This window comes from Lontra canadensis, unplaced genomic scaffold (assembly GCF_010015895.1).
Source record: "Lontra canadensis isolate GAN:19392208 unplaced genomic scaffold, GSC_riverotter_1.0 scaffold1, whole genome shotgun sequence".
NCBI lineage: Eukaryota > Metazoa > Chordata > Mammalia > Carnivora > Mustelidae > Lontra > Lontra canadensis.
In genome coordinates this window covers 6,261,964-6,406,142 of record NW_022630995.1, presented here as the reverse complement: position 1 = coordinate 6,406,142, position 144,179 = coordinate 6,261,964, and the positions used below count along the sequence as shown (strand labels likewise).

At 42.8% G+C, this 144,179-nt stretch overlaps 3 protein-coding genes and 1 non-coding gene across 5 annotated transcripts in view; 2 read left to right on the top strand and 2 right to left on the bottom strand.

Moving 5' to 3' along the window:
- The window catches only part of FAM47E (family with sequence similarity 47 member E), a 42,600-nt gene extending 30,067 nt beyond the window's left edge, over positions 1 to 12,533 (top strand). Inside the window, exons 7-8 of the mRNA XM_032837014.1 lie at positions 9,590 to 9,664; positions 12,367 to 12,533. Of these exons, the coding sequence (XP_032692905.1) occupies positions 9,590 to 9,664; positions 12,367 to 12,405 (114 nt within the window). The 3' untranslated portion in view covers positions 12,406 to 12,533. The remainder of the gene's footprint in view (positions 1 to 9,589; positions 9,665 to 12,366) is intronic.
- An 11,114-nt stretch (positions 12,534 to 23,647) lies between these two features.
- On the top strand, positions 23,648 to 27,691 carry STBD1 (starch binding domain 1). The gene is made up of 2 exons (XM_032836906.1): positions 23,648 to 23,976; positions 25,834 to 27,691. Exons 1-2 carry the CDS (start codon positions 23,784 to 23,786, stop codon positions 26,673 to 26,675), a joined length of 1,035 nt encoding a protein of 344 aa, XP_032692797.1. The 5' UTR covers positions 23,648 to 23,783; the 3' UTR covers positions 26,676 to 27,691.
- Positions 27,692 to 30,098: 2,407 nt separating this feature from the next.
- Positions 30,099 to 112,265, bottom strand: CCDC158 (coiled-coil domain containing 158). Of its 2 annotated transcripts, none has more exons than XM_032836710.1 (21): positions 112,054 to 112,265; positions 93,281 to 93,390; positions 92,840 to 93,167; positions 92,188 to 92,264; positions 91,262 to 91,372; positions 89,785 to 89,899; positions 83,409 to 83,528; positions 81,236 to 81,433; positions 79,626 to 80,108; positions 76,528 to 76,717; positions 74,434 to 74,586; positions 72,048 to 72,160; positions 69,859 to 70,017; positions 68,739 to 68,831; positions 67,644 to 67,769; positions 44,133 to 44,293; positions 41,588 to 41,647; positions 37,775 to 37,842; positions 34,692 to 34,850; positions 32,898 to 32,997; positions 30,099 to 30,327 (listed from the first exon to the last, which is right to left on the bottom strand). In XM_032836710.1, exons 1-21 carry the CDS (start codon positions 112,249 to 112,251, stop codon positions 30,207 to 30,209), a joined length of 3,243 nt encoding a protein of 1,080 aa, XP_032692601.1. In that variant the 5' UTR covers positions 112,252 to 112,265; the 3' UTR covers positions 30,099 to 30,206. The 2 variants fall into 2 exon arrangements, with proteins under 2 accessions (XP_032692601.1, XP_032692671.1); XM_032836780.1 differs by having other exon boundaries at positions 30,162 to 30,327; positions 32,898 to 33,005.
- Positions 73,427 to 73,533, bottom strand: LOC116871846. The gene has a single exon (XR_004383533.1). It is a non-coding gene; the product is annotated as a U6 spliceosomal RNA (small nuclear RNA).
- Positions 112,266 to 144,179: the final 31,914 nt, after the last annotated feature.

The window sequence follows — 144,179 nt, the reverse complement described above, 5'->3', positions numbered from 1 at the left end:
GATGCTTGTTCCCTTTTCCATATTGGGGAAATTCTCTCCAATAATTCTCTCCAATATACCTTCTGCTCCCTCTCTCTTTCTTCTTCTTCTGGAATCCCAATTATTCTAATGTTGTTTCATCTTATGGTGTCAGTTATCTCTCGAATTCTGCCCTCGTGGTCCAGTAGCTGTTTGTCTCTCTTTTGCTCAGCTTCTTTATTTTCTGTCATTTGGTCTTCTATATCGCTAATTCTTTCTCCTGCCTCATTTATCCTAGCAGTGAGTGCCTCCATTTTTGATTGCACCTCATTAATAGCTTTTTTTATTTCAACTTGATTAGATTTTAGTTCTTTTACTTCTCCAGAAAGGGCTTTTATATCTCCCGAGAGGGTTTCTCTAATATCTTCCATGCCTTTTTCGAGCCCGCTAGAACCTTGAGAATCGTCATTCTGAACTCTAGATCTGACATATTACCAATTCTGTATTGATTAGGTCCCTAGCCTTTGGTACTGCCTCTTGTTCTTTTTTTTTTTGGTGAATTTTTCCTCCTTGTCATTTTGTCCAGATAAGAGTATATGAAGGAATAAGTAAAATACTAAAAGGGTGGCAACAACCCCAGGAAAATATGCTTTAGCCAAATCAGAAGAGATCCCAAATCGTGAGGGGTGGGGAAGGGGATATAAAGAGGTTCAGAAAGAAAAAAAGAAAAGAAAAAAAAAAGAAAAAGAATAAAGAAACAAATAAAAAAAGAAAACCAATAATGAAAAAATATAAAAAGGAAAAAAAAATATATATATATTAGATGAACTAGTTAAAAAACGTTAAAAAAGAAAAGGGTAAAAGTTAAAAAGATTTAGCAGAAGAAGAGAAAAAAAATTGAAAAAGAAAAAAAAATTAAATTAACTGCAAGGCTAAAGAATCATGGGGAGAAAGCCGTGAGTTCCGTGCTTTGCTTTCTCCTCCTCTGGAATTCCGCTGCTCTCCTTGGTATTGAAACTGCACTCCTTGGTAGGTGAACTTGGTCCTGGCTGGGTTTCTTGTTGCTCTTCTGGGGGAGGGGCCTGTTGTAGTGATTCTCAAGTGTCTTTGCCCCCGGCGGAGTCGCACCGCCCTTACCCGGGGCCGGGCTGAGTAATCCGCTCGGGTTCGCTTTCGGGAGCTTTTGTTCCCTGAGCACTTTCCGTAGAGTCCGGAGGACGGGAATGAAGATGGCGGCCGCCCAGTGTCCGGCCTGGAGGAGCCGAGAGCCCGGGGCCCCACTCCTCAGTGCGCCCTCAGAGAACAGAGCCCAATTGCTCCCGTCTGCCTGGCCTCCGGCCGCGCTCCGAGCTGACCAAGCCTGCGACCGGTTCAAGGTAACCCCGAGCTGAGGGTCACTCCTCGGCTCCGTCTCTGCAGCCGGCTTCCCCGTTCTAATACCTGCGAGCTCTGCGACACTCAGCCACCCCGATCCTTCTGTGACCCTGCGGGACCTGAGGCCAAGCTGACCCCGTGTGGGCTTCACCCCAGTTAAGCCTCTGGAGCGATGTCCCTCAGCGGAACAGACTTTTAAAAGTCCTGATTTTGTGCTCCGTGGCTCCGCCGCTTGCCGGGAGCCGGCCCCTCCCCCCGCGGTCTATCTTCCCGTCCCTTTGGATTCACTTCTCCGCCAGTCCTACCTTTCAGAAAGCGGTTGATTTTCTGTTTCTAGAATTGCTGTTCTTCTTCTCTTCGATCTCCCGTTGGATTTGTAGGCGTTTGCAATCTTTAGATAAGCTATCTAGCTGATCTCCCGCTGCCTGAAGTCGTCTCAGCTGCTACTTCTCCGCCATCTTGACTCCTCCGGTTGTCATCCTTTGATGATGCTTCTGGAATACCCAATCACAGGACTCCAGACTGTGGCCCTGAAGTGGGATCAGATTAAATTTTCAATCTGGATGATGTGCTTGAGCCTCAGGTGGTAAAGAGGTGTGGCAGCTGGTCAAACCTGGAGGAGGCAGCAGGGATCGGCCGAAGGTCGTAGAAGACATTGGTCTGCCAGTGACTATCTCCTGGGGACTGAGTTTATGTTTCCCAAACAGATGGGAAGAACAAAAGCAACACCTTAAGCCAGGGGAGTCCGGTGATTTCAGCAAGTTTAGAAATGTTACGTTTGGGGCGCTTGCGTGGCTCAGTGGGTTCAAGCCTCTGCCTTCGGCTCAGGTCATGATCCCAGGGTCCTGGGATCGAGCCCCGCATCAGGCTCTCTGCTCAGCAGGGAGCCTGCTTCCTCCCCTCTCTCTGCCTGCCTCTCTGCCTGCTTGTGATCTCTGTGTGTCAAATAAATGAATAAATAAATAATCTTAAAGAAAAAAAAAAAGAAATGTTAAGTTTGAGGATCCCATAAGTTCTCTCAACCTGGCCTGATGGGTCCGGGCGATAAAGGCAATGCTAGTTCCAAAAAGCTGGCAAGGTTTTCATTAAGCCTCATACACTTTGCCAAGTAAAGTGGCTGCCTTGACCGCTGGACATCGTGGAAGCTATGCCCCAAGTGGGAAACACATTCTCTGACGGTTTCTTTGGACGAGCCACGTCCGCCTTGCAGCCGGGGAAGGCTGGCACCCACCCAGACAGCACGCACGGGAGCAGACAGAGCGGTGACCCACGCTACGGCGCAGCTAGAGGAAGGAGTCCAGATGCGGGTGTCCCGAGGGTCCAGAGGGAGGGGCGGTCTGAGGCCTTTGGAGACCACCAGAGATTTTCTAGGCTTATGAAGCTGGCCTGTCGCATCTCACTGCAGACTGTCTTGGCAGTTCTAGAGATGTCTCCCCGCTAATGTCAGTTCCCAGTTCAAGTTCATCTTAAACGTCCTGGAGTGGGTTCGGTAATGCAAAAACCAAAAAGTGGGGTTTGTCATGAGCCAGGAAGAACCCAGCAGGTGCCTTGAGTTTCCCACAGCCCCAGCCCTTGTTGACACATCTTCATTTCTGATTCAGGTGCAGACTGTTTCCGTGGGACAAAGAGGTCAGGGTGGCCAAAATCTGGCAAGGACGGCTCATTGTTTTGCAGAAGCAGAGTGAATTTCATCCACACATGCCACAGTCTTTATAGATTTATTTGCTGCTGCCTTTGCACGAAAGTCAGCTGGGGTATTTCTCTGACACTCAGGTTTCAGTCTTTTATTATGAGCCTCTATTTTGATGACAGTTTCAGGAGGTAAGAGACTAGCAGTAAGGAGATCGTCTACCTGTTGCCCATTTTTGATTGAGTCCCAGAGGACATAAGGAAGCCCCTTTATTTCTGTAACATCCCTAAATCCTGGATGACCCCAGAGGCAGGCTGGCTATAATGCTGATAGCTGGCCTGCTCGGGTGAGGGCACGGACGGAGCACTCTTTGTTGCGTGGTTGGAGCTTAGGGAAGGTTTCCTCTTTGGATTGCACCTCATTAATAGCTTTTTTGATTTCAACTTGATTAGATTTTAGTTCTTTTATTTCTCCAGAAAGGGCTTTTATATCTCCCGAGAGGGTTTCTCTAATATCTTCCATGCCTTTTTCGAGCCCAGCTAGAACCTTGAGAATCGTCATTCTGAACTCTAAATCTGACATATTACCAATGTCTGTATTGATTAGGTCCTTAGCCTTTGGTACTGCCTCTTGTTCTTTTTTTTGTGGTGAATTTTTCCGCCTTGTCATTTTGTCCAGATAAGAGTATATGAAGGAGTAAGTAAAATACTAAAAGGGTGGCAACAACCCCAGGAAAATATGCTTTAGCCAAATCAGAAGAGATCCCAAATCGTGAGGGGGGGGGAAAGGGGATAAAAAGAGGTTCAGAAAGAAAAAAATAAAATAAAATAAAAAAGAAAAAAGAAACAAATAAAAAAAAGAAAACCAATAATGAAAAAAATATAAAAAGGAAAAAATATATATATATTGGATAAGCTAGTTAAAAAACGTTAAAAAAGAAAAGGGTAAAAGTTTAAAAAAATTTAGCAGAAGAAGAGAAAAAAATTGAAAAAGAAAAAAAAATTAAATTAACTGCAAGGCTAAAGAATCATGGGGAGAAAGCCATGAGTTCCGTGCTTTGCTTTCTCCTCCTCTGGAATTCCGCTGCTCTCCTTGGTATTGAAACCGCACTCCTCGTAAGTGAACTTGGTCCTGGCTGGGTTTCTTGTTGATCTTCTGGGGGAGGGGCCTGTTGTAGTGATTCTCAAGTGTCTTTGCCCCAGGCGGAGTCGCACCGCCTTTACCAGGGGCCGGGCTGAGTAATCCGCTCGGGTTCGCTTTCGGGAGCTTTTGTTCCCTGAGCGCTTTCCGTAGAGTCCGGAGGACGGGAAGGAAGATGGCGGCCGCCCAGTCTCCGGCCCGGAGGAGCCGAGAGCCCGGGGCCCCACTCCTCAGTGCGCCCTCAGAGAACAGCGCCCAGTTGCTCCCGTCACCCTGGCCTCCGGCCGCTCCGAGCTGACCGAGCCTGCGACCGGTTCAAGGTAAGCCCGAGCTGAGAGTCACTCCTCGGCTCCGTCTCTGTAGCCGGCTTCCCTGTTCTAATACCTGCGAGCTCTGCGACACTCAGACACCCCGATCCTTCTGTGACCCTGCGGGACCTGAGGCCACACTGGCCCCGCGTGGGCTTCACCCCAGTTAAGCCTCTGGAGCGATGACCCTCAGCGGAACAGACTTTTAAACGTCCCGATTTTGTGCTCCGTTGCTCCGCCGCTTGCCGGGAGCCGGCCCCTCCCCCCGGGGTCTATCTTCCCGTCGCTTTGGATTCACTTCTCCGCCAGTCCTACCTTTCAGCAAGTGGTTGATTTTCTGTTTCTAGAATTGCTGTTCTTCTTCTCTTCGATCTCCCGTTGGATTTGTAGGTGTTTGCAATCTTTAGATAAGCTATCTAGCTGATCTCCCGCAACCTGAAGTAGTCTCAGCTGCTACTTCTCCGCCATCTTGACTCCTCCCTCGGTTTCCTCTTTGGAGTACGTCGTCTTGGATAGGAATCGTTCAGCCAGACTGAAAATCCTCTTTTTCATTTCTACGGTATGACCCATGCACGGGGATGCGATCAGGAGTAGTTTAAGGAGTATCTCATAAATCAGGACGTGCTACCACAAAATGGGACACTAGTGCCTTGTAGTCACGGACTTGACTTCCTCAGGTAGAGGCGGTAATGTAGTGGGATTAAGGGTGTTGCAACGTCTAAGACTCAGAGTAGGCGGTGAACGCAGAAGGATCTCTTAGGAAGTTAGTCTACCCGCAAGAAATGTTGAGTCGATTCTGAGTTAAGGAGACTTTGGACAGTGTGTGCAGTTTGCAAATAAACATCATTTCCTAGGGTCACATATGGTGGGACTGTCATTCTCGCCTTGCAGCTGTGACTATAGCCGTAAGACAGCTGGGCTAGGGGCGCCTGGGTGGCTCAGTGGGTTAAAAGCCTCTGCCTTCGGCTCAGGTCGTGATCTCAGGGTCCTGGGATTGAGCCCCACATCGGGCTCTCTGCTCAGCAGGGAGCCTACTTCCTCCTCTGTCTCTCTGCCTGCCTCTCTGCCTACTGTGATCTCTGTCTGTCAAATAAATAAATAAAATATTAAAAAATAAAAAAGACAGCTGGGCTAGGCAGGAGCGACAGAACCAGGCTGTGTGCTGTACTGGGTCCCAGGCTTCTGGTTACTACCCTGCCCTTCAGTGAGCCTTCCCAGGGCTTGCGTATCCCCTTCCTGCACAAATAGGCTGAAAGGATTTGCACAGTGAGGTGGCCCTGAGGCAGGCGGGTCTTAGAGTGCTTGTCTCAGTCTCCTGAAAGCCTGCTCACAGTTGTCTTCATCTGCAAGAGCCAGTCAAGCCTAGTTACCCACTAGTCACCTAGTTGTGCGTGTAGGAAATTCCTGGGCGATAGCTTCATTCTTCTGGGAGATTCAGGGCTTCGACAATGACCCACGTAATGAACAGGGTCTAGAGATAATTGTGATTTTTCCTTAGAGACTTTGTGTCCCTTTACAGCTAACTGCTCTAGCAAATCAGTGGAATCTTCTACGAACTCCTGTTTGGAGGCTGAAAGTAGCAAGAGGTCATCTACGGATTGCAAAAGGGTGGATTTCCCAGGGAACTGAGTGTTGCTTAAATCTTGGTGAAGTGCTCGAGAGAAGTAAGAAGGGGCGTCATGACCCCTGAGGCATCACTGTGCAGGCAGAGTGTTGACAGTACAAGGGAGGCAGATGGGGTTGTTGGGCTCACCAGGGGTGTTGAAAAGGCTGAACAGGGGTCCACAGCAGTGGACCATTTTGAGTCTGGTGGAACTCGTGACAGAAAGGTGTCCAGGTTTGGAATGACGGGGAGATGGGGAATCACTGACTTATGAATGGATCCCAAATCCTGGAAAAGTCAGCATCCTGTCCATAATGTTTCCAGACTGGTGAGGTCAGCTGTAGGAAGTGGTACAAGGGACGATTAGCCCCCAGGCAACGAGGTCTTCTGTGCATGTGAGGTCTTGCATGGCCCCAGGATTTAATGGTTAGTGAGGTAATTTAGGTTTGGTTTGGTTACACCTGTCTGAAGTCTCCGGGAATGGCTTGTAAAAGTTCGGCTTCTATTTTGTGAACTTCTTGTGGTCCTTGAGATGTTGAAGACCAAGGATCTCGAACACCATCCACGGGGTTTTGCGGTCTTGCTTTCTGCATCCATTTTTGGACTTCACCAGGTCCTACCAACATGGGTATAGGCTGATAAAGACTGGGCAGCCGGGGTCCGGGGCCCTGAGAATGACTCAAATTCTCCAAAAAACTTCTGGGCTTCCTCCCTAGGTTTAGGAAGTTCTTTAATTATGACCACTAGCTCAGTCTTTGACCAAGAAGTGACCGATAACTGAGAGGTTTGTTTACAACCTTGAGTAGATTTATTTTCAAAGACAACTGTCCAAGAGTCTCTTCCGAGTGGAACGGGTGTTCAGAGGATTAGTAAGCCACGGGTTCTTGGGTGAAAAAGGACAGATGGGAGCAACAGGAGTCACCCGAGTCTTATGGTCTTTTATTTTAGGTACCTCTTGTGTCTCTAATTTTTCATTGGCTCATAATGAAGTAGTTCAATGACGTTATTTTGGAATCTTCAAACCTTTTGGAGGCTTCTGCGTACCAGTTGAATAGGCGTCCCGTTCCATATTTTCAACTTGGGACCCTCTCGCTCTCAAGTGCATTTCTTAGATGAGTGATCTTGTCCCACCAGAACATTCCCCATAATGGCCTTTGTAACTCTATTTCTAATTTGTAATTGTAATTCTAATGTCATTTTTAGTAAAATATTGCTATTTTGCTAGATATCTGCAGCTTCTGGGAACAGAGTTCTTAGACATAAAATAAGCAAGCATGCAGGCATGTGGATATCTGGATAAAAAGGGTCCCATTTCTTTCAGCTAGGCCTTTGGGTATCTTGGAGCCAAACCTCTACCTAAGAGGGCCTATCGCAGGGGTCTTCTCAAAGTGGAAAACACTCTAAGAACCTTTAGATGCGCAACTTCTGTCCATCAGTCTTTTCATCGTGACTTCTGAGATGATCATTAGCAATAAGCCCTTATTTAAGCCTGAATATCTGAGGCCTCCCACTGGGCCTGTCCCGCCCAAAGCAGACGCAGATCAGCTCAAATCACACCTAGTCCAGTCCCAAATCCAATCCAGTCTGTTTTTTAAGTTGGACCCAGTAACCAGCAGTTCCCTGTGTGGAACCTGGAGACCAGATAAAGGACTGAACCAGCAGACCCCAAAGAATGGGGGGGTATGGATGGATCCCAAACAGACAGGGAACCACAGCTACAAACACAGAACTGGTGACAGAACCCCCGATAGAGCTGGGGGTTTCCAGTGGGTGGGGGATGTGGAGAGCCAATCAGATCAGGAGCCTGAAGCAGAGAGTGGAGCTCAGAACCAGAGGAACTTCCCAGAGGCCCTCAGGAGCAGCAAGAAAGACAGAGAACTCAGTGTTCTCAGGCTCCACACCTGTTTCTTGTTGTCCCCAACACTACTGGAAGTCTCCTTTGGTCCCACCGCTGCCACCAAATCTGTTAAAGAACAACACTTCAACCAAGTAAAGTTGAAGATTGGATTGACTTTACTCAATGGTTCATGAATTGGCAGCAGCTCATCAAACAAACAGAAGGACGCACCAAGGACTTTTATGAAATGGAAGGCTTTTAGAGGCAGAAAAGGGATGGGATAAGGAAGGTATTAGCAAAAGAAGACAGAGGTTTGTTGTAGGCAAAGTCACCTCCCTGAGAAGGAAGGACTGGGTTCTTATGCAGAGCACCTCCCTAGTGCTCGTCAGGAAACTCCAGACTGCCTGGTTTAAAATCCCACTCCTGGGGCAGGCTGAACCCACAGCTGGGTTAGGTACTAAATCTTGGTGGGGCTTAACAGAAGGGACTCCATTTGGGGCCTGGTGTTCCTTTTTAACAGATCTCAAAATTATGAATATATTGTCAAGTGTTAAAAACTCTCATTTCTTGCTCTACTACTCTCAATTCTGGTCAGCAGATGTGTCAGGGTTTTTTTTCCCTGACACCAAGGAATTCTCTGATTCTCCAGACACAAGCTGAGTGTCCTACAATTTAACTCAAGTCTGCGACTGTCTACCTGGAGTTGGCATCAGACGTGAGAGGGTACGGGCTCAGTCTCACAACCCTAACCCCACTTCAGATGCCCATCGTATGTCAGGTTCTCCCTTGTGCTTCCGCGCTGGGCATTGAAGGTCCCTACACCTCCTCCTCAGGTTTTGTCATCTGCTCAAAGAGCTCAGGAAAACCGCTTACTCATGAAATTATGGGTTTATTGTAGAAGGAGATAACTCAGGACTAGCCAGATGCACAGAGCAAGGTGTATGAAGAAGGGTGTAGAGCCTCTGTGCCCTCCCTGAGCACACCCACCCCTCCCAAAACCTCTGCATACTCACCAACCTGGGAGCTCTCTGAACCCTCTTCTTTTGGGCTTTTATGGCAGCTCAGTAGGTAGGCGTGGCTGATTATGTCACTGGTCATCTCAGCAGGAGATTGTAGGATGGATCGGAAGTTCCCACCCTCTCATCACACGGTTGTTTCCTCTGGCAGGTGGACTCCGTCCTGGGACTCTCCAAGGGCTTTCCAAAAATTGCCTTGTTAACACAGTCTCTGTTGTGGTTAAAAGGGGCTGGTAATGAATAACAAAAAATTCTCCTTTAGCCTCTGTGGCACTTATCACTTAGGAAATTGCAATGGTTTTAGGAGCTCTGTGCCAGGAATGGGAAGAAGACTGAATATAAATGTCTTACTAAAAAATCACAGTATCACACTTGTCAATCTCAAATAGGTTCGATTCCAGACATCTGGGCTTAATAATTGTCTAATTGCTAAAAAGTGTTGCTTCTCCTTAATACAAGAGTTAGAAAAAAGGGGGTAGGGAAAGGAGAGAAAGTTGGATATCTTTTGAAAGTGTTTATATTCAGCTCGTGAACGTTATCTACACGTGTACTCCCAGATGAGAAGGAAGTGATTTCAAATGAGGTACTTTATAAAGAGCTGGCTGCTTTTAGTTAGGACAAGTGGGAATCAAACTTCTGACACTGACCATTTTGTGGTTTTTTTTTTTTTTTTTTTTTTTTGGTCATTGTTTTTGTTTTAATGTGGATCTTCTCTTCTGGGAGGAGTCGCTTGCAGACCTTCATGGAACCACTGCCTTTAAGGATTTCATTCTAAGCAGGGGCTACAGGATGCCAAGTGTGAGTCTGGGGTCATTTCAGCAAGACTGGCTGAGGGGTTCACAGTCGCTGATGGGATAGCACAGTTGCCTACCAAAAGCCAAATACAATTGACTCTTGAACAACACAGGCTTGAACTGTGCAGGTCCACTTACATGTGAATATTTTGGGGGGTAAATACAGTACAATACTGTAAATGTATTTTCTTTTATGATCTTCTTACTAACATTTTTTCTCTAGCTTCCTTTAATGTAAGAAGACAGTATGTAATATATATATAACATACAAAATATATGTTAATCAACTGCCTATGTCATCAATAAGGCTTCTAGTTAAACTTATAGATTATTAGTAAAATTTCCGGGGAGTCAAAACGTATACATGTATTTTCAGTTGCAGGGGGTTGGTGACCCTGACCCCTGTAGTATATTGTTCAAGGGTCAACTGTACTTCTCAAAACAGGATTCAGGCTATGGTAGAAAGCGCATGCTTTACCCCAGACAAAGGCCCAGAGATAGGATTTGGTTTTTGCTTTTTTTATTCTGTCTATTTGATTTCTGCTCTCCCAGGTGCTGTCTTCCTGCTGACTCACCTGCCTTGAGTTTGGCTTTAATGGGACCGAAGCGAAAGGGGTCCCCGTGCAGGGCGTGTACCTTGAAAACTCTACCTCTCGAACACTCTGAAGTCTCTAGAAAGTCTCTGAGTGTCTTTTACTTCCACATCTAAGGGCAAAGAGCTGTGGTTTGGGCCAGGACAAAATGGAATTGAGATTCATAATAGTGTTGTACCATGGGGTCAGGCTTGTGTGGAAACAGAACAGGGCAAAAGTTCACTTCCCGGGGACCCACCACTATCTTCTGTGTTTTCCCCACTTTTTCTTACCCCCCATCTAGTTTCCCCTCTCTTAACTTGTAAAGCTGGCCCCAGCTGCCTTCCATGTGGAATGGCCACGCTGGGAAGGCCATGTGCTACATGGGTGGGGTGGGAGGTTGGTAGAGCAGACCATTTTTAGCAAGAGAGCCCCAGAACCTAGAGTTCTGTGCCCAGACCAGCGCTGTCACCACAGAAACCAGCGAGTCAGGTTGCTAAAGTCGTAGCTGTTAAGTCACTCATTTATGCAGTGTCCCCCGTGTGCACACCCACGTGTCTTCAGGAAGCTGGTGGCCAACATGAAGTTCAGGAAATGCAATACTAGATTTCTTCTTTTCCATGAATGAGAGAACTAACGGTAGTTTACACTTACCGGCAAGTACGTGTATTGACTAAGTGCAGATCCAGACGGGCTCAAAGTTAATGTGAGGGGAAGTCTTGAGTGTGAGGTAGAGACAGGTGGAAGATTCCATGACATGACAAGACTGGGAGGAAATACTGTCCTTTAGCTCTGAGCCTCAGTAATAGGCAGGGAGCTATAGTTAACACAATTATCCACATCGATGTACTTGTAACTGCCTAATCTGAATGTGAAGGTCACATACGTATATATTTGCATTTTCTATGATATAGAAAATACGCTTATAATATTTTTCAAAGATTTATTTATTTGAAAGAGAGAGAGAGCACATGCAGGGAGCAGAGGGAGAGGGAGAGAATCCCCAGCAGACTCCCACTGACACAGGGCTCCATCTCACGACCCTGAGATCATGACCTGAGCTGACTAGGCACCTCATGTCTATTATATTTTATGTAATTACCTAATTAATTGCACATATTATATATTTTATAACATATGTAAATATACTTAAGCATAAATATAATTACATGATATATGTGAGAGAGAGATGTATATATGAATGTGTATATATATTTTTCCTGCCAAAGACTGTATACATACATATATATATCCTTGTTTGCTGTTATAATAATTCAGTTCTGTCTTAACATTTTTAGTGGCAGAACACTTTTTAAAAAAATTTTTGATTTGTCCCTTGTTGGCTTAATCCATTTTGTCGGTGAACATTTACTTCAATTTTGGGTAAAAAGAAGCATGCCTGACACATGGGCTATACTCTTCTAGCTGCATTAACTAGAGAGAGATGATGTCTTTGACTACAGTTGGTCCTCTGAGAACACCTGTCATTCCAACCCTGGAATACATTTTCTTCCTTTATTCTTACATCTTATATCTTCTATTTTCACAATAAATTTTCAACTAAAAGGGAGGGGGGAATTTATTTTTCTATATATTTAATATATATATTATATATTTTCAATATATGTCATTACTTATTTAAATATATATGCATATACGTGTATTTATATCCATGTATGTAAACATTCATTCTTTCCATTCGCGGGAGGTCTGTGCACACTGGACACACGCACTCACATATGTTACATGGCGCAGGTACTTGATACACACCCAGTGTCTGCTGCTGGGTCATCTACCCTATTCCTTACCCTCAGCTTCATTCTGCTACACAGATGGGTCCCAGGTTTTTAATAGAAGGGATGAGCAGCATGAGGCTTTGCTGAGCTGAGCCAGGCTGGACTTGGGCACAGAACGAATGGGAATTGGAGCAGGATACTTCTGATGTTGTACAACTACTTTCCAAAGTCCCACATTTATCATGTTCATTTGTCAATGTGAAATTTTGAGTACGAGAAGGATGTATGTCAGAGTGTGAGATTGTGAATTTGGGCACGGTAGTGGCTGCGGGCAGAACTGTACAATTTATTTCAATTTATTTGCCAATCTAATGAAGGTTTACTCTTTTTTTTTTAAGTTCCTTGAGAAGATGTATGTCAGGAAGGAGCGTAAATGAGAGTGTAATAAGACCTCTATAAAATAACTCAAGCATAGAAGAATCTTGGGAAGATGATTATTTTATTTGCTACGTACTTGGCTATTTCTCTGTCTCCTTTTAAGCCTTAAATAAAATTCGTAAGTGTCCCATGGATGTACAACTTTGACCTAGTAACATCCATAAAGTTCATGCTTAATACTTAAAGCATTTCACAATGGTCGTCTGCTTCCGTTAATCAGTATCTTATACATCCTATCAGTGGTGAGATCAATTTTCACACATAGTCTTCTCACATTTTTGTAGCATTGTCAATATTACATAGTTATATCAACTATTTGTAAAAAATAAATAAAACCATAAATGAAAGCAGAATTACTCTGGGGCACCTGGCTGGCTCGGTGGGTGGAGCATCAGACTCTGGATCTCAGAGTCATGCTTCTGAGCCCCACGTTGGGTGTAGAAATTAGCCAAAAATAAAATCTTAAAAAAAAGAAAAGGCAGAATTATCCTATTGCATTTTCTGATAGTATTATTTTCCCTAGTCTTGAGTGAATACCTCCTTTATTCTTTTTTAGAATATTATTTTCTTTAATTTTGAATAAAGTTTACTCAAGTTTTTTCCCTTTTTAGGCACGTTAGTCTTATTTTTTAATATTTTATTTATTTATTCATGAGAGACAGCAAAAGAGAGGCAGAGGCAGAGGGAGAAGCAGGCTCCCTGCTGAGCAGGGACCCACGACACAGGACCTGATCCCAGGATCCTGGGATCACCACCTGAACCCAAGGCAGACGTCCAACCGAGAGGCCACCCAGGCCCCAGGCCCCCTAGGCATGTTAGTCTTGATAATAAAATGTGTACCTAAAGATAAAGTTATAAGTCATAAAATTTAATGGAAATTCAAGATAATATATATTTTTAAATTAATTTTACAGAGATTATTTCTTGTTAAAAATGCTAGTGCTCATGATAGAAAAATCAGAAAATATAAACTAACAAAAAGAATATAGAAGTTGTGACTAATTCCTACAGAGTCAGAAATAACCAGTCTTCAGTCACTGGAATACAACCTTCTAGATCTTTCTCTATGAGACCCACTATGTGAAATTTAACAAAAAAGGGAGTTTATTAAAAGAATATGGAATCCCAAAGTCTTGTGAGTGAGTGCATCTGCCTTCAAATGCAAAATCTCTGGGTGTGACCTTCCATCCTCTGGGTCTGTCGTGATTTCCTCTCAGCCATCTGCTTGCAGGACTGGCCACATATTGGTTGTGCTGCAAACGAGTCTTTGTCATGTTCTCTGTGAGTCCAGACACTTTAGGGTGACGAAGTACATGACAGAAGCATGAACCCCATAGCGTCAGCCCCTTCCTGTAATACCATGAATACCATGGCAGTGACTAAGCATTCAGTAAATCTGTGAGGTGAGGGAAAAGAAGTCCAAGTTGCTGAAACCCGCGTAGAGTCTGTATTTCTGCTTCCACGCGGTGGAGTGCCTGGGGAAACGTGGGCTGACGTGGAAAGGCCAGGTCAGCCTTTTCATGCAATTATTGAGCACCTCCTCTACAGTGAAGACATTCGGTGGGTATGCATGAAGAGCCAAATGTCCTCATCCTCTAGAGGACCCATCCCGAGAGGAGCCTTGAGCGCCCCTTTCCTGGCGTTCATGGTCCTTCCCAGTCTGGCTACTGAGCTAAACCCTCAGCTACTGACCAGTATGGGTGACAGAGGCACCTGGGGCCATGTGTCCTTTCAGACGAAGTGGTCAGCAGGATGAGATGCTGAAGATTTGCCTACGGGGACTCTCCTCAGTCGTTCTCCAGGGCCAGCCTTGAGTTGGGCTAGCGTGTTGGGGCGTCCAGTTGCGGCACCTGCGTTCCTCTCATGCAGGTTGTCTGGTCAGTCCCCTGGACTGGAGCGAGCATCCCTAGGTCAGATGTGTAGACCGAGGCAGAGCAGCAGTGGGGGAAGACCGAGCCCGCCCCGCAGTCTGCTCTCTCTTCCACTTCTGCTCAAGCCCAGTCCCATGCAGAAACCTGCTTGATCACGAGAAGCCGTATAATTTGGTAATTAAACATGTGGACGTAGGGGCCAGAGGATCTGGGTTCAAACCAAGCTCTGCTACTTACAAGCTATATGAGCAGGGGGGCCAATCAGTTATCCTCTCTCTGTATCAATTTTCTCAGCTGAAGTAGGGATAGCAGCAAAATAACAGAACTGCCTTCCAGAACTGTGGTGAAGATGGAAGGGGATGTTAGAAGTAAATTGCATGGAACAGAGCCTGGCATGTTGTGTAGACACACGGAATGTTAGCTGACTTCATGGTGCAGTGGATCAGGTGAACCCGTGTTTACAATGGGCACCAGTTGCCTGGTTGCCTAATGGCTCACGATCAGGCCGCTGTACCTATTGGTGCCAGGCCACAAACCAAGACTGGCCTGTCCAAAGGAGACTAGTTATAGTTTACAGAGTTCACCACTGGGCTGCAAAACCCTGGGGCCTGTGCTTGGCCTCGGCTTTCTGATGTGCCAAAGCTCTGTGCGGCAGCCCTATCTGCCACAGGTGTTCCAAATCCACTGGATTCCTTGGAGCGGGAGGCAGAGTTTCCTGGACCGGCTACAAGGCTTCTCTTGCTTCAAGCTGCTCTCCACGCTGCCAGCCTCTCAGCTGACGGAAGAAATGGCCTGAAACAGCACATCTAAATCCGGCCTTCGGTCTCCAAACACAAGTGCGAGTAGCACACCGTTACACATCCTTTCCGATGCCCAGATAGGAGATGTAAGGAACTCCAAGGGCACAGATCCTAATAAAAGGTTGTTAATAACTACATTGCCACAAGTTTGTGAGTTTTTATTATCTTTGTTGTGAATGTAATGTACTTAACTGTAAGTATATTTCAGTTTTAATAATGACTGTGATCATCAAGCAGCTCACGAAATTCCTGAAAATGTCTCAACTGGCTCTTGTGATCTGGTACGAACTGTCTCTAGCACATTACTGATGGCGAGATTCAAGGCTAGGAGGGGTGTTAGCGGTGGAGGATGAAGATATTTGGCTACCCCAACCTCTGGCCAGATTATTTCTGCTACGGTCATTACAGAGTCTTCGTGCAGGGTGAGAAAAGCCTCCCACATGGGGGATAGGGAGGATTTGTCCGACGAGGGAGGCTGCATTAGTTTGGGTCTGCCAAGGAGCAGATGGCGAAACGAATTAGAAGTTTGAGCGATTTCCTCGGAGAGGGAGCAGGAGAACATAGGAGGAGCCTTTAGACTATGACTCATGTGTGATGCCCGTGGAAGGAGAGAGGGAAGGAAGGAGGATCGGGGGAGGAAGAAGCTTGAGCTGCAGCACAATTCAAATAAGGATTTGGCCAGGCCAACAGGGAGTCTTCAAGGCAAAGTCGCCAAAATGTGGATTCTCATATCTTGCGGGAAGGGACCTGCCTTAGTACTTCACGTGCTCTGTCGTTGGTTGGGAGCAGCCTGGGACCACGGCCTCAGTGCAAGGGTGGGTAGCCACTGGGCGTCCGTCAGTCATACTCTGGCAGCAGATCTGAACAGTGTGTTTCCATAGGTGTGGGAGCTCCGGGAACCAGAAGCCATCTGAGTCTTCCCGTGTGTTCACATTTCAGCATTCAGGGTCACACGCCTTCCCAAGGAATGCTCTATCTTCACAAAGGAGATCTGGCAAAGCTGTAAATTCAAATGGTATTTTAAGTTAGCCAGTTAAAATGGTCAATTTCCCCCCCTCTTTCCCTCTCAGTTCCACAGCTGCAAGACTTCAAACTCCTTTAGAAAGTACTTTAGAGAGTCGCTGATTTGAAGGGGTCTGTGTTTGTTTTTAAAATGTCCAAGACTATTTGATGCTCCTCTCTTCAAAATGTGGTGTGCAACTCCTTTTGGCCCGAGCAGGGACAGTATCTAGGCTTGATTTTTACCAATAGAATGTGGAAGAAGTAATGATGTGTGATTTCTGATACTAAATCATAAAAACATCGTGGCTTCCTCCTTGTCCTCACTTGGATCATTTGCTCTGGGAGAGACTAGCTTTTATGTTGTGAGGACACCCATCATACCTATGGAAAGGAACGGAGATCTTCTGCAAACAGTCATGTGAATGAGCCATCTTGGAAGTGGAACTTCTAGCCCTACAAAGACTTCAGATGACACTGGAATGCTGATCAACATCCTGACATGAGGGACTCTGCGCCAAGGCTACCCAACTAAGTTGCTCCAGAATTCCTGACTCTAATGATTTTTGCTTTTAGCCATTAAATTTAGGGATTATTTGTTATATAGCAATAGATGAACAATATAGATTTTAGTGCCTGCAAGTGGCTGCAGCTATGACCACAACCGGAAATGATGAAGGGAGCAGGAGCACTGGGTAATGGGTTGAAGCTGGGAGAACGTTGAGGACAGTGTTAGCAAAAGCTTGGAGAGCTTTGAAGAAACTGGTAGCAGAAGCCTCAGGCACTTTGAGGAGCCTGTGAATAAAGTCCTGCAGGAAAATTTGGAAATTGGGAGAAATGGTCTTGTTATGTAAGAGCAGGAAGTGTAGCCACACTATTGCCTGAAGTAATGTGAGAAGCAGAAGGGTACCTAATGACCTGGGTCATGTGACTAAGACTTTTTAAGAGAGTGTTGATGGTACTGAAGATACTACTTCTTGCTGCTTATAGTAAAATGCAAGAGGACAGAGATAAGCTGAAGTAAGGACAGTTAAATAAAAAGGAAACAGGACTTTATGGTTTTGAAAATTCCTAGCCTCTCAGATGACAAATGATATTTACATTAAGAAATGACTTTAAATAAATTAAAAAAAAATGACTTATAGCAAAGATGGAATCCAAAAGGACACAGCAAAGGACACTTCCAGGAAAACATGGTCTAAAGGTGAATCGAAAGATGTAATTATTAAATCCATTGTTAAGACCTCAGAAAGACTGGAGGTGATGCTTCTGAGTACCATTCAGTCCGAAAAGAGTTCTACTAAAATATTTAATTTTGCCTCACAGATTCTCTTGCTCACACAATAGGGCTTCTAAGAAACTGAAGGTTGTTGATTTTCAGGAGAATCTCAAGGAAGAGAAGGGTTTATCTTGAAGAGATATGTGGGTTTGTGGTGTGGGCCCAATAAGATTCACAGGAGACCTGCAAAATGTTTTGAAGAATTATATTGGCATAAACACTGCCAGCTTAGAAAATTAAGAGAATCGGCTACCCCAACCTCCTGCCAGATTATTTCCACTACGGTCATTACAGAGTCTTCGTGCAGGGTGAGAAAAACCTCCCACATGGGGGTTAGGGAGGATTTGTCTGAAGAGGGAGGCTGCATTAGTTTGGGTCTGTCAAGGAGCAGATGGCAAAACGGGATTAGAAGTTTGAGAGATTTCCCGGAAGAAGGAGCAGGAGAACATAGGGGGAGCTTGTGGAAGGAGAGAGAGAAGGAAGGAGGATTGAGGGAGGAAGAAGCTTGAGCTGCAGCACAATTCGAATAAAGGTTTGGCCAGGCCTTGAACTTACTGTTCCCCAAATAACACTGTATGTCTCCATATGGTCTTGTGCAAAACTCTCCCTGGGCCAAACGTGTCCGGAGTGGAATCACTGAATCTTGGGCTCTTCAATTTCATCCAGATTGTTCTCCAGACTGTTTCTCCCTGTTTATTCTCATTGGCAACACCACACCTTCTTTCTAATATTTGGATGTAAAATGGCATAATATCATTGTTTTAATTTGCATTTATCTGTTTACCAGTGAATTTGAGTATTTCCGTACCTTTTTGGTAGCCATTCATTTATTCAACTAAAAATGACTGTGAGTGCCTTTATGTTCCAGGCGCTGTTCCAAGCCCCAGGGAAAAGCATCCCCTGTTCATTTTCCATCCCAGATCCATTTTCCATTGGAGCTTATGTTTTTGTTTTCAATTTTTGGCAGTTTGTCCGAGTTCATTACAGATCCACATACTAATCCCTTGTCAGTTTTAATAACAAAAATCTCCCCATCGGGATCTGTCTGCTAAACTTATCCATGACATTCTTCAATGATTAGCCTTATTTTGATAATGTCAAGACATATTTTGGCCTCCTATATTATGCAATATCACAGTGATAGTCTCCTGGATTTTGTTCTATCAGCTATTAGTAGTTTTTTGCAGTTATGTGGCAGTTTTACCATTGACGTAGCACTTCATTCTACCTGGAGTCCTCCCTTGTACGTGTACAGAGGCGTAACCTAGCTTTCTTCCAGTACAGTGAGCTAGATTTCCCAACACAGATTTCCCTTTTCTCTAAAGGCTTCATCATTTCGCATAAGAAGAGATTGCAGCATTGAGTCTATTCTGGAACTAAGAGGAGTCAGAGGTTTGCAAACATTGGCAGTTTGAAAATGTCCCTGTGAAATCTGAGCCTGAGTGGCTCCAATGTGACTGCTCTGCAGAAAGGTTTGGCTTGTGGCTCGTGCTCTGGGGAGGAGCTGGAGCCAGAGGCTTGAGAGCCCCGGACAGGTGCTTGGGGTGGGTACATTTCCCCCAGGAGGCGGGGGCTGGCAGCGAGAGCAATTACAAATTAGGAACAAGGCTGAAATTCACCGTAAATGTTGGAAAACCACCCTGAGGCTTTCTCCAGTGTCACCCATCCACATTTGCACACTCACCTCTCAGATTTATGCTTTGAAACTTGGACATGGTTTAGAAGCTGGCTGTGAGGGATTCAGTGTAGCTAGAATTTCAGAGCCTGGGTCCTGGGAGGTCAGAATACTGGGTTCAAATCCCAGCTCAGTCACTCGTCAGCTTTGTGACCTTGTGTAGCTTTCTTCTCTTGGGGCATTACATTAGATCATCCTCATAAAGCACTTAGCCTAGGGCACCTGGGTGGCTCAGTGGGTTAAGCAACTGCCTTCAGCTCAGGTCATGATCCCAGGGTCCTGGGTTCGAGTCCTACATTGGGCTCCCCTTGCTCTGTGGGGAGTCTGCTTCTCCTTCTCCCTCTGCCTGCTGCTCCCCCTGCTTGTGCACTCTCTTGCTCTTTCTCTCTCTGTCAAATAAATAAAATCTTAAAAAAAAAAAGCACTTAGCCTACAGTATACACGAGGTATTCAATGAAAAAAAAAAAAAGACATTGAACAGGCCTTTAGATAATAGACTTTGCATTCTAGAACGCAAAGAATAAACAAACTCTGGCCCTTGAGGAATGTATGGTCTAGTCTGGGGATGAGATAAACCAGAAAAATGATTATACCAGCACAGAAAACCTCCTATTTTGTTCTAAGTGTACAATATGTAATTATTTTCTTTGAAGTCGGCCAACACACCAGTTTGAGGGTTGGGGGCTGGAGAGTGGGATTGTGGACTAGGGTAAGATTTCATGGAAGTAAGTGGCTTCTAGGAAATCTCTAGATTTCCTAGGCCAAGAGAGCTCCCCCTTCTCTCCTCAGGACTCCATTTTAAACGAGGTTTCCTTTTGTTAAAGTCCAATCTTCACAGGCTCTTTGCTCCTTACAAACATGCCCAGGTAGGTCTTTCTTGGTCTGAAAGAATTTCTTTCGGACCTTGTTCTAGTCTTCAGGGTCACTTCTATTTCTCTCCTACCCCTTGCCTCCAGATTTCTTGAGAGAAGGCTGACTTGCTGTTGGATGTCATAGCCTTCCCCACGTTTATATCTCGGGCTTCCAAAATTGAATGCTCATCCTCACAAATACTGAAGTCACTGATGACCTCGTACAGGTCAAATCCAACCATTTCTTCTTAGTCCTTTATCCTCTTAAATTCCGCTGAGCAACATCCCTGGTCTCCTCCCCACCACCTTCTTGCACTGATTTTGGAAATAAGTCTCCCTGTTCTCTCTCTCCCCTAACTCTTCCTTCCCATCCTCTTTAACCCCTGGCCTCGCAAACAAAGCTGCTTTTGATCTGTGTTCATATGCATAATGGATATGAATACTGGATATTTTAAATTTTTGTGTATTATATATATGTACATATCATATATTTAACTTAAAAAATATCCACCCATACCTATATCTATCTATACTCTATTAATAGAATAGTAACCAATTAGAAAATGGGCACTTTTACCCCTAAAATATAATATAAAGACATAATAGCAACATAAGTCCCCATAGGGAGGCAGCTTTCCGATCTTCCTTCTCGAAATTACGCCGAGGGCTGAAGGGCACTGATTTTGATTTCCCTTTGGAACGTTAATCTCTGCCACAGATTTTGCTGTCGCTCTCCGGGAGGAATTTCCAGTCTCTCTGATGAAACAACAGGCCCCCTGTTCCAGCTTCCTGCGAGTGCCTCCGATAGAACACAACCCGCCAGAGGCATCATTCCTCCCGTTTCTACTTTAATGCCTTCCTTTTCTGTTTCTGTCTTGCTAGGCTCAAAGGACGCCTACAGACAGGCAACACGGTCTGCAACCGAATAGTGATAAACATGGTCCAGTTAGGGCCGTGAGTGCGGTTTTGGATCAAGTAGCCACAGATTTCTAAGAAATACGGTAGTGCGTGGAGTACTGCTTTTTTTTTTTTTTTTTTTTTTTTCTTTTTAAAGCAGCAACACAAATGGATGAGTCAACATTTAAGTTTGGAAAAGCCAAAAGGAAGGTCAAATAATGATTTTTTAAAATGTTTCGTGAGAAATCTGAGACAAGAGAAAAAGAATTCTGGTGGGTGGAAAGAACTACATTATTTATTGGTTATATTTTTAATCAGTAGCAACTGATGACAACAATAAACCTTTACTAAGAACCTTCTAGTTATTAGAAATGGGTAGTGGGGCTGCTTTCTATGAGTTTACAGATCCTCTGGGATTTCATTTGTGAGCACATTGATAAACTTTGACCAATGAGCAGCTCACAAAGTTTTCCGTGAGGAAATACAATGTTCAAGAATTTTTGTACTAGTCATAAAATCACTCCGTTGGCTTGAGAATTTGTAAAAGCCAAGAACATTCTATGTCCTTGTCCTAGGATATCAAGTTTTACTTTGAAAAAGGGAGATACAATAATTCTAAAATTTTCTACAAAATTCTATTAAAAAATTAGATCTATAATAGTCTTATGACTCAAGAATGAATTATTAAGACAGAGCCCATGAGAAGGTTATTTTTTATATAGTGACATTCACTTTCTTAAAAGTGATACCACTTTTTATTATTTTCAACTTACCTCAAGATTTTTTTTTTTAATCTTAAAGCTGCCTGAATTGAGATGAAGGGCGGGGGGGGGGGTTGTTAGTGGTTTTAAATTTTAGAGGTCTTTGAAAGTTCATTGACTTCTTAATTAGTTTAAGACATAAAACCTACTTGACCAACAACAACAACAACAAACAAAAAAAGCATCCTCATTGCGCTAGAAAATGTAAATAGAACCTACATGAAGACGAGGGCAGTAAGCTGCAGCCTGTTTAATCCATTCACTCGGCCTGTGCTTGTTGAGGGACCACTCTGGGAATGTTCCAGGGGCCGGGAATTCAGCAGAAAACAAAGGACAATAAACCCTGCTTTCTTGTAGTTCACCTGAAAATAAGGAAAGAAATCAACCAGAACAAATCCGGGGATTTTACAATGTATTAGAAGTGACGCCCTAGGGCGCCTGGGTGGCTCAGGCGGTTAAGCCTTTGCCTTTGGCTCAGGTCAGGATCCCAGGGTCCACATCAGGCTCTCTGCTCAGTGGGGAGCCTGCTTCCCCTCTCCCTCTGCCCCGCCCCCGGCTGGCGCTCTTTTTCACTCACTCTCTCAAGTAAATAAATAATATCTTAGGGGGGAAAAAAAGAGGTCCTAAATGCTAAGGAGAAAAATAAAGCAAAGGAGGGTGAAGGGAGGAGGGGGTTGCAACTGAAATTGGGATTATCAGGGAAGGGCTCCCAGGGCAGAGGAGGCTCCTGCAAACACTGTAGAGGGGGAGGGAGGGAGGACAGTTATCCGCGTGGCCGTCTGCAGACTCGTGCACTCATTTTCCGGCCCAACACAAGCCCCCCTACCCGCTTCTGGCATTGCCACCTACGGATCTGCAGTGCTTTGCTTGTCCCCACTCTCTCCCTGCACTGCCCACACCAGCGCGGGCTTCGGATCACACCTGGGAAGTATTTGGGGCATTCTGAGGAAAGACCGGCACTTCGCCGTCCCCGCCTGCTGCGAGGGGAACAGCGGAGCGAGGCCGCCCGGGAGCCGCCCGGGAAGGGTGTGGTGGTGCCCGTCCTCCGCGGCGGGTCTGCGGGGCCCGGGGTCCGACCCGCGAGCTGGGTTTGAGCCGCGCGCGGGCGTCCGGGGAGACGGGCCCAGCCCCGCCCCCACCGTCCCCTCCCCTCCCCCAGGCCCGGAGGGGTTGTGACCCGAGGGGGCTCGCGGCGCCCTAGGAGTCCGGTCGGGGCCGTGTGCCCGAGCACGGCGCACGCCGGAGCGGTTCGGGGCGGTTCGTTCGGCCGCGGCGAGCCCGTCCGCTCGCGGCTCCAGGCGGTGAGGCCGGCGGCGGCCCCGGCCGCTGCGGGGGGAACCGCGTTGCCGGCGAGGGACACGGCGGGGATTCGGCCGCGCGAACTGTCGCTGGAGGCCGTCGGGTCCGCTCCGGGAAGACCGCGCCGACTCTCGGCCCCGCCGCGGGGGCTTGGGGGCTCCGGGAAGCCCGCCCACCCGGCTCCCCGCGCCGCGCAGAGGGCCGCGGCCCACTCGTCAGCGGGTCTGCGGGGCCGGTCCCGGGGCGCACCCGGCGGCCCGCGACGTGCAAGCCACACGCGCCGGCAAGAGGTCGCGGAGGAAGGACGGCGGGACGTGGCCGAGACGGTGTCCCCGACGGACGGACGGCCCAGTCCAGCCCTTTCATTTTACCGGGGGGGGGGGGCGGCGCGGCCGACCGGAGGCCCAAAGGGCTCGCGCCACCCGCCCGGCCGCCCCCTCTAGCCGGAGCCAGACCCCGGCGTCCCGGACGCACGCGGGCCTCCCCCGCGTCGGAGTTCCCGGAACCCGCGTCTGGGGCGGCCGCGCCGCGGCTAAAGGCTGCGGGAGGCGGCGCCGAGGTGCCGAAGCCGGACCCGCCGGGCGCGCAGCCGGGGCGGGCACGAGGGCGCTGGGGCAGGGCCCGGCTGGCGGCGGCGGCGGGCGCCCTCGGCTCTCCCCGCAGGCCACACGCGGAGCGCCGCAGCCGCGCCCTGCCAGCCCCGGGCGGGGCGGGGCGTGAACGCGCGGGAGGAGGCGGGCGCTCGAGTCCCCGCCCGGCCGGAGCCGGGGCGGCAGCCCCGGGGCGGGAGGCGGGGCGGGGCCGGGGACGCGGAGTATTAGGCGCCGAGGAGCGGCTCCGCGCAGGAGCGCCGGCCGCCGGGGCCGCGGGGTAGGTGTGGCTCTGCCGGCGGGACCCGAGCCCCCGTCCCTCGCCGTCGGCCCCCGCAGCGGCAGCCTCTCAGCCATGGGCGCCGTCTGGTCCGCCCTGCTGGTCGGAGGGGGCCTGGCCGGAGCGATCTTCGTGTGGCTGCTGCGGGACGCGGACAAGGAGCAGAAGGACGCCCCTCCTGGGGTGGCTGCGGCCCCGGGGGCCGATCCGGGCGGCGCGGGGGCACTGAGCCCCGGACCCTCCGGGCGGGAGCTGGTCGCCAAACCAGGTATTCGCCCTCCCACGTCGCGAGGGCAGGTCTGCCGGGGGCTCTGAAGTCCACCGGGGAGGAGGGAAACCCACCCGGAGCTCTTCTCGCGGCGCTTTCCCGCGGACGAGCCTCCCCCGCCCCGGGCACGACCCTGCCCGGGCACGATCCTCCCCACGCCGGCGTCTTCCCCGGCCGGTGCGCACGCGCCGGGCAGGTTGCTCGCCTCCGCCGAGGTCCCCGGGGGTTCCGGCCCCAGCGACCGAGGGCAGCGCCCCGCACAGTCTCTGCGCCCGCCCGGGAGGACCGGTCCGGCCGTCCAGGGGGGATGGGCTCCTGCGCTCGGCGGCGCCGGGGGCAGTGCGGGCGGGTGCAGCGGGGCACCCCTGCCGGGCCTTCCGGAGGGAGTGCTTAGGTTCCGGGGGATCCTACGACCCTCTTCAATCTCCGACCGAGCAGGGACACTTTCTCAGTCCCAATCCCATAGCCGCACGTCCTCCCATCCCTGGCCCCTGGGGAGAGCTGGATTTGGGAACACCCAGGCTGTGAGCACCTCCCGCTATCCCGACGCTTCTGTCGGAAGGCAAAGTTCAAGTTGGGTCTCTGGCCACGAAGGCCTCCGCTGAAGCCTTAGGGCTGTATGCTGGCCGCTCATTTCAGAGCTGTGGGCGCTGACGGGGCAGGGGTGTCTGGTAACCAGGGAAGGGACCCAACAGGGGGCCCAACTCCGATGAGTAGACTTGACGTCCAGGGTTATGTGTGTACATGTGAGCGACTGTGTACTAGCCCAAGTGAGAGCACTGGCAGAAAACCTTCGCTTCCAGTGCCCTCCCTCGGCCAGCTGCCCATGCCTGGACTCCAGTCGCCGGTGAAAATGACATCGGGACCTTTATTTTTAGTGGAGCCTGTGTTCATGTGTAGCCATTTGAAAATCTGCCTCTGTGTTTTTCCTGTGGTTGATTTGGGATGAGCAAAGAGCTCATTTATCTTCTTCTGAAAACCAGCCTCATGTTTTCGGTTGGAAGATTGGGAATTCCGGGTAATATTATGTCTCACAAGTGAACCATTAAAAAGATAAAATTAGACAAGGCCAACCCCTAATCCCAAGAGAAAACCCCCACCTGTGCTGACTGTATGACTTTGGAGATTTCGATCTTGTAGGGAGCTATTCAGACGGACGGCCAAGAAGGAAACAGCTTTTAGGGAGCTTGGATTGTGCCCTGTAAGAACATAAAAAAAAAAAAAAAAGTGTACAATGGGAGGGGATGTAAAAAGCCTACCTTTTGTTGAAGAGGTTCCTGCTGCATATGGGGTTGGCAGGGAGAAACCAGCCCTCTCCCCCCACCATCCCCTCCAACTCTGGCCCAGTGATTCCCAGATGTCCTTTGTATCCGCCACAGCGACAGCAGCTGGGGATCTGCCCACATCTGGGCGAGATGATCCCCAGTCTGCACGAGGTTCCTAAGAGTACAAGTGCACTCCTAGGGTCTGTGGGGTAGCCAAGCGGATCTTTGCCCCGCAGGCGGAACAGCATTTTTTGATGCTAGAAGCCGAACAACATGGCTGCGTGCCAGCGTGGCCTGAACGTTGGAGACCATCGAGGACCAGGGCTGGGTTACAAGGCTGCGTCTACAACGCACCACTTCATTTACACTCTTGCGTGGGCACCCTGATGTACTAGATGTACATGCATATTCTTAGAGTAGACCGTTGGTTCAGTTAGGGTCTGACCTCTGTAATTAAGAACTTGCTTTGAGTCGCATGGATTCTGCGAGCTACAGATAGATAAGTGGTAAAGACTTCAATAACTAAACCTATTTTCTCAGCCTTTTTTCTCACAAGGACTAACACCATTACATTTTCCGTCTTGTTTCTTAGAGCATCTTCAAGAAAGCAATGGATGTTTGGTTTCAGAGACCAAAGGCCATGGTAACTTGCAGGAAGCGGTATGGAGACAGCAGAGTCCTGGAAAAGACAGTGATTATGACCGTTCAAGAGAGCATGTTCCTTCTGGAAGGTTTCCAGACCCGGAATCTCTGGCCGCATCTGAGACTGGTAACTCTCGGGGTTACTCTAAAGTCTCAAGAAACGAAAGCCCTGAGTCTCCTGGAGGAGGATGGGGATTCCAGAAAGGAAGAGAGACTCTTGCTAAAGTAGCTTCCTGTTTGGCAGAAAAGTTGTATTCTAGCAACCTGGTCATTGACAGAGCCAAGGAGGTGAGCCTCACACAGCTGAGCAATCAGGACCGCGTGGACAACGAGGACTGGGAAATGGTGTCCAGGCACTCGTCTTGGGGAGATGTTAGTTTGAGTGGCAGTCTTGAGGCTCCAGGGTTAAGTCCAAACCAGGGAATGGACTGTGGCCAGATAGGAGGTCAGGAAGTGGACATCAGACGACAAAAGGCAGGAGCGGCATCTTCAGGGTCTCCGCGAGTCCGCATCCACTTCCAGGTCCACTATGTGCCGAGCGCTGGTTCCCAGCTCGTGGCGATAACCGGAGACCACGAGAGTCTTGGGAGGTGGAAGTCCTACATCGCACTCCAGCGTAGAAAGGATGGGTTCTGGTTCCGCTCCGTGCCCCTGCCCGCTGACACAGTGGTGGCCTGGAAGTTCGTAGTGGTAGACAATGGGGAGATCACCCGCTGGGAAGAATGCAGCAATAGGTCCCTTGACACTGGCCGTGAGGATAAAGTAGTTCAGAAGTGGTGGGGGATTCCCTGAGTCCACTTTTCAAAGTACCAGAGAGGCCGCTGCAGAATCTGGCAAAGGCTAGGTCTGCGGAGCACACTGAGTGATTTTCGATAAAGGAAGTAGAACTCCAAGTTTAGCCATCGGAGTTGTTTCAGGTTTGCCAGTGGCTTTTGTCTAATGTGCAGAACTATACATATGTACGTGATGGCTTCAGCGCGCATGGCTGCTTTCCCCATGGACTTGATGCGTGGGGTTTTGCTGGTCCATCGTTCTTCAGGGCTTTGTCCTCCTGGGCGTGACCTGGCCAAGCCTCTAGTGTGGACAGGCCGGGACTCACACAAAGCCACCCGGCTGCAGAGGGCTCAGGCTCGAGCGTCTGGCTGATCCTTAAGCCCAGGGAGGGAAGCAAGCATCATTCGAAAAGAGCAGCTTTCCTGTTGGTCCAGCTGGAGAAACTCTCCTTACTACACGCACACTTCATATTTAAGAATAATTAATGCCATATGCAATTGTGATCAGAAATATCTGGTCACAAGATATGATTAGCAAGGATGTGAAGACTTTCTTTTTTCTTTTCTTTTTTTTTTTTTGCTTGATTTTACCTGCTAGCTATGGATTGAAGGTAGCGAGGAAGTCTTTGTCTTGATGGCAAACTGATGTAGAAAAAGGGCCTGGCCAGAGTCGGTCATTGGGAGGAACCAGGGAGGAGAGGGAACAGGAATGGGATTGGGGTGTAGATTGAGCGAAGTGTCCCAATGTGTCCCGAGTGATGGTCCTAGAGGCCTGGGAGGTCCAGGTACAGCCTGACAATGGGGAGTGGGGATGGGGGGGGCACAGCTGTTATTTACCTCTAGGGCCTTTGTAGGACCATCTCTCCCCTTGCCCCTCGTCTCTCACCAGTCTAGACGGATAGGACTGGTCCACAGCAATCATTTCTCCTGCCCTTTCCTTTCATACCAGTAGCTATCTTGGATAACAAAATTATAATAGGACAGTGATATAGAAGTACATCTTTGTTCTGAGAAGAAATAAAACATTTAAACTTTATTATAACAACAAATAAAATCTGAGTTTTAATATCTTTATTAAGTGTCTGAATTACTTGTCTAAACCTTAGTACCATAATAGCTTAGATGTAAAATATCATACCTATACTTTCCTCCACTAATAACACATATGTAGAAAAAAAACAAACATCAAGAGGCAAGAGGGGTTCACTTTTCTCCTCTCTTTGGAGAAAACATTTTAGAATTAAAAAAAAAAACAACTTTACCTTTGTTTGTAAGGACATTCTGTATACCCGTACTTGAATTTTTATATGTTAGAACAACTTGTAATAAGTATAACATCTTTTGGCCAAACAGAGTTTAATCTTGGTTATAGGTGGTCTTTGCTGAAAAGAGCATAAACCCCATAGAAAATATGTTATGAAGTGCTTAAAAGAACATAATTCTTGGCTCATAGCACTTGTACGTTAAATTCACATATATGTTTTATATTCTTCAGGATGAATTTCATATTTTACTGGTAAGATCTTCATAGGGCATTTACCCTTACTTCACCGAATGCGCGACATTTCTATTAGGTAAAATTGAAGGTAAAACAATTTACAATAAAAATATCTTGAGAGTTCTTTGACCAGCAATTTTGTTACCTGATGAAATAAAAATTAATCTTTCAGTAAAACCAACTGAAGTAAAAGATACAGTAAAACCAATTGAGGTAAGATACAGTATTAAACTGCGCATTTTAAAAAATCGTTGTAAAACTGGACGTGCTTAGAGCATCCACGCTGCCGTTTAGAAGAGAAACAGGAGGGTTTGGGTGATGATCTGTGCTGGTGAGGACTGAGGCCTTCTGCTGTCACAGGCAGATGCCAGGCGTGTAAAGAAGGCTGCAGCAGGGGCGCCTGGGGGGCTCAGTGGGTTAAGCCTCTGCCTTCAGCCCAGGTCATGGTCTCAGGGTCCTGGGATCGAGCCCCGCATAGGGGCTCTCTGTTCAGCAGGGAGCCTGCTTCCGCCTCTCTCCCTGCCTGCCTCTCTGCCTACTTGTGATCTCTATCAAAGAAATAAATAAAATCTTAAAAAAAAAAAAAAAAAGGCTGCAGCAGAAGCCAGTTTACTGCTAATGAGCAGTGGGTGTTTCTGGTAGAAGGACGGCTCCCCTTGGCACCCAGGCTGCTTCTGTGCTGAGGCTCTGCATCCCCTAGGACCTCTCTGTCCACCGGACCCAGCTCATGGAAGGGGATGTGAAGTGAGGAAAGACAAAGGCTTAGTAAAGCTTCTGGCCAGAGTGTGCCACATACTGCTCTGATCAGTGAGAACCGTCAGGAGACGTGAGAGCAGAGGTGGGACCCGAGAGCCCCTGCAGGGCAGCCGGGCGACCGGACATCAGTGCGGTGCCCGGGAGTGTGGACTGTTCTGGACGGCCGTCCTTCCGCCACACTGTCCTGCGGTCTGGGCAGGAAGACAGAGAGACTGATTACAGGGGTGCGGCTGAAAGCTCCCCCAAGGGGACAGGGCGGGTGGCGGATCAAGCCCTGGAGGAGACTGCAGAGCTTCCAGGCGGGCAAACACCTCTAGCTCCCGGGAGGGCGACGTGCCCGAGAGGGTGTGAAGGCTTCGCGGCCGGGACTGTCTCACTTTGCCCTGTGCTTCTCTCCCAGTTCGCAGCTCCGGGGCTGCTTCCGTGCAAATACATCGGTAACACTCAGTAAAACACGTTGCTGAGTGCTGTGATCTGTTCTAGCAACTCAGTGAAATCGAGGCACAGGTGCGGGGAACCTCGATTCGGAGCAGGTTGTTGTAAGCCCGGGTGGTCCAGCCGCGCGCCTGCATCTCAAGTGGGGGACAGTCTTGGGCGCTGAACCCTGGAGCCCGGAGAATTTGGCACTGACTGCGGGTCACCGGTGCTAGGATCGAGCTGACTCCTAGGCCGGCTGGCTGGTGTCCGCAGAGAACAGGCGAGTGGGGTTAGAAGACACTCGCACAAATCCCCCAATCTGAGAAAATCTAATCCAGGCCAGCTTCTAACTAGAAGTTACCCACTGGCTGAAGAACACGTTTCGCCCCTTTCTTTCTTTGTAGTTACTAATATGCGAGAGAGAAACCTTTCCACAAGTTCTGTAGGGGCCCCGACGTTCTGTTACCCATGACATTCATCGCTAAAGACGGAACAGTGAGTTCAGGGTCACGATAGGAACCCCGTCAGTGCGCTGGAGTTTGTCCTTTTGTTCTGGCCCTTATACCGCATATTTTACTTGCATGTGCAGGTTTTTTTGGTTTGTTTGTTTTTTTAAAGCTGAAAACAGTAAGTATTGCTTACGCACCAGTGAAGAAAATGAAAACATAATTACTCCGGCACACTGGTCCGAGCACTGGTTCATACCTTACAAGATGCACGTCTCTTTCACGTCTGGCCAGAACAGTGTAAAGTTTAACTATGGGAGCATTCAAGAATAGTTTATTTCAAAATAGAGTTTACAGGACAGGGTATCTTTTATTAAATTTTCACATAAAAAGAAAAAAGTACACAGGGCACTAATTATAAGCAACACCACAATTAATTGGGCCTCATTCTTCTGTAAAGAAGAGGCAAACAATGTATCATTTTAGTAACATTTTTTCCTGGTCTTTCACTTTCTGTATCCTCTTTTCTTGATTTCTGATCATTGAAGACATTGCTGAAAATGTTGACAAAACAAAGTTAGATTAGCAACATCTACTCCGGGTTTAAATTCTATAATGTGCTTCTTAAAAGGTCAGCTTGCTACTATGGATTAAATACATTCTGAGCTCAGGAAGTTCTTAAACATTTCAAAGTAGCATATTTTTGAAAAGACTGATGTTATAATAAGGGTAAATCTTTACTCTTTCAGTTGTTTTAAGTGAGCATAATTATTACAGCAGTAATACACACTAACTGGAAGTAAGTTGAACCCCTCAGAAGGGTACCACGAGAGACGAGGATGAGGGTCAGTATTGGGCTCTGCTCCCCCAATTTGCTGACTGAACCCCCTCAGAGGTCATCACAGAAAACTGTTTGGTGAGTATATTCGTGTACAAGCACACATGTGCACACACTTGGCTTTACACAAATGGAAATATGTGATATAAATCGTTCTTATAGAAAAAAGTCCACATTTTTCCAGTTCAACTCATGTTTTGTTATGACCGCACAGCATTCCATTATACGAATGTACCAACATGTTAGTAAATAAAATTTAAAAAAGTTGATTTCTCGTGCTCCTGACTACGGAGTGAATCAGTCATGGGGATGGCAGGTACAGCGCAGGGGACAGAGTGAATGGTATCGTAATGGCGTTGCGCGGTGGGTGACAGGTGGTGGCTACACTTGCGGTGAGCACAGCCTAGAGAAGCTGACCACTGTGTTGTGCGCCGAAACTAAGATAACATTGTCAGCCACACTTCAGTAGAGAAGTTGCTCTCTCAGTGTGGAGGACCATAAGGGAAGGGAGGGAAAACTGGATGGGAAGTCGTCAGAGAGGGAGACAAACCATGAGAGACTCTTAACTCCAGGAAACAAGCTGAGGGCTGCTGGGGAGGCGGTGGGTGGGGCTGGGTTAACTGGGTGACGGGCGTTAAGGAGGGCAAAAGATGTGATGAGCACTGGGTGTTCTCCGCAACTGATGAACTATTGACCACCACCTCTGAAACTAATGATATGTTGGCTACTTCAATTTAAATTAAAAAATTGCTTATTTTCATTTACAAACAAGGCTATTTGTAAACAGGCTTTTGTGTGTTTATACAATTTTTTTCTTGAATTAATTGCTAAAAGTGGAATTTCTGGGTCAAAGCATATGTACAATTTAAATTTTGATAAAGGCTACCAAAATTCTCTCCAAAATATCTGTTTCATGATTTCCAAGAGACATTCCATCCAGACAATGCATCAAATAAAAAGGTCTTTTTATTTTTTAAAAGATACAGTATGTCTCCCATTTGGATCATTACATTCTTATACTGAGTATATACTCAGATATATACTCAGAAATGAAGTCAAAATGTGAATAAAATGGGGCCAATAAGATAATGCATCCTTTAAAAAAACACAGTAAGCTTAAAATCAAATGCTTTTCTTGGTGTACATACACAGGGATCTGGGATTATTAGAAGGGATTTGGAGTTTTCCCTACTAACAATTTGGTATAGTCTTAGCATATTAAAAAAATGTGGGCTTTGGAATCAGCAATCGCTAACCAAGCCCCACTCTACTCCTCAGTGTGTGACTTAGAACTTACTGACTGATTGTGATATGAACTTCAGTTTCCTCCTTTTCAAAGGACCTGATAGCAGTACCCACCTAACCAGCACTGTTGGGAGACTCACGTAAAGAAAACAGAAGTCAGGCACGGAGTACAGGGCCTGGCACATAATAAGTGCTCAATAAACACTAAGCACAACTGTTACTTTTAATAAGGTTCAATTTACTTGGAAGGAATTGTCCTTAGAAAAATGTTTATTATCCTTCGTCCAGCAACTTATACTCCCTAGAGATGTAAAGATGGGCTCAGAATAACAAGTATACCCCAAAATTATTTCTCTCTGACAAAGGCTCCTGGATTCATGAATTTATACCAGGAAAACATAAAAAGTGATGGTGCTCCCAAATCCCGGAACATAGCCATAAGCTCCCACCTGCACAGGAACGTCCACTTAGAACTTGGGCCCCTGAAGCTGCCTCCCACCGGCAGAATACGAAAGTTTCTCATTCAAATAGCTTTAGCATGTTTAAAAGTAGTTTCTCCTTTTGTTTAGCGATTCACGCGGTGGCACAGTGTCTTCTCGCCTACCCTAATTTAAATCCTGGGGAAAGTAAAATGAGGTTCTTTTGCCTTCTAGCTATCAACTGCAATGTTATCCTGGCTACACACCTCACAGGGACATTGGTGTACACACCAGTGCTTGCGTACACACCTCACAGGGACAAGAAGGACAGTGTGTGGGCAAATCTCATGTGAAAACTGCCCAAAGCTTGTCCTGCTGAGGGTTGGTCAGCAGCGTTCTCACCCCTATTAGACGACAGAGGAGAGCGAGGCTTGGGTGACCTGCCTGGGGTTGCACAGTGAACGCGGGGTTAGTCGTGGCTAAGACCTTCACATTTTAGCTAGGGTTTCCGAATTGCTTATTCAGTATCCTCTTCGGCGGCTCTCTAGGTAGGAGGCTTAACCGGAAGGGAAGGTGAGGGTTCTTCCGAGCCAGGGAGCTGTGTCTGGAACGTACACAGTACCTTGGTTCTTCATCTGTAAGTCTTCTACAAGAGTCTGCAAGCTTTCCAGTCGGTTCTGAAGCTTTCTGCACGTTTTTCCTGTTGTTTCTACTGGCTGAGACTGTGAAGCTATTAGAAAATTGCTTAGATGTGATATTAAAAGTTCATTCGGTATTTTAGAAATCTTTCCAATTACAGGTTAAACAAGCTTTCCTTTGAAATAATGGAAACTTTGAGACATAAAAAAAGTGCTTAAATATTGCAATACTAGCTTATCTGACTGTTTCAAACTAATCTGATTTATTATGATTTAATTACATAGCATTAAATGGGATGAATGAGAGGAAGACTTTAAATCTAATGATACATTCTGCATTATGAATTACAGCTTTTCATACCAAACCTGAGTAGTTCCGTTTACGTAGGATTTGGAAGAGAAAGATTTAATACTGACAATGGCAATGATTTTGAATGTGCCTGAGACGAAGTGCCCATGTTAGTGGCTGTGCCCGGAATGAGGACAGTGTTATATGGCGGGAGAGACGGTGCAGACGCTGACATGGCCACAGTGACCCTGGAATGAATGTGGCGGTAGCAGGTGAAGGGGGCTAGAAGCATGTCAACTACACCCTAAGAAGTGTGCTAAGTTTTGCCAGCCTCAAAAAAGATCGATTGGCAATCTTGAAGTTTTAATTTGATCTTAGTCCCTGATTGCTGTATAATCTTGAGAATATATTTTTGGTGGATCATTTTCCTACCAACAAAATACCTCTTCCATATAGATGTTGGTATTGAAGGCAGTCATCTAAGAATTAGTTTAGTTCAAAAGGATGAAAAACAGTTACTTGGAGAGTTTTCACATAAATAATACATGATGTTTGATGAGTATCTGAAAATAGAAAAAAATGCCATGCTAGTATGTAATCATGAATTAATAATGAGGTGACCAGAAGCGCTGTTATACTCCTGCCAAGTCACTGCTCTAGTAGTGAAAGAATTTGCTGCTTTAAAGTTTTTAAAAATACTAAAGGATAACTTAGAAACATAAGAGAGGAAGGAGGAACAAAATGCAGAAAAAAGACAATGAAAAAGAAAATGTATTAAAATCTGTGATTAGGTTTTGGTGTTCCTATTTTGGGGGAATCTAGAAAGTGTGAGGCAGAGGATTTCTCAAGACTAAGAACCGACTGACCAGTGATGCAACAACTTGCCCAGTTGGTCCCGTGCTAAGCAGAGCGATGCCAGAGAGCACTGGGGTGTCTGCGTGGCCGTCATGCATGAGAAAAACATCCCAAGTTCAGTCCAACACGTACGTGCAATACCTAGCATCCACGTATTAGTCATGCACTTTAACCTAAATCAAACCATTTTTCTCATCTGTCTTAGCAAACAACAAATGAATTTGAAATTTTAAAAATGAGTACATTTTTGACAAGTTTGTATGAGAGATACTTGCGCTTACAAAGGCGGAGACGGAAGAGAGCCATGGTTTTAGAGAATGTAAGTAAGAAAAGTCACAGCATAAAAAAAAAAGACTCCAAATCTTATAGTAAAATAGGAAGGGAAATTTCATTACTCATGTCAGAGAAAGAAAGAGAAAATATCCACATAGAATATTATTTATTAAGGAGAGAGCGTGAGCGTGCGTGGACGTGTGTGTGCACACGGACAACAGCTATTTCATTTAAATGAGACCCACTTCAGTTACACGGCCTCGTAAGGACACCATGCGAAATCTTACTAATTCTGATTGCGGAAAAGAACTTTGAATTCACCAGGGTAGGAAGTCAGTCTCCTCAGTGGCTCCGCTCTTACCTTTAACAGAGTCAGACGAATGCACAGGTTTCGTGGATCTGTACTGGGGTGTGGAACCCACTGAGTCTTCAACCGAACTAGTCAGCAGTGAGTGAACCGGGGACTTCTTAGGAGATGAATGGAATGATCGAGAAGCTGAATTTTTCACAGATGGACTTGCTAAAATTTGGTAAGAACAAAAGCAAAAGGAGAGAATTTAAAATAGTATATTACACCTCTTAAAAAGTCATACTTTCATGAGAAAATGTTCCCAAGTGATTGTGGTGAGGAGAGGCCCTGATAAATACCCAAGGCTTCGGGTTCGAACAGCAAAGGAGTAAGACTTGCCCTTGGGGATCCCGAGGCCCAGCTTTAAATTATCTTAATTCTTGACTGGATTAAATTGATCTGGGAGTATGGCATTCTTGGTTGTCTAGCACGGATGTTATCTGGAAGAAGGTAACCTCATTCTAGGCCTCAGACTATCTGTATAATTTTTCAAATATGTCTATCATACAATAAAAATAGCCAGGCATAGAAGGGGGCAAAATGACATGGCAGAAAACCAAGAGAAAAAACACAGATCATAGATACAAGCAATAAATGTAGTCCCACGAGGTCTGGATAATGGAGGCCCAAGACAACCACAGATTTCAACAGCATTATTCCAAACCCCAACAGGCTCTTCTTACCTAAAGAAAACCATACCTGGACATATCAATAAAAACTGCTAAAAAAAAAAAAATCCTCAAAAAACAAACCAAAGACAAAAGCAATCCTAAAGCTGCCAAAAGGGCAAAAAGGACAGATTACATTTAAATGAGCAACAACTAAACTTAGAACAGACTCCTTAGTAGAAACAATGGAAGCCAGAAAACAATAGAATATTTTCAAAGTGAAGGAAAAATGTCCACCTGACATTCTATACTCAACAAAAATATTCTTCAAAGGTGAAAATGAAATAAAGACAAGTTCCAAAAAACAGAAACTGAGAGAAGGTATCACCAGCAGACTTCCATTAAAGGAAAAATTAAAGGCACAAGAATAAAATGATACCAGATAGAAAGTAAAGTGTGAGTATGTGGGTTTGTCTAAATGGATATTAACTGTAAAAATGGTACAAATTATCCACTGTGGTAGTCACCTGTATAATTAAAATATATATGTGACAAAAGTTGTATATAATTTGAAAAGATAGAAAACGGAACTAACATGCTCTGAAGTACTCACAGCACAATCAAAAAAGTAAAAGCACTCATTTATCTTAGTCTAACAAGGCAAGGATATATGCTGCGTTCTTTTGGGTAATTAAAACAACAGTGGAAACATGCAAGTGAAGTAGATGAAAGCATTAACTTCAAATAAAGACAATTATTCTGGGGCGCCTGGGTGGCTCAGTGGGTTAAAGCCTCTGCCTTTGGCTCAGGTCATGATCTCAGAGTCCTGGGATCGAGCCCCGCATCGGGCTCTCTGCTCAGCGGGAAGCCTGCTTCCTCCTCTCTCTCTGCCTGCCTCTCTGCCTACTTGTAATCTCTGTCTGTCAAATAAATAAATAAAATCTTAAAAAAAAAAAAGACAATTATTCTTCAAAATACTAGTTTGTAAGAGAGTTCTCATAAATTACGGTTCATTTAAAAATTAAGAATTTTCATTTATTTAAAATTATGTTTTGGGGGGTGCCTGGGTGGCTCAGTGGGTTGGGCCTCTGCCTTCAGCTCAGGTCGTGATCCCAGGGTCCTGGGATCGAGCCCCGCATCTCTCCGCGGGGAGCATGCCTCCACCTCTCTCTGCCTACATGTGATATCTGTCTGTCAAATAAATAAATAAAATCTTTAAAAAAAAATTATGTTTTGGGACGCCTGGGTGGCTCAGTGGGTTAAGCCTCTGTCTTCAGCTCAGGTCATGATCTCAGGGTCCTGGGATCGGGCCCCGCAGCAGGCTCTTTGGTCAGCGGGGAGCCTGCTTCCTCCTCTCTCTCCCTGCCTGCCTCTCTGCCTACTTGTGATCTCTGTCTGTGAAATAAATAAATAAAATCTTTAAAAAAAAAAAAGCTCTGTTTTGATTTAGATATAGATTTACAATCTTCTATAAAGAAAACAACAGCAAGAAACCCCAGAAACTTACCTTTCTCCTATCTCTTTCACTTCATACCTCAATTTTCTGTATTTACATTACTACTGCCCAGATTTATAGCTAAACTTTTGGTGAATTACTATCATTTTTCAGTTTCATTCTTTCTCATTCGTTTTATTCTCTTCTATAGGAAGACTAATTATACCTTCCAAATCTAATATACTCTCTGTAATTATTTTTCATCTTTCTTTTTGTGTAATTTTCTCTAGAGGCCCATCAAGTCTGTGTGATTTCAGTCATGCCTATCCTACTCTTACTTTTCCTAGGGTTTCCCCCTGGAATGTTTTTATTTTTCTCTTCCATTTCTCCTCTGTTATGCCATTTTGCTTTTCAACAGATTCTGTTTTCTTTCAATTTCTTCCTTCCCCTCCTTATTTTACAGACAGGATTATACTCTTAGGAAATTATGAAAAGAACCATCTGTCTCCATTCTTTCATCTGTTCAGTAAGTATTTACTGAGCACCTGCTGTATTCCTGGGATGTATCAGGAAACCAAACAGTTGCAGACATTTGCCCTCGTGCAGCTTTTGTCCGGCACGTGCTAACACAGTCATCTTTATGAACAACATAAATTAGTAAGTTACATATTAAAAAATACTAAGTGTGATTAAAAAAAAAGAAAAAGGGTGAGTGGGAGTACGGCAGAGCTACAGTTTTTACAGAGGGTGGTTAAGAGTAGTCTCACTGGGTAGTGACATCTGGGCGACGGCTTTAGTGTAGCTGAGGAATCAGCAACACGCAAGGAACAGTGGTGTAAAGGCCTTAGGAGAGAAGCTGCCTGGTCTGTTGAAGGAACGATTCCAGGGAGGATGAAGCAGACTGGGGGGGCTCCGGGTGGGGGGGGGAATGAGCCTGGAGAGTTAACGGGGACTGTGAGGCCACTGTAATGCCTGCCTTCTACTCTCCTGAAACCGGGGAGCCACTGGAGCGTGAGGCCAGCCCAACTTCCGTGCGTTCCTCGCCTACTCACCTGTGGACGGGAACGTGAAGCAGCTGGATGGGTCCTCCAAGTCTCCTGTGTGCAATGTGACAGGCTCTCTGCAAGCACAAGGACCGTCATGCAAACATTCCACTCCACAAACACAGGGCTGAGGTTCACGGACAGAAGGACGCTAACACACATGAGAGTGATAGCTTAAAAATATAAACTAAACATGGCAGTTTTGATCCTAACTTTCAGAAATCCCACAATACCCTAAGAGGGAGATCCCAAGTTGCATCATCTTTATGCATTCGGTACCCATGAAGAAGAGAAATGTAATAATGTTGGTTATAAGATTCATTTTTTGTAATATTAGCTATCAAACCCAGTACTTCTCTCAGCGATTCTAAGAAACACAATCTTAGTAACTTATTTTAAAAATTAAAAAAAAAAAGACAAAAAAAGGAACCTCTCTTGGCAATAGTAGTATCACTTCAGAGAACTATCAGACTTACTTAAATCCACAAGTTGAAACAAACCACTCTCTTCTCTGTGGTTTGGGTAACAGTGTAAGAATATGATGGCAGTAGTTCCCTTGAAGGACGTTTGTGATGTCAACACCGTTTTCACTGTAACACTACCAAGATATTGCCTGCTTTTTAATTTTCAGTCTCTCATAAGTATACAGTGGAGTTTCCCAGAGGCTCCATGATATCTGATGTCACAATAGATTAAATGCAGATGCAGATATGAGAATCCAGCTGTCTTTTTTTAAAAAAAATATTTTATTTTATTTATTTGATAGAGAGAGAGAGCACAAGCAGGCAGAGAGGCAGGCAGAGAGAGAGTGGGGAAGCAGGCTCCCTGCTGAGCAAGGAGCCCGATGTGGGGCTCGATCCCAGGACCCTGAGATTCATGACCTGAGTGGAAGGCAGAGGCTTTAACCCACTGAGCCACCCAGGTGCCCCTCCAGCTGCCTCTTATTAAGCCACACATTAAACTGTAAAACAATGCCTTCTCAACAATTTTTGTTTGAAAAAATTATTTTTTTAATCTAAAATGCCATTACGTTAACATGTAATACACATAGTTATTTCTAAATGTATATCAAAATGTTTTAATGCTTAATATGAAAACTTATTTTCCAATACCTGGATTAGCAATAGAAATGACCTGTACAAACAAAAGTTCTCAGGAATCTTCAATATTGGTGACTACAAAGGGGGCCCGAGACCAACAAGTTTGTTCCTGGCAAGGAAGGCCACGGCTATGCTGTGGAGAGCCTTAACTCTCGGGGCAGTTGCCGCTGCAGTAGGGCAGTGGGGGACTTTGAAGGTCTGGGGGCTGGGAAACGGACACAGTCTGAGGTGTGCTTTAAGCAGATCAATTTGAAGCTGATACACAGAAGTGACGAACGCGCAAGAGACGCTTAAGAGATGTTTAAGAACATCCACACTGAACACTGTCAAGGCCACCACAATGGCCTAATAAGGGAACAAGGCCAAACGCAGAGTGGCAGGCTCAGCCGTGGCGGCCATGTCTATCCGCTTCAGAACCTACGAGTGTTCCAGAGACTTGGCAGATGCGAGGAAATCAAGGGTCTTTAGATGGGAAGATTATCCTAGGGTATCCGGGAGGTTATCCCCACCATATCCTAGGATGGGAGGCCGGGGGAGGTTTCATTCGGAAGAGAGAAGACAATGTGGCAGTCCCAGCAGACGGAGGGATTTGGAGATGCTGCGCTGCGTCTGAAGATGAGGGGAGATGTCATGAGCCAGGGTGCAAGGAATGAAGCTCTAGGAGTGGGAGAAAGGGAGGAAATGGATTAACCCTAAGAGCTTCTGGGGGGGTCGGGCCCTGCCAACATCAGGACTTTGCCCAGTGGAGCTGATGGAAATGTGAGAGAGACACATTTGTGTTGTTTGAAGCCACAGATTTTGTTAGAGCAGGCACAGGGAATGAAAACAGGCAGTTCGAGAAGATGTACAAAGAAGAAAATGGATTTGATAACTGCTTCGGAGTTGAAATTAATAAGATTTGGTGACGAGAGAAACGAGACAGAAGAGAAAGAAGAACCGGAGATGATATTAGGATTTAAGCAGAGGCGCTCTGGAAAGCGGGGTGCCCTTCGCAGAAACAGCAGATGAGGTGGGGGGATGGTTTTGTGGAATGATGGCCTTTGTTTCACTGCAACCTTTCAAGTTAAATCAATATAGTCCTTATACCCAGAACGGAATAAAAAATTAAAGACACGAGCTCCTCTGTATGGGGATTTGTGCTTGAGTTACTCTGAGAGCCTCATCTCGGAGACATTTTGTGGAGAACTGACTTATTTTGTTGAGTAAAGCAAAGATGCCGCAATGACAGCGAAATGTTGTAGTGAAACAGCAACTGTTGTATTTTTTCTCCTTTTATGTGTGAAGTTTTTAAATAGCCAATTTACCACAATAGAGAGTAGTTAAATGCATCTTTAATTTTCCAGTATGTTTCATACTTTTCGGAGCTTCTATGAAATATCTGAAAACCTCTTTTTCCCAGGGTGCCTGGCAGCTCAGTTGGTTAAGCGTTCGACTCTTGGTTTGGGCTCAGGTCGTGAACTGGGGGTCATGAGATCAACGCCCCCATCAGGGGGGAGTCTGCCTTCAGGTTCTCTCTCTCCCTCCCCCTGCCAGCCCCCGCTTGCTTGTGTGCTCTGTCTCTCAAATAAATAAAATCTTAAAAAGGAAAGAAAGGAAGGAAGGAAAGGAGGGAGGGAGAGAGGGAGGGAGGGAGGAAGGAAGGAAAGAAAAGAAAAGAAAAGAAAGAAAGAAAGAAAGAAAGAGAGAGAGAAAGAAAGAAAGGAAGGAAGGAAGAAAACCTCTTCTTCCCATTTGTACGTAGGAATGGGCCAGGTCCAGCTTTTCCTCCCTAATCTCTCTCTCTACAAACACATCATTGCTGAAGGAAATAGGTTTTCTGGTCATAGAAAAACTACAGCAGAGCTTACCTATCTTAGGGGAGTTGCCCTTCTGTGCCCCATGCCTAGGATTGCGCTCTTCCCCAGGGAGCTCAGTCCAGGTACACAGACGTGGTCACACACCTGAGCTCAGGAACCAGAAAGACCAGAGTTCCAATCTGACTCCCCTGTTCACAAAGCTACATGACTCTGGCAAGCTGGGTAAGCAATCTGAGTCTTCATTTCTAATCCATATATGGATATAATAATGCCTAAGCCAAAAACTAAGTCAGAGAGACTAAATGAAATAAGCCCAAAAGATCCAGAAAATGTAAAAAATAAAAATATACCATAGATAGCTGTAGATATTACTAATAGGTTCTAAACCTCGGTGAGAAGAAAATCAAAACTCATTAAAGAGAAGGATCTAGTTTAGAAAGATTCAAGTTCATTGTATATATTGACAAAGCAGTAGAGATAGTAAGAAAATACTTATAATACTGTCATATATATATATATATAGTACTGCCTTCATTCATTCACTGAACAAATGTTTATCAAACAACTACTCTGTGTCAGGCAATATGGCTGATGCTGGAGATACAGCAATGAATTAGGCTCCACCCAGCTGGATTTAAACAGAATTCATTTTCACAGTCTTAGGACATGAGAAAGGCTCTGATTTTTTTTTTGTTTGTTTGTTTCAGGTGGTGAAATAGAAAAGATAAAAGTAAGTTTTTTTCCCAGGCAACCAATAAACAGATGTTAAAACTGTAAGCCCATGTCTGTCTTGCCCACTGTTACGTTCTATGGACCTAGCCTGGAGGGTGGCACCTCGTGGGGGGCCAACCAGCTATCGAATTAATAAGTAAGTAGTAGAAATGGGGACTCTCGTACAGTCAGGGACTGGTAAGATCATTTCTCACCTGCTAAGGGTATCACTGGATTTGCTGCCTTCAGTGGAGTCCCTTAATGAGTTGTTGCTTCTGTCGGCAGAAGGGTGGGAGAAACGAAGAGTACATGGTGTTATTTTTACTTAGTGATGAAACTATGTTGTTCCTCTGAACCCTGCTTTTACACCAACGCAGATTCAAAGAGTGAGACTGGGGTGTTGGCTCTTCCAGGCGGTAAAACAATGTAAAGAAGAGCTTGAAGACAAAAGGAATGGACTCCTTTTGGGAGCCAGGAGCAGTCTGTTTTGGTTAGAGTGCACTGTGGGAGTCAAGCGGGCTGGCAACAAGTTGGGGAGGGCCTGGAGGGGCAGACTGAGAGACGGGGCCTAATGCAGCAGAGGGCGAGGAGTTGATGAAGACCTGCGAGCCACGTTCTTCTTGTCTTACATGGATAACAGATCAATATTAGCTTTTTTTCCTCCTTGGCTAAAAAAAAGAGGTTGTCTCTGTTGAGGGGTTATGGATTTCATTTCTTTATGCTCTTTTTAGGATCTCATTTTAAAATTTAGATCCTCAATTACTGAGGAAAATAGGATTGGTCTCTGTGGGTTCTTAAAATCCTGTATTGGAGGTTGTTAGACCTTCCTTACAGACTACCTTCCTCTCAAAAGTTAGGTAAACCATTGTAAATGAGTGTAAAATGTAGAAAAAAAAATTTTCCATTTTTGGTATGGTATACCATGTAAATATCTTCCTATGCGTAAACAGCAGCAAAATTTAAAATAAGCCAAAAAAATTCCTGTTGATTTCTAGAAAATACATTACACTGTATGTATGTATACTGAAATCTGATTTAGTTTTAGTTAATGTAACAGCTTGCTTTCAATGCCCAAATGCCCATCGATTCCCATGTAAACTGTCCAGACTTCCTAAATTACCTGGAAACATAAAAAAATTATTGGACAATTAATTAGATCAGAATCTCAGATTCTTCTTACCTATGGCATATCTCTAATCTCAGGCTTGATTCAGTTATGCAACCTCTTTCTCTAACATCTCTGTATAAATATAATTCTCAGTTAATTATACAAAGAAAAATTTCCAGATTCCATGTATTTTTAGAACAATCAATTGCTCTTGAAAGCACAACAGCAGATTTTAGGCCTCCAAGCCAATTTTGCAGAAGGCTGCCCCTGGAATTCATCAGCTCAGAAATGCTTTCACAGACTCTTAAAAGGTTTAAGCTGAGTTTAGGCTTTGGTGACAAGGTCATTTGTAGAATTATAGCAAATTAACATGCATTGTTTAAAGGCAGGGACCAAATATATTCATGAATATATTCACGTTCAATACAATTCAATATAATTTAGGTCCACAATTAGTGGCTAAAGTGATGGAAATCACCTGATCAAGAAATCACGGTCATCTTTGTGGAATGATTAGTGCTGGGAGCCTGGGCTCCAACTTTTACTTTTGGTTTTGCCTCTTTGCTTCTTAGAAGACAATACAATCTATGCCCAAATTAACTCCTCTGTCAAATGAGCTTAATAATAAATACTGCCCTGCCTTAGAAGGCATGTATGTTGCTTTGCACATACATGTATTCCTCAGTGGAGTGGCCAATGGAATGTTTCTGACACGTGATTCACAGAATGCAACGTTATGCTAGGTAACTGGGTTGTACTTACTATTTTACTATTACTAATAGTATTAATAAATATCAAATAAATCCAGCTAATATTTAACTACTTCAAGTTAACATATACTAATTAAACATCTTAAGAAACTGGAGATTGTTTATATGTATTATTTTAGAAAGTATTATTTTTAGATATTTGTCATATAACCAGAAAATGAATATTACAAAAGGTTGTTGTAATACTAATGGCTAGTATACAATTAATATTATACCAAAAATATAGTGTGTACTGTATTAAAATGCTTTCAATTAATCTAATAATAATACACAGTAAAATTTTGAAATAGTATTTGAAAAGAACATGAGAATCTCATTGATTTCTGCAGGTAATACAGGGACGGGCTGGAGAACTGACGGAAATCTTTCTCAGGTGTGATCTTCTATTCATTTGGTATATGTCACTGGCATGAATCTCTAGAGAACCACGGACTTTCCTATTAGATTATATCTGGAGAGTCATGTAGTCCTTACGGGTTTAGTTTAGCTCCACCATCGAACTGGGCGGCTGCAGGCAACTCAACCTTTTGAAACTTGTGTTTTTCTCCTTTTTAAGACAGGAATAACAACTCCTGCCCTGTCTGGTTTCAAACAGTCATTATGGTAATCAAATAAGATTATGCGTGTGAAATCTGTCGGGAACTATAAATTACTACTCGAACGTAGCTTTGGGTAACGTCTTGCTTTGATGACTTCCTTCTGAACACAATAACAACTCTATTATTTGCTCTTGATATCACGTTGTTTGACTTTTGTTTCACTCCTTCCACTTTCACGTTGTTTTCCCTGGTGAGGTCAGATACTCTTCGAAGTTAAACCTGCACCTCCCACAGAGAACCAGGGGAGAGAAGCTCTCCCATCCTGCATCTGCCCCAGCCTTACACAGCCACGTAGGAGACGCCCAGGGACGGTGTTCTCCCTTCCTCCTCGGGCTTGCCCAGCGGCACAGCTGGCTCCTCGTTGATCACACTTCTCAACTCTTGGAGAAGCTGTTTCAGGTCCCTTGTTGGATCTTCCTTCAATGTGGCGGGTTTCACAGAGTGCTGTATTAAAGCAATTTACAAAACAAACACCTTAGGTTTTTTTTTTTTTTTTTTTAGATTCGGATGCTGTTTCCTAATGTAAAACTAATTCAGCTGGTAAGTAAAAATTATGGAGGAGAAAGAAGAAAAAACAAAAATCACCTGTGATCTTACTACTCAGGGATAATCAAGAATAACTCATTAATAATCAATACAGTGTTACATTTAATTTATAAATGTGTGTATACTTCTTTATATATCCATAATAATAAATTAGAGGATACACACATAGGCTCAAACTATACACAGCAATTTTTAAGTCATTTTTAAAGAAATGTTAACAATGTAGTATGGATAGTGCCCTGTATCATTAAATATTTACAACTATGTCCAGGCAAAATAATTCCAATACTTTTTAAGAGCTGAATTTTATAAAGTTACAGAACTTTAGAAGTAAGGAACTCCTTAAAGATGAATTAATTAACCCTCCCCCCCATTATACTTATGAGGAAAGAGACACTCAATATTTTCAAACTGGGTTAGTTGGTATTTGAGAATAATTTTAAATGATTTTCAGATATGTAAGTACTCCCTAATGAATATTTATAATATAATAAAAATTATAGATGTTCCCAATAGGCACCTCAAAAGGGGAAACCAACTGATAGTTAGCCGTTGCTCTGGAGAGCAGGTGGTCTTAGTTGGAGGACACTCATGGCTAGAAAGTCATCAATCACCATCAAGCTATTTCAGCTGGAGGTTTAACTTTTTTAAGTTAACATTAGTTTAACTCCAATGTGGAGTTAAACCTGCCGTATATGTTGAATGAACATTGGTTTTGCTTTTCTAGGATCTATGCCAAATAAGTGTTGATGTTATTGTATGACCCTCACATTCCCCTTCCTTTCCTAACCCTGCAGACATGCAATAGGTAACATGCAGCTGAACATGTCAAGAGTTCTGACTGAGAAAGAGATCACAAGTAGGCAGAGAGGCAGAGAGAGAGGGAGAAGCAGCCTCCCCATTGAGCAGAGAGCTCGATACGGAGCTCCATCCCAGGACCCTGGGGTCATGACCTGAGCCGAAGGCAGAGGCTTTAACCCACTGAGGCACCGAGGCACCCCCAATAGCTTGCCTTTTTTTCTGGAACCCTTATTTAAGAAATCTCTAGGGAAACCCAAAGACCTTCAAAGGGGAGAGAAAACAAGGACATCAGAGCACATTTTAGCCTTCGACACCTATAGCTACAGCAAGCAGGGCACAGAATCTAACTCCTAGCCAGATAAACACAACGCCCTCACCCTGAAGTTCTTTTTATCTCAGTTCTTTTTACCCAGTACATCATGTTCAGCTTTCAACAAAAAATTAAACTCCTACTAAAAAGATAAAAAAACGCAGCTGAAGAGACAGAGCCAGCATCAGAACCAGACTCAGATGTGGTAGAGATTCTGGAACTATTAGACTGGGAGTTTCATTATGATTAATTTTTTCTGTTGGTTCTGAGGGAAAGAGTGGATGACACGCAAAAACAGATCATGTACGCAGAAAAACTGAAATTCTAGGGCAGAATCAAAAGGAAATTCTAGAAAAAAATCGAAAAGAAATGAAGAAGGACTTTGATAGGCTTATCAGTAGGATGGACATGACCATGAAAGTAATCAGGAAGCTTGAAGAAATTTTTTTTTTTTAAGATTTGTTCATTTTAGAGAGAGTAAGAGAGAGAGCGAGAGAAAGTGAGAGTGTGTGCAAGAGAGCACGTGAGCTGGGAGGGGCAGAGGGGCAGGAAGATGGAGGAAGAATCTGAACCAGACTCTTCGCCAAGTGTAGAGCCTGACACGGGCCCGATCCCATCATCACGAGGTTGTGACCAGAGCTGAGACCAAGAGTCGGCGCTCAACTGACTGAGCCACCCAGCTGCCCCTGCCTGAAGAAGTGTGAACGGAAATTTCTAAAACTGAAACGCAAAGAGAACAAAAATTAAGAAGATGGACCAGAAAGTTGAAGAACTGTGGGGACACTCTAAGAGCTGTAACATACACATGCTGGGGGTACCACAAGGAAGAGAGAGAAAGAGAACAAAGATAGACGTAATAATGGCTGAGAATTTTCCAAGATTAATGACAGAACAGATCCGGGAACCTCATGATGCATCAAACGATGCAGACACTAAAAAAAACCTCCCCATAGGCATATCATACTCAAACTGCAGAAAATCAAAGACAAAGGTCTTTAAAGAAGCCAGAGGGAGAAAACAGAGTATTACATCAGACTTCTCTTCAGAAACCACATGAGCAAGAAGGACTTGAATGAAGTATTTAAGATATTGAGATAAAACCTCCCCACCAATCTAGAACTATACCCTGAAAAATTATCTTTCAGAAGTGAAGGAGAAATAAGATTCTCAAACAAATAAAAATTGAGGGAATTTGTTGTCAGCAGATCTACCTTGTAAGAAGTGTTAAAAGAAGTTCCTCAGAGAGGAAGAAAATGATAGAGGTCAGAAACTCAGATTTACATAAAGAGAGGAAGATCCTCAGAGAAAGAATAAAAGAAGGTAAAATAAAGAACTTTCTTTTAATTGCTCTAACAACAGTTTGTTCAAATAATAATAGGAATAATGCATCCAATTATGTACACATAATATTATAATAATATAAAAATTATGTACACATATAATAATATAAAAATATATGTGTATATACGCACGCTTAGGGATAAGTGAAATGAATGACCACCTTGATACAAGGGACATGAAGGAGGAAATAAAACTATTTTGTTATTATAAGGTCCCTGTACAACCCATGACCTGTAGTGTCATTTCAAAGTGGATTGGGATTAGTTGTTAATATATACTGCAAACTCTAGGACAACCACTAAAAAGGAAAAAAGGAAATATAATTTATATGCTAAGAAGGGAGAGAAAATAACATTTTTTTAAAGGTTTTATTTATTTATTTCACAGAGACAGACACAGGGAGAAAGGGGACACAAACAGGGGGAGTGGGAGAGGGAGAAGCAGGCCTCCTGCTGAGTGGGGAGCCCGATGCAAGGCTTGATCCCAGGACCCTGGGATCATGACCTGAGCTGAAGGCAGATGCTTAACAACTGAGCTAACCAGGCGCCCCCTAACATTCTATTTTTACATGCTCAATTAAAACCACAAAAGGCAGAAAAAGAGTAAAAGATAAAAATAGGAATAAAAACAAAAACAATGACAAGAAAATAGTAACAAACATGATAATATTAAACCTAGTTATATGAGTAAGGAATTTAAATATCAATGCTCCAAATATACCGATTAAAAGACAGGGATTGTCAGGATGCAACAAAAAACAGGACTGACTATACGTTGTCAGAAACCTACTTTACAAATAAAGACACATATAGATTAAAAGTAAGGAGATGGAGAAAGAAATATCATGCTAATACGAATAAAAAGAAAGCTGGAGTAGCTACATTAATTGCAGACAGAGCAAGCTTCTGAGCAAGGAAAAGAGAGCCATTACATAGTGATAAAGGGATCAATTCTCCAAGAAGATACAACAATCCTTAATGTGTATGCACTTAGCAGAAGGGCATCAAACTATGCAAGGCGAAAACTGATGAAACTGCAAGGAGAAAAAGATGAATCCACTATTACAGCCAAACGCACTTCCTAACTCTCTGTCAACAATGGACAAACTCAGCAGGCAGAAAATCAGCAAAGACAGAGCCCAACTGAACAGCACTTTCAGACGACTGGAATAACTGACATCCATAGACTACTTCATCCAAAAAATAGCAGAGCACGTACTCTGACGTTTATATGGAACACTCCTCAAGACAGACCACATTTTGGGCTACAAGTACACACGAACAATTTTTAAAGAATAAAAATCATACAATGTCTATGCTAGGATTACACATAGAATTGAACCTGAAACCAGTAATAAAAAGATAGCTGGGGGCGCCTGGGTGGCTCAGCTGTTAAATGTCTGCCTTCAGCTCAGGTCATGATCCTGGAGTCCCGGGACTGAGTCCCACCTGGGGCTCCCAGCTCAGCAGGGAGTCTGCTTCACCCTCTGACCCTCACCCCCACTTGTGCTCTCTCTCTCTCAAAAAAAAAAAGATAGTTGGAAAATTCCTAAATCATCGGAGATAAACCAGTACACTCCTGAATAATGCACAAACCAAAAAAGAAATCTCAAGAGAAATTTAAAAATGTTTTGACAGGATAAAAATGAAAATACCACTTACCAAAATTTGTGGCATGTAGCAAAAGTAGTGCTTAAAGGAAATTTATAACACTGAATGCACATATTAGGGAAAAAGATGTAAAGCTAATAATCCAAACGTCTTGCAAATTCTCTTCTTGCAAAGTAAGCAAATAAAATAACAAAATATATATATATATATACACAAATTACTAATATCAAAAATGAAAGAGGGGGCATCCCTGCAAATCCCAAAGACATTAAAAAGATAAAGACTGGTATTTCTTCATAGGCGCTTATCTAGGATCATGTGTTGCATGGAGTGGTCACATCTCTAGTCTTTCTTCACTCTGGAGGAGTGTAGCACGGGTGGGGTGGCCTTTCACTGATTAATGTATCCTCACTCCTCTGTGCCGGGAGTGTTAGAAAAGGAAGAGATGGACCACGGCCAAAGCCCATCCTGCCAGACACATAAAATGAGTAATTGTTTGAGTGTGTAGAGAGAAGCTTGGAAGTGATGTCATGCTTTTTTTTTTTGAAGATTTTATTTATTTGGCAGATAGCACGTGTGAGAGAGCACAAACAGGGGGAGTGGGAGTGGGAAAAGCAGGCTCCCCCCTGAGCAAGGAACCCAGTGCAGGGTTCAATCCCAGGACCTTGGGATCATGACCTAAGCTGAAGACAGACGTGTAACCACTGAGCGGTCCAGGTGCACCTGATGTCATGGTTTTATCTTGTTTTATTTTTAACATGAAAGTTTTAAAGCGACTGTAAAAATCAAAATATGTTAAACCACTCACTCTTTGCTTAATTCTTCCTAGACAGAATGTTCACTAGAAAACACTGTCTCTTTCCCAAAATGGTTCCAAGAAAATCCCTCTTAGGTTAAATTTAACAATCTATCTCTGAGGTCATATGTTTTCAGATCTGATTGATCTCCACATAAATCTGGTAAGGAGTCTGTTCTTAGATTAAATTTTAAAAAGGCAGACACAGAATACAACTATCCCTATTGTGTCAGATATGAGCTTTAAGTAAGTATAAAAAAATTCTAATCTGACTCTGCCTCAAAAAAGAAAAAAAAAAGTAATATTATGAACAATTCTATGCCCACAAATTGGATAATACAGATGAAATGGACCAATTCCATAGGAAGAAACAGATAATCTGAACACACCTAAATCTATTAAAGAAATTAAATCAATAATTAATAACCTTTCAATACAGAAAGAACGAGCCTAAATGAGTTCACTGGTAAACTCTACCAAACATTTATGGAAGAAATTACACCAATTCTCTAAATCTCTTCCAGAAAATAGCCGTACAGGAAATACTTACTTGCTCATTCTGTGAGGCTAGGAGTACCCTAAGATGAAAACCAAAAACATTACAAGAAAAGAAAACTAAAGGCCAATATTTCTCATGAACATAGATATAAAAATATTCAACAAAATATTAGCATATGTATTTCAACAATTTATGAAAAAAGTTATATAACACAATCAAGAAGGATTTATCCCAGGTAATCAAAGCTAGTTCAACATTCAAAAATCAATTGATAAGATTATATGGAAAACTTATATCCACATAAAAACATGCATACAGATGCTTAAAGCAGCTTATAACACAGACTAAAGAGAAAAAAAATCACATGATCATATCAATAAATGCAGAAAAAGCACTGGACAAACCCCAATACCAATTTACATAAAAACTAGTGAACTAGGAATAGAGGAGGAACTTCCTCAATTTGGTAAAGATCATCTACAAAAAACCTATAGCTAACATTATACTTTTTCTTTTTCTTTTCTTTTTTTTTTTTTTAAAGTAGGCTCCACAACCAGCATGGAACCCCATGCGGGGCTTGAACTTATGACCCTGAGATCGAGACGGAAGCTGATATCAAGAGTCAGATGTTTAACCCACTGAGCCACCTGGGTGCCCCACATCATACTTAACGGTAAGAAACTAGACACTTTCCTGCTAAGTTCAAAAACCAGGCAAGAATGTCCCCTCTCACCACTTATATTCAAAATCATCCCAGGGGCACCTGGGTGTCTCAGTCAGTTAAGCATCTGCTTTAGCCTGGAGACATGATCTCGGGGTCCTGGGATTGAGCCTCATGTCCTGCCCCTAGCCCAGTGGGGAGTCTCCTTCTCCCTCTCCCTCTCCCCACTGCTTCTGTGCATGTGCTCTGTAAAATATATAAATCTTTAAAAAATAATCATCCCAGAAGTTATAGTTATTCAAAAAGAAAAGAAATAAAAGGTGTACAGATTTGCAAAGGAAGAATTAAAACTGTCTTTCTTCACAAATGATAGGACCCTTTATGTAGATAATCTCAGAGAATCAACAATAACAACAAAACTCCTGGAACAAATAAGAGATTATTGCAAGGTGGCAGGATACAAGATTATTATGTAAAAGTCAATTGCTTTCCCACATATCAGCAATGAAAAACTGGAATTTAAGAATTAAAAACAGTATACCATTTATATTAGTACCAAAAGTGTAAATACTTAGGTACGAATCTTACAAAATATGTAAAAGATTTATATGAGTAACATTATAAAATTCAGACATAAAAATCAAAGAGCTAAATAAATGGAGAGATATTCCATATTCATGGATAAGACTCACTCTTGTTAAGATGTCAGTTCTTCCCAATCTGATTTATGAATTCAATGCAATCCCAGTCAAAATCCCAGTAATTTTTAAGTTTTGTGGATCCTGACAAGTTGATCGTACAGTTCATATGGGAAGGCAAAAAAGCCCAGAATACCAAATACAATATTGATGGAGAACAAAGTTGGAGAACTGACAATAGCCCATTTCAAGACCTACCATGATAAGACAAGCGCGGCACTGGTGAAAGACGAATTAAATAAATCAAAGGAACAGGATAACGAGCCAGACACAACTACAGGCGACTGATCCTTAACGAAACAGCAAAGGCAACTCAGTGGAGAAAGGGCTGTATTTTCAACAAATGGTGCAACAACCGGACATCCACATGCAAAACAAAACAGAACACAACACAACGAATGTAGATGCAGACCGTACATCTGGATGCATATGGGAGCTTTATTCATAACTGCTAAAACTTAGATGCTATCCAGATGTCCTTTAATAGGTGAGTGGATAGACAAACTGTATACATCCATGCTATGAAATATGATCCAGTGACAAAAAGAAACTAGCTATTAAATCATGGCAAGACATGGAACTGTGCAAGCATATTACTCAGGGAAAGAAGCCACTGTGAAAGGGCCACATCTTAAATGATTCCTATTCTATGACATTCTGGAAAAGGCAAAACTGTGGAGACAGTTAAAAGATCACCAGTTACCAGGAGTTCAGAGGAAGGAAAGGAGGGATGATTAGGTGAGAAACAATGCACTTTTAGGGTGGTAAAAGTACTGTTAGTGATACTGTAATTGTGTATACACGTGATTATACACTTGTCAAAACCCATAGAACATACAACACAAGGGGAAACTCCAATATAATCCACGGACTTTAGTTAATAATAATGTATCAATATTGGCTCATCCTTTGTGATACATGCACAGTAATGAAAGATGTGAATGACATGGGAAACTGCAGAGTGGGGGTAAAGGGAGTATAGGAAGCTCTCTACAGCTTCTGTTCAATTTTTCTGTAAATCTCAAACTACTGCAGAAATATCAAGTCTATTCATTTAAAAGGAAAAAAGAGATGTGGGCTTTGGAAGCAAAAACAACAACAAAGAGTCATGTCCATTCATACATTCAGGGGCGGGATGTGGTTCAAGATGGACTATTATGCCACACCCTTCCCATCACCATGTTACCACTGCACAGGCAAAATCAGTAGTTTGTTTTTGTTTTGATATGTATGTTATTTGTTTATAATGAATCTGTACATTTTTTCATGTTTATTGGGTCTTGACATTTATTTGTGAATTTTGTATCTACAAAATTTGCATCTTCAGTATAATTTTCTTTTAAAGGATATACTTTTTCATCCAGATATATAAAAACTCTCTATATGATAGATAGTAGCCCTTTATTCAAAATATGTTTTAGTTTGTGGTTTCCTTTTAATTTTGTTTAAGGCGCTGTTTTGTGACTTTTATAAGTCATAGTATTTGTTTTATTTAGTCAAAATTATCAATCTTTTAAAGTTTATGCATCTTGCAATATTTATATTGATTCATTTTTAATACACTAATTCATATGGAAATATTCTGATTTACAATGTGAGCAAAGTACTTCTTAAAATTAGAAAATAGCTGGGAAGTGAAAAATTCTAAAACATTGTTTATGTATGACTCTTTTCTGGCTAGTAAAGAAATAACTAAACGTAGCTCCTGAAGTTACCAGACCCCATTAAAGAATCATGTTCTCTCCCACCCCAATCTTTTTGACTCCTAGGATACACATTAAGGCTATTTCTAGAAGATACACATTTTCAAGTTAAAACTTCCACAAGCTTTTTGTTTCAAGGGAAGGATATAAGCTTATACTCTTCAGTTAAACTTAAGGTTTATTTTGTGATTGGATTAGTCTCCTATTACATTGTGACTCTGAAATCATTTTATGTTAGACTTGTTGCCAAAATGAATCCTAAATTATACCTCTAATGCACCTCTATCTTCTCCAAATATGGTTCTCCCTAATGGCCTTTAGTCCATTACAGGCAAATGTATGAGTTATGATGTAAGATAAGTAATGTCTAAGGAGACTATGTTCTTCTCACTGGCCCTATCTCCATTCTCCAAAGATAGAAGATAAATGGAAAAGCTAAAAATAAAAGCTTGATCTCACTCAGTTTGAATTAGACTATTCTATTTTGAGAATGTCTGACCAAGTCTATTTCTTATACTTCTATTTCTGCTAGAAGACTATAATAAAAGTGGAATAGAAATATACTACTTGGAATGTAAATATATTATTTACATTGCATATTGAGAAGGGGTGAGTAGGAAACAAGACAAACATAAAGTGTTGCTAAAAATCTTGCCCACATTGTGGATACGTTGGTGGCAAACAGCAAGCATAGCTAATACACGTTGCCCATAATACATGGGCATAGATTCTGATATGTAAATAAAGCAAATGATATTGCCCTGGAAATACTTTATTTTTATGTGCAAAATAACCTTTATCTGAAACATTAAAATTCTTATGTCAAGATACCAAGTACATGTGTGAGTTTTTGTATGTATGTGTGTGTATGGATATATGCATGTATGGAACACCATATGTAACTTCAGGCAGATAATCTACGTCATGAACTATTTTAATTTTTTTTTTTTATAAAGAGCATTTAGCAGTGTAGTTTAGGGAAGCAGTACAGAATAATGGTTAAGAACACAGGACCTAAGGGTGCCTGGGTGGCTCAGTCGTTAAGCAGCTGCCTTCGGCTCAGTGCATGATCCCAGGGTCCTGGGATCAAACCCCACATCAGGCTCCCTGCTCAGTGGGAGGCCTGCTTCTCCCTTCCCACTCCTGCTTGTTTTCCCTCTCTTGCTGTGTCTCTCTCTGCCAAATAAATAAATAAAATCTTAAAAAAAAAAAAAAAGAACACAGGATCTAGACTTAGGCTGCCTTGGTTAAGTCTTGGCATTACTCTGTTTTGGGTATGTGAACTCTATGTAAATCACTTCGCTTTTCCAAGCCTCAGTTTCTGCATCTGTGAAATAGCTATGGTAATAGCACTTCCCTTATGTGGCAGTAATGCTTTGAACAGCACCTGGGGTTCAGTAAATACCAGCTATGGTTAGGATTACAGAACTGGCAGACTACAATCTAACCAGGTAAGTGAAGGACAATGGGGAACAATGCGAAAGGTAGTATTCCGCTTCTCAGCATGATACTTCGCATTCATGTCTACTCTAACTGCAGCCCAACCAAAAGGACACTAAGGAATTATAAAGATAAAGAGGAAAAAAGAGATAACATTAGATGAGTAAGGATAATGAAATTTTAGGAAATGGAAAGCAGATGCATAATCACTGTAACATTAAGCAGAACAAAGAAAGCGGAAAAGAAGCTGCGCAGAAGCAGCCACCAAGAAGCCAGCTGCTCTGCAGGAGAGCATTCCAGAAAGGCTCAGGAACTGGAGACCTCAAGTATTTCTGAAGGCCAAGGTGGGACAAAGAGCAGAAAAATGGGAGGATGGGTTAAAAGTCTCCGGGAGAAGCTGTTAGACTCCCAGGTAATCAATCACTCATTCTTCTCCCCTAGATGAATTTCGAAGCTTAATTTCCACATGAGCTTGAAGCAGAGCACTTTAGGCTCCAAAGGGGTATTCGGTGTAGCAAGAGTAAGGCTGCAACTGGAAACACGAGCCTTAAGTGAGACCGCGCATATGGACAGGCGCCCCGGCCTCCCCACCCCACCGCCTCTCAGAATACTGGCAGCTGATTAACGTCTGTAAGTCAGTAGTGAGCGAATCCCTCTTTAGGAGAACTCACAGGACCAAGAAAAAAGACCCACAGGTAATTTTGGGGTCCCTCAATAAAAAAGCAATACTTAACCATTTACTGGCTGACGATCCTGTCAATTTTACTAAGACCTTGTAAGCAGCTTTTTAGTGACTCAATCTCAAATATGAATGAAGAAACAGTGACCACTATACTTTGAAGGAAAGTCTTCAACATGAATGACAGATATCAAAACAAACAGAAAAAATGAGTTTGAAAAAAAAAACATCAATGATTCAGGTGATAGGAGAAATTACTGAAAAACTAAAGTTATTATCTTTATTTTTTTAAGATTTTATTTATTTATTTGACAGACATCACAAGTAGGCAGAGAGGCTGGCAGAGAGAGAGAGGGGGAAGCAGGCTCCCCGCTGAGCAGAGAGCCCAGTGCAGAATCGATCCCAGGACCCTGGGATCATGACCTGAGCCGAAGGCAGAGGCTTTAACCCACTGAGCCACCCAGGTGCCCCTAAAGTTATTATCCTTAAACAGAAATGAGAAAGTATTACATCACAAAGGAACAGAAAACTATATAAAGAGAAAAGGGTTCCTGAAAATTAAAATAAATGAATATATATATATATGTTATATATATAAAATCATACCATATGATAAACAGAAAAAAATACCAGTGGATGTTTAGAAGACAGAGTTTAAGAAATTTCCTAAAAGGTGGGAATAAAAGATGAGGAGATGAACACGAAGTCAGAATTAAAGATAACTAGAGAGGTTCAAGAGGTCTCATTCTAAAAAGAACTGAGGAAAATGGAGGGAGAAAATGATCAAATAAATGACACAAGAAAATTTCGGAGAACAAAAGAATGCAAGAGCCGGCTAAGTACCCAACACAGTGAAAAGAAAAAGAACCGCAGCAGGGATCATCTTGAAACGAATCCATGAGGCATAAAGAAAAGACCCTACAAACTTTAAGAAAAAGAACAAGAACCAGTCACAGACAGAGGCCCTGGAGTCAAAATGGCACCAAAGCAACAAAATTTTGAGCATCAATCACATGAAAGTGAAGAATAATGGTACTTTCAGACATGCAAAGTTTTAAAATACTCAAAGGATGAAATGTTCCCTTTCAGTTAGCCTCTGCATCATATGCTCCACCAAAAGAAAGAAACTAAGAAAGGGAATTAAAACTAAAACAAAAAACAAAAAACAAAAAACAAACCAAAAAAAAAAAAACAGAAAAAAAGGTGAAGGGAATCCTCTGGATTGTGAGAGAAGGTAAATCCAAGAAGGCAACCATGTGGCAAGCCTTGAGAGTGACCATTCCAGATCAGGACAGGAACTCGGAAGGCTCTAAAAGCATGATGTGTAATACATACGATGTGCATAATATACAAACAAGGAACTAATAAAATAGTGATTACTCTGCTCATACTAAAATAAATTTTGCAGTCATTTTTCAGAGAATGTTTGAAGGGCAATTAGTTCTAGATATCTAGAAAACAAACCAAAGTAAAATGAAATAATTATTAAATTTAAGGGCAAAAAGGAAATATAGTCACAGTTCACTGTACAATTCAGCTAGAGAACAATATTTACATTGTCAGTAATCTGAGCATGCAATTTAACCAGATGTATGAAATGATTATATGTGGGGGAATATGCAGGGAAAAGAAAGGTGTGTGTGTGCATGTTACGTGTGGTTAAAAGAGAGGTAAATTTTTATATTCTGTAGCATAGATTTATAGTTAATATCCAAAACTCTATGAGCAAAGAGAAACAGCAGAAGAGTTCTTTTTCCAGTAATGGTCGAATAACCCTTCTGTTCAGAAATTCACTAGAAAAGCATACACATAAAATTTTTAAATCTGCCTGACATTAGAGAGCTCTCAGCATAATCAGCATAGTAAAGAATGACGGGCCAAAGTCTGGAACAGAAGAATCCAGACAAGGGAGGCATTTGAAGCCATCTTCTCTAGAGCTAGTCATCAATTCTAAAAGAACCAGCTGAGAGAGGCTGGAAGACGAGATGACCTTTTGGCAGAATCAGTAAGTTAAAGGGATAAAAACTGGAAATCTATCAAAGAGGTGGACTATAAACTAACTGCTAAACCTCAGGCTTCAGAATAAGAACCTTAATCTGAATCGTCTCAATCCTCCAATGAATTAAGGTGACACGGGATTGTTAGTGCCTTTGCTTCAGCTGCCAGCCAGAAGCTAACGTATATCCTCTATCAAGAAAAAATAATGTCACCTAGAAACCAAAATTGTCTAATTTTTCATAGTCAATGTCCAGAACTCAATTATTTAGAAAGGAAGCAAAGAATTAAAACATGGACTAAAGACCTTAACTGACACCTCAACCAAAGAAGATATACAGATGTCGCATAAGCATATAAAGAGATGTTCCAGAGCATACGCCATTAGAGAAATGCAACACAAAATGAGATACTATTATGCTCTTATTAGAATGGCCAAAATCCAGCACAAAGACACCACCAAATACTGGCCTGGATGTGGCGCCGCAGGAACTCTCATTTATTGCTGGTGGAGGTGCGAAATGGCACAGCTACCGTGGAATGCGGTTCAGCAGTTTCTTACAAAACTAAACACACTCTTATCATATGACCAGCAATCACGCTCCTTGATACTTACCCAAGGAAGCTGAAAACATAGGTCTGCACAAAAAGCTGCACATAAATGTCTATAGGAGGTTTATTCATAATTACAAAAGCTTGGAAACAACCAAGATGCCCTTCAGTAGGAGAACGAATAAACAAAACTGTGGTACATCCAGACAGCAGAATATTAGTCAGCATTAAGATGAGCTGTCAAGCCATGAAAAGGCATGGAGGAACTTTCAGTGCATAGTACTGAGTGAAAGAAGTCAGTCTTCACAAGCTTCACACTGTATGATTCTAACTATATGACATTCTGGAAAAGACACAACAGATCAGTGGTGTCAGTGTAGAAGTGAATGGGAGGGATAAATAAGAAGAGCTTGGGTTTTGAGGGCAGTAAAAATACTTTGTATAATATAACAATGGATATCATGTCATTATACATTTATCCAAACCCGTAAAATACACAACACCGAGAGTCAACCTCAACACGAACTATGGACTTTAAGTAATGCTAATACGTCGATTAGATCCATCCTTGGTAGCAAACATCTCATTTCAGTGAGTGATGGTGATAACAGGGAGGCTGTACACATGTGGGGAAATCTCTGTACCTTTTCTGGATTTTGCTGTGAACCTAAAACTACTCTTAAAAAAAAAGAAAGTTTTGGGAAAACAAGAAAGCAAAAAGACTGGACGACATGACTGAAAACCAAGAGAAACAGTCACAGGCCCGTAGGGGATTCAGATCACGGAGTTATCACACACCAATCTAAAAAAGTAATATTTTAATAGAAATACCAGAAGGAAACAAGAGAATGGGGCAGAAAAAATAGTTGAGAAGGTAAGGGATAAAAATTTTCTAAAATTAATGAAAGATATCAATCCATACATCTACTAAGATCAGTGAACCTCCAGAAAGGTAAACACAAAGACCACAGCTAGGCACATCACAGTCAAATTGCTATAAACTGAAACAATGAGGAAGTCCTAAAAGTGGTCAGAGAGGGGCGCCTGGGTAGCTCAGTTGGTTAAGTGTCTGACTCTTGGTTTCAGCCCAGGTCATGATCTCAGGGTGGGCTCAAGCCCCGTGTCATACTCCAAGCTCAGTGCAGAGTCCGCCTGTTTCTCATCCTATGCCCTCCCCTAGCTTGCATTCTCTCTCTCTCAAATAAATAAGTAAAAAAAAAAAAAAAAAAAAAAAAAAGTGGCCAGAGAAAATATTATCTCCAAGGAAGCAACGGGAAGACTTAAAACTGATTTACCAGTAGAAACAATAGAATCCAGAACAATGTTTTACAATGAATTCAAGTCACTCACCCATTAAACAATATTTATGGAGTATCTACTATATGCTAGACACTGTTGTAGGTACTTTAGGCTAGCATCAATGAACAAAACGAAGAATGCACGTTACTTTCGTTGTATAAAATTATACAGTAAACGTTTTTAAGAGAAGAAATTGTACAAAGTATGCTTGACAGTCTATTTAGGAAATACAGTTCATTTTTGTTTTTAGAATTACTTAAAATTTTGATTCAAGAGACATGACTGGCACTTTCTCAGTCATGAATGATATTCTTTATAATCAAGTACAGTTTATTTTTGCACAATTAGACACACCTCCTAAGGTGGTTTTTGGGTAATAAAAGTTGTTTAATTTCAGAGCTGATGTTTCTAGAAGACCGTAGAGGTCATCTAGTCCAGACTCTTCATTAGAGATGCAAAGAGCAAAGCACAATATATTTGGCTTTCCAAGGTCACACAAGTAGTGAGAGACACATAATGACTTCTGGTCAAATGTTCTTTGCTGTTGTTTATTTGTTGTTTGATTTGGGGGGCTTAATTTTTTATCAAAGTAACATGTGCATAATTTTAAAGACAATTTTTAACCCTTAAAACCAAAAAGCAGCTGTCTCTTGCTCTTTCTCTCTGCCCACCTCCTAGTTCCAGTCTCCAGAGAGAACCGTGTTTAACTTCTAACATTAGTATTATTATTCTGTTGTTTGACAGAATGTTTTATTATTTGTTGTGTGAGAGCTTGTTCGGTGCACACATCTGGAGTGTGAGAGAAGTCGCCTTCCACTTTTAGTCATTTCACAGTACATGCCTTTCATTTAAAATGCACAGGTGGGATAACTGGCAGGTCACTGCTGATCCCTTTACTATACTGTTAACTAATGAAATTGATTTTTATGTGCTATTTATGGAATAAGTTTTATTTCTTTGGAGTTGGGGCTGAATATTGGTTACAGGGGATTAGTGGTTCCATAAATATATATCACCAGAGGAGACAAAGCCTGAATCTTTCATTGCACATATGTTTTCCCCCGAGCTTTAATGTATAAAAAATTAAAAATAAAATTTTCCAAAGTCTCTAAAAGTTTTAACTAAAGGGAATAAAAACATGTTATGATTATTAAAATTTAACGATTATAAATAAATTCATATTCATGAAGGAATAATATACAGCAAGTCATTTTCATCTTGGTAGAATATTAAACATATCACTAATTTGCCCTTGGCATTTGAAGTGATGCTTATTTTAGCCATCTCAAGGTTTGCTTTGTAATCTGGAAATGCTTGTGATGGAAAACACTGAATATACGGTTATAAAATAATGTACTTTAACAATTGTTATTGGTAAATTGGAAGATGACAGTGGAGTAGGAGGATCCTAGGCTTGCGTCATTCCACAAGTACAATTAGATAACTATCAAATCATCCTAAATAAGTCAGAAATTGACCTGAAGACTGGCAGAACAAACTCCACAAATAAAGGTAGAGAAGAGGCCACACTGAAAAAGGTAGAAAATCCAGAGATATGGTTTCAGAGATAAATGGATCCTGGCCACTGCATGAGGGAGGGAAAAGCGTGAGAGACAGACTACCACAAAGGGGAGCGCACAGGTAAAACGAATCTCCATAGGAACTGGCTTGGAAAGAAAAAAGGGGCAGAATTTTGTGACTTCTAGCAACTTGTGGGGCTTAAAGTCTGGAGTTTTAAAGGTCAGTGGGCTTGGTTTGTATAGAGACCGGGGGGCACTGCAGTATTCTTGGAGAGAAGGCAGCCAAACCACCTGTGAACATGCAGAATGGAAACAGTGATCTGAAGAACACCTGGGCCACACAGTGAGGATGTTATCTGTTCATCTTGGAGTGCGTCCCAGAGATCGCATTCATGGAGAGACCCTCTGAGAACAAAGGAACTGGCTAGTGCCATTTCCCTCCCCTCCCCCTCAGCATAAGCAGAGGCCACCTCTGGGAACCAGCCCAGCACCGACACCTGCTCCCTAACATGCTTACACCAAGCCCCATCACCATCCCCTCCACATTCCAGAGTAACCAACCCTCCTAGGCACGCTTGCCTCAATCCCAGCGTGAGGGCAAACTCCCCCAGAAGACCAGCCCCAAACACCATTCATACAGTGTCTCCCAACATGGGAGTTTTATAGAGCTTGGTTTCAGCAGCAGTGGCAAAAGGTCTCATTTCACAAATAGACCTGTGCACACTTAGTTAAAACTTGCCACATTCAGGCTACAGACCAAACATTATCCACAATAGGGAAAGAGAGCCTCTGCAGACGACTGGCCTAAACAATAAAGTGGCCAGGACAAAACAGCAGAGCATAAGCAACAAACACTGAAGATACTCCAGGAAGCACCAGGACTTGTGGGAGTGGGGATACTACAAGGCAGGGCACTACAGGACTTCTTCTTTGTAAGGCCATTAGCCTCAAGAACATGAGACATAGCTGACTTTCCTAACGTATAGAAATGGGCACAGAGATTTAGACAAAACGAGGAGACAGACAGATTTATACCAAATGAGAGAAAAGGACAAGACATATCCAAAGATCTAAGCAAAACAGATATATCACATGTCTGATTAAGTGTTTAAAGCAATGATCATGAAGATACTCACCGGACTTGAGACAAGAGTGGAAGACATGAAGTGAGACTTAATCCAGAGATGAAAGGTATAATAAACAAAATGAGAAACACCCCGATGGAATAAACAGCAGGGTGGCAGAAGCAGGGGAAAGAATAAGTCATCTAGAAGAGTGATGTAATCAAGTTAAACAAAAGAGAGAAAAAATAGTTATGTAAAATGAGAATAGATTTAGGGAACTCAGCAACTGCATCAAATGTAACAACATTTGCATTATAGAAGTCGTAGAAGAAGGAGACAGAGAAAAGGGGACAGAAAATATATTTGGAAAAGTAACAGCCGAAAACTTCCCTAATCTTAGGAAAGAGGTATCCAGAGCCAGGAGGCACAGAGAATGCCCATAAAAATTAACAAGAGCAGACCCACACCAAGGCACATTGTAACTAAACTGACAATATAGTAACAAAAGGAAAAATATTTTTTTTGGAAGATATTTATTTATTTATTTATTTAAAACCGGGGGTAGAGAGAGAGAGAGAGAGTGAGAGCATGAGCAGGAGGGAGGGGCAGAGGTAGAAGCAGACATTCTGCTGAGCAGGGAGCCTCATGTGGGGCTCGATCCCAGGATCCTGGGATCATGACCTGGGCCAAAGGCAGATGCTCAACTAACTGAGCCACCCACGTGCCCCAAAAGGAAAAATTTTTAAAGCAGCAAGACAGAAGTGTCCTTAACTTACAAGGGAAAACCCACAAAGCTAGCTGAACAATTCTCAATAGAAACTTGGCAAGTCAGTAGGAAGTGGCATGATATATTCAAAGTGCTAAATGGGAAAAATGTGGAGCCAGGAATACTCCATCCAGCAAGGCTATCATTCAGAACAGAGGAGAGATAAAGAGTGTCCCAGAAACACAAAATCTAAAGGAGTTCATAAACAACAAACCAGTTTTGCAAGCAATATTAAAGGAGACTCTGAGTGGGAAGGAGAGACCAAAAGTAACAGTATAAAGGTAGGAAACACAAAAGCAGTAAAAATGAATATTTCTATAAGTAAACATTTATGGTACTCAAAAAATAAAAGGATGTAAAATATAACAACATATACCTAAAACATGGGAGGAAAGGAATAAAGGATGGGTTCAAACTTAAATGACCATCTACTTAATATAGATTGCTATATGCAGAAGAGGTTATATACAAACCTCATGGTAACTGTTATCAAAAATACAAATAAATATGCAAAGAATAAAAAGAAATAAATCCAAATATATTACTAAGAAAAACAGCAAACCATGAAAGACAAGAAAGACTCAGAGAAAATCTTCATGAACAACCACAAAACAAATAATAAAATGATAATAAATACATATTTACCAATTATTACTATGAATGTAAATGGATTAAATGCTCCAATCAAAAGGTGACAGAATGGATTAAAAATATAAGACCCATCTATATGTTGCTAACAAGAGAGTCATATTAGACCTAATGACATCTGCAGATTGAAAAGTGAGGGTACGGAGAAATACTTATCATGCAAATGGATGTCAAAAGAAAGCAGGAGTAGCAACAATTATTACCAGGTAAAAAGACTTTATTCATTCATTCATTCATTCATTCATTCTTGAGAGAGAGAGAGAGAGAAAACAAGCACAAGTAGGCGTGAAGGGCAGAGGGAAAAGGAGAGAATTCCAAGCAGACTCTATGTATAGCATGGAGTCCAATGTGGGGCCCAATCCCGAGACCCTGAGATCATGACCCAAGCCGAAATCAAGAGTAAGACACTCAACTGACTGAACCACCCAGGTGCCCTGGATAAGATGGACTGTAAAACAAAGACTGTAACAGGAAACAAAGAAAGATACTATGTAATAATAAAGGGGACAATACAGCAACTGCAACCCAACAGTTGATAGAGCAACTGTAAGTATTTATGCACCCAACACAGAAGCACCCACATACATAAAACAGTTAATTACAAACGTGAAGGAACTAATTGATAGTAATACAATAATAGTACGGGACTTTAACACCCCACTTAATTCAACAGACAGAGCATTCAAACAGAACATCAACACAGAAACAGTGGCTTTGAATGACACACTGGGACAGATGGATTTAACAGATATATTCAGGACATTCCATCTTAAATTAGCAGAATACAATCCTTTTCAGGTGCACCTAGAACGTTCTTAAGAGTAGATTACATATTAGGCCTCAAAACAAGCCTCAACAAATTCAAGAAGATCAAAGTCACACCATGTACATTTTCTGACCACAACACTATGAAACTAGAAGTCAACCACCAGAAAAAATCTGGAAAGACCACAAACACATGGAGGTTAAATAACATGTTACAGAACAATGAATGGGTCCACCAAGAAATCAAAGAAGAAATAAAGAAGTACATGGAAACAAAATGAAAATGAAAACACAAAACCGTTTGGGATGCAGCAAAAGCAGTTCTAAGAGGGAAGTTTATAGCAATATAAGCCTACTTCAAGGAGCAAGAAAAATCTCAACAACTTCATCTTATACCTTAAGGAGCTAGAAAAAGAACAACAAAGCCTAAAGCCAGAAAGAAGAAAAAATAATAAAGATTAGAGCAGGAATAAATGATATAGAAACTAAAAAAATAATAGAGCAGATCAATGAAACCAGGAGCTGGTTCTGTGGAAAAAAAAAAAAAAGATTAAAACTGATAAACCTCGGGGCGCCTGGGTGGCTCAGTGGGTTAAAGCCTCTGCCTTCGGCTCAGGTCATGATCTCAGGGTCCTGGGATTGAGCCCCACATCGGGCTCTCTGCTCGGCAGGGAGCCTGCTTCTTTCTCTCTCTCTGCCTGCCTCTCTGCCTACTTGTGATCTCTGTCAAATAAATAAATAAAAATCTTAAAAAAAACCCTGATAAACCAAGAAAAAAGGAGAAAGGACTCAAATAAATAAAATCACAAATGAGATAGGAGAAATAACAACCAACACCACTGAAATACAAACAGTTATAAGAGAACATGAAAAACTATATGCCAACAAATTGGACAATATAGAAGAAATGATAAATTCCCAGAAATATATAATCTATCAAAACCGTAACAGGAAGAAACAGAAAATTGAACAAACTGATAACTAACAAAGAAACTGAGTCAGTAATCACAAACCTCCCAAAACAAAAGTCCAGGACCAGAAGCTTCACAGGTGAATTCTACCAAACATTTAAAGAAGAATTAATCTGTTCTTCTCAAACTACTTCCAAAAATAGAAAAGGAAAATATCTAAATTCATTCTATGAGGCCAGCATTACCCTGATACAAAGCCAGATAAAGACTTCACCAAAAAAAGAGAACTACAGGCCAATATCCCTGAGGAACACAGATGCAAAAATTCTCAGCAGAATACAAGCAAACCAAATCCAACAATACATTAAAAAAAAAAAAAAATCATTCACCATGATCAAGTAGGATTTATTCCTGGGTTGCAAGGGTGCTTCAACATTTGCAAATCAATAAACATGATACATCACATCAATAAGAGAAAGGATGAGAATCAGTCATTTCAAAAAACGTAAGAAAAGCATTTGACAAAGTACAATATGCATTCATGATAAAAAGTCTCAATAAAGTATAAAGATAAAAACCCTCAACATATAAAGACTGCAGATGAAAGACCCAGAATTAATATCATCCTTAATGGGAAAAAACTGAGTGCTTTTCTTCTATGGTCAGAAACAGGACAAGGATGTCTACTCTCACCACTTTTATTCAACGTAGTTTTGGAAGTCTTAGCCACAGCAATCAGACAACAAAAAGAAATAAATGGCCTCGAGATCAGTAAGAAAGAAGTACAATTTTGACTATTTGCAGATGAGATACTATATATAGAAAACCTGAAAGAGTCCACCAAAAGGCTGCTAGAACTGATAAATGAATTCAGTAAATTTTCAGGATACAAAATCAGTGCTCAGAAATCTGTTGCATTTCTGAACACCAATAATGAAGCAGCAGAAAATGAAATTAAGAAAACAATCTCATTTACAGTTGCACGAAAAATAATAAGATACCTAGGAATAAACCTAACCAATGAGGTGAAGACCTTTTGCTCTGAAAACTGTTAAATACTGATGAAAGAAATTGAAGACAACACAAAGAAATAGAAAAAAATTTCATGCTCATGATTGGAAGAACAAATACTGTTAAAATGTCTATACTACCCACTTAATGCAATATTCCCACTTAATGCAATCCCTATCAAAATACCAAAAGCATTTTTTCCACAGAACTAGCACAAACAATCCTGTAATTCGTACAGAACTACAGAAGACCAGGGGCGCCTGGGTGGCTCAGTTTGTTAAGCAGCTGCCTTTGGCTCAGGTCATGATCCCAGGGTCCTGGGATCGAGTCCTGCATTGGGTTCCCTGCTCAGCGGAGAGCCTGCGTCTCCCTCTCCCTCTGCCTGCTGCTCTGCCTGCTTGCGTTCTCGCTCCATCTAGTCAATAAATAACACCTTAAAAAAAAAAAAAAGCACTAGAGAAGACCCCAAATAGCCAAGCAATCTTGAAGAAGAAAAGCTGGAGGCGTCATAACACTGGCGTTCAGGTTATGTTACAAAGTTGTGATCAAAACAGTGTGGTACTGGCACAAAAACAGGCGCATAGATCAATGGAACAGAATAGAGAACCTAGAAATAATCCCACAACTATATGGTCAATTAATCTTTGGCAAAGCAGGGAAGAGTATCCAATGGGGAAAAGACGGTCTCTACACCCAGTGGCGCTGAGAAAACTGAAAGAAACTGGATGACTTTCTTACACCAAACACAAAAATAAACCCAAAATGGATTAAACACCTAAATGTGAGAGCCGAACCCATAAAAATCCTAGAAGAAAACACAGGCAGTAACTTATTTAACATCTGCCGAAGCAAATTTTTCCTAGCTATGTCTCCTGAGGCAAGGGAAACAAAAGCAAAAATAAACTACTGGGGCTACATCAAAGTAAAAGGCTTCTGCACAGTGAAGGAAACAATCACCAAATCTGACAGACAATTTACTGAATGGGAGAAGATATTTGCAAATGGCATATCTAATAAAGGGTTAGTGTCCAACGTATATGAAGAACTTACAGAATTCAACATCCAAAACCCAAATAATCCAATGAAAACACAGGCAGAAGACACAGACATTTCTCCAAAAAGACATCCAAATGGCCAACAGACACACGAAAACATGCCCAACATCACCCATCATCATGGAAATATAAATCAAAACTACAATGAGATATTACCTCACGCCAGTCAGAATGGCTATAATCCACCAACAACACAAGAAACAACAGGTGTTGGTGAGGATGTGGAGAAGGAACATTGTGCGGTGTTGGGAGCACAGAATGGTGCAGCCACTGTAGAAGAGAGTATGGAGGTTCCTCAAGAAGTTAAAAACAAAACTGCCTCACGACCCAGCAACTGCACTAGTAGGTATTTACCTAAGGACTACAAACGATAATTCAAAGGGATACATGCACCCCTATGTTTGTGGTAGCATGATTTACAACAGCCAAGCAACGGAAGCAGCCCGATGGCCATCAACTGATGAACGCATAAAGAAGAGGTGGTAGGCATACGCACAACGGGACGTTCCTCAGCCACAAAAAGAATGAAATCTTGTCATGTGCAACAATGTAAATGGAGTTAGAGTCTAATGCTGAGTGAAATCGGTCAGAGAAAGACAAACACCATACGATTTCACTCATCTGTGAGATGTAAGAAACAAAATAAATGAGTAATGCGGAAAAAGAGAGAGAGGGACAGACAAATCAAGAAACAAACCCCGAACTCTAGAGAACCACCTGATGGTTACCAGAAGGGAGGTGTGGGGTAGGGGTGGGTAAGCAGGAGATGGGGATTAGGAGCGCACCTGTGACGAGCCCTGGTGACAAGCACGAATGGAAGTGTTGAACCACTGTGCTGTCCACCCAAAACGAGTACTACAGTGTATGTTAACCCACTGGAATTAAAATGAAAACTTAAAAAAAATTATTGTTAACATTAATCCCACCGAACAGCTCCTCTGTCCTCCCAAGAGGAAACACCAGATAGTGAAGTTAGCATTTGCATTCATCCGGTCTGTGTAAATCTACAATCTAGCAATTTAAAGTGTCCTAATTCTAGATGTATTCTCCAGTGAAATTCCTCTCGATGTAGTTATTTGTGCAGGAGGGCATCTGCGGCAGGGATGAGGGGACCCGCAGCTTACGTGAGACAGGAAGCTGGCCGTGGACTGGGACGACGGCACGTTCGAATGGGAGCGGGCGGCTGCGGGCGGCTGCAGGAGGCGAGACTTCACGGAAGTGTTCGAGGTGAACCCGGGGCCCTGAAGTTCCTAGAAAGCGACACAGATGGGAGCAAAGACGGTTGTCGACCGACACCCAGAACCGTGGGATCAGATGCATTTTGCAAACATAATCTGTCTCGGGTGCTGAACATCTATCTACAGAGTCATCACGCAGAGTATCAAGCCAGATGCTTCTGCCCAAGTTACTCTTCGCAGACGAAGAGATGCTCAGGGAGGTGCCTTCCCGCAGCATCGTGAAAAGCCCTGGAGCCGGGAAGACACCTTGGGGTGCCGCTAGGCTGGCTTCTCGGTTTTGCCCAAGACCCCAGGCGAACTGCTCAGCCTACGTGAGCATCTGTTACTGAGGCTATTGTGGGGCGCCCGGGTGGCTCCGTGGGTTAGGCCTCTGCCTTCCGCTCAGGTCATGATCCCGGGGTCCTGGGATCGAGCCCCGCATCGGGCTCTCTGCTCAGCGGGGAGCCTGCTCTCCGCACCCCCATGCCTGCCTCTCTGCCTACTTGGGATCTGTCAAGTAAATAAATAAAATCTTTTAAAAAAAGGACTTCCATGTATGTCTGCAGCTTTTAAATATACTTGGAACACAGATGTACATGTACCGTTTTTAAAGAACACGCTTCTGTCACGCAGATTAAATCACGTTTGCTATTCCCCAAACAAGACAAACACACTCGTATGTTGGGGCTTTGCACTTGCTTGACCTCCTTCTGTATGGAAGATTCTTCTTCGGGAATCCTCAAGGCACCTCTGTTGCTCACCCCTCTTATTACAAACATAACACAGAATACGGTGCTTTAATTTGCTACCAAACTGGTAACAGGAAAAGGATAGGTATAGAACCTGTAAGGATGTTTATACAGAATTTATAATGGCTAGTATCAGATAATGTTGAAAGTACACTTGAATGTTTCTAAGGCACATGAAGAAAATATATAAGTACATCAAAGAGTGGCACTATTTTTTGCTTAAACTATTTATGATGAAAAAAAAAGACCTCACTTTTACATCCAAAGTGTGTTGAAGTTTTAGGCGCACAGACTCTTGTTCCTGACGCTGTATGATATCTTGACATTCTGCAAACTGCAACGATGCCTGCGAACAAGGACCACATGTGGTTTATCCTCTGTTCTCTGCACAGTTTGATTAATCTATAAATAACTGAGTTGCTGGCTCTTCAAGGGAACTTCCCCCACTCTTAGCACACTAACTTGCATTTATCTATTTATTTTATTCAATAAACTTAGAACAACTGGAGGTCCTGGCTTTATTCTCTGTATCTCCAGCATCTATACAACATTTAGTACATGAAGGGCATTCAAGAGAATGAAGAAACAGGATGAAATGAGCAAACAGCTTTAACAATATATATATATATATATACACACACATATATATATACACACACAGAGAAATAACAACTGAAATTCACCGAGTCAATTTTTTAAAATTTGGTTTTAAAACCAAAGTTGACATAGGTGGGATCACAGATCATTTTACCTAACCATCAAGGCTCTGATTTCTTAAGAATCAAGGACTAGTCTGGGTATATTTTTAGCCTTTCAGAGTTCTTGGATGACAAAAAGATTTATTCCTCTCTGATGAATGGTAACTACAAATACAATGTCATTAATCCTTCTCATTTTTTTTTTTTTTACCTTCTGACACTTCGTGGTAATTCTTCTCATTCTTTAAGCTGTGTTTACTGCCTGCATTTTCTGGACCCCAACAAATGTCAGACACTAGCATTACACTATCATTTTATTGATATCATTAACAGACTGTATTCTACCTACTAGCGTTCAACTCATTCTGTGACAATAAGTTAGAATGGAGACATTCTTATTTCTTCAGTTTACTGAGGACATCAGGAGCATCTCATGTCTTATATCTTGGTGCCCCTGTGAGTGTGTTAGCTCCAAAAAGAGAATTTGGCAAAATGTTAGCATTATAACTATGTTTTAAAGCACAGAAGAGCCTTCTCCATAGGAAATGGTTTTTCCTTGTGCTAGGTGACTGTGGTATAATAGAGATTTGGTTCGTATCAACACAGGGCTTTTATTCAGAGCAAGTCTACTTAATAGCTATGTAGCTGATAATTACACCTTTAGTTAATAACTACCTTATCAAGGGCAACTTCCATATTCGCAACCTTTTCTTTCAAACGCCGTTCCTGGGATCTCAGGACCTCCAGTTCTCCAGCCATCTTGTTTTTTTCTGTTGCAACAGTACTCAGTTCCTGGCTTAATTTATTCTTCTCTTCTTTTAGAAAATGCTTTTCCTGTAATGATAGAGGAAAAAGTATCAGAAATAATATACTGATTTAGGTGCCCTGATGTGATGGAAATATGAAACTTGCATAAAGGCCTGAACTGTAGTTCAACTCATACGCCATTTAATTGCTTTGGAGTTGGAGCTGGGAACTGTTGGAATTGTTACCATGGACTCTCTTATTTTTATCACTACTGGTATTATTACTTCTTCTTAAATCTTCATAAATCTTATTAAATCGTTGATAAAACCTACAAAACATGTCATAACTATGTTGCATAAAAAGAGATGGCATGATGGTGGATTGAGATTGAGTAATCACACATTCAATTTTACTGAAATTTGTTCAAAATGACAAAAGAGATTTAAAGAAGATGCCTTTATTTGAAAGCTTTGGGGGCTTCTATTTTGTTTCAAGGTTGAATATTCATTTCACGATGCAGACTACTGCAGACCCCAAAAAGATGGGGCACACGGTTCCTGCCCTCAAGGTCCAGTGATAAGAATGTTCTTATTGATCTACTTCTGGAAGAGTCTTTGGTATTCAACAAAATCTCATTGAAATTCATTCACATTCCTCTAAAAAAAAAATCGTGGACTAGGGAGACAAAAAGAAATGCACAGTAGTCAAGTAACCTCAACTGACTGAGTCTGTATCTCTTTGTTTCTTTGAGAAAATGTATAATATAAACAAGGTAGATGGTGCTGTCGCTGTAATAATCCTTTTGGATGGAAATAATTTTTTTTTCTGATTAGACAGAAAAGGCTTCAGAAAGAAAGATAAATGTGACAAGTTGTCTCCCTTCTGTGTGAAGGGAATGTCCGTGGTTTTTGATGAATCCCTTCCTCTGGGTGGGGGCAGGCACCTGTGATAATGGCAGGCAGTGACCCCTTATGCCCTAAGATTTCCCAAAGAGGATGAGAATAAGCATGGCTTTAGGTCCCAAATGATCAAATAATCAAAGGAGGGAAAAAAAAATTAGGATGAGAGAAAAGGAAGGAAGAAAAAAATAGGAAAAAACCTGAAAAAGGAAGTAACTCAGTCCGTATGCTGAGGGGTCTGCACAAACCCGTGCCTTTGTACATACTTGGGACGGTTCTGCCTCACTCTGAAGAAGGATGTCACCAGGTCCTTTTGGGTAAGGGGAAAGCAATCACTTGAGCTGCCCCTGTCTTCTACGTATGCTCTTGACTTCCTACCTCTGTTACAGTCAGTCCTGATATAAATTCCTTCCAAATTGGTGATCTGTTCCAAAGTGACTGATGTATCAGGGAACGTCGGAGCACAACGCCGATTTCACACTTATTATGCGAGTTTCATTTATGAGAAATACTAAGTCAATGAAAAATGACGCCCAGCTAAAGAGAGCTGGGCAAGAATTCACAGAAAGCATGCATGCGCACTCCTCAAACACCCATCTACCGCTGCCTCAGCTTACCTTGTTAGGAGTCACATCCATAAGCATCCGGTGTTAAGAAAACCCCCCCTTTACCCCCTCATAATACCTCACAAGCCACAACTCGGATGTACACTTCCACAAGCAACCTTCAGGTCTTTTTCAAGATTAAGGGCCATATTTACTGTAGTGTTTATGTGTTTCTTCACCATTTAACATGTGACATGTGTAAAACTGTGCTACCATTTTCATTCGGTTCCTCTTTCTGGCACGTCACTGATGAAATCTGTTAGTCGGGCCCTCTGAATCCCACTGTTCTCAGCGTCCCCGGGGCTCGGACCACACAGTCTGGCAGAGCACAGTGATTTCAAGAACACACACGTCACATTATTTCAGAACACACAGACCACATAAAATCATTCTGTCTCTACCAGGAAAGTCCTTTTGCCCATTTTCTGCATTGAAAATACGAGCTCTTTCAAGGTCCTACTCAAACGTTCCTTCGGAGCTTTTCCTTCATTCTCTTGCTCAGAAAGAGCCTTATGTCTCCTGTGTACTTTGTAACTCTGCCATGTCTTCTCCTGCCTGGCATGTATTTGAGAGGGACACACCGGCGTCCTCCACTCCGAGGACACGGACTCACCTTATTTGCGTTAGTCATTGCCTCTTCCAAAAACTGTATCTTGCTCTGAAGTGCATCTATTTGACCTCTTTTAGCCGTGATTTGCTTCTGCATCCCCATGGCCACTTTCATAGCTGGGGGGAAAAAAGGAAGCAAACCGCCTTCATTTTTAAGGTTTCTAAATTTTGAGCACCGACTATAAATTGATGGTTAAATACTGGGACACAGGGACACGATTCTCCACAGCACCTGGACAGTTTCCAGAGAGTGATATGACAGTTTTCAGCAATTGCTCAGAGATTTTGAGCTGAAATTGATGTTTTGTGATTTCCTTCCTATTGGTGTTAATTTCATTGACCGTAATAACTTGCCGTATTGCCCATGGTTATAATATTGACCGAATTCATACTCACCCATATAGAAAACATATACATAAACACAGTCATATAATGAATAATGTGTATAGTATTTTTACTAAAATAATTTTCCAGAAACTCATATTCAAAATACCATACAGACATCTCTTACTTGTTCATATGTTATCCTATAAACATGTCACAGTGACTGTGTAAGGCATCTATCATTAAGTGATGTTTTTAAAAAGTCCTGCGATACCACAAACCATTCAATTTTCATTCCCATGGTTACTGCATGTGTTTGGAACTCATTGCTGTTTCAACCATCACATTCGCAGCGTGGGCATATATGGAATTATTTTAGTAAAACTAGGGACGGGATGAGAATGCTCAAGGCAGGCAGGAGGCAATGACCAGTTTGGACACGGCAGGCCCCTGAAAAGATCTAGGACGCTCATCCTCACTTGGAAATTCAGAGCCAGAGACCCATGTTGTTTTCCATTGGCAGCTGAGGAAAGAGGTTTGAAAATGCCATGGCTTTGGGTCAGATCCAGATAGAGCATAGAGGGTGAAAAGAGAAACTGTATCATTCTTTAGGAACAAACTCAGAGGATGAAAGGTCTGACTTCTTGCTAATAAGACACGGTTCCTCTAGCTAAGCTGTCAAAACAGGGCTGATCCGGCAGAGCACACGGCGTTCCTGAGGGAGCGATAGTCCACCATTCGCTCACCGCTCACCTCATTCTACGGCTCAGAACAACTCTGGTCTCATTAAGCTGTCATGGTTGGCCTTCGAAACTTTTCTTCAACCTCTTTAGTGTGATTGGGGATGTGGCTAAAATGCGTGGAGGGCACTGAGGAAAGGACTCTCTTTGGTGGCGGTGGGGGGTGTGGGGGTGAGGGGGAGTGGGGGCGGGGGAGTGGGGGGGGAGGGGACGGGGGCAGGGAACAGACCCCAAGTGGGCCTCCTGAGCGACCTCTTCAAACCCTACCATTTTCTTGGTGTTAACCAGCAAAGGAAAAGCTGAACCTGCAAGGGAGGCACAAAATACAGGATGCTTCGAGAACCTGTGTGCTGCCTCTGGACAGGGGCCACGATAATCTTCTCTGAATGGCTCCAGTTTTAGTATATGTGCTGCTGAAGTAGGCACAGAAATCAATTTTTTGACATTAAAAAATATTGAGAAATAAAAAAAATATAGACTTTACTTAGCTTAATGTTTATTCTTTTTTTTTTTCAAAGATTTATTTATTTATTTGACAGACAGAGATCACAAGTAGGCAGAGAGGCAGGCAGAGAGAAAGGAGGAAGCAGGGTCCCCGCTGAGCAGAGAGCCCTATGCAGGGCTCGATCCCAGGACCCTGAGATCATGACCTGAGTCAAAGGCAGAGGCTTAACCCACTGAGCCACCCAGGTGCCCCTAGCTTAATGTTTATTCATATATATTCATATTCATTTATACAAACAGCTGTACCAACATCGATATGAATGATATAAGACAGCAGATAGCCTTCTCTCTCAGAATTAATACGGGCAGCAGGGGACAAAGGGAACAATGGAGTTAAGTGGTGACAAGGGACCACTCATCCCGGCAGCTCAATTCCCAGGGCTTTATCCCATTTTTACCACAGAGAAAGAATCAGGAACTGACAACCACAGACTTATAGTTTATGTTGATAATGAACATGGGAAAAATAAGGGGATGAATGAAAATCATCGGTAACTTGTATTTTTAGCAACAGTTCCTTAAGAGTAATTAATTGGCACTTATAGATGTTGAGATCTGTTAGAAATTACTGAAACAGCCACAGGAAAAGACTCCGATATTTCTGGGATTAAACGAAGCACATGGCCTTTTCCCTAAAAAACCCTGAGCAGAATGTCTGCTCTCCGACACCTGGCATGGGTGCCCCTCGCTGTGTCTCTCACAGGGTGCGGCACCCAGAAGAGGTGGCACGTGATGTGTCCAGGTCTGTGCTTTAGTAAATCTAGACTTATTAGTTAGAATAATGGAGTTAGAAGCAGGAGAATAAAATCCAGTAAAGCATACCATGACCATCGGATCCTTCCATCGACTTCAACGTATTTCTCGTTTGCTCAAGTTCAGACTGTGCGGACTTTAACTGCATTTTCAGTTTGTTTGTAGTAGCTTCCATTTCTTCAGTTTTGTTTCGGAAATTCCTTTTTAAGACTTCGTAGTCCTCTGTACCGTGCGATAATAACCAATGGTTACTTTTGTCTATGCCATTGCATGAAGTGTACCTTACTTGTAATTAATAGTCGCAGAATTGTAGGGCTGGAAGAGACTTCCTTTAGCGACACCATCATTTGTTAGAGAAATCAGATGTACAGTCACATTTCCTGAGTGGATCCTCCTCCTTTACCCCCTGACCAGTCACCGTTTTCTCCCAACCAGTGTAACTGGCTCACACCAGCCGCATCTTTCTTGGTGGTCATACCCACCACAACAGATCTCACCACCACCTGTAGGGAGGTGAGTCCAAGACACGGTAAGTAACCGGAGGTTGCCATGTGTTCTGTCTTTTCAGCTCCAGTAATTACTAAAGTACTTGGCACGCACTCATCATTCTACACAAGAACACACCCCCACACACCTACTCACCTTTTTATATACTTATATATGGTGGATTCACACATAAAGGGGACAGAGAGAGCCAAGGCCTCTTCGCCGCGATGTCCATGTGGATGTCCCAGCACCACCCCACCAGCTGTTTCAGACTGACTGGAGCTCACCCTCCGGCCCTCAAGCCCGCTCCTCCGAATGCTTTCCCTCTCTCGGTTGTTGGTGACCAGCGCACCGTTCTCCCAATACCAGAGACCTAAAGCCTGAAGGCTGCACACAACTCCTCTAATCACAGTCGTCAAAATACTCTTCATTCTTTCTCTCATTTTCACTGCCACTGCCTTGGTTCAAGTTTTCATGGCTCCCTGGGGCCGCTGCAGGATCCCCTCTAACTGGCTGGCCTCTGGCCCTATAGTCTTGCCTTTCTCTATTTACCTGCCAAGACACTGTCCTTTCAAAATGTACATTTGATGACAATGATCTCCTACTTAATGTCTCTTGCTGGCTCCGCACTGTCTGGCTCTGCCCGTCTATTCTGCGTCATTTCTTAGCCCTGGTTCCTTTGCACTTTTACTCAAGTGCTTCTGAGGTCACATTGTTATTTCAGGCCTTGTGCTTTTGCCCACGATGTTCTCTCTGCCTGGGCTGCCCTCCCACCTCTTTTTTTTACCTGCCAAATCCCTTTTCTTCCCACAAAGTTAGCAGAAGAGGTGTGAATCCTACAGCAGACTCTCCTCCATCTGCACCCAGCACCCTAGGCCTCACCCACTGTCCCATGACCCATTCTATAGAGCTCTGGCTCGCAGCTAGCCAGGATCCTCACTCTTGTGTTCCCAGGGCCTGTCTCAGTGTCTGGCCTAGTAAATGCTCAGGAATCCTTGACTGTGGGTGTGTGTGTGTGTGTGTGTGTGTGTGTGTGTGGTAGATGACACCTGTAGCACATTAATCATGAACTAAAAATATTTTATTTTTAAATTTAAGATCTTGATTGATTTTTCAAGAAAGCTCCATGTCTGTTTACGCATGTTGCTTCATGATGAAACCTCTCATCAAGCTGCTTGACTCAAAGGACTCAAGGTTTCCACTTGCCTCACCCTTTTCTCGAAAACTCCGTAAAGAAGGGCGCCTGGGTGGCTCCATCAGTGAAGCCTCTGACTCTTGGTTTTAGCTGAGGTCACGAGCTTGGGGTTGTGCGACTGAGCCGCCCGATGGGCTCTGCGCTCAGTGGGGCGTCTGCTGCTCTCCCTCTCCCTCTGCCCCTCCCCCACTCACACACACTTGCACTCTCTCTCTAAAATAAATAAATCTTTAAAAAAAACCCCAACTCAGTCAAAAATTTCATGGACGCTGAGGCTGACTCAAATTAACAGTTAATGAGTGCAAGATGTGGGGGCTCTGTGAGCAGAAGCGGGATTTCGGGGCAGCGGGACTCTCCCTGTCCAGGATGTGGGAAGAGCGGCCATGTTGCCGCCACGTTTCGCAACAGTCCCAGCGTCCGCGCTGGACTTCCCTGGCCGCGCCCCTCTAGTTGTCAGCCCAACGGGAACCAAAGGAACCTACCTGTGAGGGTGTTCAACTCAGTCCTACCGGTTTTCACCTCATTTAATAACTGATCTCTCTCCTGTTTGATGTCCTTCACCGCGCGCAGCCGCTCGGAGCCCGCATTCACCAGCTTCACCTTTTCCAGCTCCAGGTCACTCACTCGGGCCTCAAGCTCCCGGATCTTTGCATCTTTTTTATCTTTTAAAATCTAAATGTAGGTATAAATATAAGGGACGGAGTAAGAAGTTAAAAAATATATACGTACAAGTACTTCTGGTGGACATTGTATTGGTGTGCTCTCTGTATTTAATAGCTTTTCACTATTTCCTAGAATACTGAATTTTTATTTTATTATAAAACCTCAACAGTAAATGGGAAAGCAAAAGGAACACTTCACCTTTCTTTTAACCCTAGAAGTCCATTTCTAATATCGTTTGCAATAACTCTTCATTATTTCTATTCCTTTTTTTTTTTTTATTCCAAAGAGGAATTTAACTGGGCCCTACTCTGTGCCAGGCACTACTTTACATCTTGGGACAGAGGAGAGAGGGGACGCCTGAGGGGAGGCAAGTGAGGCCCCAGGCGAGTGCCTTTCTGAGCTCTGAGTCCTAGATGCCTCACTAAACTTACTGCATCCCGGTCTTGAATAGCAAGAAGGTCATTGTCCCCAGGGAGCTCACATTCCAGTGAGAGGAGACAGACAACAACAACCATTTAATAGGTACTAACGAGCGACCTAAAGAAGGAATCAAAGAAGGTGGGGAACCAGGACGAAGGCCGGGAGGGCTCTGCACGTAAGGGGTACGTTGGTATGTTGACAAGAGCCCAACTGTTATTCTTATTAGAGCCTGCAACAGGGTTGGCCCTCCGCTGGTGTCTGGGAACTTGGACTTGGGAGGGTTCCCACCACTCCAACTGATAAGAGCGGCTCTCTGTGCCTAAACCAGTTCTGCAAACAGAATGATTTATGCGGAGCACCTGCTCTCCTTCTGGAAGCCCGGAATACTTGCCAGGCCCTGTGTGTTGGTGTGAGCAGTCCTCCGTATGAAAACCCTGGGGACTGGGTCTCCAATGAGCTGCCCTGGTTGGCAACATGTGACACGCAGTCTCGGACTCTTGCTGGGGGAGGGAAGTGCGTCCTCCGTGACTCTACAGGACAGGACTTCGGGAAGCCTGTGCCTCACTTCCTCCATGGATCTTTGCCCGTTGCTGACTTTGCTTTTTATTATTTCCCGGTAATAAACCGTACCCAGGAGCACAACGACATGCTGAGTCCTGTGAGTCGCCCCAACGAACGGCTGAACTGGGGGTAGTCTTGGGGACCCTGACCCTCTCTGCTGGGCAGAAACCTCACAGAGGGAGGTAAAGAAGCAAGTGATGTGACAGGCTCAGGAACAGCTCTAGGCACAGGTAATGTGCTCAGGGAACAGCAAGGCCATCAGAATGACTGGCAGAAACCAGAATGTGCTATCCCAAACATGCCTCTTTGGCATAAGGATTATTTTGAGCTGATTATTTTGAGAAATAGCAGGCACAGGGGAAGGTCTGAAAAGAGAGGATGCACTTTAAGGAATACTCAGACTTGTAAAGGAAGTCTCCATTTATAAGGATGTCCCTTGGGAAAGGAAGGATGACTAAATATAAGAGAATCTTATCAATGGGGAAAGCATGGCTTCAATCTACATACCAAACCTCCTTCCTTTATCCACAGTTTTCCTAGTTACCTTCCCATGGCTTCTCTCCCACACCCTTCTTTTGGCTAAAGATGGTATTTAAGCCTGAATTCTAAGCCACCTCTCTGAGTTACTAATTTCCCTGGGTTTCTCACTTGTATATATGAGATTCATTGACTGGTTTTAGGATTTTATTTATTTATTTGAGAGAAAGATTTTATTTATTTGAGAGAGAGAGAGTGTGCACATATGAGCAGGGGGAGGGGCAGAGGGAAGAGAGGAGGGAGCAGCAGACCCCCCAACCCCAGCCCCGAGCAAGGGGCCAGAGAGGACTCAATCCTGGGACTCCGAATCATGACCTGAGCCAAAGGCAGACACTTAACCAACTGAGCCACCCATGCATCCCCTATGAGATACATTTATTAATAAACTTCTTTGCTCTTCTCTTGTTGATGTGTCTTGGTTACTGAGAATTTAGAAAGACAGATGGAGAAGGATTTCTCCTGCTCTACATTGGAGTGGACAAGCATGAGGAGGAAGTAGTCAGACATAAAGTCAGAGAGGGAGCCATGGGCAGGACAATGTAAGGATGTGAAAGTTCATCCTGAGTGAGACAAGCCATTGGAGAGTTTTCAACATGGGAGTGATAAAATGTAACATTTAAAAATCTAATTCAGGCTGCTGTGGGAAACATAAACAGTGGTAAGGGTGAAGGTAGGTGTGCCCTTGCAGTGGCTGCATTCCCACCAACAGTGCAGGAGTATTCCTTTTTTTTTTTTAAGGTAGGCTCCATGCCCAGCATAGAGCCCAATGTAGGGCCTGAACTCACCACCCTGAGATCAAGACCGGAGCAGAAATCTACAGTTGGACGCTTAACTGACTGAGCCACCCAGGAGCCCTGCGTGTTCTTTTTCTCCACAACCTTGTCAACACCTGGTGGAGATGGGTGTCTTCTCTATGCTACGCGCCCAAGCCCAAGTCCGTGTTGTACGGAAGAGCTGAACTGCTATCTTGTACACCTGAAGTGAATACGACAAACTACGTTAACTGTTCTTTTGTTTCACAGATACGGAAGCCAAGATCGGGCAAGCAGTGCAGTCGGTGAGTGGTGAGGGACGGGATTCAGTGCGAGGTCTGTCTGGGGAGGGAGGCAATGCTTCAGACTGTGGGATCAGAAATGGCTTCATGAGGAAACTGGATTTTCTGATGTTCTCCTCTTTCATACCGGCAGTCCCGAACCATTTCGGAGCCACCCACTCCTTTCAGAATCAAATAAAGGGATGGATCCTTTCTCACAAAAACACACAGATGCACGAATACCTTCAAACCATCTCAGAGGGTCCACAGACCCTCCTCACGGAGCCCCTCTTCAGTGACTTGAGTCAGCTTCTTCATGAGGGTAAAGACATTTCAGAAGCTAAACCGCCAAAACCCTTTACAGACCTTGAACTCCTGGAGCTCCAGCCTCCTGTCGTTGATCTCCTTCTCCAGCTGAGCCTTTTCCACTTGCATGGCGCCCGCCGTCCGCCCGTGCTGGCCAACCAGCTGCGTCATGTTCTCAATCTGCTGGCGCAAAATCTCGATCACCTTGTCCTTCTCTGCCATCTGTAGCCGGAGGGCCTCACACTCGGTCCGCACGTTTCTGAGGTGGTCGCCCTCGGTTTTCAGGTGCTGCAGCTCCTGCAGTTTCAGGTCCACGCGGGAGCGCAGCTTCGTGATCTCTGAATTGGTGGCCTCGATGGCTCTCTCCTTCTCCTGCAGGGAAGCGGTCAGGTCCGACACGGTCCTCTCCGAGCTCTCCAGGGTCATCTTCTTGGCGGTCAACTCTTCTACCACTTTGCGGAGCATCTCTTTGGTGGATTCAAGCTGGGCAGTCAAGGAGGACACTTTCTCTAGACTTTCATTCTTGCCCTGGATTGCTGCCATCTGATTGTGAAAGAGAAAGAAATTTTCATGGATTTGGGCAGATAGATGAGTTTAAAACAAGTTAGCTCGCAAACATGAAATCACGAATCCGGTAATAGCGACTTAGGCTAACTCAAATCGTTCTGCTGTCACGACTCTGTGCAGACCACAGACCAACTTGAGTTAATTAGACCGAGGTGGAGAGGCAGTCATTAAGTAATAATGCTGCTCCGGAATGGCGTTCTTGTGTGGGAGCTTGGGAAGTTTCCTCAGACGTGTTTTCTGGACCGGTTTCAATTAGGATGGGGGAGGTGTGGCAGGGCTGAGGCTGCCGCTCTCCCTCACCATTCCCCTCCAACTTGCCCCTTAATTCTGCCTCTGAGAGAAAAGTGAATAATGGCTTTTCTCCAACACATGCTCACATTCTCAGGTCCTTGTCCAGAAAAGGGTAAGAATCTAACTCCCAGTGGCTCCTTTCACCTTTCTTCATGCCCAGGTTGGGCTGAAGAGTAAGAAAGTGCTTTGCCAGGATTCTAAGCCAAAACTGGACCCTTTGGTTTGCGTTCACATTTTAGGAAGCTTACTCTTTTGTGGAATGCTTTTATGTCTCTGTGGCAATACGTGGCACTGGAACCGTGTCCTTTCAGTCCGAAGGCTCAGGGCTGTTAATAAAGCATTCCACATTTTGCCACTAGTGCACTGAAATGGGACTGCATCCACCTTGTGTATCTCTTGGTCTCAGCCAGCCTGGGGGAAAACCAAAACAAACAAAAACAAAAACAAAAAAAAAACCCCAAAACCATCTGCTGGAAACCTTTGATCCTGCTGTTCCTCAGACCCCTGGTATGGTGTGATGCTTTTCTGAAATAAGCAACCATTAGGTTACCAATTTCCAGCAACCGGATGACAATCTTATTAGTCAACCATGAACAAAAATGAGATGAGGCTTAACACTTTATTTAATCAGTGGTCAAAAATATAGAAAGAAATGACAGGTTTTCATAACTTACTCAAAGAATCCTAGCTCTATTTTAGGGCTCCTTCCAGGTCTGTTCATGTTTTTTTACAAAAGCTCAACTGGTAACACCTCAAGTCCATCTTTCCCTGTGAGGAGACTACTGGGGAAGCCACCCCGTGTCCTGTCTGACCTGCCGCTCCATCTGGCCCTGACACTCGCTCTTCATGGACTTGAGGAGGGCTTCCAGGCGCTGCACCTCCATGTTCCTGTCGTCCAGCTCCCGCCGCAGGTGGTCGATGGTGATGCTGTTGCCTGTGTCCCGGTCCCACAGACGCTTATTCTGCTCCTTCTCCAGACTCAGCTCCTTCTCTCTTTTATGCAGGTCAGCCTACAAGAAGTGAGGTATGTCCCCCGACTTGTATGAAATAGAGTAAAACTCTTATTTTCCTTATATCATTTTTGGAGGTTTTAGGGGATTTGAAAAGACTTTGATTTTGGAATCTTATTTTTTAATGGCTTAAGAACAATTATTTACTAGATAGAGAAGTTAACATTTTGCTTACTTAAAACTTCTTGCATTACAAGTAAATCTCAATGGACTAGACCCCGCACAATATAGAATAATATTAAGACACAATAGATTTTTAAAGTCATCCTGTTTTTGAATTTTGGGTTTTCTAGCAGAGGCATTATGCCTCACATCGAGTGTGCTCCTGTAATAAAGAAACACTCAAAAGTTTGCAAGAAGAGCAATAGTAATGTGGCCGACTGCTTCAGAAATGACAGACAGGACAGCGTTTGGTCCTGGGAGTAGAGCACTGTGGGCTGTGAACAGAATTACCTCCCTCTTTCGTAGTGAAAAAAGATACACAGAGTTTACTGTTAGCAAAAACTAAATAGAGTAGGAGAAACACAGACACACAGCTCTTCAAAGGACTTAGGACCCAAAGGGAAAGGTAAGACACAGACACAAAGAACTGGAAGTGGTTTTTCACTGAAGACACAGAGTTAAGCAAGAAGGAGATCAAAATACTTCAGGAAGGCATTCGAGTTGGGCCTCACCAACAGCTGGGAGGTGCCGACACGGGGAGAAAGGGACTGGAAAGGGACTTGTGTGGTTTGGTTGGCGCACGGGGCATATGCAGAGAGAAAGGGCTGGACTGGTGACCGGGAGCTGGGTCTGGGACAGTCCCGAAAGGTAGGGAGTCTGGCTTTTATGGGGAACGTCATTTTTGAATGAGAGTGACATGACCAGAGGGATATTTTATGAGAGGTGAGCAGGGCAGCACTTTATGGGCCAGACGGAAGAGGGGAGAGACTGGAAGTAGGAAACCGGGTCGGGAGACACTGCCCTGCCCTGGTCTAAGGACGGGCTTGGGAAAAGGGGTAGTGGCGGTAACGATGGAAAGGGCAGGAAGGGTTTCTGGGTCTTTCAGACAATCTGCAAGATTTTCACGTTAGAACTGAGGGCCTGAGGAAACTCGCAGTGGGAGGGAAAGAACTGAAGGATTATCCCAAGGTTTGGAACTTGTCACACAGTCGCCAGCCCTGTCTTAGCGCGTGGCCCTCCAACCCCTGCCGGCCTCTGACGGCCGGCTCCGTGTGCAGAGGGCGCTTGGGCCTACGCAGAGCCCGGGAGGGAGAGGGATTTCCTCTCCTGCGCTGCTAACATCAGGCAGAGTGCCAAACGGGTCCTTTCCTAAATTTCCCAGCCTCTGGTACCTCTAACAGGGCACAGGTTGCTTCACTATTACTGGAATCTTGTTTCCTTAAAAAAAAAAACTCTTTTTTTTTTTACCTAAACTTCCTTTCAAATTGTCTGTGTTTTGAATGTTATTTGGCTCTAAACTAAACACCCAATACTACCTCAATTTAGTCCAATACATTCATCTAATTGAAAGATGGGGCGGTTGAAGACTAGCTTCACCTAACTTATAAGCCGTAACTGCTTAAGGAAAAAAATAGGTAACGTTTAGAATATTACTTATATGCAAAACTTGAATATTGTCAAGACAGTCTGTTGCGTATGTATGCACAAATATTACGTAGAATTTGTAACTTTATAAAGAAAACCATTTTTGTGAAATACTTTGGTGAGAAACTTCCCAGAATTAATATTTATTTATTTATTTATTTATTTTTAAAGATTTTTATTTATTTATTTATTTGAGAGAAAATAAAAGTGGGAGAGAGAGCATGGGAGAGGAGAGGGTCAGGGGGAGAAGCAGACTCCCTGCTGAGCAGGAAGCCCGAGGCGGGACTCGATCCCAGGACTCCAGGATCATGACCTGAGCCAAAGGCAGTTGCTTAACCAACTGAGCCCCCAGGCGCCCCCGGAGTTAATATTTGGAGCACAGTCTTACCAACAGCTTTTGAAGCTGATCATCCAAATTTCCAGATTCCTGACTGAACTGGTCACGTTCCGTCCGTGCCTCGGTTAGTTCTGAGTTGGCAAGGACTAACTGCTTTTCAAGCTCTTCTATCTAAAAGGAAAGTACAAATCAATCTGACTATGTTAGTGGGGAATATAAATAAGTACAGCTTTTGGGGAACAAATGGTATTATTTTGAGGGCAAAAATAAAAGCTTATTGTGTTTTACAAAGTTTTCTAAACTTAAGGTCTATGTAGAATTTAATTTAGCCAGGGAAATTAGCCAAAATGCAGTATTTGATACTGTTAGATATGGGCATTGTCTATAATCTCTCACACTATTCAAAGTTTCTTTCCTATGAATATGCGTTCTATCATTCAGTATTTAAGGAAGCTTGGTGCGGCATGAATAACATTCCGTGCAGCCCTCACAAATGACCTGTACTATATGTAGAAGAGCTATTTTGTTTAAGACTATCAGAGTTTCAATAACAAAAGGCATTGACCATGAAAGAATGACTGGTAACAACAAGTTTTTCCATTATTGTCATTATTAGTCAATTTGGAAAGGATGAATGAACTTACATATATGTATATAAATATATTAACTTAAAATTATTTTAAATTAAACATGTTAACTTAAAATACTTATATATATATATTATGTGTTTCCATCCTCATTTCCTTCTACTATAAAATGGGTGACTACCAGTTTTGAAGGACTGGTATAGGCGCAGTTTTCTCTCAGAGACACAGCAGCTGCTTGATCTGCGTGACTGTGCGTGTCCATGTGTCAACATGGCAGAAGGCCCGTCACTGTTAATAGCATTCTGACAGCCCTCGGCCCGTAGATGCAAGGTAGGCAAAGAAGTCAAGAGCTCAGATGACACAGATTGCAGGCTTGGACTTTAGCTGAGCCGCACAAATTCACAATTTAGATATGGAGATATTAAAATAGTGACAACATGTTGATACTTAGTGTGATCACTAAAATACTATTTCATCAGCCAGTAATAAATCCTTCATATCTACATAAATGCTAAATATCCGTTCTTACGTCAACAGGCTTCCAGATTTACTATGTCAAGAATAAAACTTATGGATTGGTTTAGAGGACAAACTGATGACAATTTCTTAGAGAATATATCAGCAAGACTAATTTTTCTTGATGACTCTTGTTTTTTTCTGGACCAGGTTCATTGAAGATCTTCATTTATTAATTCAGCACATATTTATGAGTTATATAAACACATATATATGCAATGACCTTTTGATAAGTGTGAAATATGAGTACATAGAACTTATGTACCTTTAACTACTCATACATATACATGACGGCTTCACATTTACCCAGGGCAGAATCACAGCCTGTAGGGATTGGAATATACATTTTAATATTTCATTGGACATATTTTAAAAATGCCTTTATATTTGACTGTATGTTAGATATAAGTAAGTAGTTCATAAGAATTAAATGTACATAAAACATCAGGCTACCAACAGAAACGTTAAAAGATTCTAATAATCCTATGAAGAAGTTCTTGCACTCTTGTACTCCTTTGGGGACGTATACTGAAAAAAGCCATACCACAACTCAACCTCTGTGACACGAGTAGCTTTCTAAGGAAGATGGGGGAATGATAGCAGGTAATATAGTCTCTTCTGTTCTATTATTATTGGGAAAGACCAAATCAGCACACACTTAGTAATAACACTAAGAATCAGGCCACAAACATTTATTGTGGGTAGACAAATGTAATCAGAGAGGGAACATGACCAGGCTAAGAGTCAAACACTTTAGGTTCTGGCCCATGTTCTGTCACATGACCTCTCTAAGTCTCAAGTTTTTTTTTACCTATAATTTAAAAAGAATATTCTAGATAATCTTTCAAAGTCCTTTCAATTCTGTGTCTAATAGCTTTTTACCTGAGAAGAACAGTATTAATAAAGCTGAAATTCTGTAATTTCCACCTGTTTTTGGAAACAAAATATAGTCGAAGAAACCCCATTCTGAGCTATAAATGTAATAAGAACACCTTCAGTGTTAAGAGTTACTCACATGACTAAAACATTTTCTAGTCCAAACCTGGCAAAAAAATTATTTTCTCTTTGAGCAAAGTATTTGTCCATGTGTTTCAAAAGCTTAAATCAAGACCTGCTATTTTGTCCATTTTCATTTTTTAAAAAAGTCCTGGGTCACCCTTTGATACCATCAGACTGGAGGGTAAAAATTCAGGAGACCAAAATTTGAAAAAGAAAAGAAAGAAAAGAACAAAGAAAAAGCAAAGAGCCAAGTCCCATCTTCCCACCTAAGTTTATCAAGCGTCAGAAGGTCCTCCAGACCCCTGCAGGAACATTGGTTTTGTAGTTGTCAGTACTGACTCAACTGCTATAGCTCTGCTTTTACCTTTCACTTTTTCGAGAAGAGATATTTCTGTTACTTCATCACTCAAGAAGAGAAATGGAGAGTGAAAGGGAAAACCACTGAAGTAGCAGCTGAGCTGAGCAAACCAGCTGTACAGAGCACTACAAAGCCTTCTGAAACGTCCAGAATAGAGACTGACGGCCGAGATACGTAATCAAGGTTTTTTTCTTTTTCTTTTCTTTTCCAATAGCAGCACTGGTTTTCCCTTTCACCATCTATGAATCTACTTTCTGTTTTGGATCACTGGACAAGTAAGTATTTGGATCTCATTCGAATCTTGACAGTGATTTTAGAGACGTTACCAATCAAGCCGAATTGTATCTCCTGTTTTCTGTGCCCAGAAAGACGACACAGACATCGGGTACTGAGCGGTGCTGTGGGTCAGCACGGGAGTGCGTTGGCAGACTGCGCAAGGAGGTTTGCACAGACTTTCCCGCACAGGATATAGCTCCAGCCAGTGCTACTAAATGTTTACTTTTTGAATGTGAAATTCAGCCCCAAATGCTTTCAAAGTAGGAAACATAAACTGAGAATCCAGATCATGAGATAGTTTTGTTGTCAAAAAGCGAAAGTTAAGAGTAAAGCCAAATCTACAGAGCCAATAGTGACAGCTTCTACTGGTCCAAGTTCGTAAAGGGGAATTCTGGAGGTTCTCCTAAAATGGAAAGAGAAGAATAGAGAAAAGCATTACAGTAGAACATGTTTGTAAGCTGCAAAAGCTACATCTACAATTTTCTTTGAAACACAGTCTCTACTTTCATTGGTATGAAAATATTTTGTTAATCTGAAGACACACACTGTCCTCCTAAAGGACAATTTATGTTTTCCAGTTGGAAAAGTTTTGTTCAGACCCATCACATCATCAATTCTTTTAAATAATAAGGACGCTTTTTCTGAAGGAGTCTGACCTCAGGTGAAAATACTGTTTCTCATAAAATATGTTGATGCGTAGTATCAACACACTCTTCTAAGTTTCTTCTCACAAAAATCCCACTTTTAATCATAGCTTTTATGTGTTATTTTCTTTGATTTTTTTTCCTTAGTGTTATTTGGGTAGTATATACTAATACACTCACTAATAAAATCTATTTTATTTTCTATTTTAGCAATGTAAAGTCAAGGTATATGAAAATGCAAGAAATTAAAACAAGGATTTGTGGGTTTTAGATTTCATATTCATTACAACAAAAACACTTCATAACAATGGAATATTTCATGACTTCCAAATGAAATCCTTTTGTTAACTAGCTTGATTTTTCACATGTATTGATGACATTTCAGTCCAAAGTACATTCAACTCTGTATTAACCTGACAAGATAATCTCCTCTCAGTGCTCCCTGACTAGAGGGAGTTCCTAGTAAGAGCTTAGTTAACCGCCATCTTGCTGCCAACTCCATGTTTTCAATGTTGCTAGGAATCTCACTGATCTAGATTAGAAGAAGCTGAGGTAGTATGTCCCCCTTATTTTTATTAAATGTTGCCTATTTAAGACTGACAAAAGTATTGGTGATCCACTATTTACATCAAAGCAAAATAAGATAATGATGTTAACATCCTATCTGCCTGTATCATCATATATCCATTCGGCCTCACAACATTCATATGAAAAAGGCTGCAGTCATTCCTCTGGATGCTTATGCTTCTACATGCCAGAGAGATAAAAGTTTATAAAAATTCAAAAGCTGTTTTTGTGTTCTTTAGCCGTCCCACAGTCAGTATTCGCTAGAATTTCCCACCAGGCTCACATTTAGAGCTGGGCAGCACGGCGCAGCATAGTGCCGGTGCGTCGGTTAGCAAACAACGGGTGATAGCTTACGGGGGTCCTTTTTCCAAGCACCATTACCATGGAGAGCTAGAGCTCTTTCAAATTAGGTAAGACGACACAAGTGAGCTGAGTTTTGCTTAGGACGTCATAGCTTTTCAAAGGGTTTAATTTGTCAATAAACAACGAATAGTTAACCTTTCCAAGACAGGCAGAACAGTGATGAGTCTCGGTCACTGCGGTGGACTAGAACACCCCAGCTCCCCCCTTTCCTCTCTTGCTGTCGGACCGCCCGTGCTCACTTTTGCCAAGGTGCCTACCTCTAGGAGACTGACTACCAGAGCCTCCTTCTAGCCCCTGCTGCTGAAAGCATCCCCATCCTGCGGGGTGGGATCGAGACCTCTTGTGCAGGCTTGGTCTGCCTAGAAAGGGGTGGCATTCCTACTATCAATCTTCAGGGGAAAAGCTCGCCCTGAGAAAAGAAATTAGACCACAAAAAGCAGGCCTTGGAGAAGCAGAAAAGAATAAATGTTTCTCTTTGGGCTTCTGCTTCTTGGTTTAGCCTTTAAAACAGTCTAAGGTTCCTGAAGGCTACCCTAATACGCAGTTGGAAATGACCTTAACAAAGGATTTAGGCTAAGCCCTAAGGGAGTCCTGTGCAAACCGCCACCTGCAAGCACCAGTTCAGCACGTATCAAACCAGCATCTGAAGAGAACAAAGAGCCAGGATCCCCCACGTGACGGGAGTAAACACTGTTCTGCAAAACTTGCCTCAGTCCTATGTGTGTAGCAGAGCCTAAAGTAGGCTATTTCTTGCTGTGGGTAGTGACCGAAAATGCTGGAAAGCCACTGTGGCAGGGGATCCAAATCTCGAAACCGAGGTTATGCTGTTTCACATACTCTTTATTGTTCAGCGCTTAGTAAAGCGCTGTCTAAATGATCTTAGCAGTGCCGCAGGGAATGAAGGTTGAGGTTTCACATTCTGGGCTTGAACTGGGGAGCCGAGGGAGAAGAGCCCCCTCCTGTGGCCAGCACAGGGCTGACGGGGCCCCTGAATGAAGCAGCCCAAGGGAGGGCAAACGTCTGGAAGCATCAGAGATGCGCTAGTCAGCGGCTTCTTCCCAAGGGAAGCTTTTTTCTTGTCCTGTTCCCCTGTAGAACGGGGCGATTTTTTAAAGGAAATCTGTTAACTTCCTTATATTCTATTTCTTCCCAATCAGCTCCGTGTGAGAAGGGGGCTAAAAGTGATGGTTAAAGCAGGAGGCTCTCTGTATTAGAGTTTGTCTTCCAAACGGAGTCAATTTGGAGAGGAAAGGTGGTGTCCACAAAGCAGGGCACGGGGATCGCTGGTGTGAACTGGGCTGCCGCGGGGAAGCAGGCAGGACGGCGGGCACCCCTCCCACAGGGAATGGAGAACACCCGCGCCTCTGAATGGGAGCTCTCTGCTTGTTCCTTAGGGTCTCTATTGCTTTACACATGCTTGCGATTAACAGCAAAAAAGACCTGGGTAAGTGGTGCATAACGATAGCGAACTTCTCCTCTTTAGCTATGGAAAGTGAGAGAATAAAAACAACAGAATATCAAATTTTGAAGTTTTAAAAGGGTTTAAGAGAAATTGTGTGATGAAAGACGCAGATTTATTGTCCCAATTGTTTTTTATTTAGACTAATCTTATTAATTCGGTTTGCTACCCACACGGCGATTAAATCTGGGAGTTGAAGTAAAACCTAAGAGGTAGGCCCTCAAGTACTGAGTAGTAGGGGGGACTGCCTTGTTCCAAAATATTTGTTAGAGCTAAGCCTGTATAAAAAATTCAAGCGCTCTTATTTTTAACTTATTTTTTTAGAAACTTACTTGAAGTATGCAAAACTTTTTTTCCACAAATGAATTAATTTGGGCAAATAATTTGAATTAAAATTATTTATAATTTTTTCATCAGATGTTGTGTTCAATAATTCATCAGTAGCATATTACACCCAGAGCTCATCACATCACATGCCCTCTTTAAAAATCATTTATAATTTAACATATAGATGTTTGGCAAACTCCTACTCCATCTTAAAAGCTGCTTTTAATTTGACATTACTCTGTTGCCTCATTTTCAAATAAACTATTAAAAATTTGGAACTGAATCTGTGCATAATAGTGTGTGGACACAGAGTGGCCAGATCTAACCTCACCTTGTCTTCGTACATCCTTTTGGCTTCTCTTAACTCAGAACGTAGCTGAGAAACAGTAGATTCCAGATCGCTGAGTTGACGCATATACATTGAATTCTGGTTTCTTGCTTGTTCTCTAAGAAGAGTTTGAAAGGGGGATAAAAGCAAACAGCAAACTAAGCAGAAGTGTGATGATATCTATTCGTACGCCAGCATTTAGACATGGCCACTAGTTCTTTTACATCATATAACTAGGTCAGAAGTCTTTTATTTTCCAAAATAGCTTCTCAAAAGCTTCAGCTCAACCATGCTGCTAAGTGCTGAAGCTAGACAGTGTGTATTAGGTTCATTTGTTTCATTTGTACTATTTCTTTCTACTTTGGTATATGATTGAAAATGTCCCTGTAGGAAGTTTCAATACGTGTAAGCTCAAGTTATAAAATTATTTATATGTATACATCTATATTTATATATATATATTTACACATACCCATATATAATGTATGTGGTTTTGATTAATCCTATCTATCAGTTGTAATATGAACAATGTTTAAAACACCCAATTCCAAGAGGCCCAAATGCGTGCAATAATACTGCTTTTTCTTTCCCACTAGTAGAGAACACGGGGTGGCGGGGCGGCCACTGCCCACAGGCCTCGGCTGCACTGCGCCACGGACCCTTGTGATGTACTCCTGTCCACCCCCTGGCCAGCGAGGACAGCCTTACAGGGAATTCGCATCTAACCGCGGGCGTGCAGAGAGCACAGGCCCCCTGTCCCACTGCTCTTGAGCACAACAAGTGCGTGGCACCACCTGGGAAGGATTGAGAGAGACTGAGCCCAACATGCCCGTGCCCTGTCCTCTCAGAAAGGCAAGGAGCTTGTGGGCCGACAGGACGTGCTACTCCTAGTGACCATGGCTTTTAGAAAGGCAGTCACAGCACACTCGGTGTGCCAGCAGGGGAGGGAGACGTATATAGAGGCATTACTACCTCATGCCCTTCTAGGTCACAGGCAGAGAAACACACCAAAAGCAGTACCTGCTGTGTAAAGTACTTTAACACAAAAGAGGAGAAAAGCCTCAAGAACGTCCAGTTGCTCTCCGGTTTCCTACTCTCGAAGGAAATATCTCCACCCATTACGGCTGTGGGCTTGGCTGGCCTCCTAGGGCGGGCCTGTGTCATGCCTGGAGTCCTGTCCTGATGCTGACCTTGTCACTCTAACCCCACCCCCACCCCACCCAAGCTGTTCTCACTTAGGGCATTAATACTGGGACGGTGGTCATGTGACATTATCTTTGCATAATCCTTTCCATTCATTTAAATGTTAGAGAAGTTTTACTTTCTCCTAAGAAAGTAAATTTGAAAGCAAAAGCAAAGTAAAGCAAAGTAAAAATTTTAAAGCAAATTTTAAAAGACTTTAAAAGAGAACATTAATGAAAATAGAATATCTAAAATGAGGATTATGAATACCAGTTTCAAACCACCAGGACACACGTACTGAATGATTTCCAGCTGACTCTGGATGCTATTGGCCTGGCTTCGAGCACTGTTGGCTTTCTCGGTAAGGCCCGTTATCTCAATTTCATGCTCACTTATTAACTGCTCAATCCTATAAAAAGAATGTGTGTGATGTTCGTTATTTGGTATATAAGATTTTGCTTGACTACAAGTTATTCTAAAAATTAATGATTTTCAAATTTTCAAACGCTCTCAAATTTAGTATTCTGCTTTGACTTTGAATATGCTGCTTATTTTAAGTTTTAGAATTCAGATTTTTAAAAAAGAATTTTACAGTGTAATAAGTTACAAGTACTATATATTATGAGACACATGTAGGGAAGTTTCCTCTAAGCCAAACATATTACAAATATAACAACAGGTTTTTAAATATTCACACTAAATCATAAAGATTTTATATCATAAAGCTTTACATTAAGCTCAGGTCAGGTTTTGCCAACAAATGAGTTACAAAGACTCTCTCCTTGATCAAGCTTTAGTCAGACTCCTCGGAATCCTATTGTAGGCCTTGACCTTGGCACCCATCAACCCCTCCCCCAACCGCGCTGGCCTGCCCAGGTTTAGTAGGAATCTCGCTAAGTCTGTTTAGTAAGAATCCCTCCACCCGTGATGTCTCCGCTGCCCCACTCACCTGTTCCTTGGCTGTAAATCCCTACTTTCTTGGTTGTGTTAGGAGAGCTGAGTCTCATCCTTTCCCCCCAACACAGAACCCCTACTGCAGAAGCCTTGATTAAAGTCTTCCTGAACCTTTTAAACAAGTGTCAGGAAAATTTTCCCTTGCCACACACCAATGAAGAAAACTTCATTGGAAATTCAGAACATTTTTGATTTTGGGATTCCTGATGAGGAATTATAAACCCACGGTTTAGTTCACTATGACTTTCCGTACTTCAGCCAGAAACCCACCTATCTTGATGCTGTTGAAGAAGCAATTCTATTTTATTCTGGGATTCAGATTTCAGTGCTTCAAGCTGGTCCTCCACCTAGTTACAAAAAAAGAGATGCTCATTTACAGACTGGCAAATACACATCTTGAAAACTGGAGATTTTCCAACTAAAGGACCACTTTATTGTTTTTAAACACGTTATTTACTACTTGTCATAGAGAAAGAGACTGAGTGCGCATGTGTGCATAAGCAGCAGGGAGGGGCAGATGGCAAAGCAGACTCCCCGCTGAGCAGGGAGCCCAACGTGGGACTCAATCCCAGGACCCCGGGATCATGAGCTGAAGGCAGAGGCTTAACTGACTGAGCCACCCAGGCGTCCCTAAAAGGACACTTTAGAAAGAAACAAATAAAAGTAATACTGAAACCAAATACATTCTATCACTGTATTGTATTAGTTTACTGCGGTTGGTTATACTCTCATGAGGCCATACAGGCAAATCAAGCGAGTTCCCTTAAAGTACTGAGACAAAGTACTCTTGTAGAAATAACTGTTATTTTAGAGAACAAAAATGAGAACTTGGCTTACTTATAAGAACTTGAAAAATTATACACCTAATACTATTCTCTTAATGGATTTTAATATAAAATTGAATAGTGTTCTCACCACTTACTGGAAATATCCTCCCTTTAAGATAAGAAATCTCTGTGTCTAATTCTCTTAGGATTTTACTAATAGCCGAGCCCATGTTGCGGAAGTGGAGAGTAGACACACTGTCGTGTTCGTATATTTTCTTGCCTGAGGCTTCTTCGAAGTCGGCGAGGACGGAGCGGATTTCCTGAAGCACCCCCTCGTGGCCGAGCATCATCTTCCTCAGCTGTTCTACCTGCGCGTTGCTGTCTTTCAGCATGTCCTCCTTAAGGCACTTGGCAGCTTCGAGTTCATGAACTGTGTTTTGAAGCTGATTTCTTAAATCCTCCTGGGATTGACTCTCCCTTCGTCTATGAGATAAGTGAAAGGGAAGAAATAATATTGTAAAAATTCATATTCACACAAGTAGTTTTATACTACAAAGAGTAAAACCTTAAAATAATTTTAGGTAACGATGCCCAACCTGATGTCAGCCATGGCATCTCTCTCCATTTGCATCTCTTGAAGTTTTGTTTGCAAATCAATGACCGACTGCCGTAAGTAAAACTTCTGTTTCTCATGCAATTCATTGCTCTGAAAGAAAAAGAAATGCCATGCAAATCAGCCTTTACCAGAGGGATGTATTTCCTTAAATTATTAGGAAATTTGTAATAATTTCCAAAAATCCATATATCATTAATTTATTTTTATGTGTACTTCCTTCTCCTTTTACCATACTTCAGGGCCTAATTAATCATTTCTCACCTAGGTTGCTGAACTACCTTATCTAGCCTGTCTCAAGCTTGGCCCCTTTTAAATCTATTCTTAATAACCAATACACTATTTCTAAAACAAATCGGACTTCTACCTCCAGATAGGGATAGAAAGAAGTTTTATTTTTGAAAACAAGAAAATTGGTTACAATTTTTTATACAGAAGAGTAAATCCCCACTTCCATCCCACTTAAAAACTTGACAGCGGACAACCACCATCCAAAAGTCAAGGTGTTGTACTACAAAGAAATTCACTAAGCTCTCTAAAAACCAGGTATTGAGAGACCTCCCAGCATAACAAGTGATACCACGTGACCATCCCAAAGCAAAGCCATCAAGTTCTGCCTGTGGATAGAGAGTCTGGCATCAGCTTTTTACTGATCATCCTTGAGTATGAACAAAAACCAACCAACCAACCAACCAACACTGCTGGACACCTGAAGGAAGATTATAAAATGAAACACAGAGACCAAGATTAAACAAAGCAGCAAACACCAGAGAAAAGTGATCCAAAGAAACAAAGTAATGCAGCAGAAGAAGACCACTTCTGAAAACTTGTATTTGCACTGAGATTTGAGAGACATCACAGCTATAAAGTAAGAATGAAACATGATTCCAAAGAAGAGATCAGGTGAGAAGAGTTGAGTTCTTGGAAATTAAAAATGTGCTTCCACACTAAAAAGCTGCAATAGAAATGTTAGGAGTCAAGAAATGTCCCCCCAAAGCAGAAAAAATAGGTAACTTTTGAAAGTAAAGGTAAGAGATTTAGAGATATAACCTAGGAGATAACATTTGACTAACAGACCTGCAGAAAAAGAGAACTGAGAAAAGAGGGAATGAAACTATCAAAGAAAAAACTGAATTCCTCCAAGCTTAAAAGTACAAATCTGAAGACCAAAGGATCCACTAAATCCCCAGCACAATGAATGAAAAAGCTAAAATCCACACCTGAACACATCGTGGGGGATTTTCAGAGACAGAAGACTCTAAAGCTTCCAAGGACAAACCTAGATTAAGTAAAAGCAAAGGAGCAAGTGTCAGACGGACACCTACTTCTCAGTAGCAATGCAAAATGCAAGGACACAATATTTTCAAAGGACTGAAAACAAATGACTTTCAACGTCACCCAGCTAAAGTCACTCTCAGAATGCAAAGATCCATAAAATGTGTGCACATATTCCTTTTAAGTTTCTAAAGATGGGCTTTGATTAAATGAAGAAGTAGATCAAGAAAAAGGATGAGAGAAAACAGTGAATCCTGGATATCTTGGATCCAATTAGGAAAGCAATGACAAGAAAACAGTTATACACGGACCTAAGAAACTCACCCAGGCTGGAAAACAGGACAGAAGACTCCTGAAAAGTCATGGATCAAAGAAGAATTTAATGGGCGCCTGGGTGGCTCCGTGGGTTAAAGCCTCTGCCTTTGGCTCGGGTCATGATCCCAAGGTCCTGGGATCGAGCCCTGAGTCGGGCTCTCTGCTCAGTGGGGAGCCTGCTTCCCCCATTCTCTCTCTACCTGCCTTTCTGCCTACTTGTGATCTCTGTCTGTCAAATAAATAAAATCTTTAAAAAAAAGAAGAAGAATTTAAGAGAAAACCTACATGATAGTTCTTTAAAAAATATATATATACAATAATAAAGGCACACAGCATTAGGGAAAAGAAAGGCAATAACTATCAGAAAAGCAGAAACCTAAGTGACTCAATCAGTTAAGCATCTGCCTTCAGCTCAGGCCATGATCCTAGGGTTTTGGGACTGAGTCCCACATGGGGTTCCCTTCAATAGGGAGTCTGCTTCCCCCTCTCTTTGCCCTTCCCCCACCTGCTTTTGCTCTCTTTCTCTCATTCATTCTCTCTCAAATAAATAAATAAAATCTTAGGAAAAAAAAAAAAACACCAGAAAAAAACACTACACAGGAGAGGAAGTGTAACAGGATACTAGCTGGTTTTGCAATTGACAATGTTTATATAGTCAATATGAGGTTAAGGTCCTTTATCTTTTCTTTATAGTCCAGTCTGAACTTCGGATGGCAATAGTGGAAATGGAAATGGATCTGAGAAATGGACAGACATGGTGATAAAGTGACACCAGGGAAGAGGTAACAAAGATAAATGAGGTCTGGAGGGAGGAGCAAGATGGTGGTGGCGGCGACCTAAATTTCCTCTGGTCCCAGGAATTCAACTAGATAGTTATCAAACCATTCTGAACACCTACAAACTCAACAGGAGATCAAAGAAAAGAAGAGCAGCAATTCTTAGAAACAGAAAAGCGACCACTTTCTGGAAGGTAGGACATGCGGAGAAGTGAATCCAAGGCCATATATGGAGAGAGAGACTGTTGGGGGTAGGGGCCGGCTCCAGGCAAGCGGTAGAGCAGCAGAGCACAAAATCAGAACTTTTAGAAGTCTGCTCCATGGAGGGACGTCACTCCAGTGGCTAAGTGGGGATGGAGCCCTCACGGGAACAGCGTGGTCTCAGGAGCTGCAGGGTGACAGAGAGACCAGGGGTGTCTCAGGGTGGCAGAGCTCCCAGGTGTCAGAGCAAGGAAGCCGGCTGTAGAGACAGAGATGAGGGGTGCGCTCAGCTCAGGTTACCTTGAACTGTGATCCGATGCACAGTCAGGCCACTACTTTTTGAGCAGGGACCCCATTAAGTGGCAAATCCAGGGAGACCCCGCCCCCGCCTTCCTCCACAGGGAGGAGCCGAGCAGGAGTGTGCCTGGGGAATCTGCTGGGTTTGGAGACTCCAAACAGGGCTGTGTACCAGAGACAGAAATGCTCAGTCACAGGCTGTGTGGGCTTGGAGCGCAGTTGGAGACCAGAGAGATGGGAGGGACTGACTGCTTTACTCTAAGGGCACACTGAAGAGGGGGTCCCTAAGCTCTCAGATCCTCTGGGGCGGAGACTGGGAGACTGTCATTTTCATTCTCATCCTCCAAAGCTGTACAAAACGTGTTCACAGAACAAAAGCTACCAAGAGCAAAGTTGAGCAGATTGCTTAGCCTGGCCCCTGGCAAGGCCGGTGCAATTCCGCCTCTGGCAAAGATATCCAAGAATCACTGCAAGAGGTCCCTCATCAGCAAGATCATCCAGCCAAGACCAAGTTTACTGATCAATGGGAATGGGGCTAGAGGAATAAAGCACATAGAATTCATGGCTGGCTTTTTCCTCATGATCCTTTAGTCTTTCAAAATTAAATTTTTTAAATTGTCAATTTTTTCATTTTTAAAAATTTTTTCTCTTTCCTATTTTAACTACTTTATCTTATCACCTTTTATTTATTTTTTTAAAGATTTTATTTATTTATTTGACAGAGAGATCACAAGTAGGCAGAGAGGCAGGCAAAGAGTGAGAGGGAAGCAGGCTGCCCACTGAGCAGAGAGCCTGATGCGGGGCTCGATCCCAGGACCTTGAGATCATGACCTGAGCCGAAGGCAGAGGCTTTAACCCACTGAGCCACCCAGGCACCCCTATCTATCTTAACACCTTTTAAAAAATCTTTTTTAATTTTCATTTTTACACTCATATTCTATTCCTTCATTGTATTTAACCTTATTTTTTCTGTACATATAAGTTTTTCTTTCTTTAAAATTTTGAGATACAGTTTCTTCTAACAGACCAAAATATATTCTACATCTAGCCTATGGCTTTGTTCTAGTCTCCAGCCTGATCACATTCTCTCCTTTTTTTTTTTCTTTCTTTTTTCAACCACCTGTTTATCAATTCCTTTTTTAAAATCATTTTAAATTTTCATCTTTGCAGTCATATTTGATCCCTTCATCATGTTTGCCCTTATTTCTGTATATACATAAGTTTTTCTTTCTTTAAAATTTTGGGAGGCAGTTTCTTCTAACAGACCAAAATACACCCAAAATCAAGTGTGTGTGTCTGTTCTATTCACCAGCCTAAATACATATATATATATATATATATATATATGTGAATTTAGTGCCATTGTATTGCCTGTAAGGTGATTGTTACTGTATATTGTCTCTGTTCCTTTTTGGTCTGTTAGTTTTAGGTTCTCTCTTTGCTTAGAGGACCCCTTTCAATATTTCCTGTGAGTCTGACTTGGTGTTCACAAATTCCTTCAGTTATCTATCTATGTATATGTATATTCTTTTGGTTATACATAAATTGTTTTCCCCTTTCTTCTCTCCTATGTTTCATGTCTTTTCTGATTTGGTTAGTGTATACTTTTCTGGTATTGTTGTTAGCCTTATAGCATTTTGTTCTCTCATTCATCTATTCTTCTCTGGACAAAATGACAAGGTGGAAAAACTCACCTCAAAGAAAAGGACAAGAGGCAGTATCGACTGCTGAGAACCTACTCAATATGGACTTAGTAAGATATCAGAACCAGAGTTCAGAATGACGATCATACAGATGCTAGAAGGACTTGAAAAAAACATAGAAGATACTAGAGAATCCCTTTCTGGGGAATAAAATCTCTTTCTGGAGAAATAAAAGAACAAAAATCTAACCAAGTTGAAATTTTAAAAAAGCTATTAATGAAATGCAATAAAAAATGGAGGCTCTTTCTGCTAGGATAAATGATGCAGAAGAGAGAATTAGTGATAAAAGATGATGAAATGATGGAGAATAAAGAAGCTGAGAAAAAGAGATAAACAACTACTGGATCATGAGGGGAGAACTTGAGAGATAAGTGATACCATAAAATGAAGCAATATTAGAATAATTGGGATCCCAGAAGAAGAAAGGGGGGGGGTGCAGAAGATGTACTGGAGAAAATTATAGCAGAGAATTTCCCTAATTTGGAGAAGGAAACAAGCATCAAAATCCAGGAGGCACAGAGAATCCGCCCCCCCATCAATAAAAATAGGTCAACACCACATCATCTAATAGTAAAACTTCCAAGTCTCCGAGACAAAGAGAAAATCCTTAAAGCAGCTTGGGACAAGAGGTCTGTAATCTACAACAGGAGAAACATTAGATTGGCAGCATACCTATCCACAGAGACCTGGCAGACCAGAAAGGAATGGGATGGCATATTCAGAGCAGTAAATGAGAAAAATATGCATCCAAGAATACTATATCCAGCTAGGCTGTCATTGAAAATAGGAGGAGAAATAAAAAGTTCCCAGGACAAACAAAAACTAAAAGAATTTGTGAACACCAAACCAGCAATACAGGGAATATTGAAAGGGGTCCTCTAAGCAAAGACAGAGCCTGAAAGTAGACCAAAAAGGAACAGGGACAATATACAGTAACAGTCACCTTACAGGCAATACAATGGCACTAAATTCATATCTTTCAATAGTTACCCTGAATGTAAATGGACTAAATACCCCAATCAAAAGACACAGGGTATCAGAATGGATAAAAAATAAGACCCATAGATATGCTGTCTATAAGAAACTCATTTTAGACACAAAGACACCTCCAGATATAAAGTGAAGGCGTGGAAAACAATTTACCATCCTAATGGACATCAAAAGAAAGCTGGGGTGGCAATCCTTCTATCGGACAAATTTTAAGCCAAAGACGATAATTAGAGATGAAGAAGGACATTATATTATACTTAAAGGGTCTGTCCAACAAGAATGTCTAAAAATTTTAAATATCTATATCCCTAACATGGGAGCAGCCAATTATATAAACCAATTAATAACAAAATCAAAGAAACACATTGATAATAACACAGTAATGGTAGGGGACTTTAACAAACCCCTCACTGAAATGGACAGATTACCTAAACAAAAGATCAACAAGGAAATAAAGGCTTTAAATGACATATTGGACCAGATGAACATCACAGATATATTCAGAACATTCCATCCTAAAGCAACAGATTACACACTCTCCTCTAGTGCACATGGAACTTTCTCTAGAATAGATCATATCCTGGGCCACAAATCATGTCTCAACCAGTACCAAAAGATTGGGATCATTCTCTGCATATTTTCAGACCACAAGGCTTTGAAACTAGAACTCATCTGCAAAAAGAAAGTTGGAAAGACCTCAAATACATGGAGGCTAAAAGAGCATCATACTAAAGAATGAATGGGTCTACCAGGAAATTAAAGAAGAATTTTAAAAATTCATGGAAACAAATGAAAATGAAAACACAACTGTTCAAAATCTTTGGGACACAGCAAAGGCAGTCCTGAGAGGAAAGTATACAGTGATTTGAGCCTTTCTCAAGAAACAAGAAAGTTCTCAAATACACAACATAACACTACACCTAAAGGAGCTGGAGAAAGAAGAACAAATAAAGCCCAAACCCATCAGAAGAAGAGAAATAATAAAAATCAGAGCAGAAGTCAATGAAACAGAAACCAAAAAAATAGTAGAACAGATTAATGAAACTAGGAGCTGGTTCTTTGAAAGAGTGAGATTAATAAACCCCTAGCCAGACTTATCAAAAAGAAAAGAGAAAGGACCCAAATTAATAAAATCATGAATGAAAGAGGAGAGACCACAACCAACACCAAAGAAATACAAACAATTATAAGACCATATTATGCACAACTATATGCCAGCAAATTTGACAATCTGGAAGAAATTCTTAGAGACATATAAACTACCTAAACTGAACCAGGAAGAAATAGAAAACCTGAACAGACTCATAACCAGTAAGGCAATTGAAGCAGTCATCAAAAATCTCCCAAAACACAAGAGCCTTGCACCAGTTTCCCAGGGGAATTCTACCAAACATTTAAAGAAGAATTAGTACCCATTCTCCTGAAATTGCTTCAAAAAATAGAAGTGGAAGGAAACCTTCCAAACTCATTTTATGAGGCCAGCATTATCTCTATCCCCAAACCAAAGACCCTATCAAAAAGGAGAATTATAGACCAATATCCCTGATGAACAATAGGATCCAACGGTACATTAAAAGGATTAGTCACCATGACCAAGTGGGATTTGTTCCAGGGCTGCAAGGTTGGTTCAACATCTGCAAATCAATGAGTGTGACACAATAAATTAATAAAAGAACAAGAACCATATGATACTCTCAATAGATGCTGAAAAAACATTTGACGAAGTACAGCATCCTTTCTTGATCAAAACTCTTCATAGTGTAGGGATAGAGGGTACATACCTCAATATCATCAAAGCCATCTATGAAAAACCCACTGCAAATATCATTCTCAATGGCGAAAAGATCTCAGCTTTTCCCCTAAGGTCAGGAACACTGCAGGACTGTTCACTATCACCACTGCTATTCAACATAGTACTAGAAGTCCTAGCTTCATCAATCAGACAACAAAAAGAAATTAAAGGCATCTGAATCGGCAAAGAAGTCAAACTCTCACTCTTTGCAGATGATATGATACTTTGTGTGGAAAACCCAAAGACTCCACTCCAAAACTGCTAGAACTCATACAGGAATTCAGTAAAGTGTCAGGATATAAAATCAATGCACTGAAATCAGTTGCATTTCTATGCATCAACAGCAAGACAGAAGAAAGATAAATTAAAGAGTCGATCCCATTTACAATTGCACCCAAAACCATAAGATACCTAGGAATAAACCTAACCAAAGAGGCAAAGAATCTGTACTCAGAAAACTATAAAGTACTCATGAAAGCAACTGAGGAAGCACAAAGAAATGGAAAAACGTTCCATGCTTATGGATTGGAAGAACAAATATTGTGAAAATGTCTATGCTACCTAAAGAAATCTACACATTTAATGCAATCCCTATCAAAATATCATCAATTTTTTTCAAAGAAATGGATCAAATAATCCTAAAATTTATATGGAACCAGAAAAGACCTCGAATAGCCAGAGGAATACTGAAAAAGAAAGCCAAAGTTGGTGGCATCACAATTCCGGACTTCAAGCTCTATTACAAAGCTGTCATCATCAAGACAGCATGGTACTGGCACAAAAACAGACACATAGATCAGTGGAACAGAATAGAGAGCCCAGAAATAGACCCTCAACTTTATGGTCAACTAATCTTTGACAAAGCAGAAAAGAATAATCCAATGGAAAAAAGTCTCTTCAACAAATGGTGTTGGGAAAATTGACCATTTCCTTACACCACACACAAAAACAGACTAAAAATCCTTGAAAGACCTCAATGTGAGACAGGAATCCACCAAAATCCGCAAACAGAACACAGGCAGCAACCTCTTCGATCTCAGCCACAGCAACTCCTTCCTAGAAACTTTGCCAAAGGCAAGGGAAGCAAGGGCAAAAATGAACTATTGGGACTTCATCAAGATCACAAGCTTTTGCACAGCAAAGGAAACAGTCAACAAAACCAAAATACAAACTGACAGAATGGGAGATGTTTGCAAATGACATATCTCATAAAGAGCTAGTATCCAAAATCTATAAAGAACTTATCAAATTCTACACCCAAAGAACAAATAATCCAATCAAGAAATGGGCAGAGGACATGAACAGACATTTCTGCAAAGAAGACACATGAAACAATGCTCAACATCACTATGCAAAGGAAAATACAATACAAATGAAATGAAATACAAATGAAAACCAGTCAGAATGACTAAAATTAACAAGTCAGGAAATGACAGATGTTGGAGAGGATGTGGAGAAAGGGGAACCCTCCTACACTGTTGGTGGGAATGCAAACTGGTGCAGCCATTCTGAAAAACAGCATGGAGGTTCCTCATAAAGTTGAAAATAGAGCTACCCTATGACCCAGCAATTGCACTACTGGGTATTTACAAATATAGATCTGAAGGGGCACGTGCACCCAAATGTTCATAGCAGCAGTGTCCCTAAGAGCCAAACTATGGAAAGAGTCTAAATGTCCATCAACAGATGAATGGATAAAGAAGATGTGGTGTGTATACATACACACACACACACACACAAACACACACACAAAATGGAATACTATGCAGCCATCAAAAAACGCTGAAATCTTGCCATTTGCAACAATGTGGATGGAACTAGTGGGTATTATGCTGAGTGAAATAAGTCAGTCAGAGAAAGACAATTATCAGTGATCTCACTAATATGAGGAATTTGAGAAACAAGACAGAAGATCACAGGGGAAGGGATCACAGGGAAAAATGAAACAAGATGAAACCAGAAAGGGAGACAAACCATAAGAGACTCTTAATCTCAGGAAACAAACAGGATTGCTGGGGGGTGGGGGGGAGGGATGGAGTGGCTGGGTGATGGACACTATGGAGGGTATGTGCTACGGTGAGAGCTGTGAATTGTGTATGACTGATGAATCATAGACCTGTAACCCTGAAACAAATAATACATTATATGTTAATTAAAAAAAAAGAATAAATGAGGTTTGGGGGATCTGGGTCGCTCAGTCAGTTTAGCATCTGACTCTTGACTTTGGCTCAGCTCATAATATCAGGGTTATGAGATCAAGCCCCATGTTGGGCTCTCGATCATAGAAGCTGCTTAAGATTCTCTCTCTCTCTCCCTCTCTTTAAAAGGAAGGAAGGAGGAGGGGGAGGAGTCAAGATGGCGGAGAAGTAGCAGCTGAGACGACATCAGGTAGCAGGAGATCAGCTAGATAGCTTATCAATCCATTGCTAACATCTACAAATCCAATAGGAGACTGAAGAGAAGAACAGCAACAATTCTAGAAACAGAAAGTGACCACATTCTGAAAGGTAGGACTGGCGGAGAAGTGAATCCAAAGCGACGGGAAGATAGACCGCGGGGGGAGGGGCCGGCTCCCGGCAAGCGGCGGAGCCACGGAGCACAACATCAGGACTTTTAAAAGTCTGTTCCGCTGAGGGACATCGCTCCAGAGGCTTAACCGGGGTGAAGCCCACGCGGGGTCAGCGTGGCCTCAGGTCCCGCAGGGTCACAGAAGGATCGGGGTGTCTGAGTGTCGCAGAGCTCGCAGGTATTAGAACGGGGAAGCCGGCTACAGAGACGGAGCCGAGGAGTGACTCTCAGCTCGGGGTTACCTTGAACCGCTCGCAGGCTCGGTCAGCTCGGAGCGCGGCCGGAGGCCAGGGTGACGGGAGTAATTGGGCACTGTTCTCTGAGGGCGCACTGAGGAGTGGGGCCCCGAGCTCTCGGCTCCTCTGGGCCGGAGACTGGGCGGCCGCCATCTTCCTTCCCGTCCTCCGGACTCTACGGAAAGCGCTCAGGGAACAAAAGCTCCCGAAAGCAAACCCGAGCGGATTACTCAGCCCGGCCCCTGGTAAGGGCGGTGCGACTCCGCCTGGGGCAAAGACACTTGAGAGTCACTACGACAGGCCCCTCCCCCAGAAGATCAACAAGAAACCCAGCCAGGACCAAGTTCACCTACCAAGGAGAACAGCAGAATCCCATAGAAGGAGAAAGCAAAGCATGGAGTTCATGGCTTTCTCCCCATGATTCCTTAGTCTTGCAGTTAATTTAATTTTTTTTAATTTAATTTTTTTTCTTCTTCTAAATTTTTTTTAACTTTTACCTTTTCTTCTTTTAACGTTTCTTAACTAGTTTATCTTAACAATACCTTTCATTAAAAATAATAATAATAATCTTTTTTGAACCTTCATTATTATTGTCATATTTTATCCTTCATTGTATCTAACTTTATTTTTTGTATACACATAGGGTTTTTTCTTCTAAAAAATTTGGGGTACAACTTCTTCTAATAGATCAAAATATGCCCTAAATCTAGCTCCAGGCTTGTTCTAGTCTCCAGCCGAGCAAAATCTCTCCACTTTCTTTTTCTTTATTCTCCCAACCAACTTACCTTATAAACTCCTTTTTTAGAAATTAAAAAAAAATTTTTTTTTCATCTTTACAGGCATATTCCATCCCTTCATTGTGTTTACCCTTATATATGTATTTCATTCTTTAAAATTTTGGGAGGTAGTTTCTTCTAAGAGACCAAAATACTCCCAAAATTAAGTGGGTGACCCTGTTCTAGTCACCAGTCTAGTATATATATTTTTTCTTTTTTATATTTTTTGTTTTCTTTTTTTTAAATTTTTTTTCACTTTTTTTTTAAGATTTTTAAAAATTTATTTATTTGACAGAGAGAGATCACAAGTAGATAGAGAGGCAGGCAGAGAGAGAGAGAGCGCAGCAGGCTCCCTGCTGAGCAGAGTCCGATGTGGGACTCGATCCCAGGACCCTGAGATCATGACCTGAGCCAAAGGCAGCGGCTTAACCCACTGAGCCACCCAGGCGCCCCACTGAACTTTTTTTTTTAATCCCCTTTTTCCCCCAATGATTTGGGGTCTCTTCTGATTTGGCTAAAGCACATTTTCCTAGGGTCTTTGCCACCCTTTTAATATTTTATTTGCTCCTTCATATATTCTTATCTGGACAAAATGACAAGGCGGAAAAACTTACCACAAAAAAAAGAACAAGAGGCAATACTGAAGGCTAGGGACCTAATCAATACAGACATTGGTAATACGTCAGATCTAGAGTTCAGAATGATGATTCTCAAGGGTCTAGCTGGGCTCAAAAAAGGCATAGAAGATATTAGAGAAACCCTATCTGGAGAGATAAAAGCCCTTTCTGGAGAAATAAAAGAACTAAAATCTATACAAGTTGAAATCAAAAAAGCTATTAATTAGGTGCAATCAAAAATGGAGGCTCTCACTGCTAGGATAAATGAGGCAGAAGAAAGAATTAGTGATATAGTAGACCAAATGACAGAGAATAAAGAAGCTGAGCAAAAGAGAGACAAACAAATACTGGACCACGAGGGGAGAATTCGAGAGGTAAGTGACACCATAAGACGAAACAACATTAGAATAACTGGGATTCCAGCAGAAGAAGAAAGAGAGAGGGGAGCAGAAGGTATATTGGAGAGAATTATTGGAGAGAATTTCCCTAATATGGCAAAGGGAACAAGCATCAAAAATCCAGGAGGTGCAGAGAACCCCCCTCAAAATCAAAAAGAATAGGTCCACACCCTGTCACCTAATGGTAAAATTTACAAGTCTAAGCAACAAAGAGAAAATCCTGAAAGCAGCCTGGGAAAAGAAGTCTGTAACATACAATGGTAAAAATATTAGATTGGCAGCAGACTTATCCACAGAGACCTGGCAGACCAGAAAGGAATGGGATGGCATATTCAGAGCAGTAAATGAGAAAAACATGCAGCCAAGAATACTATATCCAGCTAAGCTATCATTGAAAATAGAAGGAGAGATTAAAAGCTTCCAGGACGTACAAAAACTGTAAGAATTTGCAAACACCAAACCAGCTCTACAGGAAATATTGAAAGGGGTCCTCTTAGCAAAGAGAGACCCTAAAAGTAGTAGATCAGAAAGGCACAGAGACAATACATAGTAACAGTCACCTTACTGGCAATACAATGGCACTAAACTCATATCTCTCAATAGTTACCCTGAATGTTAATGGGCTAAATGCCCCAATCAAAAGACATAGGGTATCAGAATGGATAAAAAAACAAAACCCATCAATATGCTGCCTACAAGAAACTCATTTTAGACCCAAAGACACCTCCAGATTTAAAGTGAGGGGGTGGAAAACAATTTACCATGCTAATGGACATCAGAAGAAGGCTGGGGTGGCAATCCTTATATCAGATCAATTAGACTTTAAGCCAAAGACTGTAACAAGTGATGAGGAAGGACACTATATCATCTCAAGGGGTCTAACAAGAAGATCTAACAATTTTAAGTATTTATGCCCCTAACATGGGAGCAGCCAACTATATAAACCAATTAATGACAAAATCAAAGAAATACATCGACAATAATGCAATAATAGTAGGGGACTTCAACACTCCCCTCACTGAAATGGACAGATCATCCAAGCAAAAGATCAACAAGGAAATAAAGGCCTTACATGACACACTGGACCAGATGGACATTACAGATATATACAGAACATTTCATCCCAAAGCAACAGAATACACATTCTTCTCTAGTGCCCATGGAACATTCTCCAGAATAGATCATATCCTGGGTCATAAATCAGGTCTCAACCAGTATCAAAAGATTGGGATCATTCCCTGCATATTTTCAGACCACAATGCTCTGAAGCTAGAACTCAATCATAAGAGGAAATTTGGAAAGAACCCAAATACATGGAGACTAAACAGCATCCTTCTAAAGAATGAATGGGTCAACCAAGAAATTAAGGAAGAATTGAAAAAATTCATGGAAACAAATGATAATGAAAACACAACTGTTCAAAATCTGTGTGACACAGCAAAGGCAGTCCTGTGAGGAAAATATATAGCGGTACAAGCCTTTCTCAAGAAACAAGAAAGGTCTCAAATACACAACCTAACCCTACACGTAAAGGAGCTAGAGAAAGAACAACAAAGAAAGCCTAAACCCAGCAGGAGAAGAGAAATAATAAAGATCAGAGCAGAAATCAATGAAATAGAAACCAAAAAAACAACAGAACAAATCAATGAAAGTAGGAGCTGGTTCTTTGAAAGAATTAATAAGATTGATAAACCCCTGGCCAGACTTAACAAAAAGAAAAGAGAAAGGACCCAAATAAATAAAATCATGAATGAAAGAGGAGAGATCACAACCAACACCAAAGAAATACAAACAATTATAAGAACACATTATGAACAACTCTATGGCAACAAATTTGACAATCTGGAAGAAATGGATGCATTCCTGGCGACATATAAACTATCACAACTGAACCAGGAAGAAATAGAAAACCTGAACAGACCTATAACCAGTAAGGACATTGAAACAGTCATCAAAAATCTCCAAACAAACAAAAGCCCAGGCCAGACGGCTTCCCGGGGGAATTCTACCAAACATTTAAAGAAGAATTAATACCTATTCTCCTGAAACTGTTCCAAAGAATAGAAATGGAAGGAAAACTTCCAAACACATTTTGAGGCCAGCATCACCTTGATCCCAAAACCAGACAAGGATCCCATCAAAAAAGAGAACTACAGACCAATATCCTTGATGAACACAGATGCAAAAATTCTCACCAAAATACTAGCCAATAGGATCCAACAGTACATTAAAAAGATTATTCACCACGACCAAGTGGGATTTATTCCAGGGCTGCAAGGTTGGTTCAACAACCGCAAATCAATCAATGTGATACAACACATTAATAAAAGAAAGAACAAGAACCATATGATACTCTCAATAGATGCTGAAAAAGCATTTGACAAAGTACAGCATCCTTTCCTGATCAAAACCTGCAAAATGTAGGGATGGAGGGTACATACCTCAATATCATCAAAGGCATCTATGAAAAACCCACCGCAAATATCATTCTCAATGGAGAAAAACTGAAAGCTTTTCCGCTAAGGTCAGGAACACGGCAGGGATGTCCATTATCACCACTGCTATTCAACATAGTACTAGAAGTCCTAGCTTCAGCAATCAGACAACAAAAAGAAATTAAAGGCATCCAAATCGGCAAAGAAGTCAAACTATCACTTTTTGCAGATGATATGATACTATATGTGGAAAACCCAAAAGGCTCCACTCCAAAACTGCTAGAACTTGTACAGGAATTCAGTAAAGTATCAGGATATAAAATAAATGCACTGAAATCAGTTGCATTTCTCTACACCAACAACAAGACGGAAGAAAGAGAAATTAGGAAGTCAATCCTATTTACAGTTGCACCCAAAACCATAAGATACCTCGGAATAAACCTAACCAAAGAGGCAAAGAATCTGTACTCAGAAAACTATAAAGTACTCATGAAAGAAATTGAGGAAGACACAAGGAAATGGAAAAATGTTCCGTGCTCCTGGATTGGAAGAATAAATATTGTGAAAATGTCTATGCTACCTAAAGAAATCTACACATTTAACGCAATCCCTATCAAAATCCCATCCATTTTTTTCAAAGAAATGGAACAAATAATCCTAAAATTTATATGGAACCAGAAAAGACCTCGAATAGCCAGAGGAATATTGAAAAAGAAAGCCAAAGTTGGTGGCATCACAATTCCGGACCTCAAGCTCTATTACAAAGCTGTCATCATCAAGACAGCATGGTACTGGCACAAAAACAGACACATAGATCAATGGAACAGAATAGAGAGCTCAGAAATAGACCCTCAACTCTATGGTCAACTAATCTTTGACAAAGCAGGAAAGAATGTCCAACGGAAAAAAGACAGTCTGTTCAATAAATGGTGTTGGTAAAATTGGACAGCCACATGTAGAAAAATGAAATTGGACCATTTCCTTACACCACACACGAAAATAGACTCAAAATGGATGAAGGACCTCAATGTGAGAAAGGAATCCATCAAAATCGTGAGGAGAACACAGGCAGCAACCTCTTTGACCCCAGCCGTAGCAACTTCTTCCTGTGAACATCGCCAAAGGCAAGGGAAGCAAGGTCAAAAATGAATTATTGGGATTTCATCAAGATCAAAAGCTTTTGTACAGCAAAGGAAACAGTTAACAAAACCAAAAGACAACTGACAGAATGGGAGAAGATATTTGCAAAAGACATATCAGATAAAGGGCTAGTATCCAAAATCTATAAAGAGCTTAGCAAACTCAGCACCCAAAGAACAAATAATCCAATCAAGAAATGGGCAGAAGACATGAACAGACATTTCTGCAAAGAAGACATCCAGATGGCCAACAGACACATGAAAAAGTGCTCCACACCACTCGGCATCAGGGAAATACAAATCAAAACCACAATGAGATACCACCTCACACCAGTCAGAATGGCTAAAATTAACAAGTCAGGAAATGACAGATGCTGGCAAGGATGCGGAGAAAGGGGAACCCTCCTACACTGTTGGTGGGAATGCAAGCTGTTGCAACCACTCTGGAAAACAGCATGGAGGTTCCTCAAAAAGTTGAAAATAGAACTACCCTATGACCCAGCAATCGCACTACTGGGTATTTACCCTAAAGATACAAACGTAGTGATCCAAAGGGGCACGTGCACCCGAATGTTTATAGCAGCAATGTCCACAATAGCCAAACTATGGAAAGAACCTAGATGTCCATCAACAGAGGAATGGATAAAGAAGATATGGTATATATACAATGGAATACTATGCAGCCATCAGAAGAAATGAAATCTTGCCATTTGCGACGACGTGGATGGAACTAGAGGGTATTATGCTTAGCAAAATAAGTCATTCGGAGAAAGACAACTATCATATGATCTCCCTGATATGAGGAAGTGGAGATGCAACGTGGGGGGTTTGGGGGGTAGGAAAAGAATAAATGAAACAAGATGGGATCTGGAGGGAGACAAACCATAAGTGACTCTTAATCTCACAAAACAAACTGAGGGTTGCTGGGGGGAGGGGGGTTGGGAGAGGGGGGTGGGGTTATGGACATTGGGGAGGGTATGTGCTATGGTGAGTGCTGTGAAGTGTGTAACCTGGCGATTCACAGACCTGTACCCCTGGGGATAAAAATACATTATATGTTTATAAAAAAATAAAAAAATTTAATAAAAAAAAAGGAAGGAAGGAAGGAGAAAGAAGGAAAGAAAGAAAGAAAAAGAAAGAAAGGAAGGAAGAAAGAAAGAAGAAAGGGAGAGAGAGAGAATAAACGAGGTTTTGTCTCGTACCACTATGTAAAGGTGGCACACATATAGTTGGAAGGGACAGTGGGAGAAGAGTGAGTTTGGGGGAAGTTCATGTATCCCACTAGGAAGCCGAAGTTGACAGAGCCTCAGAACAGTTTCAAGTAGAAATGTCAAGTAGGTACATGGATATACTAACCGGCGCAGAGCTACGGGGAGAGGTCCGTACTAGAAACATAAGCTGAGCATGTACTGGCATATAGATGGGAACAGAAGCCATGGGATCACTGTTGAGTGTTTTCAGATAGTTTTGTTGGAACAAGAAACTGAAGGCAAATAAATAAGCTCAAGGAAAATCAAGAGTGTCTCCATGAGAAAAGAGTGGTTCAAGAGGCAGCGGAAATCACCCCTGTGAAGTGTCGCTAAAAAGTGAAATACGAAAAGGAGCATCAGCAGCAACTGGCTCTAGCGTCACTGCCTCCCCTACTGCAGCACAGATCTCACTGTTACTCCCATCGTCGATTTAACTATCTCAGCCACGGACCGTACATGTGTACGCAGACACGGCCACATCTTTTCCATCTTCATACATCCAGCACCCAGCACACCTGTTGCATAGGAGGTTCGTGCTAAATATTACCAGTCTCCAAACAGCCCTGTCATTTATTAGAGATTAACACATATTTACTGGGAGCCAATCACGTGTCAGATTCTCTGCCAGAGGAATTAAGACACCGTTTCTTTCCCTCACTGGTGTCTCTGCTTCATCCATCTGTCCACCCACCCATCCTCCCCCTTTATGAGTGCACTTACCATGAGGAATTAGCACTGTTTATATGCCAGATCCTCTTCAAGTCTACGAACCCCTTATGAGTCCTACCTTACTCATCTCTGTATTGCTGCACATAACACAATAGTACATGATTTCAGCACCTAATAAAGTTGTAGTTTTTCCCCTGAGTGTGCTTACGCAGTCTGAATGAGGGAGAACAATTTGTTAACGAATGAATACCGTGACATGACTTAAATACTGCAGCAGACGTGCACACAGGGCGACAGCTGTGCAGAGGAGAACATTCCTAATGCTGTTTAGAGCAAAGGACTCGGAGAAGCAAATGCTTGAGCTGAGTCTTGATGGATAATAAGAATTTGCCAGGCACACATGGTAAAGAAGAAATGGCCTGGGCAAAAGCATGAAGCCCTAGAAAAGCATGCTACCTCCAGGAAAGACCAAATGGCTTAACACTGTTGCAATGGAGGGTGCATTTGGGGAAGAGGTAGTAGATGAGGCTACAATGTACAGAGAGGGGTTATATCATGAAAGGCTTTGAGTACAATGGTAAGTTTCACTTTTAGACCACAGACTCCTGGGACCCAGTTTACAACTGTAAATCTGCCTAAAGCTGGCTTCGTTCTACATAAGGTCCACTTAAAAATTTTTAGCAAATATAAAAAAAATTTAGCAAATAGCTTTTATATATTATTTAGCTATTATGTACACATATATATCTAAAAACCTATCCCCACAACTGCTTTGTAAAGAAAAACAAGGTATCGGGGTGCCTGGGTGGCTCAGTTAAGTATCTGTCTTCAGCTCAGGTCATGATTTGAGGGGTCCTGGGATCGAATTCATGTCACCATGTCAGGCTTCCTGCTGGGCAAGGAGTGTGCCTCTCTCTCTCCCCTCCCCCAAGCTTGCACACTCTCTCTTAAATAAAGAAATAATCTTAAAACATTTTTAAAAAAAGGAAAACAAGGTAACATGATAGCAGGGCAGCAGGCTGAACCAATTATTTAATTACAGATAAACATCATTAATTATAATATTTTGAACTAGTCAAATTTAAAATTAGCCATGAAACCAAGGCATTCTATTAACAAAAGAAAATTAGGCATATAAAATTCACGTGTTCAATTCTTAATACTGAAATAGAAGGCATAAGCCAAATTAATAAGTTTCACCAATAAATCTATCCTTAAGTGTTTCTTTTAGTAGGTTCAGGTTCTGTTCCAAGGCACCTGCCTCATTGTCATGCCCAAAGGGCATAAAGTACTAGAAGAGAAGAAAGAACGCAACTCACTTCATTCAGTCTTCTTTGCAGATCTTTGACTTGATGTGAATATTCTTCCAAAACACGTTCGATGTGTTCCTTTCCAGGGTACGGGATGACTTTTCTAGGAGAATCAAGTTCCACTTCATATTTGGGGAAAAAAGGAATTTGTGTCAATGTTCCAGCTGAAGACGTGTTTTCAATGATTGTGCCACGAATAGATGACATAAAAAATGGACTTGAAGAACCTAAATATTAAAGAATGAATCAATCAACTTACTAATGAAATAGTTCTGTGGTAAACCTTTTCCCAGGTGATTTCCTTAGTGAACCCTGAAGATGCTCTAGGTCTCGGGGAAAACAGACAACAGAAGGACTGGGAAGAGCTCTGAGAGAGACAAGCACTAGGTAAAAAGGAGATCTGGTAGGAGGAGGGAGTTTTACTTGATAGCGATCAAGTGATACCCGAGCTGAATGAGCCTTGAAGTATATCAAGGAGAAGAGAAACGGCAGTGTAGGCCGTGGGAGCACCATAATTAACGGTGAGGAGGCTTGTGACAGCACAGATATTCCTGACAGGAAAGAAGTAGCCAGATAGGAGAATGAAGATATAGGCCAGAGCACGAAGGACGCTGTGGTCACGCTGAGGAGCTTGACTTTTGTCTTGAAAGTCATGAATGGATTTCAGAGAAAGAGAGTAGTTCACTAGGTTTGCGGTCTGAAAAGGCCGTCCGGCTTCAGTGTGAATGAAGAGAAAGAAGACTGAAGAGAATGCTCTGGACGGGGATGAAACTGAGGTAGAGAATCAAGTCGGAGAAGGCTTTCACTGACGCAGGCAAGACATGGCAAGTGTCTACCCTAAAGCAGAGACAGTGGGGTCAGACACAGGGTATGGACTTGAGAAATACACGTGGGAAGGAGGAGACTGGGCAGTGTCAAAGAGCCATTAGGGGTCTCGAGCTTCAACCTCCAAACAAGGCTGCTTCATCTGTGAGTTGAGGAGTCTGCCTGCTTCAGAGCAGGAATTCGGGAACCATCAGCATCCGAATTCTAAGTGAATCGCTGAAGTCAACGGGATCATCCAGGGGCAGTGTATGAAGGGAAAACAGAGGATGAAGAAGAGTGTTCCAAAGAAACACCAGTATTTAAAGGGAAGACAAGGGAGCAAAACCCAGGAAGAGTCGCAGAAGAACCACCAAGATAGTAGAGAATTATGTTCAAGAAACAGCACTAGTTGAGAGTGAGTGACTGAGACAGCGTGAGATGAAAAGAGGCCTTCCCGTGAGCCGGCTGCGAGGGCCCCTGGCTGACCTCACAGGCTGCCTTTCCTGTAAAGGAAGGAGTTCTCATGGGGCACCGGGGTGGCTCAGTAAGTCAAGCAGCTGCCTCTGGCTCAGGTCAAGATCCCAGAGTCCTGGGCTCCAGACTGAGCCCCACATCTGGCTCCCAGCTCGGTGTGGGGTCTGCTTCTCCCTTTCCTCCTCTGTCTGCCCCTCCTCCTCCCCCTGCTCATGCTTAGGTGCTCTCTCTTTCAATTACACAAATAAAATCTTAAAAAAAAAAAAAAAAAGAGGACGTCTCAAAGTTGATCCAAGAGTCCAGAAAAAGGCACCAAGAACGATGGGGAGTTATTCCCAGGCCTGAGTGCCAATCTGGGAACGGTCAATCTGTGCTCAGCTAGATTTCAGAACTGGGACGGACCGTGTGCCTCCTGTTGTCCCCGTGCGGAACAGTAGTTTTGATGGATGCGGGTCTGCCACTGGACGTCGGCTGTCACAGGTCTTCAGATGAAGAACTCGACTCCGGGAGCTGTACAACTGAGAAGCTTATCCAAACCTGAATCTAATTTCAATACGGATATTCTGGCCTTTGAACGGATGGAAGCTGTAACCGGATGAGACTGTTAGGGGCCTTCTTGGGAGAGAGAGAATGTACTTTGCATGTGAGAGAAAAGTGAATAATTTGTGACCAGAGGGCAAACTGTGGTGCTTTGAAAATACGTCCATAAAGGCTCTGATAGTCCCTTGAATAGGTAGAGGTTAACATCCCTCCTCTGTGTAAGAAAGGAGAAATGGGAGCGAACGTGTCAAGCGTGTGCACACTTATGCTGGGGAGGCGTAGCCATTGCTTACTTTTGCAGAAACACTGGAAGATTAAAACAGAACAGACATATAGAAATAGAACAATAAAACACAGAAAATGATTATCTCCAGGGGTACAGGAAGGGGCAGAAATAGAGTGGAAGGGAGAGGGACAGCAGCGAAAATCTACTCAATGTGCCTTTTCGCGAAGTTTTTACTTTTGAGCCAGGTACGTGTTATACACACTCGAAAAATAAAATGAAGTTGAATACTAACAGAAAGAAACCGCATAGTAAGTCTGTAATGTGCCACAGAGAAAAATCGTTCCTTCAAATAACTTTAGAGCACAGCACTCTGTGTGGGCTTAGTGCGCCTCTCTTAGCCGCCAGCTTGTTCCCGGTGGGAGCACAGCTGTAATTCTGAAGCTCTTTTGTATGGACCGTGCAGGAGAGAAAATGAACAAATATGCTGGTGTTTTGGAAACTAGAATTTCCCGGTAGGGGAGATGCAGACATGGAATGAGGGAAGATGAGGAGGAACTCGTGGTACCGGATTTGCATGTGAGTTATCTGTGCGAATTTGAGATTTAAAAAAAAAAAAAAAATCTATTTTGAAGCTTTATCCACTGAATGTTCCAGACAAAAATGATTCCTCAGTAGCAATATGCACATGAGATTCCGGATTCTATATTATTATTCTCTACTGAAAGGAACCAGGGCTCGTTAGAGAAATGGCTCATTCCAGCCTGGGGGAAGAAGTCAAAGCCAGTGTGAGCTGGAGCCATTCTGATGTGCCAGAAAGCAGGGAAGTGGGTCACGTTCTAAAGCGACAGGAACCAGCTGAATAGGACAGGCCAAACACAATACAATTGAGAACCAAAAACAATAGTGGCAGCAATGCATTATAGCACTTTGAACTAAGGACAATCTATGTACGGATGGATGGCAATAATGATGAAAGGAAAGCTCTTCTTTCCTGAGGAATGTCAGCTAAGGACTATGGTAAAATTAGAAAATCAACAATGTAATCCTTGCTTCGGCCAAGAATCTTCAGTTGATATCAGGACCACTGGATAAAAAGCTATTTAGTACTAGGATATTCACAAGCTCTTGCCAAATGAGTTTAACCTGAGTCTAAACATGAGAAACCGAGAAATCTAAAATGTCGGATATTCTATAATACAGCTAGTCCGGCCTCTTAAAGCCTATGCCGTGAGAACAACAAAGGAGCAAGGATGGAGAGAATAACCACTAAATATAATTCATGATCTCTGGTATTGTTAAATTGTTAAACACACACACACACACACACACACACAACTAAGGAAGACTTTTTATGAGATCAACTGTGTAAATTTTAATATGATTGCAAATCAGATGACATCGCACTGACAGTGATTTTCTGAGATACGATAATGTGATGTAGGAAATCATCCTTATCTAAGGAGATGCATGTTCAGATTTTGAGGCAGGAATCATGATGCCTTCAATTTCAGGTAAGTGAAACATAAATCATATGTACAGAGATAAAGCAAATATAAAAATGTTGACAATCGCTGCACCAAGTGTAAGGTATTCAATGTACTATTTTTTAATAGCTTAAAATTCAAAACAAAATGTTGGGAGGATAAGAGGCCACTGAACTTGGTGAAAAAGGGAAAATTTAGTCACATTGGCCAGAGTGCTTTTATTGGAGGACTGGATTCAAAAGCCAGAAGGCAGTAGTTTGCAGAATGGATGGATGGACATTAGATGCCCTTAGGAAATTAGGAAATAATGTTATCTGAAAGTGAGAAAGAAGTGTAGGGTATGGGACCTGAGAATGGCATAATTTTGAAATAAGTATTGTGGGAAACTGGAGAGGGAACTGCCTAAGCTCCTGACTCTCCTCTAGCAGGATCAAGGATAGAGATGAGATGGGAGACTCTGACTGTGAAGTGGCAAACTGATGGAAAATCCACAATTTGTATATTTTCTCTGGCAGAATCTTCCAGAAACCCAGTAGGAAAATGGAGAATGCAGTCAGCCTGATAAGGATGGCGGTTTTCCTGTAAGAGTGCAACAGAAGACTAAGAGAAAGAGGAAGTTGAAGAGACAGGCAAGAGGCTGACTGAAATAATGAATGATACAAAAAAGAAAGTGAGGATAAGAAGAGGTTTTAATTTAGGAGAAAATGGCAGAATCTAGAGCAGTTGTTCTCAACCCTCTTTAGAAATCAGTGTCAACTGGGGAGCCTTAAAAAAAATAATAATTTACTGGTACCTAAGTCCCATTCCAGACTTACTAAATTAGAATCTCTAGGTGTGGCTCTAAGCCATATAAATGTTTAAAACCTCAAAAAGTGATTCTGACATGGAGCCATGGTTGAGAATCACTCCTTCCATGAGGCAGAAGAGCAGGTGCTCTAGGAGTAAGGGAGGGACAGGGCTAGAAGACAGAGGAGGTTGGATTTCAGAAGTCTAACAGTTCTTGGTAATAAGATCCAAGTAAGAGAAGTGGGTGTGGCTAGAGTCAATGTCAAGGTGAGAAGAACTGAAACAGTGAAGAAACTCTAAGATTGGCCTAAGATGGGACAGTGATATCCTGGGATGATGATGAGCCTGAGGAGGGAGAGACAACCCAGGAGCTAAGTGCTGCTGCCCCAATGAGTACGAGGGACATAGTGTGCAGGGACATGGGTGAGTGGAACTGGGCCGGGAAGATGGGCAAAGCAGCGCGGAGGGGACAGAGGCACCTCAGGACAGTATAAGCATCCTAAAAAGCAAAGTCTTCTCAAAATAAGTGCTGAAATAAAAGTGTTTAAGCAGACCAGTAAGACGACAGATCTGCAACTGAGAATAAACTTTGGGTGCATTCTTTTAGATGAGAGAGACAGCCAGGGAAAGCAATCGGAGTGTGCAGGCCACTTGCCTGACTGCCAGAAGGTCCATCCTCTAGCTCTCCCCTGTCCTGCCAGGTACCGCAGTGAGCTACTTTTCCCAGGCTCCCTTCCCACCCCCTCTCCTGGGACGTCACCACGGGGTGCTGGGAAGATCCAGAGGCTGCAGGACGGAGAAACCGCGCACCAGTCCCTCTCACAGCCTCAGCTGGGCTTCTGGCCGTGAATGGGCTTCTGCTCCCGCCCCACACCACCGTAGACACCCCTCCCCACAGCCCTGCTGCAGGTGGTGTAAGCTCTTGCCTTCCTGCCTTCCTGCCTTCCTGACATTTCCTCTTCTCATTGTCCTTCTAGCCCAAGGCTGGTAGCAGCTTCCTGCAGCTGTGCCTGCCTGGCTTCCCCCTATGTTGCTTCTCAGCAAGGTCAACACCAACTCCTTCCCAGTTCCCAACATCGTTCTGCCTATTTATCGCACCTGTTACCGTTTTCCTGCCAGCTATCCCTGGCCTTGGACTGAGATGGGTTCAAGCAGAGGGGAAGGGGCCGGAACCATGTCAGTAGAGATGGAGAGGGAAGACTGGACTCGAGAGCCACCGCCTACACCAGAAGGAGCACGCCCGATGGGATGGGGTGGGGAGTGGAAAAAGGGTCAAACTGACGCAGGAATCTGGCTTCAAGTGGACCAGGGAAGAGAAGGCATTAGGGAAACATAGAACACGTTGAGTCCCTCAACATGGAAACAACTTTTAGACCAAAAAAGTAATGTAAACATTTGCTACAAAACGGATACAGTATTTTTAAAAGACTAGACAGTTTCTGCCTCAAAAAGTAGAATTTTCAACAATAAACACTCATGACCACCATCTGTGCCCTGCAGTCAAAACCAAGATATACTAAAAAACAGCAGCTTGAATAAATATAATGAAGGCTGTTAATTCCAACGTTCCCATTTCGTTTGATAAAGAACACACACCTCCCTGGGATGTGAGGCCGCTGCTCGACAGAAGATCTTCATTATTCGATTCACCGGCTTTTGGTTCCATATTAAATACTGCTACCTCCTCTTAGAGAATCTGGAAATATGAGTGCTTCCCTGTTCGATTCTTCTGTTTCTTATCTATAAAAGACAGGGATTCGATCTTTATTAATAAGGTATTATGAGAACAAATTTCATAGAAGAGGAACTGACTTCGTTCATATTTCAAATTTAGTAGTAACTCTTCACCAGAAAAATATTTATACAGAAATATTTTACCACTACATAAAATTAATGAGTGAATAGAATCTTAGTATAGAAATTGTTGCTTTGAATATCTAAGTAGCTTATTAAAGATAACCTGAAAATCAAAAACTAATACTTTAATTACAACGGTGATTAGCACTCTGGTCACATTGTCAAATAATGGTAGAAAATATCTCCTTAGTGAAAAGTCACAATTAGTAAAAATAATAATAATAAAAATAAATCACAAATCAGCAAATTGGAAATCATTACTAAAAGCTGAAAAACTTCTTTAATATCAAACAGTGTTCATAATTTTAGATTAGGCCAAGAGGACTCCTGGCTTTGGAGAACAATGGTGGTGGCCCGATTCTAAATCTCACCCCTCATCCTCTGAAAACAACTACAAAATCAGGGTGCCTGGGTGGCTCAGTTGTTGGGCGTCTGCCTTCGGCTCAGGTTGTGATCCCAGGGTCCTGGGATCGAGTCCTGTGTGGGCTCCCTGCTCAGTTGGGTGTCTGCTTCTCCCTCTGCCCCTCAAGCCCCTGGTCATGATTGCTCTTTTTCTTTCTCTGGCAAAAATAAATATATAAAATCTTCAAAAAAACCCCTATAAAACCGGTAAGGAGAACAAACGAATAAAAGCACATGGGCTCTATGCCTTCAGCAACCCCAGATGACAGAGGATACTACAACCTTCAGATTATCTGTTAGCAGAGGCAAAACGTGTTCCCAGATTGCTCCTATTCTCCACCCGCCAGCTCCGTGGGCATGTAGGTGTGGAGAATGGGAGAGGCGAGGCTGGAAAACCGAAAAGGAGCAGAGGAGAACGGAGGGCTGAAAGCAGCACAGACTTACGCACCCCAGAAAGTGAGCAGGAAAAGCCCAGATGTTAGGCTCAGGTTGCGACTAGGTAGTGCATAGCCCTGGCTACTGGGTGATGGCTCGCAAGTGAGGGGAGCCAGTAGTAGCACCTCAGAGGAGCACTGTTTCTGGAGAAGAGGTAATCTCCCCAGCAGACATGGCCACAAAGGAGGGAATAGGGACAGTTCAGGCACCAACAGAAACAAAAAGAAGCAAGATAAACCAAACCTCTTTCTAACCCTCCCACGCCTCCACCACCACACGTTACAGAAAGTGCCCGGAAGAGGGAGGGCACCCTCAAACTCAAGCCTGTCCACGAAACGAAAGGACTAGATAAAAGCAGGCCACGTCCACAAAACTACTACAAAAATATCAGAAAATGTGAACAAAATCTTTTCTGATTAAAAAGTGTCCCCCTCTCACTGCACTGACAAACTGGAAGTCAGAGAAAACTGTAACACTACTGGTGCAAACCCAAATAGATATTCTCAAGCCAGCATTTGAGCATATGAAAAATCAGCCTTGAATCAGAAATGTCAAACCAGGAAACACATCAAACAAACAAGCAAACAAACAGGAAGGAAGGAAGGGAGAGTTGGCTGAGGTCAGGAAAGAAAGAGAAGAAAAAGACAATCTTGTACCAAAAAAGAAGCCCAGATTACAGGGGACACCAAGGGAGAACAGACTGGAATGAAAACTTAGTCGGGAGAACAGAAGATGAAAACTGAGGAAAACAAGTGAAAAGACGGAGAGAGGAAGTGAATGAGATGGGAGGCCGGCAAAGGAGACTGGACATCACTGGTGTCCCTGAAGAAGAAAAGTCAGAACAGTGAAAGGGAACTATTATTTCAAACTATGACCAAAGAAAGTTTCCTAGAAATAAAGGAAGGCCTGAATCTACTATACCTTTTTCACACTGGGGAATAGGGACCAAGAATGATCAACTCTGAGACATACCCTAATAAAACCATATTAAGAATTTAAAGATGGAAAAAATCCTTAGGGCCTTCGGGCAAAAAAAAAAAAAAGAAGAAGTAATTTACAAAGGCAAGAATATCAAGATGGCATCGTATTATGCAAAAATAACATACAAAGCAGGGCAATAGCAGAGCAGTATTTTAAAGAAACAAAAGAAAGTAGAAACCAAGGACACTATATCTAGCCAAGATTTTTGAAAGAGTCAAAGCCACAGAAAAACAGTTCTGAATGTGCCAGAACACTGTATGCACGCGCCCCTTCTGAGGAATCTGCTAGAGGAAGTGGGCCTCATCGGGCCAGAAGATGACAGGTGAATATGGCAAATCGTGAACTGGTGAAAATCTTTTGTTTTCTAGTAGGCTTGAAATTTTCCAAAATGAACTCTGGAAAAAAGATGAACATAAACATTAAAAAAAAAAAAAAAACCCACATAGGATGCCTGGGTAGCTCAGTAAGTTAAGCACCTGCCTTTGGTTCAGGTCATAATTCCAGGGTCCTCGGATCGAGTCCTGCATCGGCTCCTTGCTCAGCGGGGAGCCACTTCTCCCTTAGCCTGCCACTCCCCCTACCTGTACACTCTCTCTCTCTCTCTGACAAATAAATAAATAAAATCTTTGAGAAAAAAAACCAAACATGACTGGGGAAAGTGTGCAGAAGGTCTGATGGGGAATGTTACCTATTCAGTTGTAAAGCTGAGACTAAAACATGGGTAGAGCGATGGTGTTGAAGAATAATATACAAGTATTACGTGTGTGAAAAAGGAGAACAAACGTAACTTGAAATGGGAAGATAAGAACTAAAAATGGGGAAAAATTTTTTTGACTGGTTGTCAAAAAAATACCATTTAAAATGACAGAAAGCGAAGAGTTAAGTAAGAGGAAAAAGGGTCTGTTTATAGGTATATTACAGTAAGTATTTATGTGAAGGTAACCACTAAAATAAAAATACAAGCCTTCTTAAATGACAAAAACCATTTTTTTTTTTAATAGAGAAAGATCAGGGAGGAGGAGCAGAAAGGGATGGCGGCGGGGAGAGAGAGAGAGAATCTTAAGCAGGCTCCATTTGGAACCCAACTGGGAGCTTGGATCTCACAGCCTCCAAGGTGCCCCAACAAAAAAATGTTTTCAAAGAAAAAGGAGAAACATAAAAAAAACCATGGTAAATAAAATACATGGTAATTTTATCCCTAGAAGATAATGTAAGAAAAATGTGACAGAATATAGACCAAACATAAAAGTTGTATCACTAACCATGATGGGACTTAACTTGCCTATTCAAAGAAAAGGATTTTGAAATCAGCTCTTAAAAATTTCAACTCTTTCTCTATACAAAAGGGCACTTAAAGGCACTGATTCAAAAAGACTGCAAATAAAGTGATGGACAAAGATTTGCCAGGAGAATGAAAACAGTAAGAAAGCCCCAGTTAAAATCCTGATACCAGACCAGGTAGTCCTCAAGGCAGAGCATCACATAAGACAACGTGAGAAGCCACAACCCACAATAAAGGTACAACCAACTTTCTGTGCCGTTTAACCCAGCACCCGCGTAGATAAAACATCCATTACAGGAGATGCTATAAGGGCTAGAAACAGTGATGACGAGACGTTAACAGGCCGCTCAGTATGAGATAGGTCACAATGATGGAAAGTAAGTAAGGATGTAAGAGATTTAGAAGAAATCCTCACCACGGTAGACTTCAGTAAGATCAAACAGGACACTCAGTACAGAGAACATACCTTCCGCTCAAGCACACATGGAAAGAACACTGACAAGGACCAGTAATATTCTAGGGCACAAATACAAGATCAGCAGGTTTCACAGGCGCCTGGGTGGCTCAGCTGGTTGAGCAAGGGACCCTTGGTTTCTGCTCAGGTCATGATCTCAGGGTCCTGAGATCGAGCTTCGCGTGAGGCTCCGCGCTCTGTGCGGAGTCTGGGGATTCTCTCTTTCCTTCTCCCTCTGCTTCTGCCCCCACATCCCTGGCACGTGCATTCTCTCTCTCTCTCTCTCACTCAAATACATAAACCTTAAAAAAAAAAAAGAAAAGAAAAGAAAGATTAGCAGGTTCATAAAAGTAAAAATGTTACAAACATTTTTTGGTCACAAGGTCATAAAACTAGAAATGAAAAATGAAACCCCAAAGCAAAAATGCCTTTCTACTTAGAAATTCAAAGACCTCCTATTAAATTACTGTTGTGTGCTAAAGAGCATATAAAGGGAAATTAAAGAATTTCCAAACAATAATGACAATGAGCACACTACATGAGCATCTGAGAGACCATAAAGCGGTGAAAACAGGAAAATGCCTGGCCTTACACACTTGTTCAATAAAAATGAGAGAATGACAAAAAGTGAAAGAAATTTCTAACACGAAAAGAAAAAAAGCAAAACAAAAGAAAGCACATGATAGGAAATAATAAAGATACAAACAGAAATTACTGAGGTAGAAAACAGAAAAACAATAAATCAAAGCAATGAATCAGAATCCCGATTTTCTTGAAAAAAACTAAAGATATACAGACAAGGACCATCAAAATGATGGAAAAAGGAAGATCATATATGACATACTGATTATTTATACAGTAATTTATGACTATAAGCATAGTGGTAAACATTTTTTTTAAGATTTTATTTATTATTTGTCAGAGAGAGCGAGCACAGGCAGACAGAGAGGCAGGCAGAGGGAGAAGCAGGCTCCCTATTGAGCAAGGAGCCCGATGTGGGACTCGATCCCAGGACACTGGGATCATGACCTGAGCCGAAGGCAGTCTCTTAACCAACTGAGCCACCCAGGCGTCCCGGTAAACATTTTTTTAAACCCTGTGAGCTAAAGAGAATTTTCACTGAACAGAACTCCATTTTATTTCACTCACGGTTTCTCCTTTTTGATTACTGAAGTGCCATCTGTCAAAACCACAGTTCGATAAATTCTACTTTAATGTGTTTTGTACTATCATTTTTAGGAAATTAGTAGCAGATAGGAAGACATTCCATGAGAATTAGAACAAATGGAATGTTAGTCAAGATTGCTAGGCAACTCGAATGTTCTAAATAGAAGAGATTGCTACGGTGGGTGGGTGGGGGGAGCTCTCATTTAAACAAGTTTTATCATGAATTTGCTGTATAATATAATTTACACACTAAAATGCTGCATTTGGGGATTCTTCAGGATGATGAAAGACACTTAGAAAATTCAAATTACTGAGAATGTGAATATTAGAAAATATAGACAGATCAAAAACACGGAGGAATGAGCAGGATAGGGAGACTCACAGCCCAGTGCTGGGAAGTCGTGCATACGCTGATGCGCTCTGCTAGAGACCAAAGTTTCTGGTATCAAGCAGGAAACAGAACCTACGAGTAAGGTAAGCAGAACTGAAATCGAAAGGTGGAGAAGAGATAAGGGAAGAAAGGAGGAGGTTTGACTTTAGAATAATCTGATATGAAAAACCAAGTATGGGGGGCACTTGGGTGGCTCAGCCAGTTAAGCATCTGACTCTTGGTTTTGGTTCGGGTCAGTGATCTCATGTGCACTGGGACCAGCTCTGTGTGGGCTCTGCGCTCAGCGGGGTCTGCTCGAAGATTCTCTTCCTTTGCCCCTTCCAGCACTTGCATTTTCTCTCTCTCTAAAATTAAAACATAAATCTTAAAAAAAAAATTGCTTATTTTGGATAAGATGGTGAATAATAAACTCATTAAGTCAGTATCCCCTGATAGGTAGTAGGCCATTGAAGAGTGGCAGACCTTCGCAGGGAAATTGTTTCCTTAGAAAATTAACAGTTCAAAAAAAGAAAAGAAAAATAATCGTTTAAAGAAGTCAGCATAGGTTTATTTACTTAAACAAGAATTTTTAAATTTTTAAATAAACATTGATTTTTAAAGATGTATAGTACTTCTATTAACAAAATTGGTCTTTAAAAAAGTATTTAAATTCACATTTTTACAAGTTTAGACTGACTGTAACCTCAATTTGGTCAAATCACTCAGGGTTTCTCTACTTTCATGACAGCAAGAGTTGAAACATTATTCCCATTTTCGGGTAGAAAGCTTATTAAATTATTAAGGACTTCTGGCAAAAGAAAGGGTTCTTTTGGCCACAATAGGATAAAATTGCTAAAATGCTGCATTTTGTCGATTTGAGGATCATCACACATGACTTACATGTGTTTGATCAAGTCTCTGAGCGCAGTACGAAACTGAGATCTTGGCCTTTTCAGGTTTTCCCAACACTGACTGTGAACAATTCCCCTGGATTTAAAATTATGAACAGGTTCACATTGAAAAGAGCCTTATATTTCTGACAAGTTAACGGCCAGGTAAAGATTCTACTCTGGTTATGTGACTGCAGTGTTGCAGAAAAAGCCTTAGAAACTACAGACCCCAAAAAAGCCGTTTTATCTCAATTGAGACTTTCTGTCTCAACTACTGACTCAAGCCCTTAGGCTGCTGAGCCACCCCATTTTCTGCAGAGGCCCGAGACTGGGGATTTTACAAAATGGGTCCATACTCTCAAAGAATGAGTGTGAAGGTATGTTTTCCTTAGAATTTCTAAGGCAGCCCCAGACTGCAACGTACGAAGGCTGGTGCCAACTCAGAAACGCAGTGAGGACAGTCAATGCCACCTTCACTGCCTGAGTCACTGTTACACGCTCTTTGACTTCACAGGGTCTTGATGTCTGCTCTGTCCATCGCATTCTTTCTCTCGAGATGTTGTTCCTTGACTATCAGGTCTCAAATCCTAGCTCTGTGATCTACTGGCTTTGTGACTGTGAGGACAGTATTTAAGCTCTTCAGGATGGAGAGAGAGAGCGTGCACCTCCGGAGTCAGGAAAAGGTACCTCGCGTGCAGCCTCACTACACAGCGCGTGCCTCATCCGTACACACCTGCTGTCATACAGCAGGATAGGCAAGCATGAACAATCATGTCTTTATGATCGAGGGAGAGAAGCTGTTAAGTTTCAGATGGGTCCACTAACCTCAAAGAGAGTGGGTTAAGCAGCACTGAGTAAACACAGGTATATGACCATCTAATGCAGAAGGAAGCTGTTGAAGATAGACTTCACTAGGACACAACACTGTCTTGTAAAGAGGCAGAATGAAAGAAGGACAGGACTTAAAATCGGGAAACTTAATTGTCACTGGTTACCTGTGAGAGCAGGGGCAAATCTTTTATCTCTAAGTCCCAGTTTCCACCATTACTAAATGAGAATGCAGTTGTTTTCCAAACCTTTTTTAAGCAGAGGAAGCCTTTCTTTGAATTGTCAGAGCCCCACCTACAGACCCTCCTCTCTGCCCCAGAGACACCTTCATGGAACGCAGATGCTCTGCTGAACAGTTTGAAAACCGCAGAGAGAACCGTGTAGCTTTATTATCTTACATATTCCAGCCAAGGCATTCACCAAGCTCAAGGCTTCTGGCTCTAAAATCAATTACATAGAGGCGTAGATACAATAAATTAATGTATCGGTTGTGTATGTTCACAATCATTAAATATAATTCAAAGTAAAACAAGAGAAATCCTTAATATATGGATATTCTTATTTTCACTTATCCTATTAACACCTGCAAAAAAAGTATTTCAAAATCAGTATATTAACATATAACCATTCATTATCTAAAACATATTATTTTTCAAAGTTCAATTTGCAAGTTCATTTTCATCACCTAAGATCCTGACAATACCTAACACACACACAAAACCACCACCACCACCACCACCAAAACCTTTGAGTTCTTTTTCCTTTGAGCTTATCTTATATATGAAAGTCTATTTGAATTGATAACCTACGGCACTTACCCAGGCTATGTTTGTACAATGTGACACATGCAAGTATATGCTCCCTAGTGGTCCTGTGCTGATTTTGGTGGTATAGATCTCACAGGCATTATCAAGATAATGCACCTAGTAAACACCTTGCCCAGAACTTTCCAGACCAGACCTTTCTAGGTATAGTCCGGACTGACTTAAATAGACCACCTCAATGTCTTCTCACCATTTAGATTGCTTTTCAGTGCTCGGAGATGCCTTGACCAGGCAACAGCTCTTGGGCTTGGTCAGAAAAGTTGCTGGGCAGAATTCCTGTCTGGTGAGTCAGAAACAGGTCTATAAAGTTTAAGCAGTGGAGCTGAGATGACAAACCACCAAGATTTCTGGCATATCTCAGTGGAGTCTAAGTGTGCAGTCGCCATGTTGGAAAAATACTTGACAACATCCCTTGTGCAGAAGTAGGACTAATGAACGGAAGGAGGTAGGTTCTGGCACAGGGAGGAGGTGGACTTTCTAAGAGCCACAATTCTAAGAGCCACAGCACCTTGAACCTGTATGTGGAGAACATCCTTGGGAGGTGTTCAAGCTGAGAGGGGGTGAACATTTGCTGGGATGACAACTGCCACTGGGTGTCCTCTTAAGGGCAGAGTGTGGCCTAGAAGATCACTAAAATCTTCTCCAACTTGGACACTCTATGCCTTCCTATGGAAAACATTCAGCAGATAGAGGACCGCAGGTATGATGACTTCTCACAAGGGATTTTAGTCAACAGCAGAGCCAGATGGGGGCAATGCACCGCTGCCAGCGGTTTCATGCAACTTTATTAAAAAAATAAACTTGGGGCTCTAGATAAATTTGAACATCTGTTTCTTACCAGCTCTGCACGTGTGTTTACGGTCATCTTAAATTCATTTTATCCCACATCTGTCTCTTCATATTCCCGCCAAATCTGCTTTCTAGGGTGTTGAGACCTAACCATAACCGTGAGACACCATAAACCCAACCTCCCACATTAAAACATTTTGGTGTCTTTATTCTTCATCTATGCAAACTCCACATGCACTCAGTTGCCATGCTCTGTTGCGTCCATCTCTGCAAGACCTCTGAACTCAGCAAAGATGACTTGAGTGCGGTCCTTAAGTCACGAGGAAGGAGAGCTCGTATATGAAATTTAGTTAATTTTACTCCTGTAGTCTTTCATCCTTAAATCAGCTCTTGCCAGACCTGCTACAGAATACTTCAAAGGGATCTTTCTAGTGTCAGTTTCTTACAATCTTTAAGAATTTCCTTTCAAATCAACCCTTTTATTGTATCTTATTCAAAGACGGAAGTCTGAACTAAAACTAGCACGCGAATCCCTTTAGGATCTGGCCTAACCAACCTCCCAGCTTCAGCTCTGCCTTTCCTCTGCCACGCACTGTGTCTCCGCTGGAGTCTACCTGCTGTGTCTCCTGCTCTGGCAGGACTCCGCTTTTATGTATACTCTCCTTTTAGCTCTTCCTCTCCTTCTTAGCAAAAACTTCCAGTTCAGATTTTAGGGCTGTGGGAGAAGAGATTCAATACTATATTGGGGGTGGCGATGTACATTGATCCAGTCCCTAAAATCAGTGTTTGATAATAAGGGAACAAAAACTGCCTAATGGCTCTGAAAACAATAATTTACTACAGAGGACTGTATTTGGAGGATATGCTCTCCTTACTCTTCTCACATCAAAAGTAACAAGCTTCGGGGTGCCTGGGTGGCTCAGTGCGTTAAACCTCTGTCTTTGGCTCAGGTCATGATCTCAGGATCCTGGGATCGAGCCCCACTTCGGGCTCTCTGCTCAGCAGGGAGCCTCTTTCCCCCTCTCTCTGCCTACTTGTGATCTCTGTCTGTCAAATACATAAATAAAATCTTAAAAAAAATTAAAACTACCTATGAATCTTTTCAAATTATATATAGAATTTTGGAGAGGGACTCAGTGCAGTGAAGAAAATGCCACAGGCAGTGGTATACAGAGAGGTGAGGCTATTTTGGTTAGGGTAGGTTAAGGAAGGCCTTTCTGAGGAGGTGACATTTGAGCTGAATGTCAGAAAAGAGTCACCCCCACAGAGGACTGGGGAAGCTTCTAAGAGGAAACACCACATGCAAAGGTCTTGAGATGAAAAGGGCTCAGCATCTGCTGACTGACAGAAAGGAAGCAGAGAGGCTGCTGTGTAGACGAGGTGGGGCGAGAAGCCTGCTTGTGGACAGTCAACTGTGGGGTCATGCCCAAAGGAGCGCTTGTCGTCAGCTTCTCTCCTAAGTTACCCTGAGCAGGTGTTGGTGAGGTTGGCAGTGCGTAGCGCTCTCGGTGCCGTGAAAAGGACGCCGGGGTTTATTCTAATTACAGTGGAAAGCCACTGGAGGAGCTTTGTTGGGGCATGTGCTCTTCTAGCTGCCGAGCGACAAACACACCGAGCGGAAGTAGAGGCCAGTTGGGAGGCCACTGGAGTAGCCCAGCAGAAGGACTAGAACCCAACTCCAGAGTGGGCCGGTGGTCAAAAGTGGGCTGGTCCTGGGTTTGGGAAAGGGGACTGACCGCAAGTGGGTATGAAGGGTCTTTTTTGAGTGATGGACATTTCCTAAAACTGAACTGTGATAATTGCACCACTCTGTAAATTTACTAAAAAGCACTGGATTTGATATTTAAAATTAGTGAATGCTATGGCATAAAAATCATATCTCAAAAAAGCAGTTTAGAAAGAAAGCAGATTGGCTACTCGTCGTATGTACACTGTCGTTATGTTCTGCGGAGGAAGAGTGGGGATGCTTACTAGCCGCCTGGGTCCTAGAAGTCAGTCAATTAAACCCGAACACTGGTTCCTACACCACGAAAACTCCAAAGTGTGTTCATCTCAAGATGACTAGAGGTTGCTTTCAGCCAGATTTTAACAACCCCACACATGGAAGCACTTTTGTATCGCCTACTTTCCCTAGGTTTGGACTCAATCCCCAGGTGTCTACAACTGTGATTTAATATACGTAAGATGGATACCCATTAACGTATTAGCTAGGAACCAAGCTTAAGTCAGCTTTATTCTCTTAACCAGAGCAAACACGGTGATATATTAATGGGAATACAAATGAGAGTCCAAATATTGCTTGAAGTGTTAGACTAGTTCTTTCCTATGCACCTAATTTATTTTCACTTCTGACCAAATTCCTTTTTCAAGTCTTTTCCTTGAGATTTACAGGGTTCAGGAAAATATTTGCTAGTCTCCACTGCTATTCCCGTCACCGCCCCAGCTGGAGAGCTTTGAGATATCCATCAGTACAGGACTGATTTTAAGTGATGTGTAACAATTAACATATAGATTAGTTTCCTGTAGTTGCTGCAACAACCTGCCACAAGCTTGGTGGCTTATCATAATAACCATTTATTTTCTCACTGTTCTGGAGGCCAGAAGTCCAGAAGCAGTCTCGTAGGACTGAAATCAAGGTTGTTGGCAGGGCTGTGCTCTCCCTGGAGACTGTAGGGAAGAATCTATTCCTTGCCTCTTTGAGCTTCTGTTGGATCCGGGCAGCACTTACTGACTTCTGCTCTCATCACTCCGCTCTCTGCCTGTGGTGTTGGAACGGTGTTCTCCTCTTCTGTCTCTACGAATCTCCTCTGTCTTCCTCTTGTGAGGACACTTGGGTTTGCGTTTAAAGCCCACCCAGATAATCCAGGAAAATTTCCCCATTTCAAGATCTTTGACTTCATTATATGTAAAGACCCTTTTTTCCTTATAACGTGTACAGGTTCCAGGGATTAGGACCTGATATTTCTGGGTGGCTCTAACTCAACCTAATGTACCATACGTTGGGGCCCCCTGGTTTGGGAGTATGTGGTTCACAGAAGCCTGATTTAATAAACTGTGCAGTTTTAAAGTGCATGATTCCAACACAATAGACAACACCCAGTCTACTTTGTAAAACACAACAGTGAGGACTTTGCACGTGCCAAACTGTCCATTTCTGCCCTCAACTTATTTGGAGAGGATAATAATATATCTATGGCATAACAAACATCTTACCTACAATACAAATAGATAACTGGGAAAGATTAAAAGCAGTAAGTGCAGTAAGAGGTAGGAGGACCTGGTCCCTCCCGCCACTCTCCCACCCACCCCATTACTTTACACACAGGAACAGTCCTGCCCCGCTCCTCTCTGCGACGCAAGGTGGGCGCTGCCCCTTCTCTCCTGCATCATCAGCTAAGAGAGAAAGCAAGAAGGGGTTGCCGAGTCATAAAACCTGAGAAATAGCGACAAACCTCATTTTTCTTCCACCTTCCCCTGACCTCAAGGTACACCAAGACGCAGGAACAAATCCTGCAACAGCCTGGGTGCTGAGATGGGACAGAGTTTTGTGGAATGGGCTGGACTCGGTGAGTTTCTGCCTGATGCTGGTAACGCGGCAGAGTCAAGAGCTTAGTGTCCGGTGCAGGGGGGGCTTCGGCGGAAAAAGCCTCCCGCAACACGGATCACAGTCCAATTCGGGATGCCAGGTTGGTCTCTGCCCGAGGCCGTGTCTTCCCTAACCCACCGCCTGTCCGCGGAAGCGGGGCACGAGCAAGGGTTAACAGTAATGCGGGGGCGGGCGCCGCGGTCATTACCCCCGAAGCGGAACACGCTTTGCGCTGCGCCCTCCGCTCCCAGAGCTGCAGCCGCGGTGCCCCAGGTCTTGCGATCCCCGAACACAGCAGCAGGCCTTTCCGTTAGACACAATTTATGGGGCCTCGGCCATGTGCGAAACAAACACAAAGGTCTGGAAGGTTCCAGAAACGAAGATGCGCCGCTGCGGGCCCCCCCGGAGCACGACCCGGCCCGCACCCACCCGCCGCGCCGCGCCCTCCCCCGTACCTGCGACCAGAACCTCGTCCTACGACACCGGCCGCATCCCCGCGGCGGCCGCACCTGCGTCAACCCGGGGGCGGCGGCGGGGGCGGCTCCTCCTCGGCGGCGGCGGCGCGGGGGCGCTCTGCCGCCCCCGCCTCCGCGCCAGCCCCTCGCGGACTCGGGCTCGGGCCTCCGCCCGCTGCACGCGAGCCGCGCGGGCGACCGTTGGGCCCCCCGGCGTGCGTGGCGGGGAGGGGGGATGCGGGGGGGGGGGGCGCCTCCCGCCCCGGACTCCGCCCCCAGACGCCGTCGCCGGGGCAACCGAGAGCCATTCCCCGCCTCCCCGCGGGACCGCCTTCCCCGGAGCCCCGACGGCGGGGGCTGCGTGCATCCAGCCGGCCGGCCCTGCCCCCGGACCGACCCCGGACGCGGGCCTCCGCCTGTCCTCGCTGTCACTCCAGGCCGCCCCCGTCTCTTCGGCCCCCGGCGAGTCTCGGCGTCCGGCTCTGTTCCCGCTCAGCGCGCGCTCCCCCGCGCCCGCGGGCCATTCCCGCAGCTGCCCCGCAAAGAGTCTTCAGTTCGTGCCGACGCACCGCGAGTCCCACGTCCACGGAATCCCTGACGGGCGAGCCCAGCCGGGCCTCCCCCTGCCTCCTCCTCCCCCTGCCTCCGCTTCTGGCACTTTCTCCGCCCCTGCCCCGCATTTCCCGGGTGACCCTTTCAAGTGGACTGAATTCCCGATTTGCAGATCGGCCAGGCCGGCCGTGCTGACCCTCTGGAACGGCCTGCAAGGTTCCAGTGTGTTCTCAGGACACTGACCCTCTGGCCCGCGGAGAGCTGTTTCCTCCGCGGTGTTTCGTTGCTCCTGTCCTCGTCTCATACGGAGTTTATGGGATCCAGGGATGACTCGCTGAAACCTCGCAGCCCCCCCCCCCCAAATGAGCGCTCAAATGCAAGGACTCAGGGGCCCTAAAATTAGTATTTTAATAAAGAATGAAGTCATAGGTATTACATGGAAAGGTAAATCCTTTTAAGTTTTGTAGCTAGGCAGAAAGCAATTTTTATTTATTTTTTTGTTTTAATCCTTATTCCATCAAAGCATGAGTGTTTTGGGGGTGGCTGGGTGGCTCAGTGGGTTAAGCCTCTGCCTTTGGTTCAGGTCATGATCTCAGGGTCCTGGGATCAAGCACCGCTTGGGCTCTCTGCTCGGTGGAGAGCCTGCTTCCTCCTCTCTCTCTGCCTGCCTTTTTGCCTTCTTGTGATCTCTATCTGTTAAAAAAAAAAAAGCATGCATGTTCTTATGGCAAAAAAATATTTTGGTTACTAACATACGATTTCCATTGGAGTCTTATGTTTATATTTTTGTGCCAGACCCTAAGAACTAAGAAAGTTCCTTTCTCTTTTTTTTTTTTTTTTCTGAAGTCCTTAATTAACATAACGTGTTAATTAGAACTGTATAAAACAGTTCAGGAGTACCTGGCTGGCTCAGTCAGGGGAGCATGTGACTCTTGATCTCAGAGTCCTGAGTTCAAGCCTCAGGTTGGGTGTAGACGTTACTAAGGAAAATAAACTTAAAAAAAAAAAAAACCCAAAACCCTATTTAAAACCACATATATGTATGAAATTATGTGCACTGAATTTTCTTATACGATTCTCTGCATTTGAAGTGTCTTGAAGATTTACTTCTCAATATTTTTTATACTGAATTAAAAAGAGTTTCTTAGCTTTTAAAAGAGAGAATTTAAAGATGAAGGGGTGCAGGTTTCCTTCAACATTCACTCAGACATTTCACATATATTCATAAAGTGCTTGTCACATGTCATGTGAAGGTGTTGAAAATATAGCCATGAACCAGATAAAGTCCCCCTCTTCATGGAGTTTGTATTCTTGTAGAGGAAGAGAAACAGTGCACTAAGGGACAAAGGGACAAGTTCAAATACGTCTGACAATGATAAGTGTTATGGAGAGGGTAAGATTTCCTTACCCTCTCCATAACACAAAATGCGTTATTTTGTGTGCGTCAACACAAAATGAACAAGTCTTTTTAAAAATTATAAAAAGAAAGGAAAAGCGTTTTATTGGAGCTCCAGTTAGGACAGCCGCCTGGGATGCACCATCTTCACAAAGAAGAGAGTGCTCCAGGAAAAGAACGCTTGGTACGGAGTTATATATGGATTTTTTTTTTTCACATAAAGAGTTGCAAATCATCATGATGAAGGACATTCCAGAAAGTTACAGGCTTTATGTCATGTTTTTAGTATGTGTGAGGCTGTATGACTTTAATCTTATGGGAACCAGGATGGCTTTTTCCTTTTGCCTATCTTCATGTTTGGAATGCTCCTTTTTGGTTATATTTTTAACAAAACAGATGCAGTGTGTGGTGTGGGGCAGAAAGAGAGCCCATGCTTGGAGGTTTTGCCAAGTCATTTTCACCTTGGTGATGTTGAAGTATAGATTCCCTGGGAACCCAGGAGCAGGACCGGCAAACATGGAAAGTTGAAAATTTTATTATCTTATCAGAGTGTGCTCTGAGAATGCCTAATTGATAAAGTGACATTGAGCAGAGACATATGGGACTGGAGGGAGGAGCCATATGTGAACTGTGGACAGAGCTTCCCAAGCACGTGCTTGGTGTATTTGAGAATGAACCAAGAGACCAGTGAGGCCTGAGCAGAGGGCACCAACAGAAGAAGGTTGGGGTTCTAGTCACATAGGGACCAAGTCACCAAGAGCTTTTTAGTAAGAATCCATGGGTCCGGGGTAGTTATTTGCTTCCCTTCATTGGGTTCCGAATCTGGACCAGACTCTGTGCTGGGCATTGGGGTTGGTGGGGGATGGTTTATAAAGAAGCTTCAGTTTCTGCCTTCAAGGAGCCAGTATCCTTCTTACTGTTGTCCCCCCAAATGGCTGCTGGCCTTTATGAAGTACAGTAAAGAAGGGTGGGTTGATTCCAGGGTGGTTCAGGAATAAGGAATCCAGATCTGGTCTGAGCTTTGACACTAACTCTATAACCTTAGGCAAGCCATTTAACCTTTTGGAGCGTTAGTATTTCCATCTGCCAAATGTTTTGGTAGATGTAGAAATCATTGCAAGACATTTTTCTAACTAAAAACCAAAAGTTTGATTCTGTAAAGTCAAAGAATTCTATTCTAGTAAAAAGAACATTTATTAAAATTGTACCAGAAAAGCACTTCATACATCACAATTGTGATACATATGTAGGGTCACTTAAAATTTAATTCATGATTTGCTTAATTTACAAAAAGACCTTGTCTCATGAAACACAATCAGTTTTGTAAATAAGTGATAGTTAAAGATATATAGCGTAGATTATGTAATTTTTTTTTACCATGTGTTTCCTTTATAACTTTGAACTTGAAGATCTTTGTCAAAGATGTTCAAAACTAAATGCAATGCCAGACCGTAGTGACACAAGAGCTTGGATTTTTAGGGTAGATATTTTCCCTTTCTGATTATGCTTTAAGATTTCCTATGATAAGTCTTACCTGACAGACATATTTCCCCAGTGTGTGGTACAATGTGGATGCATGGCAGTGACTCAATATACAGTGGAAAAGAAATAAACGGCAAATCATCTCCAATAATTTTTGCAAGTTGATAGGGTATAAAATATTAAAGGCCATATAGTTAATTTCTGACATTCTTCAGAACATAAGAAATATATTTAATAAGAAAGCTTGAATTCATTCAGCATATTAAACACCAACTCTATCAGAAACATCACTGAACAAAACAGACCATACTCTGTCTACAAGGAAGGAACTTAACATTCTAGTGGAGAGAGACAGGTCATAAATATTCATGATGACCTAATTAACATATCAGAAGGGGTTAAATACTGTGGGAGCAAGCAAGAGGGAGTGTGGGATAGAGAGAAATTTAAATAGAGGAGGGAAGACCTACTCCTTCCCACGAATAGACGTGAGTAGTTTTTTAGGAACATTTCCGAGCAGGGTGGACTGAGAAGATGACCAGTTTCTGAATGGGAGATTCTTTTTTTTTTTTTTTCCAAAGATTTTATTTATTTATTTGACAGGCAGAGAGAGAAGGGGAAGCAGGCTCCCTGCTGAGCAGAGAGCCCAATGTGGGGCTCGATCCCAGGACCCTGGGCTCATGACCTGAGCTGAAGACAGAGGCTTTAACCCACTGAGCCACCCAGGCACCACCAAATTGGGGATTCTTTTGAAATGTCTTTCTTAAAAGAAGACTTCCATATACTACCCTAAGTGCAGTTTCTACTCTTTAGAGTTGAAGTTTTTAAAATCAACTCTTTTGAGGGGCACCTGGCTGGCTCAGGTGATTAAGCATCTGACTCTTGATTTCAGCTCTGGTCCTGAGCTCAGGGTCCTGGGATTGAGTCCTGTGTCAGGCTCTGCACTCAGCTGGGACTCTGCTTGGAATTCCCTCTCTCCCTTTCCCTGTCCCCTCCCCCTCCCCGCACTCACTTTCTCTCTCTTAAATAATCTTTTTATTTATTTATTTATTTATTACTTTTTTTTTTTTAAAGATTTTATTTGTTTATCTGACAGAGATAATGAGAACAGGAACACAAGCAGGGGGAATGGGAGAGGGAGAAGCAGGCTTCCCGATGAGCAGGAAGCCAGATGCCTGGCTCCATCCCAAGACCTTGGGATCATGACCTGAGCTGAAGGCAGACACTTAAAACTGAGACAGTCAGGCACCCTGAAGTGAGTTTAAAAAAAAAAAAAGTTCTTGAGTTTGTTTGTTTGTTTTCAGGACAATTTATTTAACAGAGGATTGAAAAAAAGGGGTAGAAGTAGAAGAAAGATGTCAAATAGGAATTTAAATAAAGGCAAATCACCTTTTCTCGTCTAGGTATGTTTTTGCCGTTGAGACCAGTCACCATCATCTCCAGTGTCTTTGAAGTTGTCTTTGTTTCTTCCAAAGGAAAGAAAAATGTTATCCTTTATTATAACCATCCAGTGTTTCTGTTGAGTATATTAAGATCTTTTACTTCTTATGTAAGAAATAAAATAATTGTATGGATATATTTCTACCAGTTTTTAATGTATGTATTTATTATTTATTTTTTAAGTGCAGGGATCAAAACCATGACCCCAAGATCAAGACCTGAGCTGATATCAAGAGTTGGATGCTTAACCCACAGAGCCTCCCAGGCACCCCTCTACCAGCTTTTAAATAATAACCTACCATAATAATTCCTGTATCAGTTATAGCTTCTGTCAGGTATCTACTATTTAGTATATGCTGTCAGGTCTTTTTTGGTTCTTTGTGCATCGGGCATGTTGCGGCCTCTACTTACAGCCTCCTTGCTCAGGAAGGGTAAGTGATGAATTATAAACCGATTATTTATAGTATCATATTTAGCAACGTTTCTTTACCTTTTACAAGTGCTTTTAAAAAAATTCATATTGTAGTAAAATGTACACAGCACAAAATTTACCACTTTAGGCATTTTTTTAAAAGTAGGCCCCCCACGGAGTGCCTGCATGGCTCAGTGGGTTAAGTGTTTGCCTTTGGTTCAGGTCATGATTCCAGGGTCCTGGGGTGGATCCCCGCATTGGGCTCTCTGCTCAGCAGGGAGCCTGCTTCTCCCCCTCCCTCTGCCTGCTTCTCTGCCTGCTTGTGATCTCTCTCTCTCTGTCAAAAAAATAAATAAAACCTTAAAAAAAATTAGGCCTGACATGTGGAGCCCAACAGGGGGTTGGGCTTGATCTCATGACTCTGAGATCAAGACCTGAGCTGAGACCAAGGGTCAGAAGCTCAACTGACTGAGACACTCAGGCGCCCCCACTTTAACCATGTTGAAGTGTACAGTTCAGTGGCAATAAGTATATTCACACTGATTATAACCATCACCACCATCCCTCTCCAAAGGGAACTCTGTACCCATTAAGCACTAACCCCCCATTCCCCTTTCTCCAGGCCCTGGAAACCACCGTTCTACTTTCTGTCTATGAATTTGGCTACTCTAGGTACCTCAAACTCCAACACATGGAGTTTCGTAGTATTTGTTCTTCTGTGTCTCTCTTATTTCCCTTAACATGATGTCCCCCAGGCCCACCCACCTGGTAGCATGTGCCAGAACTGCCTGTTACTTTAAGGCTGGATGATATTCCCCTGTATGTATATACCGTATTTTGTTTGTCCATCCGTCTGTTGACTGAGTCCTTGAGTTTTCTAAAAACTAACTTTATTGAGGTGTTAATTTCCATTTAATAAACTGTATCCATCGAAAGTGTACCAGTTGGTGTTCAGACGGACTTATACACCCGTGGAACTGTCTTCTGTCGAGACACAGAACATTTTGATCATTCCCAAAAGGTTTAAGCTGATTGTGTTTTGATAGTTTTGTAACAACCGTTAGGACAGTCGGTGAAGCAGATGCTGTAAGTTGACTCCCTGACAACCATCTCTCCTCTCTCCCTTCTCGGAGAATCTCGGTTGTGTTTGGGCATTCAGCACGGCCTTCTCCAGAGCTCTGCCACCGCTTCAAGGAAAGTTCTAGCGGAGAGATCCTGGTCATTTTAAACTCATCTTTGGGCTTTCATTTCTCTTGCAAGGGACTGTTTTCAGGGGAGATTTCTTGGCATTTAGAGATCAAGGGAGGTCTGCTGGGAAAGTCATCCTTAATTTTAAGGAGACACACAAAGAGATGATTCTTTTTGCCTTTAAAATGTTGCCCAAAGATTCTGAAAACTTTAAAATAAGCCTGGGTTTTGTCTATTTGAGCTCATTCTGAGACATCTTTTCTAAGAAAGACTAAATATCCTACCAAACCTCAAATTTATTATCCTACAGTTACTTTAATGACCACTTTGTGAGCCTGAAAAGCCACTAGGTGTCACTCCTACTTTATTTTCAGAGATAATCCAGTGGCATTTTCAATCTTGGAAATATTAAATTCAGAGGCATTAAAACATCCAGTAAATTAAAAGGTTATATTTCCCTCGACTGTGAAAGGTTAAAATCAAGATATGAGAATTCTGAAATGAATACATTAGTTTTTCTTTAAATGATATTAACTAGTGTGATGCGTGGTTTCTGAGTCAACACAGTGATTTAGGCAAATCACATTTAAAAGTGGTTCAGTATAGGGATGCCAGGTAAATGGGAGAGTCAATGTGACTGAAATATTTTTCGCCTGGGACCATGCTCACAGTAACAGAACAACATGCCCTCAGTTACCAACAGTGGGAATTTTTCATGTGGAGGCATAGTGAAGTTGTGAGCTGTGTTCAATCTCTCTGTCATCAAGAAAGGATTTGGTTAAAAATAGGAGTAGTTTTGGGGCACCTGGGTGGCTCTCTGGGTTAAGCCTCTGCCTTCCACTCAGGTCATGATCCCAGGGTTGTGGAATCGAGCCCCGCATCGGGCTCTCTGCTCAGCAGGGAGCCTGCTTCCACCCCCTCTCTCTACCTGCCTCTCTGCCTACTTGTGATCTCTGTCTGTCAAATAAATAAATAAAATCTTTTTAAAAAATAGGAGTAGTTTTGAGAGTTCCTTCCTACTCGCTAGCTGGGTTGCTGCCCCATTCATGAAATGTTGAAGAAAAAGCCAATTTGATTTTTATAAAAGGAGTAATTCTGAGTTAGAGGAAGAAGGAAGAAAGGAAGTAGAAGGAGAGACAACAAGATAGCTGTAGAAAGAGAAAATAGGATGGAAGGTTTCATTGTGTCTCCCGTCGAACTCTCTCAGCTCTGAGTAGCAGAACCCCAACTCCATTGTGTAAAGGAAAAATAAACAGTTTTTTATGATCTCCTGTAACCAGGAGGAGTGTGGTGGCTTCGGGGAGGGATGCATCTGGGGAAGGCAGCAATTCTCAAAGTGTGGTGTGGGGGCCTCAAGGTAGACCCTGAGACCCCTTGGGGTTCATAAGGTCAAAATCATTTTCATAATAACTAAGACACTGTTGACCTTTGTCTGCTTGTTCTTTCACAAGTGTGTCGTCGAGTTTTCCAGAGGCTAAGTGACTTGCGATATCAGACAGAATGCAGAAGTGGACAGTCGAATCCAACAGTCTTCTACGAAGCTGGCCATTCAGGAGATTTGCAAATATGTAGAACAAATTCATGCTTCTCAGTGATTTTTTCTGTTTGAGAAAGTATAGTTATTTGCAATAAAATATGTTAGTCCATTTAACATATGATGCCTTTTCTATTTTTAAGTGATACATATTTTAAATGTTCTTTTCTGTTTTATTTTTCTAATATAGTAAATACTGACAGATATGTAAACACACATCAACAAAATTTCTTTGGAGTCCTCAATAATTTTTAAGAGTGTAAAGTGGTCCTGAAACCAAGAGGTTCAAGCATTGCTGGCTTTGATGAGGTAGAGTTGGGCGCAGGCCTCAAGTGGTATCACCAAAACACTGTTTCCGTATCTTGAGCTGATTTCCTAGGTGTTATCTTCCTTCTCAGGCTTGTGATGGCAGAGATGACCTCCATCAACTCCAGGATTGTACCTATCAGGTTAGCAAGTCCATAGGAGACAACGTCCCTTTTTGGTAACTCTGGTAAAATTTCTAGCTATCACACTGACCGAGCTTGAATCACATGCCCTACCACATGCCAATCATTTGAGCGGAAGGGCAGTCGATGCCTGGATCAGATGTCCACCCTTGGAGCCCAGGGGCAGTGTCAGCCTACCAGCACCGCAGGATAGTGAAAGAGTGGCTCTCCAGAGAGAGACTGAGCAGAAAACAAACAAACGAACAAGCCCTTCTTCAGAAAGCCTGAAGCTGAAGCCAAAGATTTAGAAAGAAAACTACCCTGTTCTCAGTTAGAATCCTGTCCCTTCCACTTCTTGAGACAATAGGACTGCTTCTCTCTCCCTGGGAAGGAGTGGGGGGTCTCATTTCATTCTCTAATTAGAATTTGGGTCCCAATCACATGCTCTAGCAGAAGTTCTTCCTATGAATTAGCAATGCTGGCCACATAGAAAGTTGTCTTTTTGCTATAAATTATGCAAAAGACCTACCTTAAACTGAGATTCCATCCCTAAATGTATGAAGATTTTAATTTTATGCTGTTAGGAGGATGACTCCTGTCAGATGATTTAGCCTTTTCATGGCCTCCTTGTGCCTATCTCCAAAAACAAGGATATATTCTTTGACTCTGAGCAATGCAAGACGGGAGAAAAAGTGATTCTAACGCCGATCTATCAGTTGCTATACTATATATCTACCAAAGGAATTTTGACTTTTTTTTCAGATTATGTATAATTTTCATCAAATATTTAGGTTCTAAATATCTTTGATGATAATACAGAGTTTTCATCGGTCTATAAACATCGAGTTGTATTCTTCATTGCTTGCCTTTTTCTTTTTTCCTTTACCTTTTGTTTATAGATTCATTACTTTTAATTTTTTTAATTTTTTTATTTTTTAAAGATTTTATTCATTTACTTGACAGACAGAGACCACAAGTAGGCAGAGAGGCAGGCAGAGAGAGAGGAAGGGAAGCAGGCTCCCCGCTGAGCAGAGAGCCTGATGCGGGCTCCATCCCAGGACCCTGGGATCATGACCTGAGCCGAGGGCAGAGGCTTTAAACCACCGAGCCACCCAGGCGCCCCGCTTCATTACTTTTAATATTAAATGTTGATTCTGCAAAATGTCAATTTTTACGAAATGAATTAGGAGTTAGATCATAAGTGCCACAAAAATAATTTAAAAAGAAATTATTCATTTACTTAGGACACTAACTGTGCACACACACACACACACACGCATGCACTTTGAATAATCAAGTGAAAGAAAAGCCAGTGTTTCTCCTTTTATTCTTAATTTATGAATTAAGCTGCAAAAGGAAGCAGCAATAAAAATTGCATCCATTACTATTAAGAATCAGACAACATTTGTCGTATACTTTGATTTCATACACTTTATGCTTCCACTAAAATACTGCCGTTACGTAAATACGAGATTGTACCTTTTTTGTACCTTTTTTGTTGTTGTCGAGCCCTTCAGATGACTGAACACCCAATAACAGTTGTGTGTTGTACATTAAATATCATCTGGGCTTATTTGCATACTATGTCTGCTTCCCTATTACATTCTCATTAAGTACAAAGATTCCAATTAAATCGATACCAAGGGACTCCTGGGTGGCTCAGTTGGTTAAGCAGCTGCCTTCGGCTCAGGTCATGATCCCAGCATCCTGGGATCGAGTCCCACATCAGGCTCCTTGCTCGGCAGGGAGCCTGCTTCTCCCTCTGCCTCTGTCTGCCTGTGCTCGCTCTCTCTCCCTCTGTCTCTGACAAATAAATAAATAAAATCTTAAAAAAAAAAAAATAAATCGATACCAAAACCCACAGTAATTTTTACCGTCAATTTCCCACATAATTCACAGTACTGCATACTTTTAAAGAAAACAGTTTAGCACACATATGCCTTGGAAATAGTTCCAGATTGTTCCAATAACTTAATCGCCGAGCCGCTTTGTACAATGTATAGTTCCCTTGCACTGTCCACGTTTTTAATACTAAATTTCATACATTACAAAGTTGCACTGATAACCTAAAAGTAGAATAACATTCAGCTGCGAGGACCCACTCCTTGCCAGGAATTAAGTCCATTCCTTCTGGTTTAAGGACTAGGTAACAGCCTGGGCCTAGGTAACAATGAAAAGAGAGAAGAAAGCTGCGGCTCCTTTGTTAAGCGTCAAACAAGCAGAAATTGGGTGGGCGAGTCCGATTTCAGGACGAGAAGCGGGTCCCCTAGGACACTTGGTGTTTTCTTCTGACAACAGCAAATAAAACCCCGTGCCAGCCCCGCGTCCCCGGACTGTTCACGAAACTGCTGCAGGCGCTGCTGCCCCAGCGCGGGGACCGGCCGCGGCGCCCGGAGTTTTAAAAACCGCCAGAGGCTGTGTCGCCCCCAGACCCTCCGCGGTAACCCGCGCCGCCGGGGCTGTTCCGCGTCCTTGCTCGGCGGCGGTGCCCCTGCCCCGCCCGTCCGACCTCCTGCGGCTCCCGCGCCGCGAGCCTGTGCGGGCCGCGAGTGCGCGCGCTCCGGCTTCCCTCCGCGGCCGCGGGGCAGGCGGGGGCGGCCCCGCTCGCCCGCATCCCCACCCCCTTCCCTGCTGGGGGTCTTGGCGGAGACGCGCGGCCGCCAAGGGCGGCCCCGAGGACACCGGGAGAGCTCGGCGGCCGCCGGGGTGGGTCTGCTCCCCTGAGGATTCATTAACCACGCGGCACTTTTTTGTTTTTTGTTTTTTTCCATTTTTCTGTCCATCTTTCAAAAACTTCTTTTTTTTTTTTCCCCAAGAAACGCGCCGCGGGCTGACTGCGGAGAAACTTTAGCGAACAGTGTCCGCGCAGCGGCTCCGCCCGCGGGACGCCTTAGGACCTTCGAGGCCCGGGGCCCGGTGGGGGCTTCCTCCGAGAGGCCTGCGGGGGCGGGAGGCTATTGTGAGGGTCCCGCTCGCGGGGGGGCAAGGCGGGGTCATCCATCAGGACGCGGGGGGTCGTGGCAGGGCTTTCTGCGATTCTCCTGCTGGATTGCAAGACTGTTCTGATTTTCTCTGTAAAATACACAGAAACAAGGTCGGGGGTGTGGGCGCCAAGTAAAGGGGGTCTTGAGAGTGACACAGAAAGAAGGCTTTTTTGTGTTTTTCCCCCAAACGGAGTGGGGAGACGGGCCCTCGGCGGGATCCGCAATCCCAGGAGGAAAATTCACATTCAAACACGTGCACGTGAAAAGTCCCGGTTCGGCCTCTCGCGGTTAAGCTCGGAAGGACTTTTGCCACCGGGAAGAATTCGCGTCTCCCGACCCCGCTCTGGCCGGCGAGTGTCTCCGAGGATGGGATGCGGCGCTCGGAACCGGTTCCGGCTTTAACATCAATCCAGGGACCATGCGTTGGGCGCGATGAGGACCCCGGAGAACTTGGAGGAGGCCGCTGCCCCGCGGAACCCTCACGGCACCCCCCAGGGCAGGTACCTCTACCTGGAAGCGCTGCTGCAGGGGGGAGCTCCCTGGGGCTTTACTTTGAAGGGCGGCCTGGAGCGCGGGGAGCCGCTGATCATCTCTAAGGTATGTTTCTCTTTGTGACCCTGTCTTTGTTCGCATGAGTTTTCCACTTTGAAACTTGTGCCAGGTCCGTCAGAAATGCAACCGTAATGTCGGGGGTCGCCTGAATATTGCTTCATTTGCTGCTGCACACCTTTCAGGTGATAGCTGGAAATATTCTGTATGGCTTGGCGTCGGAAAGAAAAAAAATGCGTCTAGTCCATTTAGTCTAGGAAATCCCTGGGGGAGAATGTGCTTGCTCAATGGGTCATCTTTTTGTGAATGAAATAGTGCAAAAGCAGCTACCACATGATCTTTTCAGTTATAAATCAGATTAAAGATTAACAACGCGGTGATGGGGGTGGCATGCTGTATGTTTATGAATGTGTTCCTTTATTGAGCATATGACCAGAAAAATATCTGCTCTTTCTCCCGCCCAATGAGAATATCTAGCATTCCAGAATATTTTAGAATTTCTTTATAATTCTGGAGTAATCGATTACATAAATATTATTTACCGCTTTTTGCACACTCAGAAAGAAGTAAATCAACTTTCTGTATAAATCAAATGCAAAACACCATTTCTGCCTCTTTTCTTTATCTATGTCTTTAAACTAACTTTTAAACCTTAGTCTCTCTCCCATGACATGCCTCAGTTCTTTTTCTTTGGTATGACTGGGAATACCCACTGAATGAATCCTTTTTTTTTTTTATTAGGCTTAGTATTTCTGCTTTTCTCTTTGACTACAGAGATTAAGAGAGATTACAGAAATTTCTTTTAAAATTTCAGAATGTTAACTGTCTACAACAACAGAACATAAATGCTTTTTACACATATGCATTGCTTAAGAAACATTTGCAATTCGGGGGGAAAAGTTTTTTAGTTTGAGGGTGAGAAAGGGATAAATATGCCTTTTGCCCAAGCTCTGTTACCTGTTTAGGTTAGTTTTCATATCCCCAAAACTGTATTTTGAGAGAGATGGAAATGGATTCTTACTGTGGATAATTGGTTTCTAGCAGGCAGCCAAGAGTGTGTGGGAAACCACTGTAAGGTTTGTGGCTTTTTCTAAGTTTTCTAAGAGAACAAAAGGTATATGTATATCTATGTGTATCAGTGGGGAAGGCATCCAGCTGTAAGTGACCGAAAACGTGATTGATAGTGGCCTGAGTAAATGGGGTTTGTTTTTCTCATACTTCAGGAAGTCTGGAGGTAGGCTGCCCATGCAAGGAGCCACAGTTCAATCATATCAACGTGGACTTCAGTGATCTCTCCACGCTGCCATCCCTATGACCTTGGTTTTTGTCCTCATGGTTACATGATGGATGCCGTGCCTCCGGTGTTGCATCTTTATCCTGGGCAGGGTTTTGGCTTTTTGTGTGGAAAGAGACAGACCTTTGCTTACATCTCATTAGCCAGAAGTGTGTCACATACCTCTCCTCAGACCAATTCCTAGCCAAGGGGCACGAGGTTATCATGACTCGTTTAGACCAGCAGGATTTCTTTCCTGGAAC

Excerpts from the sequence above, each read along its gene's own strand:
- CCDC158 (XM_032836710.1), bottom strand. The coding sequence starts at position 112,251 with ATGTCATCTATTCGTGGCACAATCATTGAAAACACGTCTTCAGCTGGA. Across the intron at positions 93,391-112,053 it reads TGCAAAGAAGACTGAATGAA|AGCAATGAATTGCATGAGAA; the intron begins GTGAGTTGCGTT and ends TTTTTCTTTCAG. Across the intron at positions 41,648-44,132 it reads GGCGTCTCCTACGTGGCTGT|AAGCAACAACTCATTAAGGG; the intron begins GTAAGGCTGGGG and ends TTCTGCCGACAG.
- STBD1 (XM_032836906.1), top strand. The coding sequence starts at position 23,784 with ATGGGCGCCGTCTGGTCCGCCCTGCTGGTCGGAGGGGGCCTGGCCGGA. Across the intron at positions 23,977-25,833 it reads GGAGCTGGTCGCCAAACCAG|AGCATCTTCAAGAAAGCAAT; the intron begins GTATTCGCCCTC and ends CTTGTTTCTTAG.